This window comes from Chanodichthys erythropterus, chromosome 4 (assembly GCF_024489055.1).
Source record: "Chanodichthys erythropterus isolate Z2021 chromosome 4, ASM2448905v1, whole genome shotgun sequence".
Taxonomy (NCBI): Eukaryota; Metazoa; Chordata; class Actinopteri; order Cypriniformes; family Xenocyprididae; genus Chanodichthys; species Chanodichthys erythropterus.
In genome coordinates this window covers 12,444,354-12,588,532 of record NC_090224.1, presented here as the reverse complement: position 1 = coordinate 12,588,532, position 144,179 = coordinate 12,444,354, and the positions used below count along the sequence as shown (strand labels likewise).

Here is a 144,179-nt window from a genome sequence, read left to right as displayed (position 1 = left end):
GTTACAATTGCTCTTGCATGAGTGGATATAATGTAACAGATCCAAACTTCCCTATTAACAGCAATAACACATGCAAAGGTATGATTGACAGCATATACAGCTATGGAAAAAATTAAGAGACCACTTAACATTGATTTCTGAACTTGGAGTGGTCTCTTAATTTTTTCCATAGCTGTATATGCTGTCAATCATACCTTTGCATGTGTTATTGCTGTTAATAGGGAAGTTTGGATCTAGGGAAGTTTGGTTAATAGAGAAGTTTGGATCACATTCCAAAATCTTAGTTTTCCGGTCTTTTGTGTTTAAAAATGTTGATATTGTCCTTTCTCAGTTTTTATTCTTATAGTATAGATGTAGATTATGTTGTTAGACACCAGGGGCCGTATTCACAAAACATCTTAAGGCTAAAAGTAGCTCCTAACTTGCCAATTTAGGAGAAACTCTTAAAAATAATGGGCGTGTCAGTTCTAATTTTAGGACTCCTACAGTTTTGCTCTAAGAGTATTTCACAAAGCATTTTAGCGCTAAAACTAGCTCCTAAATCTGTGAAGCATTAGGAGTAGTCAAGAGGACTCTGAAGTCACTAAAACCAAACCACAAACAATCCTAATGGCCGTTGCTGCCAATCCGCCTCAGAAATCTGCCCAAACACACTGTACACTGTTGAGGCAATAGCGACAGAGCCTTTGGTGCTGAACCTTCTTCATAAATGCAATACATATTTTGATTTATAGATTTGAATCTATCATAAAACGGCAACAAAAAAAAAAAAATTTAATTAATAAATAAAGAATGTCCGATTACCAGTTACCAGTTGTTTTCTCTAGATCACACTTACAACAAACGATCGAATAGAATAAAAGATATATAATAAGCGTATTTGGCTTGCTGTCCAAGAGGATCGAGGGCTCAAGAGCTTGGAATTTAGCCCAAATCCAGAATTCTTCACATATCCCCAGCCGAGAGTCAGTAACGGGGTAGTGGAGGGATGCAGAAAACTGTCGAAGAAACTATAGGTGAGTTGGCTCTCGTCTGTGTATATACAGTATACCTCCACTCGAGCTGATAAGATAGACCGTTTGAATGCACTCCTCCCAAACTTTGTTTATAAAACATCATTCGTCGCTTGAATTCTGCATTCTCTCAAGATGCAGACATGTAAGAGGCTGAAAATTAGCTGAACATATATTAGTTTAATTCATTAATGACACTTAGCTTTCATTTTGAAACCTTTATTTGAATATGGCAACATTTTTATTTTAACATCTTTATTTGAATATGGCAACAATTGTATTTCTATGATAATATCGCTGACAGAGACTGCTCCCCCATCAGCCAATCACTGTGTGTATACTCCATAGCAACAAGGTCAACACCGCCCTTACTCTTAGCTTAAGACTTCTCTCTATTCCTTATTAAAAGTTTGTCTCAGCAGCTTTGTGAAAAGTTTTTAAGAGAAAACTCTTAGCTAAAAACTTTTAGCTAAGAGAATTTTTAGGAGAACTCTTAGTAGTAAAATAAAATGTTTTGTGAATACGGCCCCAGATCTCTTTCATGTTTTTAAGTGTTTATATTTGTATGTTACACATTACGTTTGTCCCTCCCCCAGATAAAGATGAATGTGTGTTCAGTCCATCTGTATGTGGTCCTGATTCCAACTGTACAAATGAAATAGGAAGTTACAATTGCTCATGTTTGGATGGATTCACTGTAACAAACTCAAATCTCACCATCAGCATCAATAACATATGTAGAGGTACATTTTAGATTTAGATTTGCATTTACTCTAACCATGAATAATTAACTAGAGTTTATCCATGTTGTTTTTGTTTATTTGTTTGTTTGTTTTATGTTTTTTCATTATTTATTTACATATGTATGAGTGACCCAAACTGTTCTTTTCTTTCCTAACTTCCTTTTAATCAAGATGTGGATGAATGTGTTGAGATATCAGACGTCTGTGGTCCAAACTCAATCTGCAACAACACTGTTGGGAGTTACAATTGCTCTTGCATGAGTGGATATGATGTAACAGATCCAAACCTCCCTATAAACAGCAATAACACATGCAGAGGTATGATTGGTAGCTGAAGCTTTGATTTTTTTTTTTTTTTTGCTGTTTGTACTGCCTGAACCTTCTGTTAAACCGTTCAGTTATCAATTATTTTATGTCAGTATTCAATGTTTTGACACCATCAGTTTGTGGGTCGAACTCCAATGCTGCCCTTACATGCTATCGGAATTATTGTAAATAGCCACTGGGAAGCTCTGTGAATGTTTGATGAAACGTGAATGTTTACATGTTTGTCAAAAAATAAGACGCTAAATATCATTTTTGCTTTAATACGATTTTTCCTAATAAATAGGCAAGAATAAACCTTGTGTCCTCCATGATTCCTGTTCTTTCTGACATCAAAGCACTTGAATGTGACAAGCTCGTAATCACAAGCTTTAGGATGTAGTTATAATTGCAGGAAATGAAACTGCTTTTAAATAATTGCTTGTTTTGATAGTATTTTGTTTTCCCCCCATAGATATAAATGAATGTCTGATCAGTCCATCTGTGTGTGGTCCAAATTCCACCTGCTCAAATGAAATAGGAAGTTACAATTGCTCATGTTTGGATGGATTCATTGTAACAAACTCAAATCTCACCATCAGCATCAATAACACATGTAGAGGTACATTTTATATTTAGATTTGCATTTACTCTGACCTTCAATAATAAGAGTTTATCTGTTTTTTATTTTATTTTATTGTTTTTATTTTATTTATTTACATATGTATGAGTGACCCAAACTGTTCTTCTCTGATCTTCCTTTTAATAAAGATGTGGATGAATGTGTTGAGATATCAGACGTCTGTGGTCCAAACTCAATCTGCAACAACACTGTTGGGAGTCACAATTGCTCTTGCATGAGTGGATATAATGTAACAGATCCAAACCTCCATATAAACAGAAATAACACATGTAAAGGTATGATTGACAGCTGAAGCTCTGAACATTTTGTTACCTCTTGTACTGCCTGAACCTTCTGTTAACCGTTTACTTATCAATTATTTTAAGTCATGAATGTTCATGAATGTTTTGACTCACCATCATTGTGTGGGTAGAACTGTAATGCTGCCTTCACATTTTCATAAATACGAGTTTCCTAATTAAAAATTAGACATGAGCTCTGGGAAACTCTGGGATAATTTTGATATCCAAGTTCCCAAGTTGAGCATGCCATAAACTTTAAACACTATTGCTATTGAACTATTGCTGCTATGACTGGGATTCTTTATTAGTTTTTTCCCCAACAGCTACATTAATTTGTTTTGTTGTTAAAATAGTGCATATTTACATATATGAATAATCATTTGAAGCATATTGAATGTTTTATACACTGTGAAAATTGCCTGTATTTGACTGAAATTGCAGGAAATTAAACTTTTTTTAAATAATTGCTTATTTTAATAATATTGTGCTTTCCTCCCCATAGATATAGATGAATGTCTGATCAGTCCATCTATATGTGGTCCTGATTCCAACTGCACAAATGAAATAGGAAGTTACAATTGCTCATGTTTGGATGGATTCACTGTAACAAACTCAAATCTCACCATCAGCATCAATAACACATGCAGAGGTACATTTTATATTTAGATTTGCATTTACTCTAACCTTGAATAATTAGCTAGAGTTTATCAATGTTTTCTTGTTTGTTTGTCTGTTGATGTTTTTCATTATTTATTTACACATGTATGAATGACCCAAACTGTTCTTTTCAACTGAAATTCCTTTTAATAAAGATGTGGATGAATGTGTTGAGATATCAGACGTCTGTGGTCCAAACTCAATCTGCAACAACACTGTTGGGAGTCACAATTGCTCGTGCATGAGTGGATATGATGTAACAGATCCAAACCTCCCTATAAACAGCAGTAACACATGCAGAGGTATGATTGACAGCTGATCAATTATTTTATGTCAGATATTCATTATTCATTTTTTGAGTCACCATCAGTGTTTGGCCTAAACTCTTACTATTGAAATTTTAATTGCATGAAATAAAACGGTTTTTAACCCTTGTGTGTCAACTAAATAAAGTTACACATAGGTCCATAGAGGACAAAATGTCCATGTCCAAAAACTGTCATAAAAATTTGGGAGCACCGACTTAAGTTTTTTCTTATGTTAAAGAAGACTCCTCGCAGATTATTGGTGAAGTAAAATCAGTTAAAAAAAAAGTTAAACAAAACAAAAAGGTTATAGAGGTGTAAATTTATGAAAATGATTTACGATTTTAATTTTTTTTTAATGATTTTATATAACATATATTTTATGAAACTTGTTGAACTCTAAATCTGCTAGAAAATCAAAGCCATAAATCTAAATGAGCTGTGTTACAAATTTAAGGGTTGATATTTCACAAAATGAACTTTCAGTAAGATTTTGTTTGGGCGCAGTACCAAATTTTCCCCATTAGATGCCAGCAAAACACCACTGGTACATACAGTGATTGCATTTGTGATTTACAGTAAAGTTTTTCTCTCTCAAAAATTACACACACACACACATACAAACCACACACTGACATCCATTCCAACACACCCACACGATTATAGCTGCATATTTTATCCAACTGGCTCTATAAAACACAGAAGCAGAAAACAGGAATAAAGCAAGTATTTGCTTTAGCCAAGCCTGAGAAAATGGCACCATTTTGCAAAAAATAGTAAAAATATTTATTTTGAAGCCTTTCCAACACAATGAAAGTCTATTAACAAACAATGTATAATTTTACAGTTAAATAACCCTAGAATTAAAAATTGCTGTTTTAATGGGTTTAAATAGGGACATTTTTGTTTCAAAATTTGTGCATTTGGCATTAACAGTCAAAATGACCAAAAAAAAAAAAAAAATGTCCATAAGGATGCACAAGGGTTAAATAACTGCTTGTTTTATAGTATTGTGTTTTCCCCCATAGATATAAATGAATGTCTGATCAGTCCATCTGTATGTGGTCCTGATTCCAACTGCACAAATGAAATAGGAAGTTACAATTGCTCATGTTTGGATGGATTCATTGTAACAAACTCCAGTCTCAGCATCAGCATCAATAACACATGTAGAGGTACATTCTATATTCAGATCTCTGTGTTCTCTAACATTGAATAATGAACTAGATGTTTTTTGTACACCAAGAGTCCAAACGATTTTATTAAAATAAAAGGCAAATATTTTTTTAATGCTAACATTATGAAGTTTCAGCATTTCCTTCTTTGGATAAAATATTCTAAATGTAATATTAGATTGTAATGTTAGGCAGTTGATGAGTTTACATCCACATTCTGAATGAGTGACCTAAAGAGGAAACTGTTCTTTTTATGTCTATCATTTTCTTTTAATAAAGATGTGGATGAATGTGTTGAGATATCAGACGTCTGTGGTACAAATTCAATCTGCAACAACACTGTTGGGAGTTACAATTGCTCTTGCATGAATGGATATGATGTAACAGATCCAAACCTCCATATAAGCAGCAATAACACATGTAAAGGTATGATTGACAGCTGAAGCGTTACTGTTTGAACTGCCTGAATCTTCTATTAACTGTTACCTTACAATTTATCAATTATTTTATGTCAGACATTCAAGAATGTTTTGACTCGACATCAGTGTTTGGGCTGAACTCTTACTGTTGTAGTTATAATTGCAGGAAATTAGTCTTTTTAAATATCTGCTTGTTTTAATAACACTGTGTTTTTCCTCCATAGATATAGATGAATGTCTGGTCAATCCACCTCTATGTGGGTCAAATTCCAACTGCACAAATGAAATAGGAAGTTACAATTGCTCATGTTTGGATGGATTCATTGTAACAAATTCAGGTCTCACCATCAGCATCAATAACACATGCAGAGGTACATTCTATATTCAGATTTTGTTTACTCTAACCTTGAATGAGTTTATGCATATTACAATTTTTGTAAGCTAAGCCTTCTCATTCTTATTATTTATTTACATACGCACAGTATGAGTGACCAAAACTGTTTTTTTCCCCCATAACTCCCATTTACTAAAGATGTGAATGAATGTGTTGAGATATCAGACGTCTGTGGTCCAAACTCAATCTGCAACAACACTGTTGGGAGTTACAATTGCTCTTGCATGAGTGGATATAATGTAACAGATCCAAACCTCCCTATAAACAGCAGTAACCCATGCAAAGGTATGATTGACAGCTGAAGCACTGAGCAGTTTGTATTTGTACTGTCTAAATCTTTTGTCAAATCAAATGTAACCTTTCTCTTTATCAAAAATTTCATTTCAGATATTTATGAATGTCTTGACTCAGTATCAGTATGTGGGCTAAACTCTTACTGTTACAATTACAATGGAAGCTTCTCGTGCTCTTGTCGGGAAGGATATAACGTCTCAGATGGAAATAAGGAGATTGCCAAAAGTAACCCATGCATCGGTAAGTTTGCACTTTGTAATATTCTCTGTTATGATTGTTGAATAATTTCAGATATGTCTTTATCAAATATGCAGATAATCGTTGTTTGTTTATATCGTTTTTTTATTTATTGTTTATATTTATTTATTTAGCTAGCACATGCAGTTTGGATTTGTAAGTTTAGGCCTGAAATACTATTTTTATCCAGCTCTTTTTCTTTAGAAGATAAGTTTACATGTGTTCTGGTCTGTTGTGCTCAGCTTCTACCTTCTTGATTTATATTCTCCTTTATATAGACATATGAATGCCATGAGATAAATGTATTTCATGTCTTTAGGTGTTTGTGATAATTAACTCAGTTTTTAATTAATTAAAGTGATTACTTTAATTTTTAATTTAATTTTCCCATAGATATAAATGAATGTCTGATCAGTCCATCTGTATGTGGCCCTGATTCCAACTGCACAAATGAATTAGGAAGTTACAATTGCTCATGTTTGGATGGATTCACTGTAACAAACTCCAGTCTCACCATCAGCATCAATAACATATGTAGAGGTACATTCTATATTCAGATCTCTGTGTTCTCTAACATTGAATAATGAACTAGATGTTTTTGTACACTATTAGTCCAATACATTTTTATTAAAATAAATACAAATGTTTTAATGATATTGACGTTTCAGTGTTTTCTACTTTGGATAAAATTTTCTAAATGTAATATTAGATTGTAATGTTTGGCGAGCTGACCTCCACAGACCTCTGTTTGAGTGACCTAAAGAGGAAAGGGCCATTTTTATGTCTGTAATTTTCTTTTACCAAAGATGTGGATGAATGTGTTGAGATATCAGACATCTGTGGTCCAAACTCAATCTGCAACAACACTGTTGGGAGTCACAATTGCTCTTGCATGAGTGGATATAATGTAACAGATCCAAACCTCCCTATAAACAGCAGTAACCCATGCAGAGGTATGATTGACAGCTGAAGCTCTGAACATATTGTTACAGTTTTTACTGCCTTAATCTTCTGCCAACTGTTTACTTTATCAATTACTTTGTTTCAGATATTTATGAATGTCTTGACTCTCCATCAGTATGTGGGCCGAACTCTTACTGTTACAATTACAATGGAAGCTTCTCATGCTTTTGTTGGAATGGATATAATGTCACAGATGGTAATCAAGCTATTAATAAAAACAACCCATGCATCGGTAAGTTTTTTGTTTATTTGATATTCAGAATTGCAATTTACAAGTAATTTTTACATTATTTTTAAACTTTTGGTCATTGCATAATTTAAAAATGTATTTAAAAAAAAAAAGGGTTTTAGAATAGGTTCAGGATCCAGACTTTTTTTATTAACTATTTTTATTTAGTATTTATTTATTTTTGGAAAATGTTAACATTGCTACTTAATTTGTATACTGTTTGTATAGATGTCTTTTTATACATCTAACTGTTTTAAATCACTTTTTAAATTTTCTTTTTTCATAGACATAGATGAATGTCTGATCAGTCCATCTGTATGTGGTCCAAATTCCAACTGCACAAATGAAATAGGAAGTTACAATTGCTCATGTTTGGATGGATTCATTGCAACAAACTCAAATCTCACCATCAGCATCAATAACACATGTAGAGGTACATTCTATATTTAGATTTGAATTTACTCTAACCTTGAATAATTAACTAGAGCTTGTCCATGTCTTTGTTTTTGTTTTTTTTGTTTCTTTGTTTTTTTATTCTGAATTATTTATTCACATATGTATGAGTGACCCAAACTGTTCTTCTCCTTCCTAACTTCCTTTTAATAAAGATGTGGATGAATGTGTTGAGATATCAGACGTCTGTGGTCCAAACTCAATCTGCAACAACACTGTTGGGAGTCACAATTGCTCTTGCATGAGTGGATATGATGTAACAGATGCAAACCTCCCTATAAACAGCAATAACACATGCAAAGGTATGATTGACAGCTGATCAATTATTTTATGTCAGATATTCATTATTAATTTTTTGGGTAACACTTTACTTGAAGGGGTGTGCATAAGACTGACATGACACCTTCATAATCATGACATGACACATGTCATGAATATAAAGGAGGTTTTATGCATGTTTATGACAACTGTCATTAAATGTCATTTGCTCAATTATGTCATTTTTAATGCAAAGATGACATTGTTCGAGATGTCTTTGTCATCACAACTTGACATTATTTAGCTGTCATGTGGTTGGTTTTGACATTGGCTGTCATGAGGCCATTATAATAGAGTCATGAATATTTTTCTGACCACGTTTTTTCAGTGGTACAAATTGAAATGTCATTAAGTGACAATATTATGTATAAATTTACAATATTAATATTGCTTATTACTATTAGCATGCATATTAGTAGAATATTGACTATTTATTAGTAATTATTAAGCACATATTAATGCCTTATTCTGCATGACCTTATTCTACATTCTTAATCCTACCCAATACCTAAACTTAACAATTAACTATATTTATAAGCAGTAAATTAGTAGTTTATTGAGGGAAAAGTCATAGTAAATCATTTATATTTATCTGTTCCCTATACTGAAGTGTTACCAAAAAAATGTATTGTAATGTTAATGTTAAAAAGCAAAGTTTCTTAAGTTTGATGATTAATCTGCTATGTCATGTTTATGACAGGTTATGTTGTCTTGGTAATGTCAAGTTGTCATGACAAAGACACTGATAGGTTATGATGTATTGGTTTATGTCAAGTTGTCGTAACAAAAACATCTCAAACAATGTCATCTTTGCATTAAAATGACATAATTGAGCGAATGACATTTAATGACAGTTGTCATAAACATGCACAAAACCTCCTTCATATTCATGACATGTGTCATGTCATGATTATGAAGGTGTCATGTTAGTCTTATGCACACCCCTTCACGCAAAGTGTTACCATTTTTTGACTCACCATCAGTGTTTGGCCTAAACTCTTACTGTTGAAATTTTAATTGAATTAAATAAAACTGTTTCTAACCCTTGTGTGTCAACTAAATAAAGTTACACATAGGTCCATAGAGGACAAAATGTCCATGTCCAAAAACTGTCATAAAAATTTGAAACATAGGAGCACCGACTTAAGTTTAAAATAGCTTTGAAATTTTGAAAAGTTATTAGAATTTTTTTTTATGAAATATATTTATGAAAATGAAAGTCAAGTTGGCCTTGTGGCAATCTAGAAATGCACTGCAGCTAGAGCCACATGTCTGACCATGTTATATTTCAAATCTGAAGATGATAGGTTTAAAACTCTGGGTTTTATTACATGTTTTTCAAGACCATGTCATGAGACTTTATTTAGAAAGGACTCTAAAATGTTAACTGATGTTTATTGTCATCTATTCAAGGGTATTGTCGATATTGTGTTTGTGGTGCTAACAGCCCCATTCAGTTTCAGTCTCCCCTGAACACATTCACACCTCTCCAGCCAGCTTATCTCTATTATAATTACTAATGTTCTATTCAAGATTTAATCCCTCATTTCATTCACCAAACTTCTCACTTCACCTTCTTTCAAACTGTATCTAATGCCCTTCTTGGAAAAAAAAGTGAGCTTTACTATTAAAAATGATTTATTTGCATTAGCTTTAGATTAAAACAGGTGCATATCTGGGCTCGTTAGCATATTAGCTTAGCACACCAACAAAACATGACAATTTATAAGATTAAAACCACGTTTTTTCTCCAAACTTACTAGTCGATTGTTTTAAATAACCTTCTTTGATGTGATGTGGCTTTGGATAAAAAATCAGACAGGAAATATATCATTTTAGGCTATTCTGCACAATGAGAAAAGATATCTCGATTAGCATTGCATTATAAATATAATCTACTATTATGAATACCTGATATGGCATGAAGAACACAGATAAACCACATATCGGATTCGTCACAATCGTGTATTTATTACTTTCAAAAGTGACGTTCTGTATGTTTATATCAATGATTATAGCGATGTCTGGTAGCCTCTGTTAGTTCTGTGTATGTCACATGACTGCCTCTTGTTCATGCTGTATAATTTGTGGACTAAAGGTGCACAGAGCGCCCTCCGGCTGTTGGACACACAGTAGTCAGTGTATACAGCGCTCATATAATAACAACAGCGCGTTTTGGGTAAAAATTTAATAAATATGACTCCTCTGTATAGAAAATTGACATAAACGTATGACAGTCCATCAATATTTCTCCAAATGTGCATGCTTTTAAGCTAAAAGCCCCGAGGGATGTTATTTTGTGGAGTTTTTTCATGATGATCGTACAGAGTTTTTTTCTCAATGGCTGAAGCTGACGCTCATATTTCAATGAAAAGGTAACGACTCCGTTTCTCATATTCATAACTCCCGACGCATATTAACAAATAACGGTCACTATACGATGTTGAGTATAAAATAAAGATTAAAAATTGACGCTCGAGTCTTAGATCTTTTTAATGATGTATAGTTTGTCAAGGTAATTATATTAAATCTAACAGTAAATTTGAGCTAATTTAAACAAAGAAGCTTTGGTGCGTCGGCGTGACTGCGGGTTAACAGGTTAAAAAGTATGTGTGTGTGTGTGTGTGTGTGTGTGTGTGTGTGTGTGTGTGTGTGTTGGGGGGGGGTATAGAGGTGTAAATTTATGAAAATGATTTACGAATATTTTTATATAAAATATATATTTTATGAAACTTGTTCAACTCTAAATCTGCTAGAAAATCAAAGCCATAAATCTAAATGAGCTGCGCTACAAATTTAAGGGTTGATATTTCACAAAATGAGCTTTCAGTAAGATTTTGTTTGGGCGCAATACCAAGTTTTCCCCATTAGATGCCAGCAAAACACCACTGTTCCCATTAAGTCGGTCACGTTCGACGTACGTCGGACAGACCAACGAATAGGAATCTCGCTAGAGAGGCCAATCTACTTCGAGTGTAACTAAAACGAGCCAATGCACATTGGCATGCAATCATATGCATCAGCTGCTCGCCTCGCAGCGCGGGTATATAATGAGCAGCAGGTGCGTTGCATCTTCAGCTTTTCGCTTCGGAGCCGAACGGTGTTTGTTCCTGTTCTCTGCAAGCGAGTGTCTGCTAGAAGACGAGTCAAGCTTTTTGGTTGAACTTCTCTTTTTTTCCGAGTGCAGGCGAACAGCACAGCAGCGGGGTCGAAGTCCTCTCTTTTTCTGTTTTTGTTTCGTTTGCCGTTTTTGAGCAAATAGCTGTTTGACAGCGTCAGAAGGCTGTTCTCACGGCCGGTACGGTGCGCTTTTGAGCGCTGAAAAGCCGTTTTTACAGCTGGTAAGAGTGAGCGCCTTCAAAGAGAGAGAAAGCACATGACAGGCTGCACACAATCCCTGTCTGTGTTGCGGTGGCCGTTCCCCTGCGTGCTTTTCATATGAGAACATGATCACGTCGACACGCCGGTCGTGACTCTTCTTTCTCCGGGAAGCTTGAGTCCCCTCTGTTGTTGGCCAGCTGCCGCTTGTGTGTAAAAGCACAGCCGCGGGTCTGCCCGACACTCTGGGAGACCGTGGAGATCAACGAGAGCAAACCTCTCGCTCCTCTGCGTGTCGTGTGCCGTCGAGCTGCCGGGCTGCAGCGCGGGTTGTCACGGCAACCCAGCGCTCGCTCGGCGCTATAGATGCGCGGTTCCCTTGCGTAATCTCCATTGTAGCGCCCTCTCTGGTGCACCAGAAGAGGTGTACTTTGCTGATATGGCTTGGGTGACATGAGGTTGAGGGGTTCCTTCGGGGAACCAACCCCCTAGGGCCCCTCCCTCTCTAGCGCATTGCAAGCTGTGCAGTTTCTGGATTGGATTGCTGGTCCTTTTCATAGGGGAACCTAGCATTTCATTCAGAGCTCCAGCTGAGGGACAGACGTCGATTGCAGCATCGGAGAGAGTGCTGTTATGCTCTGGAAATGAGGGTGACGCTGCCCACTGTAATGGTGTGTGCTTATGCTGACTCAGATTCAGAGTTTACAGTCATGCTTTCCTGGGTCTTCCAGATGTGCATGGAAAACTTGGCAGTATGGGGGTATATTGGTGCCATAAATATGGAATGCCAAAGGTGCCAATCTGCATAAGTTTTTCCTTTCTCACTACCCTCTTGGATGGGGTGGCTGTACACAGACCACACCCACCCTGCATGTGAGGCCAAGGCACTCTTTTTGCATGAGGGTAGTTCTGTGCTGGGGTTGAGCTGCGCTTGTTGACTAACCGTGATCAAAGTCACGGCGCAGGCCCTCAGCCAGACGATGTCCACCTCCGTGGTCCAGAAGTGCCCCCTGGCTTACCTTGTGAGGTGTGAGAGGTTGTCAAGCTAAATGCTTTCTCAATGCTCCCATCTTACGAGGTGGCCTTTCGGTGACACTGTCGAGGACTGAGCCCAGCGGTTCTCCTCAGTTAGTAGCGGATCGGGGAGCTTCCCATGACAAACCATTGAGTTCCTCTTGGGCCGCCCCTCAGTCTGCTCGTCGCCAAGGGTGTCGTCCCCTGCAAGAAACTCTGGCCCAGCAGGCTCTGCTGTATCCATTGCGGGGAGATGACGCCTCCCGTCTCTGCAGCTGTTTAACTGGTTGGTGAGAATCACCCCTGAGACGGGCGACCCAGAGATGGGTGGGACTGCTCTTCCACCCCTGGAGGAGGGCCAGGTGGTAAATCCTTTATTGGGTTTGTTTCTGTTCCGCCACTGACCCAAGAGGCAGCGGTACCCAAATTTTAAAGAGCAGTTCCTCCATTTCCAGGTCTGAAGAGGGTTTGGAGAGCAGTGGGAGGAGAAAAACCTCACCACTCTCATCCCCCTCTTCTGTCGCCAATGGACAGCAGCGAGCAGCGGGCAGCCAAAGCCTCGACTGCTCCCTCTGTCCATCCGTGGAGCCAGGTAAGTGTTGCCTAGCACACTGTGACGCCGCTTCGGGCCGCCTCAAGAAGAGAGCCCCCCGAGCTGCGTCCCTGTGTTCCACCTCGCTGCCCTGCTGCGGGTACACCGGTGGTCCCTTTGGTCCTGCTTGTACGGTCTCTGCGAGCCGGGTTAGCGCTCCCCAGTCCGTCTCGCTGGCTCCTTCGGACCATCAGGGTCGGCTTTGCGATTCAGTTCGCCCGGCTTCCCCCCCCAAGTTCAGGGATGTCCTCTTCACTACAGTGAAAGATGCCGATGCCCCTGTCCTGCGTGCGGAGATCGCAGTCCTACTGGCGAAGGACGCGATAGAGCTGGTCCCTCCAGCCGATTTGAGGTCGGGGTTCTACAGCCCCTACTTCATTGTACCCAAGAAAAGCGGCGGGTTACGACCGATCTTGGACCTGCGAGTTTTGAATCGGAGCCTCCACAAGCTACCATTCAAAATGCTCACGCAGAAACGCATTTTCGAGTGCATCCGTCCCCGAGATTGGTTTGCAGCGATTGACCTGAAGGACGCGTACTTCCATGTTTCAATTTTTCCGCGACACAGGCCATTCCTGAGATTCGCGTTCGAAGGTCGAGCATATCAGTACAGAGTCCTACCCTTTGGGCTGGCCCTGTCTCCCCGCGTCTTCACGAAAGTCGTGGAGGGAGCCCTTGTTCCCATGAGAGAACAGGGTGTTCGCATTCTCAACTATCTTGACGACTGGCTCATTCTAGCGCAGTCCCGGGATCAGTTTTGCAAACACAGGGATTTGGTGCTCAGACACCTCAGCCAGTTGGGGCTTCAGGTCAACTGGGAAAAGAGCAAACTCACCCCCAGTGCAGAGGATCTCTTTTCTCGGTATGGAGTTGGTTTCGGTCGAGCAGATAGCACGCCTCACAGAGGAACGTGCTCGGTCGGTGTTGAACTGCCTGAATACATTCAATGGCAGGACAGCGGTCCCACTGAAGTTCTTTCAGAGGCTCCTGGGGCATATGGCGGCTGCTGCGGCTGTAACACCGCTCGGTCTGCTTCATATGAGACCGCTTCAGCACTGGCTTCACGGCCGAGTCCCGAGATGGGCGTGGCAGCGTGGCACGTTCCGGGCGTATCACGTATCACGAGCTGCGCTGCCAGGAGAGTGGCGACTCCACCCCCAGGTGGTTCAGCTGATCTGGAGAGAATTCGGAGAGGCTCAGGTAGACCTGTTTGCCTCACCAGAAACCTCCCACTCCCAGTCACAGCTGGCCCCGGGGCCTGCGCAAATATGCGTTTCCCCCAGTGAGCCTACTTGCACAGACCCTGTGCAAAGTCAGGGAGGACGAGGAGAAGGTCTTGTTAGTTGACGCGTTCGAAGCTCCTGTGGTGCTTTGGTAGGGATTCCTATTCGTCGGTCTGTCCGACGTACGTCGAACGTGACCGACTGAATGGGAACGTCTCTGTTACAAAGGTAACCCTCGTTCCCTGAAGGAGGGAACGGAGACGTACGTCCCGTCGCCACAGTCGCTGTACCCCGCTGATGCTGCCGCCTATCCGGTTCGGCTCCTCAGAGAAAACCTGAAGATGCAACGCACCTGCTGCTCATTATATACCCGCGCTGCGAGGCGAGCAGCTGATGCATATGATTGCATACCAATGTGCATTGGCTCGTTTTAGTTACACTCGAAGTAGATTGGCCTCTCTAACGAGATTCCTATTCGTCGGTCTGTCCGACGTACGTCTCCGTTCCCTCCTTCAGGGAACGAGGGTTACCTTTGTAACCGAGACGGTACATACAGTGGTTGGATTTGTGATGTACAGTAAAGTTTTTCTCTCTCACACACACATACAAACCACACACTGACATCCATTCCAACACACCCACACAATTACAGCTGCATATCTTATCCAATTGGCTCTATAAGACACAGAAGCAGAAAACAAGAATAAATGAAGTATTTGCTTTATAGCCAAGCATAAGAAAAACGGCACCATTTTGCAAAAAAATAGTAAAAATATTCAAAATGACCAAAAAAAAAAAAAAATGTCCATAAGGATGCACAAGGGTTAAATAATTGGTTGTTTTATAGTATTGTGTTTTTCCCCCATAGATATAGATGAATGTCTGATCAGTCCATCTGTATGTGGTCCTGATTCCAACTGCACAAATGAAATGGGAAGTTACAATTGCTCATGTTTGGATGGATTCATTGTAAAAAACTCCAGTCTCAGCATCAGCATCAATAACATATGCAGAGGTACATTTTATATTCATATCTCTGTGTTCTCTAACATTGAATAATGAACTAGATGTTTTTTGTACACCATTAATTCAATCAATTTTATTAAAATAAATATCAAATATGTTTTAATGCTAACATTATGAAGTTTCAGCGTTTCCTATTTTGGATAAAATATTCTAAATGTATATTAGATTGTAATGTTAGGCAATTTATAAGTTTACATCCACATTCTGAATGAGTGACCTAAAGAGGAAACTTTTTATGTCTGTAATTTTCTTTTAATAAAGATGTGAATGAATGTGTTGAGATATCAGACGTCTGTGGTCCAAACTCAATCTGCAACAACACTGTTGGGAGTCACAATTGCTCTTGCATGAGTGGATATAATGTAACAGATCCAAACCTCCCTATAAACAGCAGTAACACATGCAGAGGTATGATTGACAGCTGAAGCTTGTTTCAAATTCATGACAAAGAAAATGAGTATTGGGAGGCGTATAATTAATTTTTGTTAGTTTGTTTCTGTATTATGTTGTGAGATACCATTTGTCTTACATGTTTTACCTGTTTATAATTGTATATATTAAAGCAAATTTACATTATTTTTCCCCTCTAGATATAAATGAATGTCAGTTCAGTCCATCTGTATGTGGTCCAAATTCCAACTGCACAAATGAAATAGGAAGTTACAATTGCTCATGTTTGGATGGATTCACTGCAACAAAATCAAATCTCAGCGTCAGCATCAATAACACATGTAGAGGTACATTTTATATTGAGATTTCTATTGATGCTATATTCATGAATAATCCATATGATTTTTTCTTTCCATGTCTTTTTTTGTAAATGAAGCATTGTGTTGTAAAGATGCCAAAGAATGTGTTGACCTTCACATATGAATGAGTGACATAAACTGTTCTTTTCCTCTGATCTTCCTTTTAATAAAGATGTGGATGAATGTGTTGAGATATCAGACGTCTGTGGTCCAAACTCAATCTGCAACAACACTGTTGGGAGTCACAATTGCTCTTGCATGAGTGGATATAATGTAACAGACCCAAACCTCCCTATAAACAGCAGTAACCCATGCAGAGGTATGATTGACAGCAAAAGCTCATTGTACAAATTCATGACAAAGAAAATGAGTACTGGGAGGCATATAATTAACTTTTGTTAGTTTGTTTCTGTTGCACTTGCTGCTTTACAAAATCTTAAAATTTGCGGTTGTTTAAAAAATGTTGATATGCTTTCTCAATCCGTATTTTCTTGTATATTTTGTGTATTATGTTGTGAGAAACTTTTTCTTTCATGTTTTAACTGTTTACACTTGTATGTATTAAAGCAAATTTAAATAATTTCCCCCTCTAGATATAAATGAATGTCAGTTCAGTCCATGTGGTCCAAATTCCAACTGCACAAATGAAATAGGAAGTTACAATTGCTCATGTTTGGATGGATTCACTGTAACAAACTCAAATCTCACCATCAGCATCGATAACACATGTAGAGGTACATTCTATATTTAGATTTATGTTTACTCTAATCTTGAATTACAACCTGTTGGCTAGAGTTTATCCATGTGATTTTAAACCTGGATATCATTTGTGTAAATGAAGCATTCTGTTGTAAAGATGCCAAAGATTGAGTTGACCTTCACATATGAATGAGTGACATAAACTGTTCTTTTCCTCTGAACTTCCTTTTAATAAAGATGTGGATGAATGTGTTGAGATATCAGACGTCTGTGGTCCAAACTCAATCTGCAACAACACTGTTGGGAGTTACAATTGCTCTTGCATGAGTGGATATAATGTAACAGACTCAAATCTCCCTATAAACAGCAGTAACCCATGCAAAGGTATGATTGACAGCAAAAGCTTGTTACAAATTCATGACATAGAAAATAAGTATTGAAAGGTGTATAATTAATTTTTGTTAGTTTGTTTCTGTTGCAGGTGCTGCTTTACAAAATATTAATTATGGGGTTGTTTGTTTAAAAAAATGTTAATACACTTTCTCAATCCGTATTTTTCTTAAGTTTGTCTATTATGTTGTGAGATACCATTTGCCTTTCATGTTTTATCTGTTTATACTTGTATGAATTAAGGCACATTTTAATTATTTCCCCCATAGATATAGATGAATGTCTGATCTAAGCCTTATTCTTCTCATTATTTATTTTCATATGTACAGTATGAGTGATCAAAACTGTTTTTTCCCCATAACTCCCCTTTAATAAAGATGTGGATGAATGTGTTGAGATATCAGACGTCTGTGGTCCAAACTCAATCTGCAACAACACTGTTGGGAGTTACAATTGCTCTTGCATGAGTGGATATAATGTAACAGACTCAAATCTCCCTATAAACAGCAGTAACCCATGCAAAGGTATGATTGACAGCTGAAGCACTGAGCAGTTTGTATTTGTACTGTCAAAAATCTTTTGTCAAATCAAATGTAACCTTTCTCTTTATCAAAAATTTCATTTCAGATATTTATGAATGTCTTGACTCAGTATCAGTATGTGGGCCAAACTCTTACTGTTACAATTACAATGGAAGCTTCTCGTGCTCTTGTCGGGAAGGATATAACGTCTCAGATGGAAATAAGGAGATTGCCAAAAGTAACCCATGCATCGGTAAGTTTGCACTTTGTAATATTCTCTGTTATGATTGTTGAATAATTTCAGATATGTCTTTATCAAATATGCAATCATTGTTTGTTTATTTCATTTTTTTAAATTTATTGTTTATATTTATTTATTTAGCTAGCACATGCAGTTTGGATTTGTAAGTTTAGGCCTGAAATACTATTTTTATCCAGCTCTTTTTCTTTAGGAGATAAGTTTACATTTGTTCTGGTCTGTTGTGCTCAGCTTCTACTTTCTTGATTTATATTCTCCTTTATATAGACATATGAATGCCATGAGATAAATGTATTTCATGTCTTTAGGTGTTTGTGATAATTACATCAGTTTATAATTAATTAAAGTGATTACTTTAATTTTTAATTTAATTTTCCCATAGATATAAATGAATGTCTGATCAGTCCATCTGTATGTGGCCCTGATTCCAACTGCACAAATGAAATAGGAAGTTACAATTGCTCATGTTTGGATGGATTCACTGTAACAAACTCCAGTCTCACCATCAGCATCAATAACATATGTAGAGGTACATTCTATATTCAGATCTCTGTGTTCTCTAACATTGAATAATGAACTAGATGTTTTTGTACACTATTAGTCCAATACATTTTATTTAAATAAATACAAATGTTTTAATGATAACATTGACGTTTCAGTGTTTTCTACTTTGGATAAAATTTTCTAAATGTAATATTAGATTGTAATGTTAGGCGAGCTGGAAAGGGCCATTTTTATGTCTGTAATTTTCTTTTACCAAAGATGTGGATGAATGTGTTGAGATATCAGATGTCTGTGGTCCAAACTCAATCTGCAACAACACTGTTGGGAGTCACAATTGCTCTTGCATGAGTGGATATAATGTAACAGATCCAAACCTCCCTATAAACAACAGTAACCCATGCAGAGGTATGATTGACAGCTGAAGCTCTGAACATATTGTTACAGTTTTTACTGCCTTAATATTCTGCCAACTGTTTACTTTATCAATTACTTTGTTTCAGATATTTATGAATGTCTTGACTCTCCATCAGTATGTGGGCCGAACTCTTACTGTTACAATTACAATGGAAGCTTCTCATGCTTTTGTTGGAATGGATATAATGTCACAGATGGTAATCAAGCTATTAATAAAAACAACCCATGCATCGGTAAGTTTTTTGTTTATTTGATATTCTGAATTGCAATTTATATCAAAAAATAATGTAAAAAAAAAAAACATTATTTTTAAACTTTTGGTCATTGCATAATTTAAAAATGTATTTAAAAAAAAAATCTAGACTTTTTTATTTATTATTTATTAAATTTTGATTTACTATTTATTTATTTTTGGAAAATGTTAACATTGCTACTTAATTTGTATACTGCTTGTATAGATGTCTTTTTGTACATCTAACCGTTTTAAATCACTTTTTAAATTTCCGTTTTTGATAGACATAGATGAATGTCTGATCAGTCCATCTGTATGTGGTCCTGATTCCAACTGCACAAATGAAATAGGAAGTTACAATTGCTCATGTTTGGATGGATTCACTGCAACATACTCAAATCTCACCGTCAGCATCAATAACACATGTAGAGGTACATTTTATATTAAGATTTCTATTGATGCTATATTCATGAATAATCCATATGATTTTTACATTCCATGTCTTTGTTTGTATATGAAGCATTGTGTTGTAAACATGCCAAAGAATGTGTTGACCTTCACATATGAATGAGTGACATAAACTGTTATTTTCCTCTGAACTTCCTTTTAATGAAGATCTGAATGAATGTGTTGAGATATCAGACGTCTGTGGTCCAAACTCAATCTGCAACAACACTGTTGGGAGTCACAATTGCTCTTGCATGAGTGGATATAATGTAACAGATCCAAACCTCCCTATAAACAGCATTAACACATGCAAAGGTATGATTGACAGCAAAAGCTTGTTTCAAATTCATAACAAAGAAAATGAGTATTGGGAGGTGTATAATTAATTTGTGTTAGTTTGTTTCTGTATTATGTTGTGAGATTTATTTATCCCCGAAGGGCAATTCACAAGGTCACGCAGAGTAACAAACAATATACGTCAAAAACTCAACACAGTAAATAAATAACACAATATACACAACATGTATGTATTCTAAGATATGACAAATAAACATCAGCGTTTAAAACATTAAAGTTTTTAAAAAAAAAATGTAATCACAACATGGTAAACCTGGGGGTCAGAAATGATTGAGAATTTAGAAGCTGAACCACTTTAGGAATGAAGGTTGAAGTCCTCCTTTGTGTCCTACAACCTGGACAGCGAAGTCGTCGCCCTGAAGGGAGCCACTCAAATTCAGAAAACAAGACGTGTGATGGGTCATGTAAAATCCTACCAGCCAACTTCAGCATTTGCTGTTCACTTATAGTGGAAAGAGTCCTAATAGCAAGTCCAATAATTTTTGAACAAACTTTAACTGTACGCTCCAGACGATTTCTGTTCTGAAGGCTGATAGAATGAAACCAGCAAACAATAGAGAATGTAATGACACTTTCAATGTAAGAGTAATAAAACAAAGAGAGAATATTCTTATTGACCCCAAAAGAATTGAGCTTCCTTAAAAGATACTGCCACTGCTGACATTTCCGAAGTATCTCCTCTGTGTTGGAAGTAAATTTCAACAGGTTATCAAATATTGTACCCAAGTACTTGTACTCCTCGACAATCTCTATAGGATTTTCGTGAATAACAGTAGTAACTGCCATAGCCATCTGCCTCTGCTTATGGCAGTTACTACTGTTATTCACGAAAATCCTATAGAGATTGTCGAGGAGTACAAGTACTTGGGTACAATATTTGTACCCAATAATACCATTCATCTCACTTGTATGTATTAAAGCATGTTTACATTATTTTTCCCCTCTAGATATAAATGAATGTCAGTTCAGTCCATGTGGTCCAAATTCCAACTGCACAAATGAAATAGGAAGTTACAATTGCTCATGTTTGGATGGATTCACTGTAACAAACTCAAATCTCACTATCAGCATCAATAACACATGTAGAGGTACATTTTATATTTAGATTTATGTTTACTCTAACCTTGAATTACAACCTATTAGCTAGAGTTTATTCATGTGATTTTAACTTTGATATAATTTTTGTAAATGAAGCATTGTGTTGTAAAGATGCCAAAGATTGAGTTGACTTTCACATATGAATGAGTGACATAAACTGTTCTTTTCTATTAAAGCAAATTTACATTATTTTTCCCCTCTAGATATAAATGAATGTCAGTTCAGTCCACCTGTATGTGGTCCAAATTCCAACTGCAAAAATCAAATAGGAAGTTACAATTGCTCATGTTTGGATGGATTCACTGCGACAAACTCAAATCTCACCATCAGCATCGATAACACATGTAGAGGTACATTTTATATTTAGATTTATGTTTACTCTAATCTTGAATTACAACCTGTTGGCTAGAGTTTATCCATGTGATTTTAACCCTGGATATCATTTGTGTAAATGAAGCATTCTGTTGTAAAGATGCCAAAGATTGAGTTGACCTTCACATATGAATGAGTGACATAAACTGTTCTTTTCCTCGGAACTTCCTTTTAATAAAGATGTGGATGAATGTGTTGAGATATCAGACGTCTGTGGTCCAAACTCAATCTGCAACAACACTGTTGGGAGTTACAATTGCTCTTGCATGAGTGGATATAATGTAACAGATCCAAACCTCCCTATAAACAGCAGTAACACATGCAGAGGTATGATTGACAGCTGAAGCTTGTTTCAAATTCATGACAAAGAAAATGAGTATTGGGAGGCGTATAATTAATTTTTGTTAGTTTGTTTCTGTATTATGTTGTGAGATACCATTTGTCTTACATGTTTTACCTGTTTATACTTGTACGTATTAAAGCATATTTACATTATTTTTCCCCTCTAGATAAAAATGAATGTCAGTTCAGTCCATCTGTATGTGGTCCAAATTCCAACTGCTCAAATGAAATAGGAAGTTACAATTGCTCATGTTTGGATGGATTCACTGTAACAAACTCAAATCTCAGCGTCAGCATCAATAACACATGTAGAGGTACATTTTATATTGAGATTTCTATTGATGCTATATTCATGAATAATCCATATGATTTTTTCTTTCCATGTCTTTTTTTGTAAATGAAGCATTGTGTTGTAAAGATGCCAAAGAATGTGTTGACCTTCACATATGAATGAGTGACATAAACTGTTCTTTTCCTCTGATCTTCCTTTTAATAAAGATGTGGATGAATGTGTTGAGATATCAGATGTCTGTGGTCCAAACTCAATCTGCAACAACACTGTTGGGAGTCACAATTGCTCTTGCATGAGTGGATATAATGTAACAGATCCAAACCTCCCTATAAACAGCAGTAACCCATGCAGAGGTATGATTGACAGCAAAAGCTCATTGTACAAATTCATGACAAAGAAAATGAGTACTGGGAGGCATATAATTAACTTTTGTTAGTTTGTTTCTGTTGCACTTGCTGCTTTACAAAATCTTAAATTTTGTGGTTGTTTAAAAAATGTTGATATGCTTTCTCAATCCGTATTTTCTTGTATATTTTGTGTATTATGTTGTGAGAAACTATTTGTCTTTCATGTTTTAACTGTTTACACTTGTATGTATTAAAGCAAATTTAAATTATTTCCCCCTCTAGATATAAATGAATGTCAGTTCAGTCCATCTGTATGTGGTCCAAATTCCAACTGCAAAAATCAAATAGGAAGTTACAATTGCTCATGTTTGGATGGATTCACTGCAACAAACTCAAATCTCACCATCAGCATCAATAACATATGTAGAGGTACATTCTATATTTAGATTTGTGTTTACGCTAACCTTGAATTACAACCTATTAGCTAGAGTTTATCCATGTGATTTTAACTTTGATATAATTTTTGTAAATTAAGCACTCTGTTGTTTCACATATGAATGAGTGACATAAACTGTTCTTTTCCTCTAATCTTCCTTTTAATATAGATGTGAATGAATGTGTTGAGATATCAGATGTCTGTGGTCCAAACTCAATCTGCAACAACACTGTTGGGAGTCAAAATTGCTCTTGCATGAGTGGATATAATGTAACAGATCCAAACCTCCCTATAAACAGCAATAACCCATGCAGAGGTATGATTGACAGCAAGAGCTTGTTATAAATTCATGACATAGAAAATAAGTATTGAAAGGTGTATAATTAATTTTTGTTAGTTTGTTTTTGTTGCAGGTGCTGCTTTACAAAATATTAATTATGTGGTTGTTTGTTTATAAAAAAAAAATGTTAATACACTTTCTCAATCCATATTTTTCTTGTCTATTATGTTGTGAGATACCATTTGTCTTTCATGTTTTATCTGTTTATACTTGTATGAATTAAGGCAAATTTTAATTATTTCCCCCATAGATATAGATGAATGTCTGTTCAGTCCATCTGTATGTGGTCCAAATTCCAACTGCACAAATGAAATAGGAAGTTACAGTTGCTCATGTTTGGATGGATTCATTGTAACAAACTCCAGTCTCACCATCAGCATCAATAACACATGCAGAGGTACATTCTATATTCAGATCTCTGTTCTCTAACATTGAATAATGACCTAGATGTTCCCATTCAGTCGGTCACGTTCGACGTACACTAGAGAGGCCAATCTACTTTGAGTGTAACTAAAACGAGCCAATGCACATTGGCATGCAATCATATGCAGCAGCTGCTTGCCTCGCAGCGCGGGTATATAATGAGCAGCAGGTGCGTTGCACCTTCAGCTTTTCGCTTCAGAGCCGAACGGTGTTTGTTCCTGTTCTCTGCAAGCAAGTGTCTGCTAGAAGATGAGTCAAGCTTTTTGGTTGAACTTCTCTTTTTTTCGAGTGCGGGCGAACAGCACAGCAGCGGGGTCGAAATCCTCTCTTTATTTTCTGTTTTTTCTGTTTTGTTTTGTTTTGTTTTGTTTCATTTGCCATTATTGAGCAAATAGCTGTTTTGACAGCATCAGAAGGCTGTTCTCACAGTTGGTACGGTGGGCTTCGAGTGCTGAAAGCCGTTTTTACGGCTGGTAAGAGTGAGCGCCTTCAAAGAGAGAGAGCACACGACAGGCTGCACACAATCCGGCCGTTGTGATGGCTGTTCCCCTGCGTGCTTCAGCACTTTAAAAGAGTAAAGTCCTTAAAAGAGCTTACACAAGTAGAGCTTGCGTCTTTTTAAAGATGACATTCTATTTGTGTGTTTCTGGATGCGGTCGTTTCCTGTCCTCACTGACGGCCACGATCACTGTTTCACATGTCTGGGCGCGTGCTGAAACGATGTTCATGGGTGGTTCATGTTTTCGTATGAGAACATGATTACGTCGACACGCTGGTCATGACTCTTCTTTCTCCGGTAAGCTTGAGTCCCCTCTGTTGTTGGCCAGCTGCCGCTTGTGTGTAAAAGCACAGCTGCAGGTCTGCCCAACACTCTGGGAGACCATGGAGATCAGCGAGAGCAAACCTCTCACTCCTCTGCGTGTCATGTGCCGTCAAGCTGTTGGGCTGCAGCGCGGGTTGTCATGGCAAACCCAGCACTCGCTCAGAGCTCTAGATGCGTGGTCTCCTTGCCTAATCTCCATTGTAGCATCCTCTCTGGAGCCCTTGTTCCCATGAGAGAACAGGGTGTTCGCTTCCTCAACTATCTTAACGACTGGCTCATTCTAGCTCAGTCGCAGGATCAGTTGTGCGAACACAGGGACCTGGTGCTCAGTCACCTCAACCAGTTGGGCCTTCAGGTCAACTGGGAAAAGAGCAAACTCTCCCCTGTGCAGAGGATCTCTTTCCTCAGTATGGAGTTGGATTTGGTCGAACAGGCTCCTGGGGCATATGGCAGCCGCTGCAGCAGTAACCCCGCTCAGTTTGCTCAAATGAGACCGCTTCAACACTGGCTTCACGGCCGAGTCCCGAGATGGGCATGGCAACATGGCACTTTCCGGGTGCCAATCACTCCGGAGTGCCGCCAAGCTTTCAGCCCGTGGTCGGACCCTTTGTTTCTTCGGGCAGGAGTGCTCCTAAAGCAGGTGTCCCGGCATGCTGTGGAGTTCACAGATGCCTCTGCCACGGGCTGGGGTGCCACGTGCAACGGGCATGCAGTGTCAGGGGTGTGGACAGGCCCCCAACTGCATTGGCACATCAACTGCCTCGAGTTGCTAGCAGTACACCTTGCCCTGAGCCGCCTGAAAGGGCCGTTACGGGGCAAGCATGCGCTGGTCCGCACGGACAACACTGCGACCGTTGCGTACATCAACCGTCAAGGTAGTCTACACTCCCGTCGCATGTTGCAACTCGACCGGCATCTCCTCCTTTGGAGTCAGAAGCATCTGAGGTCGCTTCGTGCATTCATGTCCCCGGTGCGCTCAACCATGTGGCCGATAAGTGGCCCAATCGGACCTGGTTCCCGGAACTCTTGCTCCTCGCGACAGCCCCTCCCTGGCACATTCCTCTGAGGAAAGACCTTCTTTCTCAGAGACGGGGCACACTTTGGCACCCGCGTCCAGACCTCTGGAAAATCCATGTCCGGTCCCTGGACAGGACACGGAGGTTCTAGGTGACTTACCCCCCGAGGTACTTAACACCATCACTTCAGCATGTGCACTGTCTATGAGACGTGCTTATGCCCTGAAGTGGAACCTGTTCGTAGAGTGGTGCTCTTCTCGCCCGAGAAGACCCCCGAAGATGTTCGATCAGATTCGTGCTTTCATTCTTGCAGCAAGTATTGGAGTGTAGGCTGTCCCCCTCCACCCTCAAAGTTCATGCTGCTGCTATTTCCGCATACCACGACCACATCAATGGCAAGTCTGTTGGTAAGCATGACCAGGGCTGCGTTTCCCAAAGCGAACTATGGTCGCAAGTTCTGTGGTTACCAATACAGTTCAATAGGACTTACGACCATAGTTGGCTAATGATGCTTTCGGAAATCCACCCCTGGTCGTCAGGTTCCTTAGGGGGGCGAGACAGTTAAATCCTCCTCAACCCCCCTCAATAACCTCTTGGGACCTTGCTCTGGTGCTGAGAGCACTCCAGAATGCTCCCTTTGAGCCCTTTCAGTCAGCAGACTTAAAGATTCTGTCTATGAAGACTTTTCTGCTGGTTGCATTGGCCTCCGTCAAGAGGGTAGGGGACCTGCAGGCATTTTTGGTCGATGAATCGTGCCTAGAATTCGGGCCGGGTGACAGCCATGTGGTACTGAGACCCCGGCCTGGCTATGTGCCCAAGGTTCCTACCACTCCCTTCAGGGACCAGGTAGTGAGCCTGCAAGTGCTGCCCCCGGAGGAGGCAGACCCAGCCCTGGCTTTGCTCTGTCCAGTCTTTGCTTTGCGACTGTACATAGACAGAACCCAAAGCTTCAGGACCTCAGACCAGCTCTTTGTCTGTTACGGAGGCCAGCAGAAGGGAAAGGCTGTCTCCAAGCAAAGGATGGCCCACTGGATAGTGGACGCCATCGCCTTGGCTTACCAAGCTCAAGGCGTGCCCTGCCCACTCAGGTTGCATGCTCATTTCACGAGAGGTGTCGCATCCTCCTGGGCGCTGGCTCGTGGTGCCTCGCTGACAGACATTTGTAGAGCTGCGGGCTGGGCGACACCTACACGTTGGCTGGATTCTATAACCTTCGTGTCGAGCCGGTCACCTCCCGTGTTCTCACCTCAGGTCAGAGGCACCGAGAGGCCCCGGCTTAGTGACGGCTTGCTGCGCTTACATGCGCTTTTTACTCCAGAGAGTCCCTACAAGGCAGACCCTGTTGAGTCCTCTGATCTCCCTTCGGCTGCTGACATGGCGGAGCGTCTGCGCCACGCCTATTTTCTGTTGTATCCTCGAGAACTGGGTTTAGGCTGGGTATCATGTGTGACCCTACAGGGATCCCATATGTCTGGTTCCACGGTTGCTCCTAAACGAAGCCCATGTTTTTCCCTCTGGGAGAACCCACCCTTCATCGGGTTGGAGTCACCCCAATTCTTCCATATGTAGTACAGCTCTACGGGGTTAGTCCATATGTACTTCTCCACATAACTCCTTCAGGGAAGGATGTGGCTTCCGCAGCGTTCCTTTCCCAGCGAAAGGCTACGCTTTCCCAGTGTTATCCAATAGTCTCACTGAGTGGGTTTTTGGGGAACAGCAGTGATCGACACTCTCTGTGTTAGCCCTGTCCCACCGTCCTCAGGCAAGGGGGTTCAGGTGGCTTACAACAGAGCGCTGGAAGAGGGCAGCTCCTGTGGCGCTTTGGTAGGGATTCCTATTCGTCGGTTTGTCCGACGTACGTCAAACGTGACCGATTGAATGGGAACATCTCTGTTACAAACCCTCGTTCCCTGAAGGAGGGAACGGAGACGTATGTCCCGTCGCCACAGTCGCTGTACCCCGCTGATACTGCCGCCAATCCGGTTCGGCTCCTCAGAGAAAACCTGAAGATGCAACACACCTGCTGCTCATTATATACCCGCGCTGCGAGGCAAGCAGCTGCTGCATATGATTGCATGCCAATGTGCATTGGCTCGTTTTAGTTACACTCGAAGTAGATTGGCCTCTCTAGCGAGATTCCTATTCGTCGGTCTGTCCGACGTACGTCTCCGTTCCCTCCTTCAGGGAATGATATTAGCATTAAATATTTTTTTAATGCTAAAATTATGAAGTTTCAGCATTTCCTACTATGGATAAAATATTCTAAATGTAATATTAGATTGTAATGTTAGGCAGTTTATAAGTTTTCATTCACATTCTGAATGAGTGACCTAAAGAGGAAACTGTTCTTTTTGTGTCTGTAATTTTCTTTTAATGAAGATGTGGATGAATGTGTTGAGAGATCAGACGTCTGTGGTCCAAACTCAATCTGCAACAACACTGTTGGGAGTTACAATTGCTCTTGCATGAGTGGATATAATGTAACAGACCCAAATCTCCCTCTAAACAGCAGTAACCCATGCAAAGGTATGATTGACAGCTGAAGCACTGAGCAGTTTGTATTTGTACTGTCTAAAATCTTTTGTCAAATCAAACGTAACCTTTCTCTTTATCAAAAATTTCATTTCAGATATTTATGAATGTCTTGACTCAGTATCAGTATGTGGGCTAAACTCTTACTGTTACAATTACAATGGAAGCTTCTCGTGCTCTTGTCGGGAAGGATATAATGTTTCAGATGGAAATAAGGAGATTGCCAAAAGTAACCCATGCATCGGTAAGTTTGCACTTGTAATATTCTCTGTTATGATTGTTGAATAATTTCTGATATGTCTTTATCAAATATGCAATCATTGTTTGTTTATTTCATTTTTTTTTATATATTTATTGTTTATATTTATTTATTTAGCTAGCACATGCAGTTTGGATTTGTAAGATTAGGGCTGAAATACTATTTTTATCCAGCTCTTTTTCTTTAGGAGATAAGTTTACATTTGTTCTGGTCTGTTGTGCTCAGCTTCTACTTTCTTGATTTATATTCTCCTTTATATAGACATATGAATGCCATGAGATAAATGTATTTCATGTCTTTAGGTGTTTGTGATCATTAACTCAGTTTTTAATTAATTAAAGTGATTACTTTAATTTTTAATTTAATTTTTCCATAGATATAAATGAATGTCTGTTCAGTCCATCTGTATGTGGCCCTGATTCCAACTGCACAAATGAAATAGGAAGTTACAATTGCTCATGTTTGGATGGATTCACTGTAACAAACTCCAGTCTCACCATCAGCATCAATAACATATGTAGAGGTACATTCTATATTCAGATCTCTGTGTTCTCTAACATTGGATAATGAACTAGATGTTTTTGTACACTATTAGTCCAATACATTTTATTAAAATAAATACAAATGTTTTAATGATAACATTGACGTTTCAGTGTTTTCTACTTTGGATAAAATTTTCTAAATGTAATATTAGATTGTAATGTTAGGCGAGCTGGAAAGGGCCATTTTTATGTCTGTAATTTTCTTTTACCAAAGATGTGGATGAATGTGTTGAGATATCAGATGTCTGTGGTCCAAACTCAATCTGCAACAACACTGTTGGAAGTTACAATTGCTCTTGCATGAGTGGATATAATGTAACAGATCCAAACCTCCCTATAAACAGCAGTAACCCATGCAGAGGTATGATTGACAGCTGAAGCTCTGAACATATTGTTACAGTTTTTACTGCCTTAATCTTCTGCCAACTGTTTACTTTATCAATTACTTTGTTTCAGATATTTATGAATGTCTTGACTCTCCATCAGTATGTGGGCCGAACTCTTACTGTTACAATTACAATGGAAGCTTCTCATGCTTTTGTTGGAATGGATATAATGTCACAGATGGTAATCAAGCTATTAATAAAAACAACCCATGCATCGGTAAGTTTTTTGTTTATTTGATATTCTGAATTGCAATTCACAAGTAATTTTTACATTTTTAAACTTTAGGTCATTGCATAACTTAAAAATGTATTTTTTTTTAAAGATAGTTTTAGAATAGGTTCAGGATCCATACATTATTATTTACAATTTATTCATTTATTTATTTATTTATTTTTGGAAAATGTTAACATTGCTACTTAATTTGTATACTGCTTGTATAGATGTCTTTTTATACATCTAACTGTTTTAAATAACTTTTTAAATTTCCTTTTTTCATAGATATAGATGAATGTCTGATCAGTCCATCTGTATGTGGTCCAAATTCCAACTGCACAAATGAAATAGGAAGTTACAATTGCTCATGTTTGGATGGATTCACTGCAACAAACTCATATCTCACCATCAGCATCAATAACATATGTAGAGGTACATTCTATATTTAGATTTGTGTTTATGCTAACCTTGAATTACAACCTATTAGCTAGAGTTTATCCATGTGATTTTAACTTTGATATCATTTTTGTAAATGAAGCATTGTGTTGTAAAGATGCCAAAGATTGAGTTGACTTTCACTTATGAATGAGTGACATAAACTGTTCTTTTACTCTGAATTTTCTTTTAATAAAGATGTGGATGAATGTGTTGAGATATCAGACGTCTGTGGTCCAAATTCAATCTGCAACAACACTGTTGGGAGTTACAATTGCTCTTGCATGAGTGGATATAATGTAACAGATCCAAACCTCCCTATAAACAGCAGTAACACATGCAGAGGTATGATTGACAGCAAAAGCTTGTTACAAATTCATGACAAAAATAATAATTATTGAGAGGTGTATAATTAATTGTTATTAGTTTGTTTCTGTATTATGTTGTGAGATACCTTTTGTCTTACATGTTTTACCTGTTTACACTTGTATGTATTAAAGCAAATTTACATTATTTCCCCCCCCCCCATAGATATAAATGAATGTCAGTTCAGTCCATCTGTATGTGGTCCAAATTCCAACTGCAAAAATCAAATAGGAAGTTACAATTGCTCATGTTTGGATGGATTCACTGCAACAAACTCAAATCTCAATAGCATATGTAGAGGTACATTTTATATTTAGATTTGTATTTACGCTAACTTTGAATTACAACCTATTAGCTAGAGTTTATCCATGTGATTTTAACTTTGATATCATTTTTGTAAATGAAGCATTGTGTTGTAAAGATGCCAAAGAATGTGTTGACCTTCACATATGAATGAGTGACATAAACTGTTATTTTCCTCTGAACTTCCTTTTAATGAAGATGTGGATGAATGTGTTGAGATATCAGACGTCTGTGGTCCAAACTCAATCTGCAACAACACTGTTGGGAGTTACAATTGCTCTTGCATGAGTGGATATAATGTAACAGATCCAAATCTCCCTATAAACAGCAGTAACACATGCAAAGGTATGATTGACAGCTGAAGCTTGTTTCAAATTCATGACAAAGAAAATGAGTATTGAGAGGTGTATAATTAATTTTTGTTAGTTTGTTTCTGTTGCATGTGCTGCTTTACAAAATATTAATTTTGTGGTCGTTTGTTTAAAAAAAAAATGTTAATACACTTTCTCAATCTTAGGTTTGTGTATTATTTTGTGAGATACCATTTGTCTTTTTTATGTTTTATCTGTTCATACTTGTATGTATTAAAGGAAAATTTAAATTGTTTTCCCTCCATAGATATAGATGAATGTCTGATCAGTCCATCTGTATGTGGTCCAAATTCCAGCTGCACAAATGAATTAGGAAGTTACAATTGCTCATGTTTGGATGGATTCACTACAACAAACTCAAATCTCACCATCAGCATCAGTAACCCATGTAGAGGTACATTTTATGTGTTTATGTGTTTACGCTAACCTTGAACTTAACTATCACTTTTATAAATACGTAGGTAATGTACTGTAGAAAAAAAACGGATATACCACAAAATAATTTTGATGACAACAGGCGTATACAATAATATCACCTTTTTACAGTTATTAGAATGCCAGTTGAATTATTTATTAATATAAATTGTTTTCCATACCAGAGCATGTTTTTATCACAGAAGAGCTGTACAAGATTTTCAAATCACATATCGTCAACTTGGAATGTTAAGGTTCTATCTGACATTTTTGTTAATATTGAGTTATTCATATTCTTATTCTGTTTTGTTTGTTTGTTTGTTTGTTGTGTACATTTTGGGATTTTTTTGGAAAACAAAGGGTCTATCCAAAAAAGAGTATTGAATGGAAAAATGTTGAAGCTCAATATCTCAAAACTAATCATAATGCAGATAAAACCTTATAATTCCAAGGTGGTGATATGTCAGCCAGAGAAATGAATAATGCATTATTAATTTATGTTGCATATTATCATATTACATAAACACTGCTCGACAGCTAGTAGGGGCAGCATGCAGGCTTTAATCCTGTATTTGCTGTTTATTATTATCTCTTGAAATCATTTTTTAACCTTTTAAAGTTATTAAAAGTTTGAAGTTATTAACGGTAGCCTCACATTTTGATACGACTCCCATTAAGGTAAAACAATTTGTTGTTTTTGTTTTTAAATGTAAATTTGATAGTTGGCTCCATGCATTTCAAGAAATTACACAAATGCAAACATTTCTGAAATTGATTTATCATGTTCAGGAAATGGGAAGTTAACTTTGCTCATATTTGAGTGGATTCACTGCAACAAAACCAAATCTCATTTCCTTAAACTCTGACATAATCCAAAGATCATTTACTTATGTTGCAAATCATAATATTAAATGTGATTCTTAGTCTCACATTTTTAAGAAATTCATTCATTTTACATTTGCATTTTTAATTAAAAACAACATTCATAAATGGTTTATTGGATCATTTATTTTTTGCTTTGTTTGACTACAAAAATGTCTATAACTACAAATCAGCTACAAAACCTACTACAGATACAACACCTACGAACCCCACTACAACTACAGCACCAAGTACAACTTCAACTACAAACCCTACAACTACTTCAACTACTATAACAACACTTACAACTACACCACCAGCAATATCGGGTATGTTCTGAAAAGAAGTATGACAAAATTAATGTAATTTCTTAACCTGTTCAGGAAAACCAAGATTATGTGCGCGTGTTCTCATTGTACTTTATAAACACACTTGTATATATTTTTCTGTGAATGCAGAAAATCATAGAAAATATGTAATATGAGGTTTATAATTTCTTTCTTTTTGTTTGTTTGTTTGTTTGTTTGCTGAAATATTCTAAACTGACGACAACACCAGAAGGTATGTACCCCCCCCCCACACACACACAAAAAAAAATTATATTATATTATATATTGTACCTGTTCAGGAAAACAAATTATGGACACAACCAAGACACTGTGCATGTGTGTGTGTGTGTGTGTGTGTGTGTGTGTGTGTGTGTGTGTGTGTGTGTGTGTGTGTGTGTGTGTGTGTGTGTGTGTGTGTGTGTGTGTGTACAGGTTTATATTACATTGTGGGGTCCAATTGGTCTCCACAAGGATAGTAAAACCTGAAATTACCTACATTGTGGGGACCAGTCAGCAGTCCCCATGGGGGAAATAGATTAATAAACATACTAAATTATGTTTTTTTTGTTTGTTTGTTTGTTTGTTTTTTTAAATGTAAAAATGCAGAAAGTTTTATGTGATGGGTGAATTTAAGGGTAGGGTTAGTGTAGGGGGTAGAATATACAGTTTGTTCAGTATAAAAACCATTACATTAGTAATTACGGATGGTGAACCAGTGTGTGTGTTTCTCACTTTATGAAGTCAAAGTTTATTTATAAAGCACTTTTTTAAAACAACAAGTGTTTATCAAAGTGCTGTACATACAAAAAGAAAACATAATCAATAATACAAACAGTCAGCACCATAAAGAAAAAGCATTTAAGACACAATAAAACAGTAACACAGACTGTAAAAATAAGTTTTTAGGCCAGAATTTAAAGACCTCAAGTGTTTGAGCCTGTCTGATGTAGAGAGGCAGACTGTTCCAGAGCTTCGGGGCCGCCCCTGCAAAGGCTCGGTCCCCCCTGCTCTTCAGTTTTACCCTTGGAACAGCTAAAAGCAAATGGTCAGCAGACTTTAATGCTCTTGACAGAGCATACAGATTAATCAAATCCAATAAATAACTTGGCGCTGAACCATTACGAGATTTAAAAACAAGCACCAAAGTTTTAAAATGAATCCTATAATGGACAGGTAGCCAGTGAAGAGACGCGAGAATGGGAGTGATATGTTCCCGCTTTCGTGTGCCCGTCAATAGGCGAGCTGCCGCATTCTGGACCATTTGCAGTCTGGAGAGAGAGGCCTGACTAATACCTAAATAAAGGCTATTACAATAATCAAGGCAACTTGAAATGAATATATGCACAAGTCTTTGAAAGTCTTTAGAGGACAAGAAAGTTTTCACCTTGGTGAGTTGTCTCAATTGGAAAAAAAACAAGATTTAACTATACAAAATTAATCTGTTTATCCAATTTAAAATCACAATCCATAACAACACCCAAATTTTTCACATAGGGCTTCACATATGGATTCAGCTCACCGAGGTTTAGGTCTACTGTCTCATATGAAAACATAGGTATACAGAGGCCAGAGGTATACAGAGATTCTTGGTTCTTCTCTGCTCATGTGTTTTTGAATCCACCACCATTTGTCCTGCTGATGGGCATAAATATGGTGGGTGACTGAAAAAAAATGGACTGAAACAGATGAGTAAATGCACTTTTTTGTTTTGTTTAGTCTTGTTCACAGTTAAATTTTCAATGAAAATAGAAGAAGATTTTGATACCAGTCTGAACGACCCCAATAATGAGAAGTACCAACGCTATGTTAAACAATTTCAGTCAGCGGTGAGTATTTCATATTTTGTGTATAATTTGTATTGATTGTTTATGCTTATTTAAAGTTGAATAAAATTTTATATAAAAACATTCAACAAAAAAAAACTTTGAAGAACAAAATATTCCAGTTCAGTTTGACCTCTAGAGGGCATGCAAATGATTAATGCAAGGTTTATAAAACAGTAATATAGAGTACTTTTGGGGCAAATATGTTTATTCATTTAACATTTCTTCCTTCTCATCTTAATAAAAATGTACATCATGGTTTAACCATTCAGAGTATTGGAACAGAGCCTTTATTTTCTGATGACGTATGACTAATTGTCATACTAAATCACATTAGGTACATAATTAACTGTCCATATGACATAAAGATATCTGTTTAATGACAGGAGAGCAGCCCAAAGAATGGTCGTTTTCTGTATGCTCAGGTTTAGTCTATTTGTCTCTGGTTCTTGCCACAGAGTAATTTCATCTTAAAGACTTCATACTTTTATTTCAGTTTTATCAGAGGTACATAGGTACACTTCCTAATGTACAGTGGTTACTCTTACTTTGTACAGATTGAAGACAATTACAATACTGTGTCTAACTTCAAAAAAGGTTCAGTAAAAATCACTGGCTTCAGGTAAGGTCCAAAATCTAAACTTTTACTCAAAAGGTCTATTTTGGTTTTTACTGCTTGTTGTAATATACAGTGTCATCTCATTGTTGTGGATTGTGTGTTGCTCCAAAGGCCTGGTAGCATTATAGCAGACTATGAAATTAAGACAACAACCAACAGCCCCAACAACGCTGAATTTGTTGAAGCAAACAATAAGGTTGCCAACACTCTCACATCCATAGGATTTACTGTAGCTGGGAATGCTTTTGCTGAAAGTGGTAAGGGTCTGCATCTAATCTTAAATCTAAATCTAATCGTTTTAAATTCTATTATTTTTATAAGCATTTTTGCTTGTAAAAAATGCTAAAAAAAGGCCCATAAACCTTTAATAAAAATGAGAAAGTTAAAAAAAAAGATTTATGGATTTTACTTTCAGAAAACGTGACTCTTTCCACTGCAACAAAATGGTATCCTCTACAAGATATGACACTCAAATGTAAAATCCCAGATTCTGTTGATGGTACAATGAGTTGGACAGTGAATGGCCAAGTTATACTACAGAACGGAAAATACTCCTTTTCAGAAGGTGGTACAATTCTCACTGTGAAAAGCGTCACTGAGAAAGACAAAGGTGAGTCACATGTATCTTTGCTCTATTAATAATAATAATTACATGTTAACTGTTCCTTGGTCTAGATTAAAGCTATGTGTCAATTGTGCGTACGTGTTATCCGGCCCAAAACTATGTCTTTCTTTGTTTATTAGATCTTCTTCCACTCTACTTGAATTCAAGTCAAAGCTATAACCATAACCATTTAACAAGTTATATAATAATGTATCATTACTGCTTATCTAAAACATGAAAAATTCTGTATTTAAAGCATATGGACAAAAGACATTATATCTCTATTTTGGGGCTGAATGGCGATGTATAATCTCAGTATTTTGTACATTTTTCTATTTGAACTATAAAAAAAAATCTGTATTTAATTAAAAAAGTTATTTCACATCCTGCCCAATAGTTTCCTATAATGTTCATATTGAAGGCTATGAAAACAAACATGAATGTAACCATGTAATCTACTAAAAAAGAATAATAAATAAAAACAAAAGCACAGACTAATTAATAGGCTATTTTGATTACCCTACAACAGTCACTTTACAGTTACTGCCATCATAAAAATACAATTAGTTGTAGGTTAGAAATTCTACATATGGCACATTTATGTTCAGAAACAAAAACAAATATTAAACAACAAATATTTGTAGCAAAATGTATATTTTAGTTAGAAATATTGCGCTCCGTCTGTTTTGGCGCACATAAGCGCGCTCTGCTCCTGACAGCAAAATGGAAATATTTTCTTGACGTCCCAACATTTACAGATGGAGAATATGTCTGTGAAATGTAAGATATGCACTGAGGAAATTATTAGATGTCACTTCAGCCTAAAGATTATTAATAGAGGTGTGTTCCTACCAATCGCTGCACAAGTTAAGGTTACGTATGATGATGAAAGCACGTTAGAGCTCCCGGAGATTGCACTGCAGCAAAGAATATACACTAACAAGAAGCGACACTCAATAGAACGTTCCATTGTAACACCGACGCCCAGCAGCAGCCCTGCGTTTCTGCCATTTTGAGGTGAAAGCCAGTAGTGGTTTCTATGGCAATATCAGCTGCTTTGTTAAAAAAAAAAAAAAGTACATTAAAGCTGAAATCTAACCTGATTGATGACAACACAGAACAAAATACTATCACTAGTGATCATCAAATCCTTTTAACAGTTTAATTTGCAGACTTTGTGTTTAAGTCTTCCACTTTTTTCACAAAAACTTTGCTCTCTAGAAACCCAGTCAGTTTGGGTTTAAATTCTTTGAAGTTCAAGTATTAGCATTATAAACACTGAATTAATATCAACATATGAAATTAAATTAAGGATATGCTTCAGAAAATTTGGGAATGTTGGACAATAAATATATAACAGAAAATAACAGCTTGATTTTGCAGTGTTTTCTAATGTCCATTGAAGCAAAAGTGTCCAAAAGTGGGATTTATGCGGTAATTATTAATTATTAATTTACTATTAATAAATGTGTAAAGTTGCATAGAATTGAAATACTCAATAAAGTAGGCTAACTACCTCAGATGAATGGTTGGATTCCACAACTGGTAAAATAAAACATATATAAGACAATACAACATTTACTGTAGGAGCCATACAATTTACTGGTGACTTAATTTAAAAAACTGTTCAATTGCGCTTCTGATTTGGCAGTGAAATTCGCCTATTTTGGAAGCGTAAGATGTGAAGGATTCTATGGTCCAGTTAGTATTTTCACCCCATAATGGCGGCCGTGCTACCGGAGCGCCATCTAGTGGCTGTTACCCAAAAAGGAAGTGTGTCGCCTCTTGGGTTCTATACTCTTTGCTCTGAGTCCGCACTTTCACAATGTTAATGCCGCTTTGACTGCTGGGTAAAGTCCTCTGCGTAGCTCACAGTCTTGCGGACTCAGCGGAAGTGCCCATTGAGGGTGCATAGCAGCCACAAAGGGGGCACCCACAAGCACCCTTCTTTGAGCTTAAATGACGAAAGGGACACCCTACGGTCTTGTAAGCGGCCATTGGAAATCCACAAGACCGAAAGTGCACATTTGAGACAGGGCCTATGAGAGCACTCAGCACGATTCTCAGCCAGAGTGAAATCGTCCAAAAAGAGGCGGTACTCCACAGAAAGTGACTCGACATTGATTGGACTATAGCCTATATCGAGGTAGAACAAACAGTCTAGCAGTGACAGCTAGCGTAACTCTGTGGTTGAATGTGATTAAAAAAAAATCCATCCCTTTCTCACTTTGGTGGTGCGTCGCCCTATTGCCCTAAAAAAGAAACCGCCCTGACTTATGAATCCTAATCAACTTTTTATTTTTGAATGAACACAAACAACACAAAATACAAAGTTTCTTAGTTCCATAAAGCACAAAATAAGAAATAATTGGCCACTCTTTTCTATACAGTGAAAGTGACCAGGGATCTGGGCTATCAGTCTACAAATTGAAAAGAGAAAAAAACACACAAAATATCATAGACTCTTTGATCCTGTCAGTGTCACATTGTGAGAAAGTAATACTGTAGTTAATAATAAATTAATATATATTTTTTTTATTAATATATAATAAAATAAATAAATTGTTACATTTATATACCACTTTTCTCTGCACTCAAAGTGCGAAAGGGGGAAACTCCTCAACCACCACCAATGTGCAGCATCCACTTAAATGATGCGACGGCAGCCATATTGTGCCACTACACATCAGCTTATTGGTGGAGAGGAGACAGAGTGATGAAGCCAATCAGTATATATATGGGGGTGATTAGGAGGTCATGATGATGGACCGAAGCCAATAGTTGACCAATATATATGTTTGGTATTTTTTACATTATCAGCATCAGCCAATATAATTAACATTACTTCATCTTTATTTGATAAAAAGCTATTTCTATTATGCACAGACTTAACAGATTACTCAGTGTCGTGTTGGTTAGATTTTTTAAATTATTATTCAAATATTGTTTTTTGTAATTATTTGTTTAAAATACATTATAACAGAAACAAGAAATTGCTATCTAAAGTATAAATCTTTGTTCACAAGGGTGAACATTGCCAGTGCATTTTGATTCCTGGAGGATAATAAAACAATGTAACAATGTCAATTCATGTCGCAACCAAGTAAATATACTGGAATAATAAAATGACAACTTTTTAAAAAGGTATCACCTGTATCACGAAAGTGTTTTCATAGTTTTAAATGTAGTTAGTCCAGTTTGATTATCCATTGCTAAATACATACAGTATTTTTGAAATGTTTTTTATATTCACTAATTTAATTGATTAGGGGAAACTGAATTGAATATAAACTGATTAGAATTCGTGGGAGATGCACATATGTAATACATGTATGTTATGTACAATATTTGATAATGTTCTATACAAGCACACAAGATATTTACTAAAATGAATGGGCTGAATGAGATCAGTGGAGAGGAAGATTATTAGAATATAACAAACAAGTCTTGTGAACTTTTATGAAACTCATGGTACTTTTTTGTCATTTTGGAAACTCATTTCATTGTATGGAAAAAAAGTGATCAGTACATTATTTAGCATTTCTTACATGATATTCAGCCTGATTCGAGGTCTGGAGGGGTTGATGAGTTCAGAGCTAGTCTGCAGATTTTGGACAGAGTTGACCAAATTCACAGAAAATCATGTAGTGTATGATGGGGACAGACTGTCTCTTTTTTGGCTTCAGACTTCCATCCAATCAGAAGAAATTGAACCTGTTTGATATTTTGAGCTGATTTAAGAACACATTATTTTCATTGGTTGTGGCGCATGAGTTAATTTGTTGTGTTCCTGACTTGAAAATCTAGTGGTTTGTGTGATTCTCAGTTGTTTATCCATGTCCAGTAGGTGATGTCTAGTGTTTTAAAATATGTTCATATTTTAAAAGTTTTGCAGTATACATTTTTTTAGCGTTAGAATATTTAAGAAAAATTGAATTAACAGAATTGTGTAAACCAACAGATTCTTTATACATAAATCAACTTGAATCAACCTAACACTATATACTATATTTATTTATTTAATTTTACTTGCAGGTAGATACGCATGTACAAAAGCAAGGGCAATACCTTACATTCAGTGGCAAGATATAGTTATTGAACCACTTCCCAATATCATAGTGGGTAAAAGTGAAAGACAGTTCCAGTGTATCGATCAGACCGTGGAACTGACATGCTGTGAAACAAAATATGAAGTTGAGTGGACCCCAAAACCTTCTGGTGATGAAGTGACACTTCCAGGTTGTACTTACAGACAATACATTCTTAGTTACCGAGTTCAATGTTCAGTTGCAGTGACATGTTTTGTTGAATTCACCATGTTTTATTTATTTATTTCAATGATTCTAATTACCTTTTTATGGAATCAGACAAGGGATGCATCACACTAAAGCATAAAATCAGGAGTGCAGATTGTAGTAGTGAAACCTTTACATGCCAACTCAAGATCTCAGAACTACAAGGCTTGTCTTATGGCCGGAGCACAGTCATTATCAATAAAGTCAATCAAGGTAAACCTTCCGTTTTTCATCCTTTGATGCAGCAGAATGTTCTTCTGTTTCAGCTGTCTGAAAGAAATAAATGTTTTTCTTGTTTTTTTGTTTGTTTGTTTGTTATTTATTCTAGTATTGCCCTGTAAAAACGAAACGCTTGGAGATGGAAAAGAGGGTGACCTTTTGACAGGACCCTGTGAAAAAGGCAAGGAAGGCACCATAACTTATAAGTGTACGTCAGGTCGATGGACAGAAACTGACAGGAATTGTATACTTCAAGTTATCAAAGACATTGAAAAGCAAGTTGAGGTAATATTCATGTTCTATGTATTGGTGAAAAAAAAAAGTAATTTTAAATATTTCTGATATTTACATTTCTTCTTTTCTGTGTTATTTAGGTCTTGGCTCCACAGGACATCCCAGTGGTTGTGGCTCAGCTCAGTACTGCTACAGTGCAGAATAATCAGGAGATAACACAGTCTTCTGTGACTGTCCAAACAATTGTTGAGATACTTGTAAAAATTGCTGGTACAGCACAAACCATTATCATCGATGCGCCTGTGATGAAGGTATGTACAGTATAAGACATCAGTCAATTGTGGCTAATTAAACTTTTTATCATGATAAAATATTTGTACATACAGTAATTTTCATTATCCCCTCTGATGAAAAATTGTTTGTACTAAACATGATTTTCTGTTTCATTTCCAGTCTTTCCTTCAAACTGTGGATATCCTTGTTTCGGACTTTGCTGTTAACTCATGGAACAATTTGAACAATAACAGCAGGACAGATAACACCAGCACTGCACTTCTGAGCGCTGTTGAGAGTATAAGTGACCGTCTCACAGATGGCAATTTTACAATTAATGAAAAATCTATTGAGTTGAATAGAACTGTAGCAGACAGATATAGTGGAATATCAAACCTGACAAACTCAACCACTGAGATCCTGATACCACAGATTTCTAAACCCACACCCATAACCATCATAGTCTTCACAACTCTTGACAATGTCCTACCTACTCGTAATATTAGTAATAAAAATGACAGTAATACAGATGTGCGCATCAATGGAGATGTGGTTGTTGTTAAGGTGAACCAAACAATTAACAACATTTCTTTTGCGTTTGACATTACTGATCAGTCTTTGGGAAATCCTCAGTGTGTCTTTTGGAACTTCAAACTTGACGCATGGGATTCCACTGGATGTGAAGTAAAACCCTATATCAGAAAAGGAAATGAAACTGGCAAGATTACATGTGAATGCAACCACACAACCTCTTTTTCAATCCTAATGTCACCGTTTTCCCTTGATAACAAAGCCTTAGCCTATATAACTTACATTGGTGTAGCTATTTCAATGGCCAGCTTGATTTTGTGCCTCATCATTGAGACTATTGTATGGAAGAACACGACAAGAAATGACACATCCTACATGCGGCACGTGTCCATAGTCAACATTGCCGTGTCCCTGCTGATCGCAAACATCTGTTTTATCATTGGAGCCGCAATTGCAGAACAAGAGCAGCCAACCTCAGTGGGTCGCTGCAGTCCAGCGGTTTTCTTCATGCACTTTTTTTACCTGGCTCTTTTCTTCTGGATGTTGATTTCAGCGCTTTTGCTCTTTTACCGTACAGTCATGGTCTTGTCCCAAATGTCAAGGGCCAAAATGATGGCTATTGCCTTCATAGTCGGTTACGGTGCACCTTTGCTCATAGCGGTCATTACTGTTGCGTCGACAGCTGGACCAAAAAATTATGTCACGAAACAAGATGCATGCTGGCTGAACTGGTTGGAATCTAAGGCCCTGCTGGCATTTGTGATTCCAGCTCTCACTATTGTAGCCATAAACCTTGTGGTTTTGATTGTGGTTCTGTACAAGATGTTGAGGAGAGGAGTTGGTGCCACAACTCAACCAGATGAGAAACATGCTCTGGTGGTCATTGCCCGATGTGTGGCCATATTGACTCCTATCTTTGGTCTAACATGGGGATTTGGAATTGGAACCATGGTGTCACGTGACTTAGGCATTCATGTGGTGTTTGCACTCCTTAATTCACTGCAGGTACCACTTTCTGTTTTTACTTTCTAGGTTATATTCAGCTTTTTTTAAATGCTAACTTTAAAGCATTAATTATAATGCAAATAATGCAACAATGATAATATTCTGTAATTACAGCAATCTATTTTAAAGCCTCACAAAGATGCAAAATAAGTTATTTCAAATGTTGTTATGAATATGAAATTGAACAGCATTACAAGTATTATTACTTTTAACATTTTCATCATATATTTGTAACACTTCTGCAGGGATTCTTTATTTTGGTGTTTGGAACGCTTTTAGACAGCAAGGTATGAACTGATTTTCATCATTTTGCAATTTGACATTGTGTCAGTCATTGTTAAAATGATCTTAGAGGCATTCAGTTCTACTCTAGTGCTTTAACTCATTTTCTCATATATGGTTGCAGATCCGTGAGGCACTGGCAGGAAGGCTGTCGCTAAGGAACCTTACCAGCTCTAACCGTACTAGGGTAAATGCCAACAAAATGCGTCTGATCCATGAGTTCTTCATGATAGATGTACTCAGTTTACAGCTGATGTCTTAAATCTCTACATTACAGAGTACTAGTGCAGGACCATCATCTTCAAGTGGACTGGGTTTCTTTCAAAGGATACGTAGGAGAAGTAAGTTTTTCTATTAAAATTGATACATTTTAATATATATATGACAAGAATACTTTAAGTAACATACAAATAATTTTTTGCAGATGTGTACAACGTATCTGAAGCCAGTGCTATCTCAGCAGCTTCTTCTGGCTCTGATACTTACGTGAATGCATAATCAGCTACTTCATTAAGTATTAGTCTACTGCTACTGATTTCTGGGAAGAAGTGTTTCTGTGCTCTAAGTATTAATAAAAATGGCTTACAATCTACAGATCTAATGTTTGATTAAGGATACATTTTATTATAATGCTGTGATTTGCATGATTGGATGCACTTTCATTTATAACAGAAAAATATCAATAATATAGATCTAGAGAAATAGCTTTATTTGTATTTTCTGGTGTATTTTGGTGTATTTGATGTATTAATGTATTCTTTGCCATTTTAAATAATCAGTTTTGTTTTCCAGTTGGTGTCATACTGTCTATATCATGCTGTTCTACACTGTCTGGATTTAAAAAAAAATAATAATAATATTAATAATAAAATTTATATTGAAATGCCTCTTTATTTTACATTTATTTTGTAGTTCCTAATAATGGCATTGTAGCTGTCTTGTATTTTATTCATTTTCATTGCATTTAGTAGTAATGATGAAATAGATAATAGATTTCCAAATAACTGATTTACTTTAAGCCATCTCAGTATGAAGGTTAAGCTACAGTTTCTTATTAATTTTCACAGTTCTTTGAGCTTGGTCAACCGCACCTGCACACATATTACATATTATAAGTATTAGTGAGGACTTTGCATCTCTTTCAGTTTCTGTAATGTATGTGTTTCCCTAAACCAAAATTCTCTCTAGTCTGTACCATACATAAACCTTAAAGGTGCCATCGAAAATTTTTTTACAAGATGTAATATAAGTCTAAGGTGTCCTCTGAATGTGTCTGTGAAGTTTCCGCTCAAAATACCCCATAGATTTTTTTTTATTAATTTTTTTAACTGCCTATTTTGGGGCATAATTAGAAATGCGCCGATTCAGGCTGCGGCCCCTTTAATTGCTCGAGCTCTCTGCCCCCTCCCGAGCTCTCGACTCTATCATTGCATAAACAAAGTTCACACAGCTAATATAACCCTTAAAATGGATCTTTACAAAGTGTTTGTCATGCAGCATGTCTAATCGTGTAAGTATGGTATTTATTTGGATGTTTACATTTGATTCTGAATTTGAGGCTGTGCTCCGTGGCTAACGGCTAATGCTACACTGTTGGAGAGATTTATAAAGAATGAAGTTGTGTTTATGAATTATACAGACTGCAAGTGTTTAAAAATGAAAATAGTGACGGCTCTCTTGTCTCCGTGAATACAGTAATAAACGATGGTAACTTTAACCACATTTAACAGTACATTAGCAACATGCTAACGAAACATTTAGAAAGACAATTTACAAATATCACTAAAAATATCATGATATCATGGATCATGTCAGTTATTATTGCTCCATCTGCCATTTTTCGCTATTGTCCTTGTTTGCTTACCTAGTCTGATGATTCAGCTGTGCACATCCAGACGGTAATACTGGCTGCCCTTGTGTAATGCCTTGAACATTAGCTGGCATATGAAAATATGGGGCGCGACACAATTGGTGTTATGTTGAGATTCGTCTGTTCTTCAGAGGTCTTTTAAACAAATGAGATTTATATAAGAAGGAGGAAACAATGGAGTTTGAGGCTCACTGTATGTCATTTCCATGTACTGAACTCTTGTTATTCAACTTTGCCGAGGTAAATTCAATTTTCAGTTCGATGGCACCTTTAATGTTTAACCACTAAAACAAGTTAGCCTAAAAGATTTGTCATTGAAAGGTTACATTTTTATAGAACATAATTTTTTACAGTTGTGCTAGACAGTTTATGAACCTTTAAAAAATATTAAAAAATATATATGTATATTTGCATGACCTTCTTTGGGATTAGATCTTTATAAACCAATAAACAGAATATTTTAATATATTTTGATAAAAAAAAAAAAAATGATCCAAGAGTTAATAAGTTTTCTGTATGTGAAGTCTTTGCCTTTAGTATTTGGTGTTATCAAGCTAACAGTTCATAAACGTCCCAAGAATGTGCATAGTCCACTGCACAACATCTCTGATGATATGCAAACAGATATCATCAATTAAATATGCACATGTACATTATTTAAAAAAAAAAAAAATCATAATACTGTTAAACAGAAATATCTCCTAATTTCTTCATGAACATGGCCACAAAAATGCTGCAGAGTTTTCTACAGTGGACATCATCAGTCAGTATGAAGTAAAATACCTGTGTCAACAAGCCTGGCCCCTGCCTCCAGCTTCAACTCGAGCTCTGATATACCCCCCAGTATATAAATATAGGATATGATTATATAGGAACAGCTGAGACTGAAGAGAGGTAAGCAGCTGCTTATATACTCTGGCTGTTGATTGGAAGATAGATAGGCTCGCTCCTTCCTAAATTATGTTTAGGAACTTCACTTTGTTTTGTGTTATATAGTTTGTGTCAAGTTTACAGATGCAGAAAAGTGCATAAATATTAAAAGTGTGTTATGTCATTGTTTCTTATTATCACACTACAATACAAGATTACTTGTCGAATAAATGAACTTGAAATCATTTTAGTTCACGTGTATAGACTGCAGAGTATCAGTTTCATGTTTTTTTATTTGTTTTGGTTTAAAGCGAGAGAAAGCATCTAGCTTTGGCATTTATTTCTGACTCTTCTGAAACTGGAGCAAAAGAGTGCTTCTATGTATGGAGCAGCACTGATAATGTACGTAATGACGTGCGTACATTAGAGACCGTACGTTTCATTTAGGTTTTGTTTTAAGCTGCAAATAAATGTAGTTTCATCGTTTCAGATTTCTGAGGCCAATTATATACAATGAAGTTGAAGAGACAACCTGTACTGATCTTACCATCCCTACAATGTTGAGGCGATATGCCTCATTAGGGCCCGAGCACAGATGGTGTGAGGACCCTATTGTAATTGCTCAGTCAATTCTTCTTCTTCTTCTAAATTAATCGCATTTTTGAGGGCCTAAGCATGCTCCAAACTCATGAAACTTTGCACATACGTCAAAAGTGAAAATTGGGTTTGGGTTTCAGAATTAGCTGTTGCAAAATGGCTCGTTAGCGCCACCTACAAAATTTCAATTAAGTGCTCTTCACGATACTTTTCCCGTACAGGTATGAAATTCAGTACACACATGTAACAGCCCGATACCTACAAAAACAGTCCCTGGGAGCAAAATTTGAAAACCCAACATGAAGTGAGATATTTAGAATTTTCTCAGCAAAATTTTTGCAGTTTTTGCCATTTCCAGACATTGTACTTTAACAAACTCCTCCTAGAACTTTAATCAGATCAACATCATAGTTGGTCATTCTAATCTAAAGGCCTTTGCGAACTTTAATTGCGAAGATCTAAAGTTTTCGCTGAAGGGCGTGTCTTTGGCGCCCTGACAAAATTTGATGTTTCACCATGAAACTGGAACTTGTTGTAACTTGGCAATACAATGTCTGATCTGCCCCAAACTTCACATGTTTTATTAGAGTCCTGACCTGAAGACATCTTCATAACAATATTCAGTTACAGTCATAGTGCCACATGTGGCAACTGGAAATGACATGTTTTACACTCTGATTAACTCCTCATAGAGATTTAACCAGATCAATATAATATTTGGTCAGTCTAATATTAAGGCCTTAGCGATGTTAAATTGCAAAGATCTTGAGTTTTCGCTGAAGGGCGTGTCTGTGGGGACCTGACAAATGATGTTTCGCCATTAAAGCGGAAGCTGTTGTAACTCATACCATGTCCGATCTGCTCCAAACCTCACGTGGGATAAGAGTCCTGTCCTAAAGGCATCTACAGTATATGCCAATATTCATTTATTCATAGCGCCACCTGCTGGCAGCAGGAAATGCCATGCTTTACACTCTAATTCACTCCCAGAAACACATTTCAATATGCCACGAATTACCAAACATGCTAGAAACACGTTAAATCATGCCATACTTGACTAAGTGCTAAAGTATGCGATTAACCTGAGTTGTTTTTTGTGCACGTGAATTAGGTTTTATGCATGTGAAATTGGCTACGCATGTGTGCATCGTGTCTTTTGCGTGAAATATTATTGAGACAAAATTTTTCCTGGTAATAGGCCCACTGTAAATGTTTTACTGTAAATATTACAATAAATCAAATGTGTAAAGCTTTAGATGCTTTATGAAATAAAGTCTTAATACCCATTGCAGTGGGGAAAAAAAAAAAAAACTTCCTCCCGATGTTTCACTTCATCAATTTTAAATGATTAATTTCTGTATTTTTTTGCTACTACATCACTTGAAAATAAAAAGCAAGTTTATTGTATTACTTATACTTATAGAACGTGTCTGGATAAGCTACATATTTGTATCTCTTAAGATATGGAGTGAAGCGATGTTGACTTTGTACTTGATAACAAGTGATACAGGTGAGTAAAAAAAGCCATTGTACCTTTTTATCTTAGTAGGTTTTTAGATGGTTAAAAGGCACAGTATGTGAAATTTTTGAATTAAAATATCTAAAAACCACAATGTTATATATTTGGTGACTTGTGTACTTGCATTATCCCAAATGTTTCCAATAGGGCAGCACGGTATATTCGCGATTTATCACAAATTTATCACAAATAACCAAAATAGAGCGCCACCCTAAACTCATTTCGGGAATGTTATTTGTAACATTCTTATGTTACATTCTTATGTGACCATAAAATGAACCAAATTGGAACGTCCAATAAAATCATATAAGGAACCTCGAACTGCAGCACTTTCATTGTCCCAAATGTTCTGTAAAGGTTCAGAATTTCCGTCACTTGCGCAAGGACATGAGAACGTCGCCTTCTACATGTGAGTTTTATAGAAAATAGTAATGTTTGAAGTCACCGTTATGGAGGTGAGCATTTGCTTTAGATGGGCTCTTGATTCTTGATATCTTAAAATTAAATTTGGCTGCTTTAATTGTGTTTCCAAAACCTGCTTGTTATAGCAAAAAAATGCAAGTGAAATCTGATCAGATGAATTTGGTTATTTAGTAATTGTGATTCACTGATCCTCCCAACTCTACTGCTCTGCTACCAACTGTGAGTGTGTTAACTGCATTAAATAGATTTTCTCTTTTTTTAGTTTTGTTATTTATTTATTTATTTATTTATATATTTATATATTTATATATATATATATATATATATATATATATATATATATATATATATATATATATATATATATATATATATATATATATATATATATATATATATATATATATATATATATATATATATATATATATCATTGTAGTGAGTTTTGAGCAGTGTCTTTTAGACTCACGCAGACATCATGAATCAGCGTATGAACCTCAACAGTGGTGACACTAAACAAAAATCTTTTTTGTGACTTTAGTAGCTTGTTTTGTGATGCTCAGAACTGATCTTTATCTGAAAATTGTGTCACCATTGTTGAGGATCATACGCAGAATCTTGATGTCTGTGTGAGTCTACATGATGCGGTCTAAATAATTTCTGCACAATGTTAAAAATTTTCAAAATGTGAAATAATGCTACTGAATGGTGATAAAATCATCATCAATGAGCAATCAAATCCATTTGATCAGATTTTTTCCTCACAATGTTTTGTATAACATATGTGCTTTAAAAACACAGTTACAACAACCAAAGAAATTTTGAAGTTAAAATGTCAAGGGTCAGGAGCCCAACTAAAGCAAGCGCTTACCTCCATAACGGTGACTTTTATCAATTTTGATAAAACATCAACACCTTATTAAGTTAAGATTTGTATGAAAGAAATAAAGTCAGAGTGATTTGTAATAAGTGAAGATGTTGAGATCTAGAGAGATCTGTTAGTTTTTAATGATCTGTTAGTGTTATCTGAGTTTGACATTACCATTGCATTGGACAGAGCCTGTGCTTCATTCAATGAAGAGCCAGAAACACTGATGTTATGCTGCATTTTGCTTTATATAAAGGCTGCAGTAACTGTGTTGCTGATACAGTAGTTACATTAGCTCATGCATGTGCTGTTGTCAGTTAATGACTTACTGCAAGAGATTTGCATTTTAAAGAAAAGATTTGATATAACAATCCAGTAATTACCTGTAAAGAGCTTTTTCTTTTTGTAAGACACTTAAGAAAAAATAGGGGTTTTTTTTTTTTGAAGAGCCACTTTTGTTAGTCAATTTAGCTCAAATTTTCAATTCAATTTTTTGACAAGGGCAGCAGGGACATTCTGAGAACATTTCCAAATAAAGCATGGTTCCCTAAACATTCAGAGAACGTCCTGAATGTAAACCTAAAGGTATGAGTATGAGTCACCATACTTGGCCACGTCACTTCACTTTCAAAAAAAAAAAGATCGCCTAGCACAAGCTTCTGCTTTCTGTATTCTTCAAAACGCTTATGCTGTATGTCCTAGGCCTTCCCTATTCAACTTACAGAACGAACACGGCGCCAGTTTTGTTTTTTCTGTAAGTAGAATAGGGAAGGCATAGGACATGCGGCATAAGCTTTTTGACCTTTTGACCTTCAACCGTTTAGAGGCCATTGAAGTCCACTATAAGGAGAATAATCCTGGAATGTTTTCATCAAAAACCTTAATTTCTTTTCGACTGAAGAAAGAATGACATGAACATCTTGGATGACATGGGGGTGAGTAAATTATCAGGAAAATTTTATTTAAAAGTGGACTAATCCTTTAACTGAAGAGTACAGACCTTCTGCTGGCATGATTATTAAAATCGCATTAATTTCCTATTACAACATGCTGCTGCTATGGAGAGGAGACAAACTAGTGGTGTTAGTAAAAAAAAACACTGTCCGATGATTCAAAATGTAAAAAAAATCACACCCACTGAATCTACTCAAATTGCAATGCGCTGCAACAAAGTGCAGTCATGCAGGATGGCATAGTGCTGTTCAAAATAACCCAGTCTCTCATTCTCTCAATCACAAGTTCATTCAACTGATACTGGACAAGTTGTTTTGTACAACATCATGCAGCAACAGACAAATGGCTCAGCTTGTTCATCGGTGGGGCATGGCTTTTTTTTTTACCTCAAGTAATTCCAACTTTTTTACTCAAGTAATTCCAACTTCGATGGGGATCCATTACAGTTTGCAGCTTCTATTCAAGCTTTTAAAGAAAGACCACAAATGCACAGAGTTGCTTATATTATCTAGAAAAGTACACTAGAGGACAACCAAGAGAACTGGTCAGAAGCTGCCAGCAAAACAAGGATTCAGGAAATCCAAGAATTTGTCGAAGGAACACTTTGGTGACCAGTTGAAAATGACTGCAGCCTACATGAAAAAGGCTTTGAATTGGCTTGCAATAAAACCTGATGTCATCAGTGGTTTGCAAGCATATGCTTTGTTTCTGAGAGGGAACTGCAATGTGATGGTAAAACTTTATGGATGAGATTAATGTTTCATCGAACCTTAAGAACATCATGGTGAGATACAAGATGGAATCGTTGTAGGGTCAAGTTTACAGACATGATGGACTTGATCAAGCATCAGGTTAAGATTTTCATGGATCCTCTCTTTGGAGATATTAAAGATACACAACCACCCATATCCCATTGAATCAAAGTCAATTCTGTACCTTACAGTAGTAGCGGGAAAAGTTCAGCTACAGTGGCTATAGTCAATACTGGTCCAGGTTTTCAGCCTAAAGTCCATCCATCACAGCATAGTTCTTCATCTTCATCTCAAAGAAAATCCTGTTTTGTAAAAATGCCCTCTGATTCAGAAAATGACTCACAGACAAAAGACTGAATTTTTGAAGACCAGTGCCAACAGATGCTGACAGGGGCAACACACTGATCTAACAAAAGCCAACAAACGTGTTGTTGGCGCATGTCTGTGCGGTGTGAATTGGGCTTTTATTATGTCTGGTAAATGAAAACAAAAATGTGAGACTTTCCTTCATGCTTGAAAATTTTAGAGTTGCTCCTTTAAAACAGAAAACCATACCAATACGTGAACTGGAAGCTGCTGTTTTAGCAGTCAGAATTGACAAGATGCTCAAGAAGAAACTTCAACTGTATTTGGACAAATCACTGTTTTGGACAGACAGCCAAACTTTATTGAAATACATTGCCAATGATACCAAGAGGTTTCACACATTTGTGGCAAACAGAGTGTCAGTCATCAGGGATGCAACAGAAGTTGTACAATGGAGACCTATTGGAACAAAATTAAATCCTGCTGATGATGCCTTTAGAGGTATGCCCATTGAAAACATCCCAACAGATGGATACAATTATTGGAATCTCTCAACATGAAGTATTCAAACAGGAAAGTAGAGCCAGCTGACAAGATCAATATGAAACATGTTTGATATTTATGATTTGGGATTGTGGAGGCTCTGATGCATTCGGGGCAGTAAAATAGTCATAATGACACCACACAATTGAGGATTTTTTGGACAAGAAGTTGATTGTAGCAAGCCTCAAATCGGGCCACACATCCCAGATCGTTGGGTGGGGCAAATCAGGCTCAAAAGTGGCCTTAAAATCTTCGAGTGGGTGGAAGACTTAGTAGAGCAGCAATGCACAAGGAGACCAAATGTCCTGTTATCCTGCCATGGCAACATTATATTTCCACACTTATTATGCAACATGTTCATTAACAACTAGGTCATACGGCGAGAAATTAAACCACGTTCTCAACATAATTGGATTTTTAATGCAAACTCTGCTTGTAGAAAGGTAATCTCTCAATGTGTTGCCAATGTTTTAAGGCAAAATCTGAGAACAAAAATGGCTTACCAAAGCAAAGAATCGTGCCAGATTTGCCTCCTTTTACCAATACTGGTCTGGACTACTTTGTATATTTTCACATCACTGCGACATTTCATATCAATAGGTCCAGAGTTATGTAGCCTATCTCTGGATACAAATTCCTGCATAAATTGCATTCACCATTTCATGTGTCGCTGTGGGCAGTATTGCATTTAAGTTATGATAAAGGCACAACTTTTATTGGAGCAGAGAGAGAGCTTAAGAATGCTTTGAAGAGATTGGATCATGATAAAATTCAGCGTACTTTCCTATCAGATGGAATTAAAATGGTCCTTTAATCCCCCTTCTGGATCACATGAAGTTGGGTGGGAAAGGCTCATTCATCTTGTAAAGAAAGTGATGTACTCCACTCTTTGACAACAATGCTTGGATGATGAGAGTTTTCATACTATTCTTTGTGAAGCTGAAGCTATTCTTAATGACCACCCTATCACAAAGCTATCTGATGATTCAGACGACTTGGAAGATCTCACACCCTTTCTGTCACGTAAATAATGACGGATGCAATAGCAAGTTAATCTCTTTATTTAAGAGCTTCACACACAGATGGTCAGTCACAGATAACACAACGAACACAGCAGGAGAGTGGTGACGCAGGGACCTCGATGGGCGATGAGAGTCCAGATGAATGGTGACTGGTGAAGTGCGTCCGTGAAACAGTGCCGTGTAATCCGTGGGTGAAATCCAGAGAACAATCCAAACAAGGAACCAGGAAACAACGACGAGAATCCAGTCCAAGGAACAAACAACACGAGCAACACGAGACAACAACACCAGGACTCCAAACAACGATCTGACAAACATGAGACGAAAGACAAGGCGTTATAAAGGCAGGTGTAATTGCAAACAGCTGCCGCTGATCAGATAATCAGCGGCGACGCCCACACAAACAATCAGGTGACACACTACAGAACACACAGACACCAGAATGAGACAGCGGATTCATGAACCGTGACACTTTCATAGCAGTTAAGATCAAAACCACTTTTTCAACCAGGACTTTTTCAAAAAAGCGATTTGTATATTAGACAGAGAAGTCCAATATCTGTCTGATCTCTTTTGGAAAAGGTGGATAAGGGAGTATCTTTCGTTGTTCCAGGAATTACAAAAACTGTCACATAGAAAATTTGCCGTTGTTGATATAGTGGTCATCATAGATCCTGCTGATCCACATAGTTCCTGGTCATTAGCTAAATCACTCATGATCACTAACATATCTGGACAAAAGGGGATTTGTTCAGTCAGTGTGGTTGAAGATTACTGGATAGACATGTTTCCAAAATATGCCTGTTGTTTGAAGATACAAAGGACTGGCTTCTACTGGCTTTTGGCTTCTTTGAATAATTAATAATTTAAGATAATTGTAGTTACACACCAACAAGTATGGGGCCGGTGTGTAGGAGCCAGTGTTAATGTAAATGTATTAAGGACTGTCACCAGGTGGGGGCAGTATGTGCACAGAGGCATTTTAAACAGGTGTTTCTTACACGTAGAGTTAGAAGGCTTGGTGGAGGGAACGCACACAGTTTTTAGCCACATACACACTCAAAGCCACAAGTTTGATGTCCACCATCACCATCAAAGTATATAAACAAGTGTTTTGCATTATGTTCAATAAAAGAATTAAAGAGTTTGAGATCAACTACAAGACTAGACATTGGTGTGCGTAAAGCATGCGTATAGGAGCTGCTGTAACAATCATGAAACATTATGCATGCTGACTGAGCTGTCTGATTTTAAGGCCCTGTTGCCCAGCTAACAGGGAACGTTTCCATAACTTTCACTAACGTTATGTTAAAGTTTTGTAAATGTTAGAAATAAACATTTCTAAAATAATGTTTCAAGAACATTCTTATAATGTTTTCATAGTTAAAATACATTCTCATAACGTTGAGAGGAAACATTCTTAGAACAACATTGTTGGAACGTTCTTACCATGTTATTTGTACTCGACTGATGTTCTCGTAATGTTGACCAAAAACGTTCTCATAACAACGTTCTTGAAACGTCGTTATCACGTTATTTGTACTTGACTGATGTTCTCATAATGTTGAGCGAAAACGTTCTTAGGATAACATTCTGAGAACATGCTTTTAATGTTATTATTAGTTGCTAAATGTTTTCATAATGTTATCATAATACGTTCTGAGTACAATGTTTATAAAAAGTGTCCTTACATTGTAATCTGTACATAATGAATGTTCATAATGAACAATGTACATAATGAACATTATATAGAGAAAACGTTGTGAGAACAACATTGCTGTAGCCGTAATGTCTTTATGATGTTATTAATATTTGCTAAATGTTTTTGAAGTTCAATGTTTTGAACGTTCTTATGTGACCATAAAATGACCCAAATTGGAACGTCCCCCTAAAGTCATATAAGGAACCTTGAACTGCAGCACTTTCATTACCAAAAGAGGACGTTTATGTCACAAATGTTCTGTAAAATGTCAGCATTTTTGTCACTTTTAGAGAACATTTAGGCAAAGTTGAACAAGGTCACGAGAACATCACCTTCTGCGTGTGTGTTTTATAGAAAATAATAAAGTTTGAAGTCACCGTTATAGAGGTGAGCGTTTGCTTTAGATCGGCTCTTGATTCTTGACACATAACATAAGATTTTCTCTGGCTGCTTTTACTGTGTTATCAAGACATGATAGTGATAGCAATAATTGCAAGAAAACTTCTGGTCTGATGAATTGAGTTGTTTAGTGCTGATGATTTAGTCATCATCACTAAAGCCTCAAGCTGTGAATGTATTAACTGTTAGTTTTATTAATGCTTTATTATATTTAATTCTTCATACAGACAAGAGTTTTGAGGAGTGCTTTTTATTCAAACTTCAACACAGACATCATGAATCAGCGTATGATCCTCAACGATGGTAACACTAAACAAAATCTTTTTTGTGACTTTAGTAGCTGTTTTGTGATGTTCAGAGTTAATTTTGTCACCATTGTTGAGGATCATATACAGAATCTTGATGTATGTGTGAATCTGTATGATACTGCTTGAATAATTTCTGCCCAATAATGAAAGCTTTCAAAATATCAAAGCATGGCAGGATTTTATAAACCATCATTGGACTATAATTACATGAAAGAAAATACAATATTCAGAGACCAGAGAATAAGGCCAATGTATGATGAGAAAAATAACAATGAACAATCAAATGCATATGATCAGATTTTTTTCACAAAATCTTTTTTACAATGCATTTTTTTCTTTTTTTTGCAACACAATTGCAACAATTGGAGAAAAATAATCAAAATGTAAATGGTCATCAGGAGCTCAACTAAAACAAGCGCTTACCTCCATAACGGTGACATTTATAAATTTGATAAAACATCAACACCTCATAAAGAAGATTTGTATGAAAGAAACAAAGTCAGAGTGGTTTGTAATAAGTGAAGATGCAGAGATCTGTTAGGGTTTAATGTTGTTTCTGTTATCTGAGTTTTGTGTGTCACCATTGTGCTGGAGAGTAGAGCCTGAGCTTCAGTCAGTGATGATCCAGAAACACTGATGATCTACTGCATGTTGCTTTATTTAAAGACAGTAACTGTGTAGTTGCTGATGCAGTGATACAGCAGTTACATTAGCTCATGCATGTGCTGTTGTTTTTTTGTAAGACTTTTAAGAAAAATAAGTTTATGTTTGAGCAGATACTCTTATTAATCAACATTTTTGACGAGGGCAGCAGGGATGTTCCCTAAAAAAAAATAAAAAATAAAATATGGTTTCCTAAATGTTATGTGAATGTCCGCCAAATAACGTCCCCCAAACCTTAAAAGAGCTCCACATCGTGACCGTCTCTGAACGTTCTGGGAACATTATTAGACAACGTCCTTAACACCAGTGGGGATGTTTTGAGAATGTTCTGGGAACGTAAAATTTCTAGCGGGGCAGGGTGTTGTGAACGTTCAGAAAATAACGTTTTCATAACATTTCCAAAATGATAGAATGGAATGTTCCTCTATCGTTCACATAAACCAAGAAAAAACGTTCTTAAAAACAGTTAATTTGAACGTTCCAAAAATATTACAAAATAACGTTTTTATAACATTTCCAAAATGATAGAATGGAATGTTCCTCTAACGTTAACATAAACCAAGAAAAAACATTCTTGATACATTAAAAAAACTGGACGTTTTGAACGTTTAGAAAACATTCCAAAATAATGTTTTCATAACTTAAAGAGAATGTTAACAAAACGTTCTGACAACTCCTTTTGATCTTCTTCTTTTGTCAAAACTTTATCAATCAACTTAAAAAAAGTACTCATCTGACTTCTCTTGCGGGTATGATATCGATCTCGAACCTCCACCACACTTGCCCCATTTTTTCCTTCTCTGTGTCATAAATGAATTGGATGTTGGCTTCCTGAATCCATAGATGTTCCTTGTACTGCTGCATAGTTATGGTGGGTAAACGGTAAAAGTGACTGAAACATATGAATAAATTAACTTTTTTGTCTTAAAATGTCAATGAGAATAGAAGTTTTTGATACCAGTCTGAACGACCCCAATAATGAAAGGTACCAACGCTATGCTCAACAAATTCAGTCAGGGGTATTTCATATATTGTGTTTAAAATATATTGATTGTTTATGCTTAATTACAATTTGAGTAAAATTTAATATAAAAACATTCCAAAAATACTGTGAAGAATTCCAGTTCAGTTTGAACTCTTGGCATCTAGATGGCATGATGATTAATGCAAGGTTTATAATAGAGTAATGTAGAGTACTTTTGAGTACTTTTTAGGCAAATTTGTTTATTCATTTAACATTTCTTCCATTTCATGTTACTACAAATGTAAATCATGGTTTAATTAGTGAGAGTATTGAAAAAGAGATTTTTTATCTGATTATATATCACTAATTGTCATGCTTAATCACATTAGGTACATAATTAACTGTCCATATGACATAAAGATATCTGTTTAATGACAGGAGAGCAGCCCAAAGAATGGTCGTTTTCTGTATGCTCAGGTTTAGTCTATTTGTCTCTGGTTCTTGCCACAGAGTAATTTCATCTTAAAGACACATACTCTTATTTATTTATTTATTTATTTTTTATTAGAGGTACAGTAGGCTAATAGGTACACTTCCTAATGTACAGTGGTTACTCTTACTTTGTAAAGATTGAAGACAAATAAAAAAACTGTGTCTACCTTCAAAAAAGGTTCAGTAAAAATCACTGGCTTCAGGTAAGGTCTAAAATCTATACTTTCACTCAAAAGGTCCATTTTGGTTTTTACTGCTTGTTGTAATATACTGTAATATACAGTGTCATCTCATTGTTGTGGATTGTGTGTTGCTCCAAAGGCCTGGTAGCATTATAGCAGACTATGAAATTAAGACATCAACCAACAGCCCCAACAACCCTGAATTTGTAGAAGCAAACAGTCAGGTTGCCAACACTCTCAAATCCTTGGGATTTAATGTAGCTGAGAATTGCTCCGGTTTATGAATAATGATCAACTATGTATTTTATATTGTTTGTGTTCATTCATAAATAAAGTTTTCTTCTTCCATGAAGCACAAAATACTAAATAATTGGCCACTTTTTTCCATACAGTGAAAGTGACAGGGATCTAGGCTCAGTCTACAAAATGACAAGAGAAAAAACACACTAAAGTGTCATAGACTCTTCACTCCTGTCAGTCACATTGTGGTGGCAGAAAGTAATATATCTACTTATATTTGGCCTTTCTTTTTTTTTTTTCTTTTTTGTTACATTTTCAGCATCAGCCAGTATAATTAACATTACTTCATCTTTATTTGATAAAATGCTATTTCTAGTGTGTACAGACTGAACAGCTTACTCAGTGTTGTGTTCATAAGTTTTTTTATTATTATTATTCAAATGTTGTTGGTGGTGGGGTTTTTTTTGGTGTGTTTTTTTGTAATTATTTATTTTAAATACTTTATATCAGAATCAAGAAATTGCCATCTAATCTTTGTTCACAAGGGTAAACATTTGCAGGGCATTTGATTCCATTTTTCATTGGCTGTACATCTCCTAGCAACAAGGCACATGTTTCTGAGTTAATTTGTTGTGTTCTTAATGACTCTAAAATCTAGTGTGTAATCCCTTGTGAAAAATAAATATACTTAAAGGTACAATTTGTGATATTTTTTCCGCTAGAGGTCGCTAGAAGCCTATTCAAAACAAAGGCGTAGTTTGATAACGCCAAGTTTTAGAGCGGAAACTTGGGACATGTGGTCTCCATCAGGGGCGGCGCCAGCCGATTTTTCCGGGGCTTCAGCCCCGAATGTTTTGAGTCAAGCCCCGAATGTAATGACTGTCACTGAGCAAATATGAAACTGGACAATAGCCTATGTAAACCCCCGAAATCATAAGTTGCTTTATTTCATTGGCTTTGGCTTTGCATATACTGCATACAGCCTGTAAAAATAGACCTTAAAAATAATCTAGCCTATAGAATACATTTCTTTGCTGACCATACCTGCAGCGCTTTCTCTCTCTCCTCTCAGACAGCGAGTTCACGCACACCGCAGTTGTACAGAGCCAAGCCTCCTGTCACTCACTCAGAGCAGCGGCAGGCTTCGAGACTCTCGCTCGGTCCGGTGGAAGGGTTTTTGTTATATAACAACCGATATGACAACTTTAGCACATTTATCAGCTATACATTCATTCAGTGTTTCCCATTAATGACCCTGTACTGCATACTGCGTTTGCCAATGAGCTAAAATCGAAACTGTGATATGGCTTTGTGCCTTTATAAAACAGCAAAAGATAGCGATTAAGTATATATACAGTCTGTCTGTGCTGCGTGTTTTAAAGAGAAGTGAGCACATTTGCGCACGCGATCAGCTGGTGATCTGGTGATCAAAATAAAAGCTCAAGGATTTATCTTTTAAAAAGAAATGAGTACAAAAGTATTTTTAAAAAAAGATGTTTGAACCTTTTTTAATGTCCAGGTACAAGTTAATGCTGTTTCTTTGTTGAATTTGCACACTGTTCATGGGTTGAAGCTCTTAATTTTGAGTTTCCAGAGTGCACCAGATTGATGCATTTAACCTTAAAATGTCCAAAACTTTTTCCGGGACCCCCCTAGAGGAGATACATCCAACAAGCTGTTAATAGAAAATTAAATTGTCTTTGGACAAATATAGATTTGGGCTAAGCCCCGAATGTTTACAATGTCTGGCTCCGCCCCTGGTCTCCATATCAACGGACGGTGCAAAAGAATAGGGCTTGGAGTCTGGAAGAACTCATGTTCGTGGATGCGATTATTAACGTTACTGTAGTATGAAGCAGAGCAGGAGCGAGTGTTGCGGGAGCTGAACGAGGAGCTGGAGCGATTGATCAACACACGCCTCACGAGCAGCGGGACTTTTATTATGACACAGTCGCCGGCGCCGCTTCCGCTTTTCCGGTCATGAGTTCACAGGAGCTGTCCTTGTCGACAGAACAAGCGGCAGATGGTAAACAGTAATTATGTTCCATAAATAAGTAACACAATCCATCATAAAACGTGCAAGAAGTAAATAAGGAACTGCTTGAAGCAACTAGTGGTTTGCTGGACGCTAGACACTACTTCCGCATTTGTCCACGGCACTGTTGTCATTTGGTTTCTACGTCAGTAAAGGCGGTAACAAAGGTAACTGACGTCATTGACAGGCGACCGCACTGCCCCGTGTCACTGTTTAGAATGGGAATTTTCTCATGATTTACAGGTAGTTGAAAACATTAGAGATATTGTTTGTAATCAGCTGGACAAAATATATAACACTAGGCTAGTGGTTTTTGGATATTTTACTGCAAAAATTTTACATATTGTACCTTTAATAGTAACAATAAAAAATATTTTAGGCTTAATAATAAGAAATGTGCATTGTGCAATAAACAAATACTCCAAATAAAGTTTAATTATAATTTTTATTACCAAGTCTAAAGCAATATGTCAGTAAATATGTTATTTAAACTATATTTAGTAAGAAATAAATGTATTTTAAATATAATACTTTTTTAGGGATTCTTGGTTTATCGATGCCCAGTTTGTGATGTCTACAGTTTTAAAATATGTTTTACATTTTAAAAGTTGTGTAGTATACATTGTTTTTAACTTTAGAATATTTAAAGGGTTAGTTCACACAAAAATGAAATTTCTGTCATTACTTACTCACCCTCATGTCATCCCAAACCTGTAAGACCTTCGTTCATCTTCAGAACACAAATTAAAATATTTTGATGAAATCTGAGAGGTTTTTTTATCCTCCTTAGAGAACAATGAAATTACCACTTTCAAGGTTCAGAAAAGTAGTAAAAACATCATTAAAATAGTCAACGTGACTACAGTGGTTCAACCTTAATGTTATGAAGCAACTAGAATACTTTTGTGCACAAAAACAAAACAAAAATAAGGACTTTATTCAAAAGATGAACAAAGGTCTGGGTGTGGAATGACACGAAAAAAGAAATTTACTAACCCTGACTAAACTAACCCTGTCAGAAAAATTACTGAATTAACAGAATTGTGTAAACCAATAGATATTTTATACATAAATCAACTTTAATCAACCTATCAATATATATATATATACATATAATATATATATACATATAATTTATTTATTTATTTATTTTACTTGCAGGTAGATATGCATGTAAAAAAGCAAGGACTTTACCTTACATTCAGTGGCAAGATATAGTTATTGAACCATTTCCCAATATCATAGTAGGTAAAAGTGAAAGACAGTTCCAGTGTATCGATCAGACCGTGGAACTGACATGCTGTGAAACAAAATATGAAGTTGAGTGGACCCCAAAACCTTCTGGTGATGAAGTGACACTTCCAGATTGTAACTTACAGACAGACAATATATTATTAGTGACAAGTTTTGTTGAATTCACCATGTTTTATTTATTTATTTCAATGATTCTAATTACCTTTTTATGGAATCAGACAAGGGATGCATCACCCTAAAGCATAAAATCAGGAGTGCAGATTGTAGTAGTGAAACCTTTACATGCCAACTCAAGATCTCAGAACTACAAGGCTTGTCTTATGGCCGGAGCACAGTCATTATCAATAAAGTCAATCAAGGTAAACCTTCCGTTTTTCATCCTTTGATGCAGCAGAATGTTCTTCTGTTTCAGCTGTCTGAAAGAAATAAATGTTTTCTTGTTTTTTTGTTTGTTTGTTTGTTATTTATTCTAGTATTGCCCTGTAAAAACGAAACGCTTGGAGATGGAAAAGAGGGTGACCTTTTGACAGGACCCTGTGAAAAAGGCAAGGAAGGCACCATAACTTATAAGTGTACGTCAGGTCGATGGACAGAAACTGACAGGAATTGTATACTTCAAGTTATCAAAGACATTGAAAAGCAAGTTGAGGTAATATTCATGTTCTATGTATTGGTGAAAAAAAAAAGTAATTTTAAATATTTCTGATATTTACATTTCTTCTTTTCTGTGTTATTTAGGTCTTGGCTCCACAGGACATCCCAGTGGTTGTGGCTCAGCTCAGTACTGCTACAGTGCAGAATAATCAGGAGATAACACAGTCTTCTGTGACTGTCCAAACAATTGTTGAGATACTTGTAAAAATTGCTGGTACAGCACAAACCATTATCATCGATGCGCCTGTGATGAAGGTATGTACAGTATAAGACATCAGTCAATTGTGGCTAATTAAACTTTTTATCATGATGAAATATTTGTACATACAGTAATTTTCATTATCCCCTCTGATGAAAATTTTTTGTACTAAACATGATTTTCTGTTTCATTTCCAGTCTTTCCTTCAAACTGTGGATATCCTTGTTTCGGACTTTGCTGTTAACTCATGGAACAATTTGAACAATAACAGCAGGACAGATAACACCAGCACTGCACTTCTGAGCGCTGTTGAGAGTATAAGTGACCGTCTCACAGATGGCAATTTTACAATTAATGAAAAATCTATTGAGTTGAATAGAACTGTAGCAGACAGATATAGTGGAATATCAAACCTGACAAACTCAACCTTTTTCTCAACTACATCTTCAAACTGCTCCAATGGCTCAGATTCTTTTATGAATGCATAATTAACTATAGTTTTAATTAATCATGAAACAGCTTTTCCAAAAGCATTTTCTACAATGCAAGTATATGTAAACTGCATTGAAGAAATGTATAGATTTGATATTTAATTAAGGAAACATTTTTATAATAATAATGGTGTAATCGGATGGGTCTAGCCTCTAGAGATTTGCTATCCACTTGGTGTCATTACATTTATTATGGTGTTCTATTCTGTCTATTAATAATTGATTATTTAATAATTGAGTATTGATTAATTCCCTTGTAAGAATTCATTTAGTTAATTTATCTATATCAGCACTGAGTAAACAGTGATGTCATCATCCAGCTCAGTTCAGTTCGCATACAATGGTGATCAAAAACATTGTTGAATATCAAATGTCAAGTGTCCCCAACTAAGCAAGCCAAAGGCAACGGTGGCAAGGAACCCAAACTCCAACAGGTGACATCAGGTGGCAAAATTTATTTTATTTTGCTTCCTCTTAGTATAAGTCACTGTGTCTTCTTATTCATATTCAGAATTATTTGAGCTTAACATTTGGGCCTGCACCACCTCCTTCCACTGCTAAAGACCAACTCATTAGCATGGGAACAGTTTCACAATGCATGGAAGTACAGACAAATATATTAAGACTATAGTGGACTACAATTCATCATCTGTGCCCAATTTATGTTGTAGAACAAAATGTGAAAGTCCCTCATAGCAATGTATTCTATACAGCCTGAAGCAGTAGTAGACAGGCTTTGTGTAGACAGGGTGTAATCATTTTAGCAGCTCAAACTATAACAATAGATACTCTTCTGCTAAGAAAAAAAAAAGTTAAAAAAAATACACTGGTAAAGCACCTGCGAAAATTCAGTACAGACTTTTTTTAGAGTGAAGAATGCAATAAAAATAAAATCTAAATTTAGAATACAGAACTATGAATATTTCTGTTAAGTGCTTATATAATTATTTTAATTGAAGAATTTAAATTTACTATTGGTTAATTACTTCCTTGACAGTCTCTGTTGTAACAAACACCAATCCACAGCAGATTTTAATTTGAATATGACCACACAGTGTGAATTTTGCATATGTCTACTTCATGTATGTGTTTACACGTTTAGAAGATAATCATTGCTTGCTTAGCCTCTGGTTTGACGTCAATGTAGGTTTCAGCATGTGGTCAAAATACGCTGGTAAGGATGTAAATTGTGGTGCTTCAGGTTCGTTTATTGTGTCTGTGATAAACCTAATGAAACTTTTTCCAAAGGAACTTCTTTTCAAAACACTCCCCCTCATAATCTGAGTGCTAAAGTTGACTTATGTGCAAGCTATTGCTATTGTAAAAGCTGAGAATAAAAACAGAAAAGAGAGTAAATGAAATGTTCATAGGAAAGCAGATATTGTCATTTATCTTTGTCACCTCAGAGTGTTGCAGCTTTTAATAGAATGCTACATTGTCTTTCAATATTATAAATAGAGCAGGAATAGAACATATAAATAATAATAATAATAATAATAGAAAATGTATGAATGATTTTGCCTGCTTTCCTCAGTGGAATTATTAACCTTCATGGGCATGTTTCCTCATTTTGAATGAGCATGCAAAACAGATCCATTTCCATGGATGCTTATTTAACAAACAAATACTTATAAAGAAAACAAGACACTAATTTGCAAGTGTGTTCCCTAACAATTAATCTTTTTAAAACCCTGAATATTATTTAACTAAATTTATGTAATTATGTTGAAATTCTGATGAAAACATATATACAAATTAATAGTGGTACTTTTAATATTATGCTTTTAATTAACTTATAATCATTATACACTTTTAATCTGTCTTTTAATAACATTACGCAACTGTCAATATTCATGTTTTTCACAAAAGCCAAATGATGAGGCTCAGTGATTTCACCTCATGCTGAATAAACATGGTCAGTGTGTGCTACCACATATTACCATAGTCATGTGTGGGTTAGATGAGCCAGATGGGGTAGTGGTCAGAATAACGGGGAAACATAACCACATCACCAGGGGTTTCAAACAACAAATGAAAGAAAATATACAATGTATTTTATATTACTGTTAACATATGAGAATATACTATTTCACCTTGAACTGAGTGCATATATAATCAGTGTTTTACTTCTCCAGTGTGCAGAAATGGGCACTTTTTTAGTATATTTTAAATAACCAAAAAGTTCATTTGAATTGTGTCTATATGTAGGACACAATTTGAAAGCTTGAATTGGAACAATCACACAAATATCTGCCACCTGGTATTTGACATTCAGAAACCTCTTTCCAGAAGTCTTATTTCTGAAAGTACTGCAGGTTTAAACATGAAAATGATTTATCTAAATCAGCCACAAATGACAATCTAACCAAACATAATTGGACAAGGCAGGCATGCAGCTCTGAGCTACATTTGCTAGCCAAATCTCAATGGAAAGTCTGAAGCTGACTATTGTGTGCTAACTTATCCAGGTGGCCTATGGACTTGGAGAATGTAAAATGCAAATGTGAAAGAGAGCTTTGTAAATTTGCTTTCGCCACCCCCACTGCATTCGTCAACTCGTCCCAAATTTTCATTCAACACCCCCTCTCACTCAAGAAACTGGGTCTTCACAGGGAACATGTTGTTATGACAGATAGCATTGCTTAAAACTTGCTGATCCTCTCTTTTAAAATGCAGATTGTAAGGTCAGTATTTTATTTTTATTTTTTTTTGTTCATATGTCCATATATTCTTTTGTCTATTATTAAAGTATAGCAGTAAAAAAAAAGGGTTTTATTATTATTAAGGGTATGCTGTTAAAAAAAAAGTCTCATATTACTCTCATCTTGCAATATATATATAATTTCGGTGTTCATAGAATAGTCTGTTTACCAAATCATTTTAATCGTTACACTGTAAAAAAAGATTTGTTGGTTTAACTTGGAAAAGTTACCTGGTTGCCTTAAAATTTTGAGCTCACTGAAATTAAAAATTTTAGTTTAAACCAAGGTGATTGGTTTAATCAACAGAAACTCAATATATTTTGTTATCTGAACACATTAATTTGACAAAAGAAAAATGTTGTGATTACACAGTGCAATGTGTTCTTTTTTAATCTTTAAACAAATGTATAATTTTTGTTGGCACTATAGATCTTTTTTCAGTTTCACTGACAATAATTGAAAGAAAATGTCGCTTGTGAATGTATGTAGGTGGTGTTTTGAACGGCAGTAGCTTTTGACGAAGTTGTGTTTTATGGTTTGGTGCAGTTTATTAAGTGAGAGATGATGTGACCCCAGGGGACAGTGTATAGTAATATACTTTATAGTTAGAATTTGAATAATAGATATTTGTCTAAACAATTTCACTAAGGTGCAAAGAAAGGTTTCACTTTTAAGTTTATTTTAGAGCATACGTTTTGACTGTCTTCAATGTAATCTCCCTAATAGGATCAAGACACTGTCTGGTGCAGGAATGCTCCTTTTTGCTGCACTATTCATTTTTAGCCAGGTAAATTCATAAAGACAATATACAAGATAATAGATTTTATCCTAAGTAAAACAAATAATAATCACCTGACTGCCACATATTGTATAACCACCCTCAAAATTAATATTTCCACTGATCTGACAGATGATCATGGCATTGAATTAAGTTTTAAAAACCATAGTCATCATCTACAAGCTGCTAATTCATTATTGTCTATGCTGTACAATATTTTTTTAACACATAAGAATCCCATTCTTGTTGTTACGCATCATGATCATTTGTTTACTAAAAAAGCAGAAGCAGAACAAAAGTACTGACTATCTTTTTTTGTTACCCAGCAGACTTCACATGTGGGTAAGTTGTCATTTAACCAGAGTCCTTTTCACACACACACACACACACACACACACAATTAAAATCCAGAAAATATATTTAGAGTTACATCACACATAAATAAAGCATGCAGTATATAAAGCCTATAAGTTTACATTTTATGTTTTCAGGGTCCACAGATGTGACCCATTGGGCAGAGGTCATGATTGAGGGGAATAAAACCTTAAATGTTGCAGTCCATCTGCCTGGACTTATAGGAACCGTTCTAGATACAGGAGGGGTAACTATAACTATCACAAATGCTGAAATTGCAGCAGGTAAGTTTAATAAAGTCTATTTTGAAATGTTCATTATCATTAAACCAGGTTACATTTCAAAACAGAATAAATATGCTGTAAAGTCATTATGATATTGTGTTTTTGTAGAGTGTGAGATAATTGGCCAAAATACAACATGCTGGTGTGGACAAGACTATGTTTGGAGCAATTTTGTGTGCGACTCTGTAAATATATGCTGCAACGTGGATAAATGTGTGGCAAATATATCATACTTCACGCCTCTGTGTCTGCCCAAAGTGAACGGTAAGTTCTCAAAAATAGCACAAATTTAAGTTAAAGTCTGTTTAATATTTGTACAATTGCACCTCCGGACAATATTTATGATTGTTTCACTGCTGTGATCCTTATAGTTTCACTCATTGGCACGCTCACTGGTAGCTCTCCAGCAGTCGATGCAATGGTATGTGTGCATTTCCACATTTGAGAAATGATAACTCTTTCTGTAAGCAGCTGCAGAAATTAATAGTATAAGGGATAATGTACAGTCAGCTGGTCCTTATAGGGCCCCACAGGGTGACTGGGACACCAACACATAGGGATTTTTTTTTGCACTAATGACCGATCCACTGACTGTACATTATCCCGCTTACTCACCAAATAAATAAACGTGAACATGAATGTTCACATGAACATGAATTCTCCTAAATGTTGTTTTGAGATTAAATTTTGTTTAATTAGTTTTCAGGCTATAATTCTACCTGTATATATATAAAATAGTCCACTACAACGTACAAAAAAATCAGCCTCGCAACAAAATAACCATTACGTCAGTATTATTAGTGATAGGCACTTTCGAAACACTAACTAATTTCTTTGGTTCGGAGCTTGTGTTGAAGTCACGTGATTTTAACAAATGATTCATATGTCATGATTTTAACAAATGATTCATTTGTGGTGTTGGCTCACGTCGGCAGCGTCTGTGTCCAAAGTTGGCCTGACACACCAAACTGACGCTAAACAGTCGACAACCAAGTAGCACGTCCGTTCTGCACCTGCGTGAAATGAAATGCATTTCCAAACCAGCAGGTGGCAGTAGCTGAACAGCCAATCAGGGGTGCCTTTCCCAAAAGCATCGTTAGCAAACTATGGTCGCAAGTTCCATTGAATTCTATTGGTAACGACGGAACTTGCGATGATGGTTGGCTTTGGGAAACGCACCCCAGAATAATCAAATCGCCTGACGGACCGACAAGCTCCGACGCCGATTCAACATTTCGAATTGGCCGAAAAAAAGCAGTCGAGGACCAACTTCAGCCGACGGTGCAGATCACACAGAGAAAACTTAGTCAGCCGATGAACAAAAACTGCCCGACGGCCGACCGTCGGCTTGGTGTGTTCCTGCCTTAAAGGAACACTCCACTTTTTTTGAAAATAGGCTAATTTTCCAACTCCTCTAGAGTTAAACAGTTGAGTTTTACAGTTTTCGAATCCATTCAGCCGATCTCCGGGTCTGGCGGTACCACTTTTAGCATAGCTTAGCATAGTTCATTGAATCTGATTAGACCGTTAGCATCGCGCTTAAAAATGACCAAAGAGTTTTGATATTTTTCCTATTTAAAACTTGACTCTTCTGTAGTTAAATCGTGTACTAAGACCGACGGAAAATAAAAAGTTGTGATTTTCTAGGCTGATATGGCTAGGAACTATACTCTCATTCCGGCGTAATAATCAAGGAACTTTGCTGCCGTTCCATGGCTGCAGCAGTGCAATGATATTACACAGCGTCTCTCACAAATGTCTCCATGGTTGCAAGGCACATTCCCTGTGCAAGCAGGGGGTCACCGGTGCTACAGAAGAGTCAAGTTTTAAATAGGAAAAATATCAAAACGCTTTGGTCATTTTTAAGCGCGATGCTAACGGTCTAATCAGATTCAATGAACTATGCTAAGCTATGCTAAAAGTGGTACCGCCAGAACCGGAGATCGGCTGAATGGATTCGAAAACGGTAAAACTCAACTGTTTAACTCTAGGGGAGTTGGAAAATTAGCCTATTTTCAAAAAAAGTGGAGTGTTCCTTTAAGATAAAACCTCTTATCTGAAATTGTTAAAAAACAAACAGTCATTAACATGTTCAAAATATTACATTATTTTCAGATCCCCTGTTATTAATGTCACACTGTGGATTGCACTGTCTTATGTTATGCTCTGTTTGTAAGTTCTATTTTCATTAAAAATAAATAAATAAATGAATAAAATAACTAATCAAACTTATTTAAAGAACAAACACTTCAACGAACACCAGCGTGATAAAAAAAACCTGCCTAATATGATGTATGTTGTAAAACTTTATAATTCATAATTTAATTGTTTAGTTTGTCTCACGTCCCACTGGAATACATGGAGAGGGCGGGGTTTATGACCTATACTGCACCCGGCCACCTGGGGGCGATCGGTATGGCGTGAATGCAACATAATTGTTTGTAGATTACATTTCATAGCTAGATACTCGTTCATGAAAATATTTGCAGTTCATTTGTAAAAGGTGCCATTACATATTTGGGTTTTCGTTTTCGTTACATTTAGGCCTACACAGTTTTGACCAGCAGGTGCCGCAAGTCTTTGTTGTTTCGAGTGATTCGTACACTTAAATCTACCGCTGGATGGCGCTATGAACTTGACAGAATCAAGTATTTCAGAGAGCCTTGTAATAAAGCAAGATTATGTAACACTAGAAATTCAAAGCAGCTGTTTATTCAATTATGTCAAATCTCTTACTCATCATTCTAACCCATTTTCTTTTCAGCTGCTGAAAGCTTTTAATGTGCTAAATGCCTTCAACTCATTCACTATGCAAGGCACCCAGTGAGATATTTTACTTATCATTTTTATATAATTTTTATTTTATTATCTGAAAGTAAATCAAGTAATAATAAATACTCGAAATACTTTTCATTTGTTCATTTCGTAACTTTTGAACATCTCCAATCATTTTTGTAACCAAGAATCTCATGTTTTTTGTCACACAGATTAACAGGGGCATATACATACGCTCACAATTTCACAGTGTCTCTCAGTGCTGTGTTTTCCACCCCCAAAGTTCAAAGCATAATTTCTACGTTGTTGGCAGATCCAACCATTTACACTCTCAATGTTAAGTCTCTAGGTAAAACACTGCAACCACACCAATATTTTCATCACTTGTTCTATCGATCCATTCCTACCAATCTTTTCACCATTACAGTATTTTATTATCATTTACAGGAATGGTATACATGGAGGCACCTACAGGAAAAGTGTGTTATAATTCAGAACAACAGCTGAATTGTACCAGTATAGAGGCTATGAGCAAGTGCGTGTGGCAGATGTCCAGAGACGAAGAAGTGCCGTTGGTTCTGGGACCAGGGAGTGAAGTATCGCTGTCAGATACTTGTACAATTTTATCAACAGTCAAACTACTGAAGACAAATGGATACTGGTCAGGTGTGTTGTTCAATGCAATCATGAGTGAAACAGGGTTTCAGGGTTACATTATTGTGACTTTTTTTCATTTTTTGATATTCTAGGAACATACAGCTGCCTTTTTGTCAGCGGGAACATAGCTCACATGGCCATGGCACCTGTTGAAATTGCATTGCTGCCAGAAGTCATTAATGTGACAAGCAATCCACAAACTACAGATTGCTCTGAAGCATCAACCGCTAAAGTTACCATCTCATGTTCCATCGAGAACAGTACTGAAACCTACACAGTCCGGCTAAAACTAGGAAATATGGAAAATACTGCACCAATTAAAGAAGGTAAGGCTGTAATTATATTATCTATAATTATATATAAATCTCTCATTTGATAGCACACAAAGCTGACTTTTATCTTTCATAGAGGAAAAAAATCAACTGGATCTTCAAATGACAAAAAGTTTATACTTATACTATAAAAATATATACTTGACAGGTTTATAATCAGTTTACCAAGTAGCACAATTGTAATCATGTTCCAAGTCAAGAATAGCTCAAATTTGTCTCATCTCCTCATTTGTGAAGTGCAAGTGCAAATCTGGCTTGCAGTGGCCCCAAAATGTATTTATGCTTTTAAATAAATGAATGTCTTTACAAAATATTAAACTAAGGGATATTTACATTTATTATTTAAAAAATGACAGCACAAACACATTTTTTTAAGCAAAACAACAAAAAGACATAGGATTTCAGTGATATAATATAAAAATATAGGCTATGCCGCTATACTGTTCAAAAAGGTATTATTTGGACACTATGGTTGTCAAAGTTGAACATTCAAATTTGATAAACTACATTTACATTTATCTTCTTTAATGAAATCTATCCACACTGCAATTTTCGAATGTGTCCACATACATTTGTTTATATTGCATTTATCTTTAACCTGCCAGCACCGATCAAAATGTTATCCATGTTTTACAGTGCGCATTGGTATAATTAAGTATACAGCAGACTTCACTGTTGATTGTAAGGCAGAAGGCAAACCAAGTTCACTTGAGGCCAGTTGCACTTTAGAGAACACTTTGAAGCAGCTGCGAAATCACTCATTAAAAGTACCAATCATTTACCGTAAGTACTGAAAGTCATATTCCACTAATGCCAATGTATGCCATTCTACAAAACCCATTGGAGACTGGTAATGTAAAAAAAAAAATAATAATAATAATAATGTTTGGATGTTTTGTTTTTTTTAGCCAGTGACCTGTTTTGTGCAGAGGAAGTAATTGAAGAGAGAACATGGCCAAAAACAAAGAATAATGAAACAGCCATTATAGATTGTACTGCATCAGGGAGACAGGGCACAATGAAACGCAAATGCAATGGAAAAACATGGGGTGAAGAAGTCTCTCTGTGTGTTAAAGCGATCCTGAATAATGTCGCTTTGCAAGCAAAGGTATGCAAATCTAGAAGACCTGACTGATGCTGAGTGACCTGAAAACTTAAAGACATGGCATGTGAAAATGTCTCATTTTTATCTCACTCCAGGATTTTGAAAAGGGACTTGGAGCTACACAAGAGGGCGCTCAGTTAATCTTCCAGAGTTTGAAAAATAACACATCCGAAGAGGGGGGCGAAAACAGTTTTGGTGATGTCAAAACGGCAGTTAATGTTTTTCAAACTATGAAAAATGCATCAGTAAACATGCCTCTAGGCGAGAACCTTCTTGCAGTAAGTATTTCAACCATTTCACTCACTTTTGACATCTCACTTATTAAATAAGTATATTATATAATGAAGAAAATGGGAAATGAGATCATTTTGAAAATTTGACGTACCCATTTTGATACCAACATCTTCAGGTTCTAAAATGTTAAAGTCTGAAATGCAACTCAGACTCTTACATAATCAAAATGGTATACTTTAAGATATTTGTCGTTACAGTACAAAATCTGTTCTCTTTGAAGGATTTCATCGAATCAGCCAGCAGCATGTTGAACGTAACCTGGAAAGGTGGAGATGAGGAAGAGAGCGGTGCACTGGCCTCAGAGTATCTGTCATCCATAGAAGGCCTTGTAAAAAGCATCAGAATAAACACCAGTGAGGGCTACAACTCCTCAAACATTCAGCTTCAGATCTGCCGAAACGGCGCCACTTGCAACAAAACCGTTTTCAACGTGGAAGTTGAGCTGAACGCAACAGCAGATATGGTGAAAACAGTTGGATTACAAGGCTTGGCCGAACGCCTGCCAAAATTGGGTTATGAGGGTTCAGAGTTTCGTAGCATAGTCGTATCCAGCACCGTCGAGAACAACACTCAGCCTTCGGTGAACATCAGACTGGCTTTCCAAAATGAGGTGGGCAGCAGTGCCAAGATGCAATGCGTGTTTTGGAACGACACAGAAAAGAGATGGTCAGAAGAGGGTTGCGAATACGTTCAAGGTCCCGGGAACATCGCCTACTGTGAATGCAACCATCTCACCTCCTTCTCCATGCTCATGTCCAAGCATGCAGTAAGCATGCCTTTTCTAGATCAGCTCACGTACGTCGGACTGGGAGTCTCCATATGCTCTCTCATCATCTACATCATCATCGAGTGTTTGGTCTGGAGCGCCGTAGTTAAATCCAGCCTTTCCCACTTCCGACACACTGCTCTCCTCAACATCTCTCTGTGTCTGCTTTTGGCTGACTGCAGCTTCTTAGCTTCCTCTTTCCCATCAATCCTAAATGAAACCTTGTGCCTTGTTTTGGTGGTGGCAAAGCATTACTTCTTCCTGGCGATGTTCTTTTGGATGCTGTGTCTGAGCATCATGTTGGTCCACCAGCTCATTTTCGTCTTCAGCCACATTGGGAAAAAGATGTACATGATCCTCGGATTCACCATTGGCTATGTTTGTCCAACAGTGACTGTGGCGGTTACATACGTGTACTACAACCAAGCATCTGACATCCCGTATTACAGCTCGAAAACATGCTGGCTTACCTATCAGTCAGCCATGCAAGGATCCATCCACGCATTTCTCTTTCCAGTTGGGACCATCGTGCTGGTGAACTTGGCTTCCATGATAGTGGTCATTGCAACCGTTTTAAAACCGTCTGGAGCAGAGACCAACAAAAAGGGGGACAAAGATGCAGCAAAAAGCATAATCAAAGTGATTATGTTCCTCACACCTGTTTTTGGTGGGACTTGGATTCTGGGGATTTTTATGTTTCTGATAGACGACTTTACACAGTTTATTACATACGTAGTGCATTACGCGTTCACCATAGTCAACTCCCTACAGGTATTCTCATCTCTCCATGAAAATTATTACACTTTAAATAGTACAACAAAAATATTGAATCATTTACATCTTATGCCTCTGTATCATTTATACTTTCTAGGGCTTCTTCATCTTGTTGACAGGATGTTTTGCAGAAAAAAGGGTATGCATTGTTATTGCCATTAAAGATGTTTAGTATAGTTAGGACCATGGACTTTGACATGTTTTTTTTTTTTTTTTCTTCAGGTCCGAGATGAAATATTAAAAATAATTCTGGGGGTAAGTTCTGGGGAAATGCCATGCCACAGCAAAATTAGGGGGGGAAATCAATAATTAATAATACAATTAATAATTTCAAAATATATTCAAATAATTTTCAATGTTAAAATAAAGATATTTATAATAACTCTGACATATAACATTATGATTCCAGAAATCAGGAAAAGATCAAGGAACAACAACATCCGTTGCAAAATAAAAGATCCATACAAGTTAATGCACACAAGGTATGTTTTGGATAGAGCTTAATTTGATTTACAAGTCAAATGCGCTTTTGTTTATATAGCTTTTTATGCAATACAGATTGTTTTAAAGCAGCTTCACAGTAATAAATAGGAAAATAACAATGTTAAAGGTGCTAAAGAGGATGTTTTGTTTTATACATTTTTGCAATATTACTTGAAACTGTCTTTACTAACTGATAAAAGACTATTTATTAGGTGCACTGAAAGGAATAATATTAATATACATTATCTGTGCACGAGGTAGGGCCTTAAAAACATCAGCCAATCATTTACGCGATCATCGTGTAAACGATTGGCCCTCTGGCTTGTCAATCACTGCCATGATGTTCCTTGTGAGAGACGAGCGCGACTGCGCGCTCCAGTAACTTTCCACACTCCACAGGTGCCACATGCGATGTTTTTGTCAGGAGACAGGAGTAATAACTGCAGATTATGAGTTACCCGCGGTGAGTCCGACATAGTGAATCCACTAACACGACACAGCGAATGCCGGTGGTAAACACTCGTGTTCCAATGCTTGTGCACGAGTTTTGGGAGGCGTTCCCTCGATATGAGCTGTGAAGGAGGGGGGTTGTTCTTACGCATGCGCTCATTTCAAAAACTCATTAACAGTCTTTGGTTTCTCAGTCGGCGAAAAGATCCTCTTTAGCACCTTTAATGGTGCAAAATTAATCAGTTGTGAAACAACTTCAATTTTAACTTCAGCTGAGTTTAGATCAAATTTTGAAGCGTCAATGTTGCAAAGTTCATCAATTATAAAACGACTTTAAAGGTGCCCTAGATTATATTTTTAAAAGATGTAATATAAGTCTAAGGTGTCCCCTGAATGTGTCTGTGAAGTTTCAGATCAAAATACCCCATAGATTTTTTTTTATAAATTTTTTTAACTGCCTATTTTGGGGCATCATTATAAACGCGCTGATTTTATGCTGCGGCCCCTTTAAATCCCGTGGTCCACGCCCACAGAGCTTGCGCTTGCCTAAACAACGTTTACACAGCTAATATAACCCTCAAAATGGATCTTTACAAAGTGTTCGTCATGCATGCGGCATGCATGCGTCGGATTATGTGAGTATTGTATACTGTTATATTGTTTACATCTGATTCTGAATGAGTTTTTATAGTATGCTCCGTGGCTAATGGCTAATGCTACACTGTTGGAGAGATTTATAAAGAATGAAGTTGTGTTTATGAATTATACAGACTGCAAGTGTTTAATAATGAAAATAGCGACGGCTCTCTTGTCTCCGTGAATACAGTAATAAACGATGGTAACTTTAACCACATTTAACAGTACATTAGCAACATGCTAACGAAACATTTAGAAAGACAATTTACAAATATCACTAAAAATATCATGTAATCATGGATCATGTCAGTTATTATTGCTCCATCTGCCATTTTTCGCTGTTCTTGCTTGCTTACCTAGTCTGATGATTCAGCTCTGCACATCCAGACGTTAATACTGCCTGCCCTTGTCTAATGCCATTCATAATGATAATGTTGGGAATGTGGGCTGGCATATGCAAATATTAGGGGCGTACACCCCGACTGTTGCGTAACAGTCGGTGTTATGTTGAGATTCGCCTGTTCTTCGTAGGTCTTTTAAACAAATTAGATTTATATAAAAAGGAGGAAACAATGGAGTTTGAGACTCACTGTATGTCATTTCCATGTACTGAACTCTTGTTATTTAACTATGCCAAGATAAATTCAATTTTTTATCCGAGGGCACCTTTAAATGTCTAATAAAATAAATAAAAATGTCTTGTTTTCGATTTGTATTGCAGAAGGAGCATGTAAAACATTATGGAACATTGATCCATCTCTGAACCCACAGCAGAAACCAAAGAGGAGAGGGAGCACAACTGTTTGGTGGAGACCTAAAAGTACTTTTTGTAAAGACTTAACATCTTTGAAACAAAGTATAGGCTGTGGTCGTCCCTTTTTACTTACTGCATAAATATAGGAACAAACCAAGACAAACAAAAAATATAATAGATGTTTGTGTTTTTAAAAGAACAATATAAGTTCTGCTGTATATATTTAGTGATTATATATTGTTTTCTACCCTAATTGTTGTTGTCTTTAATTTAATGAAGATGTCTATCTCTGTAAATGCACTGTAAAATGTGGTCACTTACCTTGGCTGTAATCTGATTAGTTTTAGCTCTGCTTCTAATTTGCAAAACATATGGAACTATGACATCGATTTCTATGTGCTATTTAGTAATTCTGACAAAATATCTGATGAAGGAAAGATAATTTTACACATCTAAGCACTCTTTTTGAGCTTGACAAAAAAAAAAAAAAAAAAATTGTTAGACCTATTTCCTTTTTTCTTGTAAAGGGATATGGAAAAAGAGAAATGAGACTGTTAATATAACATTTTATTATTAATAAAAAAATCTTGAGCATACTATTGTAAGATGATTCATCAATAAAATACTCTGCTTATCATAGAGTGGTTATTCAGATGTCAAATATGATGAAATAGGTTTAGTTCTGCCTGTAGATCACAGCTATAATGGCAACAGTAAGAGCTATGGTTCCTGCAGCACCACCGACCAAAACTCCCAGAATTCCTCCATCAATGTGCTGTTTCTCACAAGTGTCTCCTGTGTAGATAATGGCCTGTCCAGAGACACACCTGCAAATGATATATAACTGTCACCATATATAAGCCACACAAGCAATTTTTTTTAATTATTCTTAAACAACAAACTCGATTTATATATAAACAAGCTGAGATAATGGTCAGATCTATGTGCTCTAACCTGCATGCTGCTCTCCCCTGATGTATGACACATGCTCCTCCATTACGGCAGGGGTTTGGCTGACATGGGTCGCTGATTGCTCGTGGCACCCGGACTTTTGGGCTCTCAAAGTCGTCTTCTGCAGGCTGGGGGTTACTTGAGAGTTCGAGCTTGGTTGGAACTTCAGATTTTACAAGATGTGCCAAATCTGGTTGTTAAAGAAAAACACACTTTTAACAATTAACATAAATATATTTATCCCAATAGCTGTACATAATTATACTGATGGGTGGAACAGTTCTGCATGATCCAAATTACCATCAAAATTGACAATGACGATCAGGTCATCGTTCTTGAGGAAGTCTCGCCTATGGAGCTGATTGTGTGAGATGAAAGTGCCCCAGCCAAACTCTGGACCTCGGTAGCAAAGGCAGCTTTCGTCCCATTCTCCAACCGTAGAAGGTTTACTCCACCGCATGTCAGCATCTAAGTAAGTGATTTAATGGGTTTCATTAAATCATTCATAATTCATTGATACTGGGAAGTAAAATCAAAGTGAGATGGATGGATGGATGAAACAATGAATAGATAGATTGATTGATTTATTGATTGATTGATTGATTGACGCACACACCAGTGGTGAAGCTTCTGCTGTTAGACATTTGAAGAGTTTTGTCTGGATTTTGATCCATAGCTGTAACTGTGACTTGCCGATTCACTGCAGGCCATTCTAATACTGCATCATTTTCACCAGAGAAAAGGTGAAAGGTGATCCCAACAAACTCTTCAGAGGAGTTTATCCTGCCATTTGGATAAACATTAATTCCATAAGCGTAACCATCAGAGTTGTAAAAACGAGGACTCTGAACTCTGTGGCCATGTGGGATAGTATTGAGAAGGTTAGTGAAGTTCTGAATCCTCCAGACAGCATTAGGGCATGCTGTCTCAGTCAGAGTAATGTCATCTATAAAGATCCCTCCTGATGTATTGCTGGAGCCCACAATACCCTGGAAGAAGTACCGGAACTTTTCCTCAACATTTAGAGTGACGAGTGCAATCTTCCATGATTCATCCCCATCCCCTGAAGAAATCAATGAGGTGCACAGTATTCAATATCTAATACATAATCATAGTATAACGTGTTGGTGATATCAGAAGAGATATTTTGAGCCAATTGTCTTTTTGTCAAGTCAAATCAATAGTTTACACATTGTTTTAAAAGCGGCTTTATAGAAAAACAGCTTAGCTTAGAGCTGGGCATTATTGCATCTAAATGGAAAAAAACAGACAGTTGAGATATGCTATATAATATATCGCTATATGTGAGTGTACATACGGGAATGTCTGGCCATAACTTACCTGTGATTGTGTGAACTTTCCCGACTTTGCGAACAGTGCCAGATCCATCATCCCTTCTGACCCAAATAACGAGCTGGTCACCAGGGCCTCGACTCATCCTGTAGAAGAACTCAAGGCACTGTTGCTTTCTCTTGGGGTAAAGAATCCGTGACTCCAACAAAGCACTGTGTCCCACAGACTTGTTAGTGGCGTCAAACTTCATAAAATAGCCTGCATCTATTAACATTAAAACATTGTTTATGCAAAATGGCTTTTACAAAATACATTTGGATTTTTAATATGTTGAATATTGTTGTCAAATGAGGAAATGATAACTAGTTTACTAATACAGATGAGAATTTATTGAAATTGCAAGAGTAACTTGTGATAGTCTTAGAAATATGAATTAGATATTGTTGAATCCTGACAATACTTTATTCTATAAACAAATGTGTTCAACTGAAATTGTTAAAGTGACCCTCACCTCTGCAATGTCCTCCAAGTGTGTGATCCTTTAAATCTGTAGAGCTCAAAGTGTGGACCCAGTCAGCATCATCTTCATCATTCTGAATCATTCCACAAATGTTGATCTGCTCAAAGGCACATTGATCTAGGAGAGTGTGGGTTGCAGCTGAAAGAAACCAAGTTGATATGGCAATACTGCAAGTATGGAATGTTTACTTGTTTTTGTTTTTTAATGCACAAAATATGTCAAGTATTATTTGTAATGTTTGTAAAAGGGAGTTGAACATCATAACTTACTGCATTCATACATGCGATTCAGTCTTTCCAGATCAAGAGCACTGAAGTCTAAGCGCTGTCCTATTACGTTATTGAAGGCAGGGATGGTGGTGGTTATGGTGGGAATATCAGGGTCCTTGTTGAAAGACAGAGGCCTGTAGTGCATGATGGACTCATAATCATAGGGCGTGTTCAAATCAGTTATAAAATCATCCTCATACTTATTGAAATTATGCTCCTTTCCTGCACAAATGTGGATGACAAAAGGAAAAGGGCATTACATTTTCTCAGGCCTTTGCCATTTTTGCAATGCAATGCGCACATTTGCATGAGCTATATGAGCAACCAAACTATGAAAAGGGAGATTTATGTTGCATTTTTAAATGCGAATAACCTGGAATGATTTGATCCCACCAGATTTGAACATAGTCATCTCTATCTGAGCGAGATTGCTCATGGTAGAAACCCAGCGCATGGAGAAGTTCATGTTCTACGATGGCCTTGGTGTCACATCTGTCTCCTATGGAGACATTCTGGCCCGTCTTTAAATCTCCCACAAATGACCAACATCTGTACCAATGGCAAAACAAAGAGATATGTAATATTGAAAATGTGACTTAAATATTCTTATTTTCCTGACATATTAAACAGGGCTGCGTTTCTCAAAAGCATAGTGATTGGTGGTACGATCTTAGGCTTACGATGCTTTTGGGAAAAGCAGCCCATGTTGAATTTTACTTACCCATCCAGTTTTGTGAAAGAAATATAGGTGCTCTCTCCTTCATAGGGCTTAAAGTCCACACAAGACTTGAGACGATACATTTCAAATGCTTGAAGGATCACTCCTTTTGCATTAAGATCTAAACAAGTGACGCTATATGAATATTCTCATCCTGGAATCATGTTATTGATTTTGCATTAGAAAATATTAAATGATCTCACCCAAACTATCTGTGAGTATGTATGGAATGGGAAACTCCCATCTTGCTTTTTCATCCAATATTGCATTTCTTCGTGGCTAAGATAAGAGTTAATTTTAGTAATTAAGATACAATGAAATAAAAACAAAAGGCAGTATAGATTTGTACAATGGACTTTTGTTTTTAAAAGAAAGACTTACATCTCCAGCAATATCTCCTTCAAACAAATCTCTCTGGGACTCTGAAATGTGTAAGTTAAATAGATCAATTCAGATATTATATTTTTTCTTATTGAACTGACAAATACAATTGTATTGCATATAAAACACTTAATATGCTTACTTGGCAAACTGTTTGCTTTTCTACACATTTATTTTTACTGACCTAAATTGATTTCAAGAATGTCCTCCCGTAATTCACCTGCATCTGCATCCTTGCCTAATATTTAAATAAAGCATAAAAACCTGTAAGAAGCTCTATGGATACTATAAAATAAAATTAAAATTGATCATTAAAATGTTTAAAATGTTGTACCATATTGTGTTGGAAGGGCATGCACCTGCAAGATAGATTGATTATAGATTAGATTACATTTTCATATATTTAACCATAGCTCAAAATGTCAAGAAGTTTTTACATTTAAAAAATAGTAAAAAATAATGAAGTTTGAAATACCTTGAGCGTAAGAAGTACTATGAAGAGAATGATTCTCCACACAGAGTCCATGTTAACTCCAGGAGATGACAACAGGGTTTAGCGCACTTGTACAAACATACCAATAAAGTTAGAGTTGGAGAAGAACTTTGATCTGAGAAGCACAGACAATTACCAGGTGAAGTAACACACGGGGATGGACCAGTTAGTTAGTGGCCTGTCATGTGTATTGTGAAGTGTTTGCATGCATCAGCACTTCTATACTGTATCTGCCTTCTATCTTTATCTCTTGCTTCTTTATCTTATTTATCTTTATCATTCTTTATGACAACAGTATCAGGAGTTAAATTCATCAGAATGGATATATTTATATTGTGACTAAAGAGAGTCATAACATCTGATGTGATTCAGACTTATTTAAACTATTATTAGACAGTTTTTATTGTATTTACTGGGCAAGATTAAAAACTTAAAAAATCTTAGAAAAACACACATTGATTAAACTTGAAATGTTGGGGAAAAAAGCCATAACATGTTCCTGTACTGAAATACTCAGTAGAATTTATTTGGTGACCCATTTTTTGTTTAAAGTCGGCATGGAACGGAAGTTGCAATAGTCTTTTCTTTCCGTTTTGTGACATATATATCTGAGTGAAGCAGCTTCTTGAAAAAAAAAAAAAAAAACGTAGGGTGTGGCTTGATTTCATGCTATTGCTGTTGATCTCATGTGATTGACAGGTTGTTCTGCCCTCATGCCAGTAAAAGTCATCAGAGATGAGATGTCTTTGCAAGTAAGAGGGGAAGTTATTTTGATTAAAGATAACAATTGCACATTAATAAAAATTAATGTGTGCACAACTAAATCATTTATAAAAAAAAATAAAAAAATACTGCAATATTCCAAAACAAAGAAACAAGAATTGATTATTTTGATTTCATGGTGACTTTAAAAGACAAATGCTTATGTGTAAATGGACTTTTTGATATCTGATTTGCAAACTCAAAATAAAATATGGAACAGAGTTACAAGTTTACTGCAGGTCAAGATATGGCAATGAGCTTAACCACAGCACTGCAACATAAGTGAATACAGTCATATCAGGGAGATTTAAGATAAGATTAAGATTATCACATTTTAACATTAAAGGGCACGCAGAAAACTAGCACAGTTTCAACTGCATGCAGGCGTATCACTTCAGATGCTAGTGCAATGTGCAACAAGATATCCACCATCATTCAATGTATTAAAATGGCGTTTGGCAAAAGAGTTTAACTTCAGACTTTATTGGGAATGTTTAAAAAGTAAGAGTACAGAGTGAGTATATCAAACACACTTTTGTAGCACAGAATTACTAACATAATTCCATTTTTAACATTTTTTAGATGGCTTTCTCCACGATGCACACAGCTTTAACTCTTCAGATTTTAAAGACACCTGTTTCGAGAGATAAAAAAAAGTCAATTCTCTCCTACAATTTCATAAATGTATCATACTGTATGTCATTTAAACAACTGATTATTTCTTAATTAGTTATTGGTGGATCAAAAGGAGATGTAGTTAAACCAACAGCTTGGTAACACTTTATTTCAATATAGTCCACTTATTTTTACTAACTTTAAGTAGCATTGCAACTGCATGTAGTCATTATTAGAGTATTAGTAGATCGTCTGCTTAATATCTGCTAACACTTTTTTTGTTGCTGCCCCAGCAGACATTCTACTCACTAGAAGTAACTTTGCAAGTACATGTCAACTTATTCTGCTGTATTTATGGTAACTGAGCTCACTTACAGACTTAATGGCCTCGAACCTTTGGTGCAACCGGAACTTCGCTGTTTATCAGGCTTGTTAAGTCTTTATAGAGACACATAAAACAAAACTGTTAGACAATAGCATTATCAATGTTTAAGACAGAATGTGCTACTCAGTGTGAACGTACCCTCAAAGTCAACAAAGATGATGAGGTCATCATTTTTCAGGTAATTCCGTCTGCGTAAGTCGTAGTGTTTTATGAAACTCTTCCATCCCAATGACTGTCCTCGATAACACTGGCAGCTTGGGTCAAAGGTCCCATAATTTCTTGGATTGTCCCATATTAGTTGGTCCCCACTGACTAAAGAACAGGAAAACAAAAAACATGTTTTACCCACACACACACCCGCACGCATATGCGCATATATGTATATATATATATATGTATATCTATATATGTATATCTATATATATATATATATATATATATATATATATATATATAAAACCACTATAGAAGCCATTCTAACAATCAGGGCATACCTGCGGTCAGGTCAGTGGTGAGGCTACGAGCAGAGGACATCCTCAGCTTAATGTCTGGATCCTGGTCCATCACCACTATGGTGGCCTGGCGGTTCACAGCAGGCCACTGCATCACAATGTCATTGTCACCACTGGCCAGATGGAAATACAGACCAGTGTAGTTGCCAGTGTAATCAGAGTAGCCAGACACTGGCCGTACTTGAACACCATAACCGTAACCCTCAGGACTGTAGAAACGAGGGCTGGTCAGCACAGTGTTGTAGTCAGCTGTTTCCAGGATGCTCGAGAAGTTCTGGATGCGCCAGACAGCGGCTGGGCAGTGCGTCTCTGTCAGGCTGATGTCATCGATGAATATGCCTCCTTTAGAGTTGTCGGGGTCTCCTTTCACCGCCTGGAAGGCATAGCGGAATTTTGCCCCCATTTGCATTGACACATGCGCAATCTTCCATGTTTTGTCTTCATCAGCTGGGTAAGAAAAGCCTTTTGTTATCGCCACGTTCATTTTATGATAAAGGATTACGTAAAGGATCATTTAAGGGTTAAAAGAACCATCAGTGTGAAGAACATTTCAAAATCTAAATAACCTTTTTGTGGAATGGAAAGGTTTTAAGAGATACTAGTCATTCGAAAAGGAAAACATTTACCCCAGATTGTATGCAGTTTCTTTAATTTTCTCACAGTTCCTGTTCCATCATCCATCTTTGCCCAAATCACTAGCCTGTCTTTTACACTCCCTGTCATTTTGTAGAAAAACTGGAGGCATTGCAGCTTCCTCTTAGGATATAGGATGCGGGATTCAAGGAGAGCGGATTGTTCTGCATTTCCAGTGGAGGTGTCAATGTGCATAGTATATCCTGAATCTAAAAATCACAATGCAAAAAAAAGTTTTTTAAGTTATTTAAATTGGCCAAACTGCAGCCACAATGGTAAAATATCTATTTCAGGCAATGGAGATTTGTAACCTCTGCATAGTCCACCGAGAGTATGATCCTCGGAGTCAGGAGAGCTCTTAAGATGGACCCAGTCAGCATCGTCAGTCAAACTCTGCACCATCCCACAAATGTTTATGTTTTCAAAAGCACACTGGTCCAGCAGGGTAAGAGAAGAGGCTGAAGAAAATAAATAATAAATAACAATATACTGTATATATATATATATATATATATATATATATATATATATATATATATATATATATATCATATGAGTTAATATTAATATTATTAACCTACAACAGTTGTACATTCGATTCAGTCTGACAACATCCATCTCACTAAAGTCCAGGTACTGCCCTATGATGTTGAAGAACTCTGGGATATTGGTCGTGATGGTAGGAATACTGGGGTCTTTGTTGAAAGCAAATGGACGATAATGCATGACGGACTCGTAGTCATATGGCGTATTTAGATCTGTGACAAAACTGTCATCATATTTGTTGAAGTTATGCTCCATGCCTAGAAAACATTATGTTTTAAATAAAAGTCACATAAGAGTGAGTGATGAACATTAAAATACACAGAAAAGAATGCAAAACAAATGAACTAACCTTCAGTGACCTGATCTAGCCAGATCTTCACATAGTCATCTCGATCCTGGCGAGACTGCGTATGGTAAAAGCCCAGGGCATGCAGCAATTCATGCTCAATCACAGCCTTGTGGTCACAGCCTGACCCCAGAGAAAGCACCTGCCCGTTCTGTAGATCTCCAACGTAAGACCAGCACCTAGTGCAATTAGGGAAAAACAGGGAACAGGGAAACAGGGAAAACCACCATCAATCAAGAATGCATGATTATATGCTGTCATGGCTTTGCAATCAAAAAATGTCATTATAATGGAAGTCAATGGGGCAAAAACAGCCACAAACAGTAAATGAGGGAGAAAAAATTAAAATCTGATGCTGCACAAAAACTAACAATGCATCAAAACCAATGTTGTTACTAATCTTTCACATCTCCAAGACTGTGATAAAAGGTAAAAAAAAATCCAGTCCACAATCACTTTTTATATTGAAAATAAGTAATTTTGTGTGTTTTTTTTCCCTAAATCAGTGACATCATTTCATAAACTTGGCAATAAAAGAGTAAAAATTCTGGATTTTTTTCAAACATTTAGTAGTTTTGATCAGGACTGAGGTTGATTAACACATTTATGCAAAAAAAATTTTTAAAAAATAATATTTATCTGATACATTTTTACAGCAGTTTAATTTAGTGGATGTTTTCATCCACGAACATAACGAAAGGGTAGTAAATTTGCCCACAGTGTATTTTTGAGGTTTTGAAAATTTTCAAAGCATTTTCCCAAAATATGTATCAAAATAAGATTTGTCACCAAAAATCATTCCATTTGCTGAAACACAGCGAAAGTTGTGGCCAAATTAAGACTCAAAAACACCCCATAGTGGATGAAAACATCCCCAACAACACATAAGGGTTAATGCACTGTGAACTAGCATGAACAAACAATGAACAACCGTATTAACGAACGTTAACGAAGATAAGTAAATACAGTAACAAATGTATTGCTCATGGTTAGTTCATGTTAGTTAATAGCTAATGCTAATGAACCTTATTGTAAAGTGTTACCATTATCATATACACACCTTATCAGGACCAGATTAACTATATTTTGTGGCAAAATTTTGTGCGGACCTGCTCATGCTCATAAATATGCTGATGTTATAACTGAAATATTTATTTGCAATGTTTGGCTGCACACATACCCATCTCTTTTCTCAAATTTGATGTATGTCTTCTCTCCCTCATAAGGTTTGAAATCAACACATGATTTTAGACGGTACATTTCAAATGCCTGATGGATAGCACCTTTTGCATTAAGGTCTGTGTAAAAGGGGGATAATTTATACATGAAGAAAATCAGTATTGTACAAACACAAATTAGTCAGTTTTTGTTTTTGTACGATTTTGAAAACAACTAAATATCACCTACCCAGGCTGTCAGATAGAATGTATGGAATAGGGAACTTCCACCTGTATGCTTTGTCAATAAGACCAACTCGACCAGGCTGTAAAGGGATGGAGGTTTTAATAGACGTTTTTTTAAATCAACAATAGATACTGATAGATATTATTAAGAAGATTTCAGCATGTACATTGATTGTGCACTTACAGGTAGGGCTATGTCTCCCTCAATCAGCCGGGTTTTTGCTCCTGACAAACAAGTTAAAAGAAATTGTTTAGTAAAAAAATAATGAATTTGTTCAATATTTTGCAAATTAATCAAACTCAGATTGTTACTTTGAATATACAGTAGCATTAAAATTAACTTTGTTGCCTCACTGTATTGTAATATAATGTATAAAAGTTGCTTCAGGTTACCAAGATTGATGAAAGGGTTGAAATTTGGATCATCTTCAACCTCTGTAGAATACATATAGTGTTATACATTTATTTAGATGAATCAAATAAAAATGTATAACTTACAGTAATTAATTAAAATCATTCTTCTTACCATGAATACGAGTTGAAACTGGAATCTGAAAGTCATGGCAGGAATAGGGTTAATCCCAATGCATTTAGAGATAGCAATCACTGTAGATATCCAGATAAGTGCATATAGATACCAAAGCCTGTTAAAGTAGCCTATAAAAGGATAAATTATAAATAATGAAAATCACTCACAGCATGAAGTGCTACAGCCAGCACTGCAAAGATGATCAGCTTCGGTAAAAGCATACTGACAGTATGTGAGGTACAAGATATTACCATCACTATATAAAGAGAACTTTAACCTTTGACCATGTTTATTGGAACAATGAATTTGAAGTTTTTTCATTACCGACAGTAGTTTTGATAAAAATTCAAAGTGCACTTGTCTCCCATAATGCAGTTTACAGACATTATGCAACCTAATGCAGCCGAACATGTTTAATAACAGCTCAAAACAATCTTTAATCTAGTAAATGTTTCTAATTAATATGTATTAAATGAAAACAAAAAAAACAACTGGGCTATTTAAAAAGTGCAGAAAACCGAGGTCCTACAGGCCTATTGTCCCAGATAGCAACTTTGTGCCAGCCCAGATCTGGCCCACATCTGCCACGCATGGGCCACATGTGGCATGGAATGATGGCACTCCAGTTTGCCAGATTTGAGCCACAAGCAGGCCACAGCAATGCCACATGTCAGCCAAGAGCAAAGAAATAAACAAGAACTGGACCTTATCTGAGCCACAAAATCTTTATATATTATTTATAGAATTATCTTAGTATTAAAAAGCCTGTTAACAAGCTGAATCACTGAAGGAAAGAAGAGACAAACAGAAACACAAGAGCTACATCTGACTTCAGCCACAGCCTTAGATGAAATCAACTGAAGGTAAAAGAAGACATTACATCTCTCCAGGACTCAGCAGAGGAGGATTAAACATCTCCAAAAAAACAGCACTACAGCTTCACATATTATTAACCAGATTGACTTTACTTCTGTCATTCATCTACAGAAGTTCTTATTGAGAATTAACAGAAGTTTAACGATCATGTTTGTTTCATTTGAAGTCACCATAATGGTGATTGATGTTTCCGTTAGTTGGGCTCTTAACTCTTATAATGCGTTTTCTCTGACTGCTGTGACAGTGTGTTTATCAAACACATATGCAGTAGCAAAGAATGCTAAAATGAGGTCAGATAAAGATTTTTAGCTTTGATGGCTTTTAATTATTGTGAAATAATTTCAATCAATGATGCTGTTTGAAAGTAATAATTGTGTTTGGTCATAAATACATTAAAATTACAAACCCTGTTTTACTGCATCATGAGATAATGCTGTGCTGCACAAATCAGTTAGAAGATTGAAGATAAAAACCAAGAACAGAAATCAATAAATTACAATAACAAACACAGATATGAGCAATTAGCGTATGAATCTCAACAATGGTGACAAGAAAATATTGAGACAATCTGATCAACTCTGGACATCACAAAACTATACTAAAAGACAGAACAAAAACCACAGCAAAAAATAAAAGCAAATAGTTAGAAATAAAGAAAATAATAGGACAATTCAGCTGCATAATTTATGCATGCTGTGATGCATGCTGGTAGTTTTGTCCTATTGTTCCCAGCATGCATTGCGGCATGACACTTTTGATTGTCACCTTTGTTGAGATTCATGTGCTGATTCTTGATGTCTTTGTGTGTCATCTTAGAATAATTGTTGTTTTATTTAATCTTCTGATTTCTGCAATATCACATGGTTTCATGTTGCAGTAACACAGGGATTGTAATGTAAATGTATTAATTCCACAACACAGTTATTAGATACAAGCAACATCAGTTACTCAGGCTATTTCATGATGATTATAAAAGAATCAATAGCTAACTATCATCATCTGATCAGATCTGATTCAGGTGTGTTTGATTGGGGTTGGAACAAAACTAAGCAGAGCTGTGGCTCTCCAGGAGATGAATTTGAAAACACTGATATAAGCAGTAACCTACATACAACAATTTATAAGGCACTATTTTGGGATTTTAACTTGACATATGTTTTACATATTTAGTTAACAATAGCACAAACACACTTGAATGTATTAATCATTCAACAATAAACCAATCATACATCTTCATGTCTTAAAAACTAGTGATGTGTAGTTCTTGAACGATTCGTTTCATTTTGAACAAATCTTTAATGTGACTCGGGAAGAACGAGTCGTCTCGGGGGGTGATTCGTTCAGTCGCGCATGTGCAATATTCTACAGGTTCTGTACTGCTAGAAGTAGTTCACCTGATGATTCAATTGATTAGTTCATTTCATGAGTCTTTCGGGTTTTGAGTCGTTCCTTAATCACGTGACAGACCCATACGCTACCAATGCATTCTGAGCCGGAAAGAGAATTGATTAGTTCTTTTTATGAGTCTTTCGGGTTTTTGAGTCGTTGTTTGAGTAGTTTCACATCACAAATGATATAGTACTTTATTTAGTTCTTATAACTTACATGGAATCACTCTATTTTTTTCATTACTATATTTAAGTAATAGTAATATTGTGAAATGTTATTACAATTTAAAATAATGGTTTTCAATTTCTATTTATTTATGTGATGTAAAGCTGAATTTTAATCAGACATTTCTCCAGCCTTTAGTGTCACATGATCCTTCAGAAATAATTCTAATATGCTGATTTACTATCAGTGTTGTGCTGCTTAATATTTTTTGGAACCTGCTTTCAAAAAAGAAAGGAAAAATTTTTGAAGAGTAGTGTATATTGTTACAAAATGGATCTGTTTTGGAAAGATTGTATATTGTTACAAAATATTTCTAACCGCAGAATGATTTCAATACACACCATTTTTTAAATTTATGTCTGTAATTTGTGCAGTCAGAACCGTTCCAATCGGGACTAGAACCCCGGTCGTTGGCATGGGAGGCAGGACCAAATGCTTTGCAAAATGATTCACTGTTTCAAAGCATTTGAAACATCACACGCTGGTGACCCCTGCTGGTCAGAACGTGTAAATGCAACAAAAACTCAGGCCAAACATGCATGAAAACACCTTTTACCAAAAAAAAAATAAAATAAAAATAAATAAATAATAATCACCAGGGGCCGTTTCAGAAAGGAGGTTTAGTGAAACCCAAGAAAAGTCTAGTAACAGTCTAGTGACTGTCTTTGAAATCTCGTAAAAGAACAAAGGAACAAAACCGACCGTCTTTGAAGTCTCATAACAAAACAAAACCGTCCGTTATTGAAATCTCATAACCAAATAAACCTTAATTAACCAAATAAACCATATTGAGATCTCGTACTGATCAAAACCGACTGACAATGAAAACTGACATTCATTGAAATCTTGTAAAGGAACAAAACAAGACTTTCATTGAGATCTTGTAACCAAATAAAACCGTCCGTCTCTGAAATCTTGTAAATGAAAAAAAGAATACAAGCATCATTGAAATATTGTAAAGGAGCAAAACAGACCAACACTGAAATCTTATAGTAAAACAAAACTGATCAGAAGATTAGAAGAACAAAACGCACAAAAATTGTTATAAGATGACACAAAAACATCAGTCAGCACATGAATCTCAACAAAGGTGACAATAAAAAGTGTCATGCCACAATGCATGCTGGGAACAATAGGACAAAACTAAAAATAATGAATTGTCCTATTATTTTCTTTAATTCTAATTATTTGCTTTCATTTTTGCTGTGGTTTTTGCTCTGTCGTTTAGTAGCTTTTTGTTATGTCCAGAGTTTATCTGATTGTCTGAATATTTTGTTGTCACCATTGTTGAGATTCATACACTGATTGCTCATATTTGTTATTTGTTTGTATGCTATTGAAGCTTTTTTCTTTTTTTACTTTCACTCTTCTAATGGATTTTTGCAACACAGTATGATCTCATGTTGTAAAATAGGCAGTTTCTTAATTCAAATATATTAAGGCTGGTTCACACTGTGCGATTTTGGCCACGATTTGGTCGTCTGAGACAAATTTTGCAAATCCAATGGCAGCAAAAAAGACTCCAATATAAAAACTTAACTAGACAAGAGACATTTATTTAAGCAAGCAAAATATTTCAGCTGTAAAAAAAAAAAAGAAAGAAAGAAATGCCAGGAAAACGGTTTATAATGAATTATTTTAAAATAGATTAATTCTATATAATAATCATATGATTATTAATGCTTTTGTATTGTCCTTAACATTACAATAAACTAAACATAATGATTTTCACATGTGATATTGGTGTTGGCAAATTGATACTGGTTTGATCCAAAGCACTATCATAATGGTTACTTTATTATATACATATCTTTAAAAAAAAATAAATAAAAAAGTTATTGTTCTTGTCAGCAGGTCCTCAACCCAAGCACAAGCTCTACACTTCACCACAACGGTAATCTCCAAAAAAAAACACACATAATAAAAACTTTTACATAATAGAACATTAAACAGTAAAAAGTCTCTCCATATTCTTCTATCTTTCTAAAAAAAATGCATAAAATAACACAATCTATCTCGATATACTGTATATCCAAGTAATACATGTGTCTTCTTTGAAACATAATGTTAATCTGAAGTTAAACCTGCCTCCTGGTAGGTTTAATTTAAGCCTCAGTTTAGTCCTGGAGTAGCTAGTCTTCCTCCAGGAAATCAGCTTATTAAACTCTTGACTATACTAAATCTAGGACTATTTTAAACCATGACAGAGAAAGCAGATTTCTGTTAATCTGGTTTAAAGGGCCATTTTAATCTAGGACTAGGCTTAATCTCTGTCCGGGAAACCGCCCCTGAGAGTATTAACTGTTAGTTTTGCGTTACGTAAAGGTTAGTTTTGTTTTTTTTTTCTTTTTTGACGGATTTAAAAAAAAAAAAAAAAAAAAAAAAATTATTAATTATACAGACAGAGTTTTGATCAGTGTCTTTTAGACTCACACAGACATCATGAATCATGAACCTCAACAATGGTGATGTAAGGAAGGATTTTACCAAGACTGAATTCAAGATTCCAACACCTGGCTCCCCCCCTTGCTGAGTTCCTGACTCCTCACATCCTCTCCTTCCCCTCAGGCCATGCAAGTCTCGCAAATCTAGCTGTTTTAAGTGAAATCAATGTAAATACTTCTGGTGCGACAGGTAAGATGGTTTCACTCCCACATCAATAGGATGGACAAGAATAAAGAAAACAAAACCTGTTCTCCCGGTGTGGGAGATGCCCCAATAAGGATCTTTATTGACCATTTGTTTTGATCCCCAAATCCAGGCGTGTGACCCTTTGAGGCATGAGAAAAGGTCCAACAAAAGCTGCATATTTGGGTGCTAAGTGTTTACAATCCTTTTACTTAGACTTGGGATATTTAAAGGGATTTGGCAAACCACGTCCCGCACAATTGCTGTGTGTATCTCTCTATTTGCCAGGTATGCTAACTCTTTGACACTTTTTAATATCATGTTTTGAATTGTACTTTGTATTTTACGCTGATCAGTTGTGTGATGTATTCTCTTTAAATCTTTTAATTGGTGTTTACCGCAAATCTGTGTTCAGGATTGATACGGAATAGGTGGAGCATAGAGCACATCAATTAAGTCCATTTCGATTTCTGACTATCTCTGTTTTAAATAAGTTGCAGTTTTCGTAAATATATCAAAACTATGCTTTTTGTTATGAGTAAGCAGAGCGCGAACGACTTAAAGGTAGATATTTGCCCTGTATCCAATGTTTAAATTCAGAGGTGGGTAGTCCAGGGGTCAGAAAGTAAAAGTCCTGCCATATTTTTATTCCACCCACTGAAGCATTAATGAGATAAATAAGTGATTAATTGAGTGATGATTGAGCATTATTGAAGACACCTGACGATAACAAGCAGAATCACCAAAGGAGAAAATCACAATTTTTAAGTTACCATCATCGAGGTCAGGGTTTGTTTTAGTTGGGCTCTTGACCCTTGACTTTTAATTTTAGATTTTATTTGGGCAGTTTTAACTGCATCAAAACCATCCAGACAAGCAAAGTTATAAGATGACCAGGTAGTGTTGGTTATGTTATCACATAATTATTATTTGATCTGAATCGCTGAACTTATTAAGATCCCAAACTCTGAGTTATACTGACATTATTGGTCAGCACTGTGACTCTACAGCACAAGATCATCTTTATAAATACAATTTTGTTTTTGAAGTTGTTCTAATTTAAAAAAAAAAAAAAAAATACATACATATTTAAACACAGACATCTAAAATCAGTCTGTGAATCTCAACAATGGTGAGAATAATAAAGCATGTTGCAGTGCATTCTGGGTGCCACCAATCAAAATTCATCCATGCCTCCCATCATGCATTGCTGCATGAATAAATTATAAGCTGAATTGTCTTAGTAATTTTCTTTATTCTCACTATTTAAATTTTGCTGTTTTTCTGTGACTTTTTAGTAGCTTGTTTTCTAATGTTCAGAGTTGATCTATCAGAATATGTTGCTTGTCACCATTGTTGAGTTTCATACGCTGATTCTTGATGTCTGTGTGTGTTGTTAAAAATTTGTGTATTGATAAAGTTGATCTTTAGCTGCTGTAATCAATAATGTCATTCTAACTTAGAGTTTGGGCTCTAAATGAGTTCACATCAAATAATGATTATGGTTTGTAAAAAGTGAAGATACTGAGATCCGTTAGTGTTTAATGATCTGTTTCTGTTATCAGAGTTTTGTGAGGTTACCATTGTACTGGAGAGTAGCACCTGTGCTTTAGTCAGTGATGATCCTGAAACACTGAAGTTCTGCTGCATGTTATTACACAGTAACTGTGTAGTTGCTGATGCAGTGATACAGTTATGTTAGCTAATGCATGTGCTGTTGTCAGCTAATGACTTACTGAAAGAGATTTGCGTTTTAAAGAAAAGGTTTCATAATATTAATCCAGGAATAATTACCTGTAAAGAGCTTTTTGGTGTGTTAGACATTTAAGAAAAAATTGTTTTTGTTTGAACAGCCACTTTTGTAGAGAATTTAGTTCTAATTTTCAAGGGCAGCAGGGACGTTCTGAGAACATTTCCAAATAAAATATGGTTCCCTAAACGTTCAGAGAACGTCTTGAATGTTCTGTGAAGGTCAGCCAAATAATGTCCCCCAAACCTTAAAAGAACTCCACATCGTGACCGTCTCTGAACGTACTGCACTCTAAAAAAATAAAACATTGATTCAACAAAAAAAATATGTTAACGTTTTCCACTAGAATTTTTAACTTAAGCCAATTGGGAGAATTACACTAATTCAAAGCAATATTTTGAGTTGATCCAACATAATGTTTTAAGTAAGGTGAAGATGCTTTTTGGATACAATAAAACACATTTCTAAGTAGCAAGTAACATGCTTGGTAACACTTACCAAGCACCGTTTGTCACCATGATGGTAAATCTCCAAAAACCCACATTAACAGAAACTCTTCAAAATTAGCATAACAAAACACTAATTACTGCTAAATCTCAGTTACCATTAATCTTGTGCAAAAAACATTATATAACACTTAATTTTAGCATTTACTCTCCCTTTCAAGTGCCATGGGCAAAGCATGAGGGGAAATATAAATCCCAGCCCAGTTTCACTTAAGTTCGTGTAAATTAAAAGGTGTTCATACAACTCAAAAGAATTAAATACGTTTACACGTCATCAGATTGTATTTTACATTAACAGAACTTAAAATTAAATACATTTTTGATGAACTGAAAATGTTAAACTATGACAAGTCATGATAGTATATCGAATCAATAGGCATAATTTGCGTCATCCAAGCTCAAATAATATAACAATTACAAGTAAAAAGTCTAACAGCATTTCAGAACTTGATTTTTTATTTCACAACAACATATATATATTTAAGTAATGACTAAAGGTTCCCTGAATTAGTTTTTAGAGTGTGGGAATGTTACTAGACAACGTCTTTAACACAAGTGGGGATGTTCTGAGAATGTTCTGGGAACATAAAATTTCTAGCGGAGTAGTTGCTTAGGGCCAGTTTAGGACCAGCACTTGACCAGCTCAACCACCTCAAACCAGCTGCATGATTCAAGACATACCTAACCAGCATATGCAGGTTTTCTTAAAGGTGCTAAAGAGGATCTTTTCATCGACTGAGAAACCAAAGACTGTTACTGAGTTTTTGAAATGAGCGCATGCGTAAGAACAACCCCCCTCCTTCGAAGGAATGCCTCCCAAAACTCGTAAACACTCATATTGGAACACGAGTGTTTACCACCGGCATTCGCTGTGTTGTGTTAGTGGATTCATTATGTCGGACTCACCGCAGGTAACTCATAATTTGCAGTTGTTACTCCTGTCTCCTGACAAAAACATCGCATGTGGAGTGTGGAAAGTCACTGGAGCGCGCAGCCGCGCTTGTCTCTCACAAGGAACGTCATGGCAGTGATTGACAAGCCAGAGGGCCAATCGTTTACACGATTGACTGATGTTTTTAAGGCCCTACCTCATGCACAGATGATGTTAATATTATTCCTTTCAGTGCATCTAACAAATAGTATTTTATCAGTTAGTAAAGACAGTTTCAAGTAATATTGCAAAAATGTATAAAACAAAACATCCTCTTTAGCACCTTTAACAGAGAAAACTTGAGGGTGAGATAATTTTTTGGGCGAACTATCCCTTTAAGACTGTCAAGTTCGTCAGATCCGCATTCCAAAACACCGTCTTTTATTAAAATGAAACTGAGCGTGCGTCTCCATCAGCTCCCTAGTTCAGTAGGGCACTGATCAGGGAATCGGCCACATTCATTTACATGATATACTGATTCACGACCTAGGGAGCTGACTGAGACGCACGCTGGCTCTCATGATGAACTGAACAGTCTGACTCTGCCAATGCCAGAAGCTCCTTAAGGCTTATTCACAAAATAGTGACTCATTTGTTCATTGGCCAATCCTCAGTTTATCGCGTTTTTTTTTCCACAAACCAGCTGTTTCGATGGTCCGAATCTTGTTCAGGCTCTGAAAAGAAGATGAACTGAACAGATTTGTTCAGTGTTCGTTTAATAAGTCCAACCAATGAAATGCTGCCTCACTACCCGTAATCGAATGCTATTGGCTTACGCTATAGTCCATCTTCGAAAGCAGGAAAGCAGGCATTTCATTTTCAATGCGAATCGTTCTTTCGACGAATCATTCTCTTGACAGATTTGCCCCAAAACACTCGCAAACTGATCCAAAATCAGCATGATCTGTGACTCCTTTCACACATGTGTCGAGTCGCTGTCAGGATGAGGCTCCGCCTGCTCAGCGGGCACTTCAGCTGACGCTCAATGTAGCCCTTCTAACGTCGATGTATTCTGTCGGCAGACTCGTTCAGCTGACTCTGGTCAAGAAGATATATGAGTGGTCAAAATCAACGTCAGGTAAGTCATTACAAATGAGATTTATATGTGGTTGGGCACTTTGAAATAGCAATGTCTAGTATGCTAACTGTAAACAAGCTTGATGTGTTACTGGTTTCGCTGTTTTGACAGATACTTCCTATTACGTCACTGACTTTAATAAAATCTTTGCATATTTTTCTGTGTAAGACCAGCGCTTTAACAGCTTTTCATTTTAGTTAAGTAAACCGCAACAGTGTGGGAAGTAACGTTAGCTATTACACTGAGAAGCACAATCAACTCACATGAGCCAAGAGTACTTCTCTAAGAGACAGTATCCAGATGACTAATAAACCAAAACGTGTTTTTTCCACAAGAATTGAGTTAACTAAGAATAGCGTCAACTGAGCGAGTCAGCAGGCTTGTTTTGAAAATGTCATGACATTTCATGTTGTGGCATGAAACTTGTGATAGCGTGGTTCTTGTTTTTCAGGTTTAAAATTTATGCCAAAGTGGAACTGGTTGGGTGTTTTCGCAATGGGTAATTCAAGTGGGCACAACAATACTATGACTATCCCGCCAGGAAAAGGACCCCACAAAGTGGGATGCTCAGACCTGATGGTGGGCCACACAGTAAATGTAAGTGTGCACTTAAATTGTGTGTGCATGAATTGTATGTGTGTCATTATCGCATTTAAAAATATATATTTCTTTAAGGGTACATTCTTGAGACTCTACTATCCCTGTCAAGCATCCGAGAATCCTCAGCTGCCAGACTGGGTCCCGTGCAGAGAGTATTTCAACGGCCTTGCAGACTTTATGAAGATAAACAGAGCGCTGAGTGAAAGAATTTTCAACTACCTCTTTGGTAAAAAAAAAAATTTGTATAGGTTATTCAGTACTGAGCCTTTTGAAAATGTCAATTTTGTTGTGTCACTTAGGCAGCTCACCGTACCACTTCCTGACACTTTGAGATGTGGTTAAAACATTGCTTGCCACTATTGTCATGCTATGGCCATTTATGTATGTTTGTTCACATTAGGGTCTTGTAAAATCCCAGCCGCATGGAATGCATCATTTAAACCGGATGAGAAATATCCTGTAATTATCTTCTCTCATGGACTGGGAGCTTTCAGGTGTGGTTGATTTGAAGATTTAGGTTCAAACATGATCTCAATCCTTGATTCGATATTTTACATTCCTGCTGTGTTTTTGTGTGTTGTATGTTCAGGTCATTGTATTCAGCCATATGTGTTGAACTGGCGTCGCAGGGCTTCATTGTTGCTGCCGTGGAGCACAGGTGCTTGCTTTCAGTTGCTATTATTATTAGCTGTAAAAGCTTTTTTGCTTTCCAACGGACCAGTATGATGAGAAAAGAGATATCCACTAACCACAAACTGGCATGATTATAATTACAATTCAGAAACTCTCCTTGCGCTGTGTCACTGAAAGGTTTTGTATGTTGTAATAGTCAAAGTTTGTGAGGAGTGTGCAAACAATAGTATGAACTAGGTCATCACATTCTTAACAGTGTTTACCGGTGAACTGACACACAACACAGGACTAACAGCAGGGACGGTGACACACTGCCTTTCTGGTTACTACACAATACTGTGTAGAATTGCAGTTTTAGGAAACTAACAGTAAGTTAGATTGATGATGTGTGTTGAGTCTTATTATTTAACTTGACATTTTATTTTGCTTCTTTAAAACACTCACTCTTGTGTAAAAAAATCTCAAGATCACTTATAGCTTTGAAATGAATATTTTATTAAAGGAAGACTGAAAATCAGCTAGTGACAGGCCATTTACCATGTGTTGTCTTTGGCCTGCTGTTTTTCTTTCACTAAAATATCTTTTTAATTACAGGGATGAATCTGCCTCAGCAACATTTTACTTCAGAGAACACAATGAGCCAGGAACAAAAAGGCATCCATCATGTGACATCGCCAAGCCTGTGTCCGATAATCTGGAGGAGGTTTGGATGTACTACAGGTCGCTGAAACCAGGCGAGAATGAGTTTCCTCTAAGAAATAAGCAAGTGAGAAAGTCTCAGTACTCATCTGATATTTAAAACATAGTCTTACTATGTTAGTCAGTCCTAGGGCCTCATTTATAAAGCGTGCGTATGCATAGATTTGATCTTAGAGTGTGCGTGGGCTTAAATCCACGCCAACGCTCATATTTATAAAAACGGTCTTTGATGTGGAAAAGTGATTAGAGCCACGTCAGGGTCTGAGCAGACGTACACACTTTTCCTGGTCAGATTACTTCAGGATTTCGGAAATATAAGCTATTCTTGCAGCTCACCAAGAATTTGGACGATGACTGGTCATCTTTTATATGTAAATGACATTTATTAGGTGTTGTTTAAAACATGGAGAACTGAAACCATTTAGCTTCTTTTTAGCTTCATGCAAATTCAAGATCATTTGTGATATATAGATTTCACATCTGAAAGAGAGGCATACGCTTGTTTTCTGTGTGTACGTTCATCAGAGAAATGATCTTAAGATCAAATTTATTTTATAAATGAGGCCCCAAGTAGGATATTTACAGATCAAAATTACCAAATTTGCAGCAGCTTTTTTTTTTTTTTTTAAATTGCAGTGATGTTTGATTATTTTTGCATTGAAAACCCACCAATAATTATGCATTTATGTAATTAGTATTAGTGACAACTGTGCTCGTTTATCCATAATTACTGAAATACATTGTGGTCCTGGCTAATGCACAATTGATGAAAGGAATGTCTGTGTTCCATCATGCAGGTGAATCAAATGTCCTTTATGTTCCAGGTAAAGCAAAGAGCAGATGAATGCATCAGAGCCTTGGATATTCTCTTTGACATTAATTCAGGAAAGTCTGTGGAGAACGTCTTGCAGTCCAACTTTGATCTGTCAACAATGGAGGTGAATATTACAATGAGTTCGATCTTATTCCTCAATACTTTTTTAGTACAGTATTGTAAATAAGTGATGGAGAGCTGGTGATAATGGGCCTTTCTGCATTTTAGAATTCCATGGACCTGTGTAGAATAGCGGTTATGGGACATTCTTTCGGAGGCGCGACGGTGATCGAATGTTTGTGCAAGGATGTCAAATTCAAGTACGTTTTGTATTGACTAGCATGTCCAATACTTGTCACGACATGTTACAAGATCTTGTGGGTAGATAAATAGCATATTTAGCAGGCTGTCTGAGAAACGTTGCTTTCAGTCAATGCGGTTGGCCTTTATTTTATCCTTCCCACTGGTGTCTGTGAAAACCTCTGCAAGTTTCCTGTTTTTTAGTAGCATTTTCACACATACTCCCACACAACTTTAAATCTTGTGATGCACTTTAAATAGCCTTATAGAGAGAATAATTTAAAGAAATAAAAGAAGTTAATAAAAACATTAGCATTAAATTCAAATTACTTCCTCTCATTAGTCATGAAGACACAATTACTTGCTAAACAACTAATTATAGTAACGTTATTAGTGCCATGTAGCTTGTAAAGAGAGATTGAAAAGCAAAATAATCATCCTCGCATCAATGTTGCTTCTTAGGTGTGGCGTGGCACTGGACACCTGGATGTTTCCCCTGGATGAGGAGATCTTCCCAGGAGTGAAGCAGCCAATCTTTTTTATTAACTCTGAAAAATTCCAGTGGATTGGAAATATCATCCGAATGAAGAAGCTGGACTCTGCCATCATTCCCAGAAAAATGATAACAATCAAGTCAGTAATTTGTTTATTTTTTTCTTTCATGTTTACTTGTAATTTAGTCAGAAAAATGTGCTTAATTTAATTGTGCTTTACAATGTTTTGGCAGGGGGACAGTCCATCAGAGCTTCCCAGATTTCACATTTCTTACCGGGAACTGGATTGGAAGGCTCATGAAGCTCAAAGGAGAGATTGATCCACATATAGCCTTGGATCTTTCCAACAAAGCAACTCTGGCTTTTCTTCAACGCCACTTAAGTGAGTTATTTACATTTTTCAGTATGAATGGGTCAGTGTGTTTCAGCTCTTTCTATTCCCTTGAGGGTCAGTAGGATTTTAGAAAAAAAGAAAACATGCAAGGATGCATTAAATTGTCATTAAAAAAAAGACATTACATAGGAATCAATAAAATGTAAATTATATGAAAATAGAAAACAGTATTTTAAAAAATTAATAGCATTTCGTAATACTGTATTTTGATCAAATCAATGCAGCCTTTTTAAGCATTTTTTAAAAAAACATTTAAAAAAAAAATCAAACTGACCCTATACTTCTATAAGGTAGTGTGTGTAATACTGTAAACTTGTTTGCAATATTTAATATTTAACTTTATTTTCCAGCTCTGGACAGAGACTTCAATAAGTGGGATCCTTTAATTGATGGAAAAGATGACAACTTGATTCAAGGAACCAATATTGTTATACCACAATCATCTATTTAATCGAATAACATGAAATGTGTATCAGTTCAGTGATTTTGTAATGTTGCAAATGCACATTTAACAAATAGAGTCAGAAGATTACATGAGGAAAGGCCAATCTATTTTTGAAATTTCATAAAGGAAACTAAATATTGACTGCTGTGTACAAGTACGATTGACTTTGCACTATTGAGTAGACAGTGATCTTATGTAAATTTTATTTTTTCAAACGGGGCAAAACAGAAACTCTACAGGATGACTTATGGAAGGTACCAGCTACATACAAAAAAATTAACACTTCACCGTCCTGTTATGTGCCTTAATTTTTAGTTATGTAAAGCAGAGGTTTTTATATCAATGCAATGCTTTCAAAGAATTCTGTGACCGATGTTACAAGGAGGCAGTTAGCAGACAACCAATACTTATATATGGTATATATAAATATAAGTACCATACTGTGAAATGTATTCCTCATTGCCCATATGTGTTGCCCTATATTGAGAACAATTTTAACAAGATCATCTCTGGATCTGTAACTAAAACCTGTGATTTCCTGATTTGTATGTCATTGAAATCAATTTTTACACTACTAATCTCTGGGTTTTTTTAAAAATGCTATTCTGTAGGATTTCAATATCTTTGATTCCAGTACAGCCACAAAAATGTGAAAAAAGTTTATCTTATGTATTTGTTTATTAAACAGAATATTTTAAATTTGGTATTTGTTTTTATTTTCACTTGTACAAAAAGTATGAATAATAACATTAAGAAATGTTCATATAAGTGCTGCACAAAAAGGGTGCATATTTATTAAAGAAAAATTAAACCAGTTACCACAATGCAGCAAACTGCTTTTTCACCACAAATGTAAACTTTTTAGAGCATCTGAACAAATAACAAAATCCTTGGACAAAGTACAATTTGGAAACAGTTTTAGAAATCCAATAAGGAACACAATGAAAGGCTGTGTAATAAATGGGAAGGAAAAACAAAACAGCCTTCATATCTGCAACGAGAAATTACTGAACAGTAATGGAAGGTGAAAACTACAGCTCTACTCTATGAACAAGCAGCAGTGCTTACTGCAGCTACTATACCGTTTATGGTATCAAGTAGAGAAAAAAAAAAAAAAATACAAATTTAAATGTGATTTGCTTTTGTATGGGCATGTGTTTTTGTTACTCTTAAGGTACAAAGTTTACATTAGTCACGCTTCTGTTTTTCTTTTTCACTCTCTGGCTCACATACTTCTGCCTGGGATTCTCGCAAAACACCAACAAAAATGACATCGTCGTCAGATGTGTCCTCAACTTTCAAGGTCAGATGAGTGACTTGTGAATCCTCCAAGTGGGTGCAATCAGATGCATTCGACTTTTCTTGTAAGCCTGTGAAGCAAACTGCCATCAGTTCACTGTTCAACGAAAAATTGTCTTATTACTTCAAAGAAAAACATTAGGACTCTTCATGACACTTCCATTTAAATGCATACTTAAAATTACTTACATGAAGATGCTTCAGCATCAGGATGGATTTCTGTGACCATCGCATCTCCCTGAAGCTGAAGTATTCAAAAGAAGGAAATATTTATATAAAAAGAAAGGGAAAAAAAAAAAGTTGGTTCAAGAATTAACAGTAAACTTATAATACCGTGCCATCAGATGCTGTGTCAGACTCTGCTCCATCATCACTGGTCAGAACAATAAGATCTTCAGTAACACCTACTTAAAATAAAAGTCCATTGTTTCTGTTAGAATGCTAAACATCCATTCTACTTGTTAAAATAGAAACGCTTTAAACTTTTTAATTGAATATGGAATTCAAACATGACATACTATTAAACTCCTCCAGTAAGGCATCCGTTTCAAGCTCAGTCTCGCATTCATCCTGTACCTGCAAAAACATGATGTGAGAGGAATATACTTTCGTTTATATTTTTAGAGACCTACTCCACCCAGTGGCTGAAGTAGGTCTTTAGAAATATAAAAGACAAAAGACAAAAGACCTTATAATGGGGAGCAACATCAAGGAAATCCATCAGTAAATCCACTCCGGTACTCATCTTGGCACCATCTTCTAAACAGACACATTTTAAAAATTACAATAAAAAAAAAAAAAAAAAAAAAAAACAGAACAGTCAACTACTCTTCCACACAGAAAAAAAAAACCTCTTTATTAACAAGTATGAATGGTAACCTCTCTCCGGCTCTCCAGCTGAAGTATTCAAGTCATCTTGGGATTCATCCTGGGAGTCATCCTGTTCAGATTGGAGTACAAATATATTTAAAGGAATATAGTTCACCCAAAATTGAAAAGTTGCTGTCAGTTTACTCCCCCTCAGGCCATCAAGATGTAGGTGACTTTTCCATGGTCCTTGGTGATTCTAGGGTCACTTTGATAGTCAAAAAAACCAATACAAGCAAAATAAAAATGTCTGTGGCTCCCGATACATAGTAGTCTTATGAAGCGGAACGATTGGTCTGTGCAAGAAACTGAACATTATTTACAACATTACCTGTAATACACAGCCCTGGCAAACAGTACTTAGCACGTTAACAACAGTCGCCAGCTTCCGGTCGCATAATTGAGTATGTGCGGGAGCAAACTCACAGATAAGCTGATGCTGTGTTTGTTTATAACAGAGAGGACACAAGTGTTGTATTGTTCATCAAAATGGTGCTTGTGCTTATCCTTGATGCAGCAACCTTTTTGAAGGGAAAAAAAGTTTGCGTGATCTCAGTCAGAAAGATTGACTTTTCAAAGATTTGCAACATTTGAGCTCCCGTGCATACGCCATTATGCGACAGGAAGCTTGCAACCTTCGTGAACATGCTCAGGACTGTTTGCTGTGGCACAGACCAATTGTTTTGCTTCATAAGACCTCAATGTACCATCAGGAGCCACAGGTATTAATTTTGTTTTGCCAGTATGTTTTGTTTTTGTGTCATTAACCAGTGACTTGTGACAGTAACCTTTGACTTGCATTATATGAATCACCAAGGACCATGTTTTTCAATTAAAAATTCTCTTCACTGTTCTACTGAAGAAAAGAAAAAAAGTCACCTATGTCTTGGATGGCCTAAGGGTGAACAAATTAACAGCAAATTTTCATTTCTGGGTGAACTATCCCTTTAAGATGAATGGGTGTAAAGATTTTTATTAAGTAGCTGTCAATCTCATCTCAACAGCCTTATATCTTAATATGTGTACTTACATTCAGTACTTGAACAAGTGCACATTCTCCCAACGCATCTTCAACTAAAAAAAAAAAAAAAAAAAAAACAGATCTGAATGCATTTCAAGACAAAGAATCAAATCAAAACTTTTCACATGGACTTAATATTTCATTCCGTCTTCCCAAATAAAGATATTTTTAATAAAGTGCAGATTTAATAGATTTAAGAATTATTTTATGCAAAAAGACATTATACAAACCATAAAACATTCATGGAATAAGTGTACTATGCACTTCATAATAACTAAGGTCCCAATACTTTTTAATAAATAGGTATATCAAGCAAGCCTACTTACCCTCAGAATCTTCCACCAAAACAACGGAGCAGGACTCGCACCCCTTGTCTTGAGGCTGCAGATTTACATAAACACTTGAGACACTGAAAGCTAACTGATTACTGTCAGTCAGTTGTTTTTGATAGGTAAAACAAGCATCACACTGTACCTGGTCTGAAAGTTCATCACCTGGATCCATCTGGTCAATGAGAGTTTCCTCTTCACCTTGACATATTAAAAATGCTATTTTGAACAATATTTTGCACTAAACTTGAAATTAAAGGTCCCGTTCTTTGTGATCCCATGTTTCAAACTTTAGTTAGTGTGTAATGTTGTTGTTAGAGTATAAATAAAATCTGTAAAATTTTAAAGCTCAAAGTTCAATGCCAAGCGAGATATTTTATTTAACAGAAGTTGCCTACATCGAACGGCCCACAGGAATACACAAGCGTTGCGTTTGTAGAGCGTGTTTGTCGCCATGTCGTCGAAACGCTGTTATTTTCATCCCACAGTCCAATCACCGGGTCTGATTCCGGCTCAAATTAAAGTAAAATTAAAGACATGTTTACAATAACAATGAGCGCTTGCATCTCCACGTTATGGTAAGAGGCGTGACTTTTCCGGGCACGGTGCGCTCAGAGCTGTCGAATCACAACACAGGAACCGCTGGCGCAATCAGAACTCGTTACGTATTTCTGAAGGAGGGACTTCATAGAACATTCATTAGAAGTCATCAGCCCATTTTTATGACAGTGGAAACAGCGGTATACAGACAAGTAAATTATATGAAAAATACATTTTTTTTACACGTGAAACATCAACACATGTTATATTGCACACTATAAACACAATCAAAGCTTCAAAAAAAAAAAAAAAAAAAAAAAAAAAAAACACGAAAAACGGGACCTTTAAATAATTTACAACGCAACTTGATTTTTTTTTTTTTTTTTTTTTTTATTACCATTTGTTTCCTCAGATTCCAAAGCAACTGTAGTTGCATATTCTGCATCTTCCACCTGATGTAAACAGAGATATTGATTTCTACATGTTCTGTTCCCAACTGCTGTAAACATTCTACTAAATCACAATTAAACATAAATTTACCTTTGAAGCACTGTTCTTCAATGAGGGACATGTTCCCTTGGTTAGATCTTGAAAAGTTACAATTTCAGGGGAAAATGTTCAGAAAAAAATAAATAAAAATAATTGGGAACAGGTATAGTACAATGACAATGACAAGTATTGTGCCCTTTATTTTTTATAAGTAAATATCTTTAGGTCTTTGAGTTTTTTTCTCCTGTTCCGAGTCAGAAATCTCCACTTCAGCAGAACTTATATACACCAAACTTTACAGTTTTATTCCTATCTATATTCTGAAGGTTTTTACAGAGGGATTTGATGATAGATAATTTGCCTGATTTTATACAACATTTTATTCCCCCCAAAAAATGGTGAAAATATTTTTTTTTCTGGCTGTTGATATCTCTTTTTATCACTCCATAAATCAGAAAATACTATTAAATTCAAAGGTTTTTACAAATGGAATTTTGGATATGTCCAAAAAATTAAACGAGAACTTTGAAACTGACGTCATCCAACATTCACATTTTTGTTCTAGAAATGTATGCAAATCAGCGCATATTTAATTAGACAACGCCTCATTTGCATATTTAAACATTACATTTTAGAAAACTTGTAATGCAAGAAATGTTTGCAATTTTCAAGGTAATCAGTCACCTGGGCTAGTATGGCGATATCTATTAGTTATTTTTTTACCCCATTCACCTGGGGTGTCTCGCCTTAAGGTATATAAAATAGATAAAATATAATACATACCACTTGGAACTGCAGCTTCAATGCTTGAAGTCTGCAATTAAAACACTGGATGAGTAAATAATTCTACTAACAAACATAAAAGAAGTAGATTCCAGCGTTTCACACCTGCAATGGCTTCTCAGGCAGAATTTCAAAGATGTTGAGTGGATCTACTACCACCTCAGAATCATGTTCCACAAGCAAAACCTGAAAAATACAGACAAAAATAAAACTAGTCTGAAGATGAATTTGAAGTTAGACAATACAAAAAAAAAGACAGATTTCTTTACCAGGAAAGCAACAAGGGAAGCTCTTAAAGGGATAGTTCATCCAAAAATTAAAATTGTCATTAATTACTCACCCTCATGTCATTCCAAACCTGTAAGACTTTTGTTCATCTTCAGAGCACAAATGAAGATCTTTTTGATGAAATCTGAGAGATTTCTGTCCTTCCATAGCCTAAACAACTGAAACTTTGACTCTTCAAAAAGTTCATAAAGAGATTGTAAAACCACTCCATATGAATTCTGTGGTTTAGTCCAAACTTTCTGAAGAGTCTCGATCGCTTTATATGATCAACAGATTTAATTTAGGGTTTTATTTGCATTTTTGGGTGAACTAACCCTTTAAAACAAACATTTGAATTCGAAGAGAAAGATATACTCACCAATGCAGAATCTTCAGAAACTTTTAAAATTCGTGCTGTGCACCAATTCCTTCTTACATGAGACCAGATCACACATTCTGACCCAACAGGCTTCTTCTCTGTCGATCGCCTCAAATATCCCAAGTCTTTTTAAAAAAAAATAAATAAATTAAAAATAAAAATATACATTATATACACACAAAATGTAAAAAAAAAAAAAAGTGCCACAAAATGTCACATTCAGACTTACCTGACTGAATGATCTCATATGATGGTGAATCTGGTTCCTCAACAATGCATAATTGAGAATCAGTGTTATTCATCAAGAAGCTATCTATATTCTCTGCGGAAATACTAGATGTTGCTCCCTCAGAGTGCTGTGGCAAAACTACAGGAAAAGGTGTTGGGCCAACATCTATCTCTTCAGCAAAGGCATGCTGGTTTGTTGTGTCGGACGAACTTGCAGAACCTGAAACAGGTTGATCATCTGTGATGCATGTGGTATCCAGGTCATCTTGGGGTTCAGAAGGCACTATACTCAAAGTATTGGGTGAGGAAACATTTTCAGTAGTCATCTCGAGTGGGTCATCCTGTGCTTTATTTCCAGCTCCTGTATTTGTCATTAAATCAAGCTGCTCTTGTTCAGATAGTTGCATTTCGAGAACTGAGGTGCACGTTTCATTGTCAACATGGTCAGTATCTGCATCAAGGGTAACTTCAGAGTCCATATCAACTTCAGCAGCCACAGAGTCATTGGCAGACAACTGTCCTGCTCCACTTAAGAGTTCAATTGATGGATTTTCAGGACTTGGACTTCTCCAATAGCTTCTCATGGCATCATTGATGACAACATCATTACAACTCAGCTTGACGAAGTGTGGTGTTTCAGAGTTCCCCATTTTCTCAACAGTGATATTTAAAAGCTTGTCATTAACAAGGTCAAAGAAAGCATCATCTGCCTTTTCATCCCAGAAACCCTTGGAAAGATCAAAACCTTCAAGCTGACAGTTAAATGCCTGAGGGGGCACATCTGATAACTCGGGTGGAAGTGCTTTGACGTCACCCATATTGACTTTTGATTCATTTCCATAGTCTACAAAGGTAATGGAGAGTGTATCAAGGTCCCTAGATGTTACTTTAGCTCGATACCACAAATTGTCTTCAGTAAAGAGAGCAATGCAAGCACTTCCAACTGGCACAGAGTCCTCACTCAAAGTTTTTTCTGATGCATTTCCAGCATTCTGTAAAGCATCTGAAATTCCTTGAAGTTTGTTCATTGCCGCATATTGGCACCAGAATAGCTGAGGGCCCTTGATAAATGAGGTGTATCCAGTGATCATTTGACCAGTTGATACATCAGGGTTCTTGTAACGGGTACAGACCTTGACATCAGACGTCTGATGCTTGACGCCTGTAGTCGAAAGCTCAGCTGTTGGTGTAACTTCATGCCTGCTGGTAGATCCCAGCACTACACCATTAACATCAAGTTTCACTTCCCACACTGTCCCTGACATTTTAACGAACGTGCACATGACCTTTTCAATGTTTTGATCAATTACTTGTTTGAAGTTGGGTGCAAGTTCTTGGTCTGCACTGTCAACATTTAGTTTATGTACAGAGCAGTGGATGCTGTACCTAGGAAACCGAGCAAATGATTGATCAAGACGACATATTTTTGAGGCAGAAATCAAAGCCGTGTTTCCAAAGTCGACAAATTCAACGTCAATTTTGTCAATGTTTTTTCGTACTGCTGCACGATACCAAGAGTTATCATCAGGAAACATTGCGCAGACCAAGTCTCCCTCACGAATGTCACTAGAATCAATGTTTGCACACCTTGACTGGTCAGCATTCAACTTCTCTACAAGTGAGTAAATGTCATCCTCATCTGCTGCTAACTGAACAAAGAAGCTACAAGGGCTATTGCAATGAGAGATGAATACCTCAGCTTCTAGACCTGGTTCTATTAATTTCACTGGGAGTGAAGATTCTCTGAGAAGAGCCTGGGACTTTGGTTTAACACCATCAGTTTTGTCAGATGGACAAGGGCGACGTACAACAGCTCTATCATTGGACTTTCTTTGTGGTTCATGTTGCTTCTGGGAATTATTGAATGTCCCAAAATCTCTTGTTGGCTCTGGTCTACCATCTTTATGGAATCTTCCTGGCTGCTTTGATTCAACAACATTTCCTCGTTGTGCAGCATGACTTTCCCAGGATTGTGGAACTTGATCTGTGGGATCTCTCTTTAGACCACTGAAACTTTCCTTTGCAAGTGCTGCCGGAGCTTGTGCACTTCGGTTTTTTGAACAATATCCTTTGAACGGGCTTGGTTCATTTCTATGGATTTCATTGTGAAACTTCTGTCTGATCAGTGCATTCACTTGAGTTTTTCCCTCATAAAGTTCTACCATGAGCTTTCCTCTAGGTTCTTTTGCCACGATCAAAGCAGTGAAACAATGACTGTCCGCAAAATTCTGAAACCAATTTTCCACTTCAGATGGCACATTTTCAGGCATATCTGACAGCCCACATTCAATAGCCTGCACTGGAACAGACATAATCTCTCCTGCTTCAATTGGAACTGGCAACAAGTCCAATTTATCAACTTCCAATGTGTCGCCATAATCCACAAAATTGATAACCATTGACGGTTTTGAAGACTTTATCTGGCCTCTGTACCAAAGTCCATCTGTGTATTTTGCAAAGCAAACAGTTCCAAAGGTCTGAGGACACTTGATTACCTCTAGCTGACGGCACAGGGAGTTGACCTTGTCTACAAGGTTCTCAATCTCATCTGATTTCCTGGCAAGATGGCAAAAGAACTGATTGACACTTTTCACACAGGTGACACTCACTTCCTCTTCACAGCCAGTCTTGACTCCATGTGTGGAGTAATAGTAGGTGTCCAGGCGAAAGGGTGGAAGAGGAGCTCTCTTAGACGGTGCACGATCAGCTAGGCGTCTCTGAACAAGGAGATTGCAAATGCTTTGGAATGGGGTCTCCAAGTCCACCACATTGAACACAACTTTCTGGGAATCATACATTACAGCAAAAATGGTGCATTTCAAAGGCACGTTCTTGGACGCAGCTGTATCAACAAACTCTTGAAACTGCAATGTGGCTTCAGGGCTCCAGTCTAAAGCTGAGTGGGAAACCGGGTGGATCAGGTTATATAAACTACATCGAAAGGCTTGTCCTTTCATCTTCAAAAATTCTGGACTGATCTTTCGAAGATCTTCAATGGCAACCTTCTTTGTCTGCCCATAGTCAACAAACAAGACATTAACATGAGGCGTTTGGTGCTTTTGAATGACCAAGGCTCTGTACCATATCCCAGTTTCAGGATGACGAGCAACACAAGCTGCTTCCAAAGGTGTCTGAAATTCACTGTGAGCATAGAAACGCTGAATATCTTGCATTAGCACTTCTAAGCATGCAGCATTTCTGGCTTTTTGACACCAGAAGTCATTTGGACTCTCAATGTAGGATACAGTTACCTCCAGTGAACTTCCAATCGGAAACAAGTATTCCTTGAAAACAGATGCACTTTCTGCCACAGCAGAAGAACTGGAAGGCGTCTCAGGACGAGTGCTTGTCAAGAACATGCCAGAGGTGTGTATGGTTTTTAAATCACAAGATCTTACAGCGGAATTATCCACAACGCTCTTTTCACTTTCTGCAAAATTTGCATTGCACAATAACTTGCTCACATCATTCTCTCCATCTAAACTCGGGTCCACTAACTGAACCATGTGAGTGTCTTGATGCTTGTCTTGTACGTGCAAATCAAGTACTTTGTCTTCGACAAGTTTTGAAAAGAACAAAGTAGCCCTCTCATCCCAGTGTTTCAGTCTGAATTTAATGCCATGGAGAGAGCACTTTATCGCCACAGCTGGCAGCTGCTGGAATCTCAGAGGCAACTGTCGGAGATTTAAACAATCAACAAGTTCTGTGTTGCCGTAGTCAAGGAAGTAAACTTCTGCTTTCTTGTCAATGACCTTATAGACAGCCGCTCTATAGAACACATCATCTTGGGCTTTAGCTGCACAGAGAAGACCAACAACAGGCTTTCTTATCAATCCTTCAGTGTTTGATGGATCAATGTACAGATCTCCAAGGTCATTCATTAGCTGATTGAATTCATCGGCGTAACGCTGAGTTTGAATCCAAAATTTTCCAGGGCTGTCAACGTGCTGCACAACAGCCACATGTGAAGTGTTAGGAGAGAGATTTTCTGTGAAAAAGACTGGTTTGTTCCCTTTAAGGTCAGAGAAGGTTGTGTCAATGTGTGTGATCTCAGTTGTCTCCAAAATCTTGCTCTTTTGAGATGATGGGCTCTTCTGAAGAGCGAAATCTGCAAGGGTCATATCAGAGTCGAGTGAACATTTCTGTTTCAGTTCAAACAATTTGTTGATGTTTGTGTTCTCCTCTCCATAAAGCGTGACATAGTGAACACCTTCAGAAAGGCTTTGATACTGAAACTTGGCAATCACTGTGCGGTTGAGCAGGAGAGATTTCAGGTAATCAATCTGTGAAGCTGTCCAACCAACACCTCTGTCGACTATTCCATGAAGGGAACACACATACGTTACGACAGGCATCCTGAAAAATTCAGAGGCAAGAGGCCTGACATTCTCAACTTGTACAAATTGTTTCTTCCCATAATCCACCTGCAAAACCTCAACCACGTTGTTGGCAGACATGACCTGCTGCAGCACTGAACGATACCACTTGCCGTCACTTCCTCTGGATGCACACGGGCTGCCCAAATTCTCATTTCTTGCAAATTTACCTCCAACTCTTCCCTCGTAATGCTGAGTTATCTGTTCGGTTAACTTCTTCAGCTCCTGAGAGAAAACCTTAAGCTGGCAGAATATCCGAAATGGACTTGTTACTTCTGTGACCATGACAGTCTCAACAGTATCAGTTTGCAGCTCTGGGTACATGTAGGCCTGCTGCTTCTCCATTTGCTCAATGATCTCAACTGGTTTGTGCCTAATGGAAGAAATTCTCTGAGGTTCTCCAGTTCCATTGTTGGCCTGCAAAGATCTTGCAACAAACTCCTTGAAACGATCGCTGTACAATTTTTTTGCGAAGCCCATTTCAAACATCTGTCTGGACAGACAAGGAATGTCAAGAAGGAATGTTCGATGAGGCACAAGAACATCTTGAACTGAAGCATTGACTCTTCGACCACAGAAAGTCTTCATGAACTCTAAGGCCATTGCTGACCATTTGTTTTCAGGAGACAGTGGTAACACATTGGCAAGAACACAGAATTCAACTTCAGGGGGAAGATAGAAAAAGTCACTTTTCCCCCATGCAAGCGTGTTAACTGTGGCACGCAGTGTTCTGCCTTCATCAATTAAAAACACGCTGTAATCTTCAGTGTCTCTTGAAACTATACGGGCTCTGTACCATGTTTCATACACTCGTACGAGGCACAAGTCACCGGGGTTTCCATCTGATTCACAGAAACCTTCTCTGGGGTATTGAATCTCCTTTTTCAGCTGCTGATAAGCAAACTTCCTGTCTTGGTCAAAATTTCCCCAAAACTCTACCAGAACACATGATGGGTTCAGATTAACTCTGGTAATAAGTACAGGTACATCTGAACCTGTTGATGGGAGCCCCGGTATAGAACACATTGTGATTCCCTCCGTGACTCGCTCACGCTCGTGTTTAGGTGTATCTAGAAATAGAGGGGTAAATTGAAATGTGTTAATACTAGTGCATAATCAAGGCTTATTTTTATAAGAAAAAAAAAAAAAAAAAAAGGCTAGGTTTATGGTCTAACATCACTCTGTACTTTTGTATATAGTTGGACTAAATGGACACAAATTTTCCAAACAAATGCCAAGATTTTAGATTACAATTTGAGTAAAATATATAAAAGGAAATTGTATGGCTATTTTTAAAAATCACCTTTTAAAGTTACTTTACAGCCCAATAGTCTTACACTGTGACTACTGAATTTTAAGAAAAACAAATTACATTCAATTGATATGAGGATGTACAAACTGCATTTAAAGATTTAATATAATTATAAAATTAACTAATAATTAAAAGAATTACTTTTTACAATGATTTAGTAGATCTAGTAAATAAAGTCACATTGGTGTTACTGACAATTGGCGGCTACAATTTTATATATGATTATGCATGTTACGGTCTCATAAAACTACTTTTTCTGTGGGCAGTCGTATTCAACAATTTCAATAAACAAAATGCATTTTCCCATGTATTTGGCAGCACCACAGTAATTCAAATTGGGTGTTTATTTTCATGCTGATCACAGAATAGGGCAAGCAGTTCACTAGGTTGAATCGATTAAAGTGTTTGCCAGCTTCTTATCACACTATTCATTCAACATTACAAGATCTTCTTTAAAGGATTCTGGTAGCCGATTCTCAAGGTTATGTTAAATACAGCTGTGAGGGGGGACAGGACAGTGCACGATTGAATTACAAGTTGGAAGAAGCATTTAGCTTACGTTTTATCTAGGAACACTTTATACTGTATTTTTATGTACCACAAACCTTCACATGACACAATACGTAACTTTAACCCCTCAGTTTACCTCAAGGCACCAGCTACAGCAATTTCACATAAACAGTATAACGTTAAAAGTAAAATAAAATGAAATTAGAAAATGTGCTTTTGGAAGGAGTCTTTCAGTTGACTTCTCACAGGTGAGATCTGTGAGATTACAGGTAACAGGTGCAGCCTCTGATTACCAACACAAGAAATAAACAAGTAAAATAAAATGAAGTGGCATTCCATATAGGATCATTAATTAATTGATAATCAGCATTTTACATTGCTATTGATACGGTTGCGTCAACAAAGTGTCAAGTCTGACAGGGTGTAACGTTAGCAAAAGACAGTGTGGATTAAAAAAAAAAAAAAAACTGGCAAACAAGTAAACTGGATAAGCGACTTTTACAATCAAATGTATCACTTAAAAATTCTCCCTCAACAAGTAACTTACGTTAAATTAGAATAAATAAACTCAATAATAAACCATCCATAGTCGTGACTTTCCTCGGCGTTGTGCGAATGACTAAAACACGACAAAATAATCTCGACAAATGTCTGTCGTTTTGATTAGCACACATTTAATAGATATAACCAACGCAAACACTCACCACTTCAGAGTAGATTCCGCTTTTATTTCACTGTTGACCGACGACATCTTGTCTTCTTGTCAACCGTCGACTCGGATTAAACGCACGCCAACCGAAAAATGGATTTTCACCCCGTGATACTTAAATTAGTTATAGCGAACAACTAAGATTAAGTTATACAAAAATCAGGGGAAGCATACTATTTCTACAAACGATGTTCAAACGGAGAAATTAAGAGATACATAGATACCAGTAAGGCTTTCGCGCCTCGTTCTCGCGCGTTCAGCTGATTGGCTCATTTATGGTCAGACGGAAGTGCATTAAAAATGGAGGCAACCATATTTAATGAGGTTTAATTCCGAATAACCCAACGCAATATATTAAATAATACTGGATTACTAAAAATATATAGATTGGTTTACTTCAAATACATAACGATATTGTATAAAAAATAAAAATTCAGATGAAAAATAGGGGGCTGCATTGGCATTTTTACTCAAACTCATGAATCAACTTTAATGTTATAGCATAATTGCATTTTTTTTTTTGCAATTAGAGACAAATCAATCAATGACTAGCACTATCTTCAAATAAAGTAATATACATTATGTTGTTACATGCAGTATTTTATTGATAACCATTGAAATGTGAATATAAGTGTTTGGCATAACATTATATTCGTTTTAATTTGTAAACACTAGCTGATTAGATTTTAAACTCTGAAACTGTGAAACTAGTTTAATAAAAATGTGCAAATAAGACACCAGGCAGTTATATTAAAAAGGAAATCACTGATTTAATAAAACAAATGCTGAGGAACAAATGCCATTTTATTCAATATTAACAGAACTCACAGAAAAAGAACTGAAGTCAATATATAACAAGGAAAACTATTGAACACTTCTGAACAGAAATAAAAAAAAATCCTTAAACTTCAAGGGTAAAGTGAAAAGATTGATGCAAGGTGGGAAAAACAACAAGAGAATTAAAAAAAAAAAAAAAAAAAAAAAAAAAATGATGATTATTTCGGTGGGTCTGTGTTTATCCCGTACTTCTCTTTGAGAAGCTTCAGTTGCTCCTCCTTTTTCTTTGTGTCCATTTTTTGGAAAGCCTTGGGAAAAGAAAAACAGGTTTATTAAACTTGTATCACATTCTCATTGCTATTAGCATGTTAATAATAGAATAGTCAATTTTATGGAAAGGAACAGTTTGGACATTCTGCACAATATCCATCCTTGTGTTCCCAAAAGAAAAATATCAGTGAAAAATATAGTGTTTGAAACAGAAATGAGGATATATAAATGTCTTAATTTGTTTATGTATCCTCATGGGTAAACTACAAATTGAACAATCATTGAAACATGTAAACATTTTGAAATTCACACATCAAGTTAGTAATTAAAAAAGGTTTGTGGAATTGCACACACAGACAATTGGAAAATTGAGAAGCCGCACAGCATAAACAAATTTTTGTTGTTTTTTTTTTTTTTTTTATTGACTTTGTTTCTAATAATTCTTATTTTTTATTATTTTTATAAATGTATGAAATCCCTGCAGTTCCTTCCCAAACCCTAGTTAGAGAGACTCTGTTGTAATGCAATGTGCAATGCAGTGTCTTTGAAATTCTTATCAATAGGCTACAAGATTATACTATTCAAATCAGTATAAACATGTATAGGTCAAAAGTAATCAAAAACCACTCAGACTATATTACCTAAATGTGAAATGTAACTACAAATTCTATCATGTAAGTTGTGTTCTGTAATAGACTACAATTTGTAAGTAATCTACCCAGCACTGTGATTGAATCAAAGGCAAAAACAGTTAAACTCACCCTGTTTGCATTATAGTACAATACAACTAAGTATCTGTTGCAGACGTTGAATCCAGAAAGGTGATCACAGGCATTTTTGGCATCAAAGATATCTTCATATACGACATAGGCTGTTCCTCTCGTCTCTGGTGTGTTCCCACTAAAAGAACCACAGAACAATCAGTTTCTCCACTTACAAATATAAATATGACTAATGACACACAATAAATACTTATTTTATGTGAAAGTGTCTGTTAAAGGGATAGTTCACCCAAAAATGAAAATATTCTGTTATTATTTACTCGCCCTCATGTCGTTCCATACCATTAAGACTTTCATTCACAAATGAGGATCTTTTTGATGAAATCTGTGAGCTTTCTGTCCCTCTATAGACAGCTATGCAACTACTACTTTGAAGCTTTAAAAAGAGAATCGTAAAATTAATAAATTAATGTTTGTGAATTTTAAGCAGCAACATGATATTGACAACCAACGATTATCAACTTACAACATTTTTCACAGTCGATCAAAATAGGCAAGTACTGTTTTAATGGCATATTTACTTGTGAATGTCCACTGAATGTCCAATGTAGTGTGATTAACACGGCTATTGAATATGGATGTCCGAATGTGCGAATATAAAACCAACTTTACCCAAGTGCGTAGCTGTCTATGGAGGGACAGAAAGCTCTCAGATTTCATTAAAAAGATCTTCATTTGTGTTTCGAAGATGAACAAAAGTCTTAGGGGTTTGGAATGACATGAGGATGAATAATTAATGACAGAATTTATTTTTTGGTGAACTATCCCTTTAAGGATATTGGCATGTTAATGTAAGAAATAAATTGATGCTCACACTCTGATTTGACGAATTGGACCATACTTTCCAAAGATGTCATACATCTCCTCTGCAGTGATCTTATATGGAAGGTTACGTATATACAATATCCTGTTCACCTCTGGAGGTAAACGAATCTGAAACATGACAGCAAATAGGAACATTGAGATAGACATATACGTTTCATATCATTACCAGAAATTACGGCACCATTTTAAACATTTGTACATCCACAAGTGCTTTAAATACGTATCAAACAGAATGTATGAATTTCCACATGGACGTTATTAACATGGTAAACATCTTAGCCACTTTTCTGTATAAATGAAGGCATTCAAGCCTTGTTCGTGTTCAATCAAATGTTCATTCGTATAAAAAAAACAAAACCAGTGAATATGTATAAATGATACCACTATCAATAGCGCTAACTTGTTTATCTTGGAGATAAATGAGCACGTTTCTACCAGGAAAAAAAACAATAAACACCCATCTTGAATGTGCCGATTAGCCACTTAAGGTCCAAACTATAAATATGACGATTATTTGAACGTTTGAATCAAAGCTGGACTTACATTAGCTCGTTTAGCTGCTTGCATCGCCATGGCTGGATCTTTTTAAAGGAAACCAAAACTTAAACTTTGAGAACACTATTAATCTATAATCTGGAGCAGCTAGCACAAGCTACGTAGCTGCGCACTTTGCAGTGTTTGATCGCGCAGTGTGATGACGTTCTTCCGGGAAGGCTGCGGCCAGGTTCCTTCGAGGTGACGTCAAGCTTCGATTCTGCTCATGGAACTTCATATTCTGTTCTCTTTGTATCCTTTCAAATGAAAAAGCTATTAGAGTAGCCACATTCATCAACGAGCTAAGTGTCATATAGCTCCTTACTACCTCTTGCAAGAACTTATTTTTCTATAATTGTTGTTCTTTCTTTTATTTAGGCCTACTTAAATATTATTTCAGTTGGAGTACCTTTTTTCCCCTCCCTTGCCTTTCATGATTTTATATTTGATTTAAGACTTCATCGCTGTTACATATTGTAATTTGCAACATCTCTGCCCTTTGAGAATTGTAAACTGTAATATTGTTTATTTAATTTATTTAATGTTTATGTAATATTGATTTTGTATGTAAATTAATTTTTTAATAAAATAAAAACATCGAATACGCGGTTATTCTAGATTGATTATTGGTCTGTTACACATATTTTGGTCTATTTCGGTTGTGTTGTTTGGTTTTTATAACTTTACTATTACTCCATTATCTTATTGCTCCTTGCCAAATTCATTCACCGCAGTAAACTCAGTCATAAAAATACTCTTTATTGTCTTTGAAAAAGATAAAAAAGATATCGAGCAATATATTCAAGCTATAATCTTCAAAAAAAAGAAAGAAAAAAAGACAGTAAACCAATTTATTTTGTTAAAGAATGAGTAGCCTATATTTTGTCGAGAGGTAAGGTAAAATATTTTTTTATGATATTTTATTAATATAATATTTTTTTTATAATAGGTAAGATATATATATATATATATATATATATATATATATATATATATATATATATATATATATATATATATATATATATATGTGTGTGTAATACTGAGCAGTTTTTCATTTTAATAAACAGCACGGAACAATACATCCAGTTGAGCAGCCAATAAACTATGTAATAAACCACAAAAAAATCCGCCTGAATATTTAGCTCCTTTAATGTCCTTCGAATTCAACACTCTGCTGCCATCTGACGGACGTCTTCTGTTATCACAGTTTATTGGATTTGCAGTCCAGAATGATCCGTGTCATTTCTGTTATGCAGCCACGAACCCCTCATGTATTGGGTGAAATAATAAACTTTTAAAAATATGCATTGTTTCTTATATCATAATATCAAAATAATAATTTTACTTTCATATTATAGTTTCATAAACATTTTTCACAAGTATATTTATTTTAAGTCTCCAAACTGCATAAAAGTTACTCGAATCAGTCCAGATCTGTGCTGATTAACAAATTACATCATAAGTGCAGGTAATACATTTCAGTATCTAGATATTAATGACCAAACTCCTTTCAAATTAAACGCTGACATTGAGAAAACATCCCATATACTCTTTTATTAGTTTAAACCACAACACAAGGAGTAGTGCAGCCATGGCATCAGGGGCACAATACATGCTACATGTACAAAATAACTTTTAAATTGGAAAAGTTTGCCATTGCATGAATTCGGTGCGGCGCCTACATAGGTAAACATTACAATGACAAAGGTTATGCTTGTGTAAAGCTCTTGACACTGGCAGAATGTACTTTCAAATGGAGCACAGAAATGTGCTTATTTAGAAATCGAGTCAGTGCTCAAAATATGCAGTTGTCTGGATTTAAAAAGTAATAACTTTAGGGTTGACCTTTAAAACCATCAGTTGGAGTTCTCCTTTAAGAGCAGCGTGTAAAAAGTATGAATAAATACAGTCTCGGACATTTCAGCTGTCAAGAACAAGTTGGGAGTTCAAACAGATATATGTTTGAGGCAAAATCTTCTTTAAACCTAATGACACAACTCAAAAATGATCTTCATAAATTCATTCCATGCTCAGGCCCCACATAAATCTGCACACTGATATGCAATTTATCTCATTCTAAGGTGCACTGTGAAAATGCACAGCTTGTAGGTTTAATATAGGGATATTTTTAATGGAGTAATATTTCGACCGAGAAGAATGAACGTATGGTTTCAGGGGTGGAATTATTCTCAGCGATTACATTCGGCCACATTCAACCCCCTCCCTCACATGTGATGTACATGCTAGACATAGAAGGTGTAGTAAACTAGCCTTTTCCCATCAATGCATCACAAATGCACATCTAGTGTGCCACGTTTGAAGATCTTCGCAAAACCAATGAATTATCCATCTGATTCTATTGCCCACCTTACATTTCAATAGCTGTTTTTCTTTTAAATAAGGCTTATTATCATTCTTTATGCAGGATGCAAATGAGGGAAGTACTCTTAAGGCAAACCTAATGGCATGCAAATAAACTACATTTATATTCACCAACAGTACAAGCACATTTGAAGGGAAAAGTTCGATGAACACGAGTTTATCTTTTTGTCCATCCAGACGAGTGGGTAAATCCGGAACAGTTACGATTACCATAAGAATCGGTTCGGTTGACATTACGCAGTATATGGAACACATAGCTAGCATCGGTACAATAAATATTAGCTCGATTTAATACAGCACATCAATGATGCGCAAGCTCCAGTGGATTCAGAAGGTACTTTGCACACTCTTCACATTTTGGCAGTTAATTTCGACAACTCAATATGTATGTATATTAATATCCATATAATTCTATTTGTGGTCTGTATGTGTGTATGCATTTGCAATGTATGTGTTTGTGTGGGTGCGTATGTGAAATTCATTAGCAAAGAACATTCTCATGCACACAAGTGTTTCAAACACAGGAAGCGGATTCATTGAAAGGTAGTCCAAGCAACTTTTTTTATCAGTGGAAATAGCTGCAAACTGAATGGAACATTAATCATTTATGCAGTCCCTGGCTCTTTTTTTTCCCCTCGCTCATTTTTGCAGGTCACACTGCAGCAGTAATACAATGGACGGGTCACTCTTTGCTGCTTCTTTGAACTCTTCCAATGAGATCTGGTCGTCGTTATTCTTATCCATCTTACTGAAGATTTTGTCGACCCGCTGCTCGGGCGTCAGGCCGTCCTCGTTCATCTTCATCATGATAACAGTCCCCACCATCTTGTAGATTGCCTTGGAATGAGGAAGACAAAACAATTTAGATTATAATCTAAGAGTCAGAGACACGTTGAACTGTGGCAACATGAGTCAATCCCATTGCACTTCCTGTCCACTCTCTCTCTCTGGCCATGAGGGGGTGACTCACTCCACAAAGAACAGTGGCTCGCAAACTTCTCACTAGGCTCCCCATTGTCCTCAACAATATTTGAAGGACCCATGTCTTTTCCAGTTGTTTATGATTCTCTGAGAGCTTTCTGTCCTTCCACAGACAGCTACGTGACTACCACTTTGACGATTCAAAAAGTTCATAAAGATATCATAAAACGAATCCGTATGAATGAACAGATACGATCGCTTTATATGATGAACAATTTGAATTTGGGCTTTTATTCACATATAAATATTCATCAACTCACACATCAGTTGTGGTAAACAGAAGCTCAAGCATGTATGGGAGAACCAATGAGGTTCATTCTTGTGTGTTAAAGGGTTAGTTCACCTAAAAATGAAAATTCTGTCATTTATTATTTACCCTCATGCCGTTCCACACCCGTAACACCTTTGTTAATCTTCAGAACACAAATTAAGATATTTTAATCCGATGGCTCAGTGAGGCCTCCATAGGGAGCAATGGACACTTCCTCTCTCAAGATCCATAAAGGTACTAAAAACATATTTAAATCCGTTCATGTGAGTATAGTGGTTCAATAATTAATTTTTTTGGGGTGAACTAACCATTTAAAATGATTAAAATAAGACAGAACGAGCATGAAAATATACCAAAACAATTAAAAATCAGAATCATCTCCTCAACATTTTTTTTTTTTTTTTTTATTCTTTGAATAACCAAGATTCCCAAAGTCTTGAAAAACCTTGATATATGAGGTAGCCTAATTTTAAAAGTGTAATCCATTCTCATGGTTGATTCCTAGACTTGGAAAAATTATTTAAATTAATAAAATGGGGTTGACAACCACTGATATAAAATAAAACCGCTTTTTCTTATATGACTTAAATTTTAACTTAGTTTGATCATCCTTCATTGCTTTATGCAAGAACAGACTGAATTGAGTACCTCAATGATCTCAAGCATCTCAACTCGTGTGATTTTGCCGTCTCCATCCAGGTCGTACATGTTAAAGGCCCAGTTGAGTTTCTGTTCGAAGCTGCCTCGTGATGTGATGGACAGGGCACAGATGAACTCTCTGAAGTCGATGGTGCCGTCTCCATTCTTGTCGAAGGTTCTGAAAGCGTGCTGAGCAAACTTTGAGGCATCTCCATAAGGGAAAAACTGAAAAAGAGAAAAAACAATGCAATGAATCAAAGTATAATCAATATTGTTTTAATTGTTAAAGGGTTAGTTCACCCAAAAATAAAAATTATGTCGTTTATTACTTACCCTCATGTCGTTTCACAACCATAACAACTTCGTTAATCTTTGGAACACAAATTAAGATATTTTAGTTGAAATCCGATGGCTCCGTGAGGCCTCCAAAAGGAGCAATGTCACTTCCTCTCTCAAGATCCATAAAGGCACTAAAAACATATTTAAATCGGTTCATGTGAGTACAGTGGTTCAATATTAATATTATAAAGCGACAAGAATATTTTATTTAGTGATGGCCGATTTCAAAACACTGCTTCAGGAAGATTCGGAGCATAAATGAAACAGTGTATCGAATCATGAATCGGATCGCGGGTCAAACCGCCAAACGGCTGAAATCACGTGACTTTGGCTCTCCGAACTGCAGATTCGACACACAGATTCACAATGCTCCGATGCTTCCTGAAGCAGTGTTTTGAAATCGGCCATCACTAAATAAGTCGTTATTTTGTTTTTTTGCCGCACCAAAAATATTCTCGTCGCTTTATAATATTAATATTGAACCACTGTACTCACATGAACCAATTTAAATATGTTTTTAGTACCTTTATGGATCTTGAGAGAGGAAATGTCATTGCTCCCTATGGAGGCCTCACGGAGCCATCGGATTTCAACAAAAATATCTTAATTTGTGTTCCGAAGATTAACAAAGGTCTTACAGGTGTGGAATGACATGAGGGTAAGTAATAAATGACAGAATTTTCATTTTTGGGTGAACTAACCCTTTAATCTAAGTATATGTTGTTGTTTTTTTCTGTCCTAACATTCACTTTCAATCTTGATAGTCTTTTGAACAATGCCTTTAAAAAAACAAAAGCATTGTTATTAATGACAAAAGAGTAAAATCAAAATTAATTTCAAGCAAACTCTCAATTCTAAAGTCCCTGAGCTTGACCAAAGCTTATTCCTGAAAATCTCATTTGGGATTTTATTTTATTTTATTTTATTTTATTTATTTTATTGATCAAAAGTGACAGTAAAGACATTTATAATGCTCCAAAAATAAATGTATTTTTTTATTCATCAAAAATGAATCCTGAAAAAAAAACATGTATCATGGTTTCCACATAAATATTAAGCAGCACAACTGTTTTCAACATTGTTAATAATAAGAAATGTTTCTTGAGCACCAAATCAGCATATTAGAATGATTTCTGAAATAAATCACATTTTAAAATATATTCAAATAGATCACAGTTATTTTAAATTGTAATCATATTTCACAATATGTTTTCTGTATTTTTGACCAAATAAATGCAGCCTTAGTGAGCATAAGAGACCTATTTCAAAAACACTAAAAAAATGTTGCCAACCCCAAATTATTGAAAGGTAGCATATGTCCTTTAATTACACAAGTAAATTCATTTTTAAAAGCATGTTAAAAAAAAGGTACTGAATCACAGCAATGACCTCAATACTGTTATTTCTGTTGGTGAGAAATGCTCATCTTTATATTTTCTCACATTAAAAAAAACTGCTTAATTTTAGTGCTGCAGGGCTTTTCATCTGTAATGTTGTTGCACCAAGCTGAAAAACAAGAACTTCACAGATACCACTATGAATGCAGGAGATCTTAGTGGTTGGTGGGTGAGTGAGTGTATGTGCATGTGTGTGTGTTAACTAAGGCCATCAACACCCAGCGCAGTGCCTGCCTCTTTGCAGAAGAGGGCTGCAATGCGGACGTGAGCTGTGTAGACGGTCTGTGCCACTACAAGAGCAGCACACAGCTCCTCTTTGAAGCCGGGCATCATTCCCCTTCTAATATTGTTACCCTCTCAGTGACTGAGGGCAAAAATTACATTCACCAGTTCCCAATACAGTCCCAGCCAAAGAATGATTTGTCACCTATTGTGCCCAAAACACCACTGATTTCCAATCTAATGAGCAACAGGGGGAGATAAAAGGTTTTCAAGCTGGTGCCAAGATCCAGAGACTCAAATGAAGATTTATAGGCACCACTGACAACAGATATAATATATGATGTTTTCTAACCCAAAAATGGAAATGCAAGTATGCATGAAGGTCTTTGCAAAAGCAATAGCTGAGAATCGCAATTTTATCACTAGATATTTGAGAAGCCAGTGTAAATGTTTTTAAACGTTACCTAACCTCACATTTGAGTTATCTGCCTGCTAAATATTATACGATGGAATCACTGGAGTGTGACGGCAGGGCTGAACTAAGCTAATAATAAATTCTGAGCACTTAGGAACAGATGCCATGCTCAAAGACTGGGAAATGAGATTCTCATAGTTTGCACCAAATGAGAGAAAAGAGTGTGTGTGATTGTGTACCAAATGTGCCCGCAACAGCAAAACTTGAAATTCCCAACATTGAGGGGAGCTGCCAATAGCCCTCATGAGAAAATGGCTTAATAAACATACTAAATAATGTCTTTATATCAATATAAATATGCAGAAAGGTTTATTTGTGTTTGGGGAATTAGGATATGTTATAGAAAATGTCATTAGTTTGGTATAAAAAATGGAAGTCAATGGAAATTCCCCATCATGAAAGTAAAGAAATGCATGTCAGGCAAGTTCAAGATGGATTATGATGGAGTTGAATATCTTATATTATTCTATAGAAGCAGCTGAGATGTTGTGCAGGAGGAGGCAGCTTTCCCATAATGCACTATTGAGAAAATATGTTCTTCTTCTGACTTTACACTCTTCTTCATCTCTTAGAGCACAAGAGGATCCAAATATCATCACATATCATGTTTATGGTAAACATGTTCTTGTAAGATACATTTATGTTCATTTGGGAAAAAAGAAATAAAATATACAAATGCCAAAAGATCATTTAAAACAATGTATTATTGAGCACTGAATGCTAAAAAACTTAGCTGATTGAAAAAGCTGATTGAAAACTAATAAAAAACCCTCACACAGCACAGCAAAATACAATTTTTTTTTACTTTCTTTCCATAATATGTACATATTTTTAAAACAAAATAAATGTACTTGAGAAGCAAATTGCATAAAATAATAAGACTTGTTTTCATATAATGTACCATTATTTAATTTAATTTTTATATTTAGTCATATTTTATATATTTATATTTAGTCATATTTTATATATATATATATATATATATATATATATATATATATATATATAAAACCTAGTTTTTCTTCTCTAGTAAATTTATCTGGTTTTAAGGATTTTTTAACATTTGTACTGGAAAGCAAGTCAAAAAATACTGACCTAAATATTTAAGTCCTGACAAAAATAGTTAAGTAAACAACATTCTAGCATGAGATACAGTGTATCCTATACACTTTGCACTGCACATATACTTGAACAAAAGACACCAACCCACAAAGCGCAGTGGTCTCTGATTTCATCAGAACCCAGGCAGCCCAAAATAAAACAAAATCATATGATCGAACACAGCGCCACCCTGTGAAGATACAGCGCGCTCACATATATCAAAGAGCTGACACACTGTCAAACTCCTCCAGAAAGCAGAAGCCCTCTGGGAAAGCTCAGGTCTGGTCATAAGCCCCTGCCAGACTGGCACTGGGTGGAGAAGAGAGAGCTGAGACAGGAAGTAATGCACACTGTGATGTACCCTGCACACACGCAAAATGATTCTCTCATGGGGTTGGCCCTTCTGCTCCATATGGCCTTGCCCTTCACCAAAGTAGAGGAGAGCAAAAGAAAACAAACAAAGTGCAAGTCATGAAGAACTGGAGAATTGCTGCTGGGCAACTCGACCCCCCTCCATAAGTTCTTCCGTGCGAATCTGGCAGGTTATGAAATGTTTTGTTATGTAAAAGAGAGGGATTTTTTTTATAACTATCTAGGGCAAGACTATGTGAAATTTGAGAATTTCACATTACATTAATATTCTACTTTTCACTTCCAAGCATGATTCGAATGTAGAAATAGATCTCTTCACATGTATATAAGATCTGTCAGGGGATGTGTTATCACATGGGAATGCCACCTGATGAAGATCCAAGTGTCTGTTATTCTCTAATGAGTTCATAAGGAGAAAAAAAAAGTAATTTTCCATATTCAAGACAATGCAGAATATCATACCATTTTATTTGTGTTTTTTATAATCTCATTTTACAGTAGATTGGTTGTTTTAAACGAAACTAAAATTACAATTCTGCCATCATTTACTCACTCAATCATGTCCTTCCAACCCTGTATTATTTTCTTTCTTCTGTAAAACACAAAAGAAGATGTTCGACAGGCTTTCCGATCTGCTTTTAAAAGATCTGTTAAAAGATATCTGCAATTAAAGAAATTGGATGGTCATTTATATTAGTTGCCAAGTTCCAAAAAGCACCATAAAAGTATAGAATCATACAATTTGTGTGTATTATACACTACTGTTAAAAAGTTTGAGGACAGCATGACTTTTTTTGAATAAAAGAATACTTTTATTCAGCAAGGGCATTTTAAATCGATAAAAAGTGACAGCAAAGAAGCTTCTAATGTTACAAAAGATGAACTTTCTATTCATCAAAGAATCCTAAAAAAAATGTACCACAGATTCCACAAAAAATTAAGCAGCACAACCGTTTCGACATTGGTAATATTAAAGGTGCAGGCAGTGTGTAAATTTTAACAGCATCTAGTGGTGAGGTTACAAACTGCAACTAATGGCGCACACCCCTCCCTTTCGGAGAAGCTACATTGGCCGTTTGGCCGACATGTCGTCGTCTGAGAGAGCAGAGAGTAGCTTGAGCTTGACAGTATAAATCTCCATCTACTTTTGGTGTACGGATTCTACAGAACAGAGCAGCTCAGAAAATTCCCAGCATCTCCTGTTTCACAGATGAAAAAAAAAAATTAATTATGGGGTTAGAATGACATAAGGAGTAATTGATGATAAAATCTTCATATTTGGGAGAACTATCCCTTTAATGTATAGATAAATATACATAATTTAAAACTTTGAAGGACAGTAACTGCGAGACCATTTCTTCCAGGAGAATAAACTGCTCTGGAGGAGAAGGGTGTGCCTTAGTGGTTAAAGATCTGGGCAGCTAACTGATACATTGTGGGTTTGAACTCTGATTCATTAGCTAACCACAATGTGTCTATGACTATGAGTAAGACAATTAACCCCAAACTGCTCCAGGTTGACTGTCTCTGTAGAAAATAAATTGTGTAAGTCACTTAGGATAAATGGATCTGCTAACTAAATAAATGTAAATGAGTGAGAAGAGGGAAATAGAAGGTGAGGAAAGACTCCAGGTGAGAATACAAGGGTGAGAGAGACAACCTGCCCTTACACAGCTGTTGAATTAAACTGATGTAGGGTGTGAGGCAAACTGCACGACCACAGAAACACCCTGCAGAGTCCAGCTGCTAAAAGCCTGTGTAATCCTGATGCCAGCCTTAGCCATATCTGAGACAGTCTACACCATCCCTGTCAAACTGCTCTTAATTCATTTAATAGTGCAAAAGTCATGGATTTTTCCTCCAGGTACAGGCTAGGATATCAGTACCTGAACCTATTAAATGTGCACAGTGAAATATAATGCCTGACATGAATGACTGAAGCATCATTCACCATGTTTCTTTTGTCTAATAAAACTTTAATTTGACAGATGCTTTTATAAAACATTCAATATTGTTAAATCTAATCAAAATCAGTTTGAAACTGTTTGACTAATCTGAAGAAATCCGATAAAGATTATATTTAACAACTGATTTATTAATGATTTTTTACAGCATATATGAAATTATATTGGGTTTTTTAATTTTTAAAAACACTATTATATATATACTTTTTAATTATATATATAATTTTATTTCTAATTTTATTTTCTAACTTTATATATATATATTTTTATTTTTATACAAAATTGTATCTATTTTATTATCCATTTATTAATTATCGGTCATGACAAGGAAACAATTAGTGACTTATCGGAATTGGCCAGAATTTTAATATCTTTGACTAATCAACCTCACTAATTGACAACTATTATCTTGAATTTATCAGCATGTGTGTTTCCCATGAATGTGGTATTGCTAGTGGTAAAACAGATTCAGATTCCTCTGCTTGCCATCAAGACATGTACCAAAAGCACATTCCTACAACATCTAAGTCACCATGCCAGCTGTCATCACTGTCATCACACATATAAACCTCCACGGTGAGCAACGGAGAGACAGCTGTTGTGTTCTACAGCAGGTCTGACCTCAGTGGTGATAATACTAACTGGGTGGATGGTAATGCCTGTGCTGGAAAACTGCCATATCTCTCAACAGAACACTCATACAGTACATACAGTACTTAAACACTGCATACTGGCAAACATAATCAGACACCTACTATAAGAAACAGCTACAAGATTGTGGCAGCACTCCTTTTGTGTATCATAATCAATGAGTTCTGTCTATTTATTTGAGCTGATTAATTCTTCATCAGAATAGCTTTTATAGATACCTGCAATGTGCACCTTCTCAAGCCTTTTACTAGCGACTAAAATGAGTTGGTCACTATAAGTCAGTTATGACAGCCATATAAAAAGGAATTGGAAACTGGTAAAACATCTACTATATTATAATGAAATAGCGATGATATGTTTCTTAAAAAAATGTATTTAATCAGAATGGGATTCTAATTTTGAAATGCACTTATTCCAAGTGGTGTAATTATGGCATCAACCAGCAGGGGGTAACGGTGCCATGCTAACCAGCCAAACATTAACCCTTTAAACACAACAAACACTAAAAGGGTTAATATGACCATATTTAACAAGACAACAACAATTAAAATGCAATGTTTGTTTTAGTCTCATGTTAGTATTATTTATATTCTACTATAGTATTTATTAATATTTAGAATTAGCTTTCATTTTTTTATTTTCAGTTTTCATTTTCATTTTATTTTTAGTAATTCTGTACTTATTTTATTACAGTTAGTTTTCATTTAAAGCTTTTCATGTTTAAGTTTTTAATCTAATATTCATATTTAGCTTATTTCAGCTTTATTTCAATCAATGAAAACATTTATTAATAGTTTTAGTGAACAATATTAACACAGTTTTCCTGGTTTTGTGTTGTTAGTATGACCTAGCCTTTACAGCTACTGTCAGCACTGAGAAATGATCCTTTTTCAAGTATCTTCATTGAAAATATTAAAGCTAAGACTTAAAAACAAAACTTTTTTATCAGAAAAATAAACACTTCTCTTTTTAAGATTAAAAACTATCCACTTTGTCACAGAACATTATACTTCACAACACAAGAAAATGAATTACACATCACTGGATCTCATCCACTCCTCCATACAAGAACATTTTAAAAGCCTTTTTCTTCCTTTACAGCAAAGTGCTTCTCTTCAAGCGCATGAATCATGAATAAACAATGTCCTATAATTTATGCAACCTTGCCTTTCCTCCCAACATACACAAGTTACTTCACGACAGGCCAAGGAAAGCGTTAGAAGGTGAATGCCACAATGATATGATGTCATCCTCCTGCAGAGAAAATGAGTGAAGTAAAAAAAACTCTCAGATTGAGCAAAAGACAGTGCGCCATCTGTACTACGCTTAAATTAGCATGATAACGAGCATCACAAAGCTCAGATATGGATTATGTAAACTGATGGTGGCATGCTGTTCTGGGTTTGCGCTACTTTTACACTCGATTTGGAGCTAAAAAATCAAATTCAAGCTCTTCAAATCAGCTGTATTCCTATTGAATTGCTAATCACTGTCTAATTAGCTTAGGAAAGATTGAGTAGTAATGACATGCTTGGGCAATAAATGTCTAATTAGCCATTTCCAGGACATAATGCACATAATTCACATAGGGATATTTCATGCAAATGATCAAATAAACAGTTTGCATCTCTCCTAAGATGACTTAACTTTTTTTCTTTGCTTTCTATAGAGTTTTCGGCTTGGCTCTCAAAGCCACGTTTGAATTGCCTCGGGTGGTTCGTATTGGCATGGCAATTGCAATGTCATGTCATGCGAGTCATGATACAGATTAACCCAGTGGTTTGATCTGGATTTCCTCAGTTTGTAGCTGCACTGTAATGCTTGATGTGATTAGTGTGCTTGATGTGTGCAAGTGGTGCAACTATGAGAACTGCATTGACAACGGCCAAAAGATCCAACTCTAAAGCAACATAATATTCATTGGGTTGCCTGAACAACTAGTGGACTATTTAGCCTTGAAGGGTTAGTTCACCCAAAAAAAGAAAATTCTGTCATTAATTACTCACCCACATGTCGTTCCAATCCTGTAAGACTTTCATTTATCTCCAGAACACAAATGAAGAGATTTTTAAAGCTGCAGTCCGTAAGTTTTGCTTTTCATCTCAGCGGTTTTGCTTAACTTTCAGATGCAAAAGATTCAAAAAGCACTACAAACTCCATCATTATCAGTGAGTTTTGCAAGCTACAACATATATCTAAATATTTGATTATATATTGCTGCATGCTGTAGCCACTCCAAACTAGCCTTTCAGTCTAATACATTCTTTCCATTTGTATGATACGGTGTATCAAAGCGGCTACAGATAGCCCTTAGGCTTCTGAAGTGCAATGCATTTCAACAAGCAGATAATAAGGTCTCAAAGGAGCAGGACTAAGTTAACGTAATGTCCTAAGAAGGCGGGTTTAGCGCCACAAACAGAGCTGACTTCACTAACACAGGTCATGGATAATCACCCTCCCCTCTGCACTACTGATTGAATTATATGGGCAATGTGCCCAAGGGATAATTGAACTTGGCTGGCACAACCCTTCCATTACTACAACAGCCCCCAATAGCATTATGTAAACATTTTTTATTCCAAACCGTTCACTTCGGATCCGATTCTGAATGGGATGAAAAAACAAACCGCTTATTTATTGTCATGAACGGTCAGGGTTGATTTAAAGGCTGATACAGATGCAGTGCCGCTGCAATGCAATTTCCTTAATTTTCTGGAAATTACACATTTGCTGACATTTCTTAGAACTGCTTTTCTTTTCAGTGCAATCAAGCTTAATTTACAACTGAGGACTCGATAAGGTCGGCATTTGTAATGAGAATTCAATCAATGGCCCACATAACAGTTCTGCTTTAGTGAACATTGATAACTAAAATCAAGAAAACAATCAAGCAAATTCGTGCTAATAGTATTTGAGTTGTTGCCTCCTTACATTGCGTTGACTATTTACCTTCAGAGTTTACCATATTTGACATGCCACTACAATTTAAACTTTAAACTTTCATTTTGAGTGAACTATACATGATACATCCACGATACATTTTGTTGCATTTGCGTATTGTGATATATTGTGACACAATATACTGTTGCACTCCTATATTTATTAAACTCTACTATTTCATCTGCCCTGTAACAGAATGGTTACAGTGGAGTGGTTAAGGTTATGGGCTACTTTCTAAGCCCAGTGGGAGTGACCTTTGACAGAGAGCCATTGTGCCCCTGAACAAGGCATTTAACCCCCAGGTGAATATGTCAGATAAAATAAAATAGGAATTATCCAGAGAAATAGGATGGTACAAGCACTCTTTCATGTGTCTGGCTAATCAAAAGCCCTCCTCTGAATGATGCATGATCCCATCCCGACTGACCATAGATCACAGGCAAGCACAGTACTCTGTTGGCGGGAGACCTTGAGGTGACATTGGGAGGAGAAACACCGGGCTGCTGTAGTGACCCATGGCTAATCAAGAGAACCATCAGAGCATTTTCCACCCAGCCCTCACACGTCACAGGACGTCACATGGGGCAAGGCTGCGGTCAACACGAAAACACATATGTTAGCCTTCCAGTGATGGTAAAGAAGAGCTCCTCCAATAAATGCAATGCAGTGTGTTTGTTTGTCCCAGCCCCCATTCCCTGAGCCCCAGCATTCTTCATTCCACAAATCAGAACGTGCTAATCTATTCAGCAAAATAAGTAATAAATAAAACAAAATAATAAAACCCATTATAGGTCATAAATGTAAAATTAGATTTTTTGCATAGTACACCTCAATCTGCACACTGAACTCGAGGGACACAACACAACCAAACTACAGCACTCCCAAATGAAGCTGTTTATACTGTGGCGCCATCAAAACATTGTTCTGTTGGTTTTAGCATCCTGACTGGCCTGATATAGCAACACTGGCTCAACCAATAGTGTGAATTTGGGGTGGGAATATGTGTTTGACTGATAAATGGAATACAGGGGGAAGACAATTTGCAATTCAGTTTGGTGATGCTAGCAACAAAAATACATATTTTACCCTAAAAGTACTGTAAAAGCAAATATAATTAGTCAGATTTGCACTAATTAACTTTAATTACTTCTACTGCAGTAACCTCTGCCCCTGTGCATGCCACTGATACACTTGTTATGCCCAATGGCTTCATCCGAAAGCTTAAAAATGCTGCCTTCGAAGGATGCATTCCAAGGTAGGCACATCCGAAACCAGTGTTAGCTTCACTTCCTGTCTCCTGAGATACCTTCATCTGATCAATTTTTGCAGGCAGCATATTGTATCCTTCGCTGCATTTGATATCCCACAATCTTGTGCGTTCCATTCTGTGACAGTTGAGCTAAAAAACAAAGATAGTGTCTGAAAGTTGTGGTTGGTGGTCAGTTTGTGTTTAAAGGTACATTTTTGACCAGCGTTCTTGACTTCTGATGGCATTTCTAATGAGAAAATATTATTGTAATAATGAAATATTTGCTTAGTTATCACCAAAGCTTTTGTGAAGTACCTTCATGAGCAAACACATTATCGAAGGCGATTCATCTGCGATATGAACGTGATATTGCGTAGCTTGTCAGTGAACTACGGCTCTGTCTATTAAATGCCGCTCCATTTGAAAGCAGGTGATGGCGATTTAACGGTAATCAGGGAACCGGCTTTACTGACGAAATGCGCGTGACAATCGCATGCGATATATCGCCCAGCCCTAATACAAAGTCACTGCCTGATAAGGTAGCGAGGCACAAGTCAACTGCCTAAGTTTTCGGACAATCCAATGAGCATCACTTTCTTGATATTATGTTCATTCTGCAAAATTAAGTACACTGTTAAGCTTATGATTGCTCTAACAAATATTCTTTAAAAAAGATTTTTTTTTTATTATTATGATTATTGTCATTATTAAATACATCAGTGTGTATAAATGCAAATGAACTGATAGACTAAATGAAATGTCTTATCAAAACAAGGCTTTGTGAAATAGAAATATTAAAAATGGAACTTTATATTATAAGGCTTATTACCCCTGATAGGTCATCTTACAAGATCTGTGGATGGGGAATAAGATGGCGTCCTATTGATCGCAGGGAGGCAATTTGTCTCCTTCAAAAAGACAACCTTGTGTGACACTAAGATCCTCCATCTTCTCCACAAAGCTATCATTAAGCAAAATGGATAAATCCAGAGTACGTAGGTCTTTCATTACTGCATCCCGACACAAGGGACGATTCCACCCGTCTGCTACTGTACTTAAACACACATGAACTGTTGTTCAGCCTCACCTGCTACATCTCAACTGACATAGGAGCCTTTTGGATGATTGACTTTGTTACTGCATGTAATCTGATTTTGCAGCAAAAACCATGAGTCAGCCCACATTCTTCAAACATCTATCACAGAAAAGCACTGGTGATGATAATAATAAAAAGCCAAATTTCCTCTTGTTCTGGGGCCGTATTCACAAAACATTTTATCTTACCAATAAGAGTTCTCCCAAATAGCAGTAAAAGTTCTTAGCTTAGAGTTTTCTCTTAAAACCTATTCACAAAGCTGCTGAGACAAACTTTTACTAAGGAATAGAGAGAAGTCTTAAGCTGAGAGTAAGGGCGGGGTTGACCTCGTTGCTATGGAGTAAACACACAGTGATTGGCTGATGGGGGAGGAGTCAGTGATTTAATCATACAAATATTGTAGAATAAGGTATTAAAATACCATATTAAAATACAAATGTTGCCCGATTCAAATAAATATGTTTTAATAAAAATGTTGCCATAGTCAAATAAAGGTTTTAAAATGTAGGCTAAGTGTCACTAATTAAACTAGTATATACAGTTAATTGTCCACCTCTTGGATGTCTGCATCTCAAGAGAATGCAGAATTCAAACGACAAATTATGTTTTATAAACAAAGTTTAGGAGAAACACATTCAAACGGTCTAATCAGCTCGAGAGGAGGAATATATACACAGATGAGAGCCGACTCGCCTATACTTCGACAGTTTTCTGTGTTTTTCCCTCCGCCAACCCGCTCCTCACTCTCGGCTGGGGATACGGGGAGAACTTTGGGTTTGGGCTAAATTCCAAGCTCGGAGCCCTCGATCCCCTTGGACAGCACACCAAATACGCTTATTATATATATATATATATATATATATATATATATATATATATATATGGTTTACTCTATTCAATCATTTGTAAATGTGAACTGATGAAAACCATTGCCACAGGTAATCAGACAATATTTATTTATTTATTAAAGATTTATTTTTGGTGTCTCATTGTAGATTCAAATCTATAAATCAAAATGTATTGCATTTATGAAGTAAAAGTTCAGCACACAAGACACTTATCGGTATTGCCTCAATGGTGTTCAGTGTCTTCAGGTGGATTAGGACAGTTTGTGATTTGCTCTTAGTGACTTAGGAGTCCTCTTGACTACTCCTAGCGTTTCACAGACTTAGGAGCGACTTTTAGTGCTAAAATGCTTTATGAAATACTCTTAGAGCAAAAATTTAGGACTCCTAAAATTAGGACTGACACGCCCATTATTTTTAAGAGTTTCTCCTAAATCGGCGATTTAGGAGCTACTTTTAGTCTTAAGATGTTTTGTGAATACGGCCCCTGGTATATAGCCATGACCTCATGAATGAATTTTCTGAACTCAGTATCTGAGTCTACATTGGACAGATAATCTAATTAATCACAAGGAGGAATGAAAATTTCCCATGACACAGTTAAAGTAACATCCTATTTAAATTTAAATGTCTTCATTGTGTTATAAATGAAGCACTAGAAACTCCAGAAGCCTGCTTTGATTTTTCTGATCTCTTTAAACAAGTGCAAAGGAAAACAGGTTCAAAAAGCCTATCCATGTTTTTCATGCTCAGCATGGGAAATGAAAGTGCATAAGATCATTTGCTAATTTTAGAAAATCTGCTGGTAGTGACTACAGTTGGAGTCAACTTCAATAATGCGCCAGTTTGTATAAGGCGGTGTGTGTTTTCATGTGTGTGTGTTTGACTGTGTTTAATCGATGGAAAGAGGCAAAGACAACCATAAAATAACTTAAAATCTCCATTAAATGTCTTGGGTGAACTAACCCTTTATTTACCATTAACTAACAATAATCTTTGTTAATGTTAGTTAAGAGGAATACAAACGTTAATTGTTAGTTCATGGTCCATTAAATAATACTAAAAGACTAAAAAACTTGTATTAGTAAATGTTGAAATGTACATTAACTAAGATTAATCAATGCTTTAGAAGCATTTTTCATTGTTAGTTCATGTTAACAAATGGAACCTTATCTTTACAATAGCATATAGGTAAGATATTATAGCATATAAGATAGTAGACTGGGATTAAAAGTTTAAAAAAAAGATTAACACATTCAAGTGATAAAGAAACATTTTCATCCATCAAATGCAAGAAAGAAATCTTCACGTTTGCCCAGTATTTAACGTTAAGATGTCCAGCCACATCACTGTCTATGCCACACCAGGGCCGCAAACCACACGTCATCCTGTCATTCCACATTCATGTGCTGTGAGATCAGATCTGGGCGATGTTCGATCCACCACAGCCCTCCGTTTGGCCACATGATCAAGGTCTGAGCTGAGGGTGATGTAACAAACTGCTGTCAAACAGGAGCACGTTGGAATCCTCTGGTAAAGCTAATGTCCCTTGCATACCCCTATCCCCCTTCAACTTTACTGTCAAATTTTTGTGTCCAACCAACCACCACATCACTGTGTATGTCATCTTTTCAACTGCAAATTAGATCTGAACATGCACCATTCAAGTGCTTCATTCAGCACAAACCTAAAGTCCATTACACAGCACCTCATCACTGTATTCATAGTATTAACATCTGAAACCGCAGCAAACAATCAAACCCCAGGAGACACAGGGATCACTTTACTGACACCATGTACAGCCATCACCTTTGGATACTATTGGCAGATTAATCAAAGAGGCGTTTCAAAGAGTTCAGCTGCAGGGTTAATAATTTCCCATGTACAGTTAGCGTGGCACTGTTAAGAGTATGAAACGATATGCACTGAGGTATTGAGTAAATGCTATAAATAGAAATGTGAACTTTGCCACATATTGTCTCTTTAAATAGCCAGCCATTTTCATGACACCATGTTCTATTCCATTGTTTAGATTGTTAAACATAAGGAATGAAGTACAGTCAGCTGTTCAAACCCAGCAAACCTGTGCAGTACATCTGCTTTCAGCATTGATAATAACAATAAGAAATGTTTCTTGAGCAGCAAATCAGTATTAGATTGATTTCTGAAGGATCATGTGACAATGAAGACGTGAGTAATTATGCTGAAAATTCAGCTTTGCCATGCCAAGAATAGATTAAATTATAATAAAACAGTTATTTTAAATTGTAACATTTCATAATAATACTGTTTTTGCTGTATTAACCTTACAGATCCCAAACTTTTTAATGTTATATATATTATTATTATTATTATTTGCAATTCAGCTTCCTCTCATCCAGCTCTTTGTGTCTCATACTGGATCCTTTTCCTTTGGAAGACCCAATACAACTATTGTCCGATCAGAATTAAGTATTCAAAAGAGTTTTATAAACACAAAAGGCACAATTATTAAATGTTCATATTATATCAGGTCACTCCCATATCGGGACACCCTTTGATGCTTGTTTTACCTGCAACTGGCTGGTGGTTTTCTATACTTTAACCCGTAGCAACAGACATGACCACATAATTTTATTCCAGTTCATAACTTCTCCTGTATGTCTATTGTTTAGGCTGCACTACTTAGCAATCGACGGATTTATGCAATCCACACCATCTAATCCCAAAGACGATTACAAACTGTATCAAATGTCTGCAGATAACAGAGTTCAGAGAATGATTAATTTGTCCATAGGACTGATCTCATCCCCAGTCTAGTCTGGCAATCTATTACTGAAGAAGAATGAATCATTGAAAAAAAAAAATGCTAAATTTAGCAACCATATGGCTTCCACAAAAACCTGGAAGCTTGGTCCATACACAGCATGCTAATTTCTGGGCACATATTATTGCCTCTGTACCATATAGAGGAGCTTAAATTATTGCCTCTACATCTATAGACAAATTATATTGGTACCGAGATACTTTAAATAAGGGCTGCACGTTACTGGAAAAAAACTGACATTGCGATATTTTGTTTTTCTGCTATATGAAAAAAAGTAACCGGATGACTTGAATAATTCTATTTGAAAAAAAAAATCATTCTAGGATGATTTGGGTGATTTTGTAGGTGAGTGAATACACATAGAAAATAATGAACAAATTACAAGCATAGATAAATATAGAACAAAGATACAAATTAAATATAGTGTTTTATATTTTTCAGGTAAGTCTAACAGTATTCAGGTACAAAAATTGAATAATCAAATGTAAAATAACACTGCATTGTCTTATTTCTGCATCTGTGTTAACTACAAAAGTGATTCTTCTCTTTGTCTTTTTAGTTTGATTATCATTCATGACACAGAAAGCAGCAGGAATATTATGCTGCTGTCACTTTAAGGCCGAATGAGTGGATCCAAAATACACATCCGGTTTTCTTTCTCAATTGTTTTGTTAACCTAAGCCATAAGCAATTTTGTTTACTCAATGTTTTACGTGCATTTTGATATGTGTCCATTTAGGCACAAATAGAGAACGGCAATCAGTGTTTACGTGCATCTGGGCGGCTCTGTGTGTGTGTTTGTGCGCGTTCAGAATTGAGTTGTCTTTTGCGTCTTTGTGCGCTCAAATGGTTGAAAATCGCTTGCATGTACCTAAAGCACGTTCAAATGATAAACTTTCATTGTATGATTGTCAAACTTTACAATTAATCCGAGAAGCATGTGTTTTGAACCGTGGTTCAAAAAGCAATTAAGATGATTCACCACAGAATTAAGCAATTACGATGATACCCATCACAGAAAACTTTCAGCATTTTTAGATTTTCAAAAAACAGCAATTTGTATGATTTATAAGCTGTTTTCCTTATGGGGACAAAAAATGTCCCCACAAAGAAAGGAGTTTGGATATTGCCATCTTTGTAGGGACATTTTCTCCCCAAAACATAGGGTATACCTGTGCTGAACCACACACACTCACATGCAAACAATCATTCAGTCCGCAGGAACTCAGCACCCTGCTAATGCGAGGTCATCCATTTCCTCTCACTTGGATTTTAATAAAACTCTCTCACTGATATCATTTCGCTGAAAACACTAACCCTGATCACTAAAAGGCTTGGCCTACAGCAGGTTTCCATTCTTTCTTTTCATTTCGGCCAATTCAAAGTATTGTGGTTTCTGAGAAGAACTGTGGTTATTTACTCTGGCTGATAGTAGATGATGTAAACGATCTTGCATAATGTCTTTACATAATTCATATTCATATTAAGCAGCAGGTTGTGTCATGTTATAATTGGAGCTGCAAGGTTGTACAATAGATACACTCCTGTGTTATGTGCAGCAAAATGTTTCCTTGCCAAGAAGTCGAAACTGAAACACCTCATAAATCTAAATGACTAAACTAATAAAGAGAGTAAAACATGCCACATCAACAACTATTTGTGCTTGACGTTCCATAAAGAATCCAGTCATATGAATAGTGTAGCCCTGGAGATCTGAATTGAGTTTGGTGCCAGTTATACATCAGACTATCCAACTGAATGACTCATAGGGCTCTTCCAGTCGCTTGTAAATCACATGGTGCATCTGATGCACTCCTCAATGACCTCTTCAGTCTGGAGCAAGACCAACAAAAAGCCAGCACATGTAGAGAAATGTATCACAGAGCGACTAGGGTCTCTACCTTAACATACAGCTGCTGGAACTCATCCAGGTTGAGTCGGCCACTTGGGCAATCCTTCAGGAAGCCTTTGTACCACTGTTTGAGTTCGTGTTCGTTAAATTCTGTGTTCTTCACCAGGTCCTCCATTACCTCAGGGGTCAGCTTGCTGTTCTGTTTCCCCATGGTGTCTGCAAGGAACAGAAATATAAAATGGCAATGATCTCACTTTGCCTGGAGCTGTAATCCATTTTAACTGCAGAAACTGTATAAAAGACCATTTATGTCCCCCATTCAAACTTTTGGGGTTAGTAAGATTTGGTAAGATGAAAGAAGTCTCTTATGCTCACCAAGGCTGCATTTATTTGATCAAATACAGTAATACTCTAAGATACTATTATAATTGTTCTCTAATTTAATGTATTTTAAAATGTAATGTAAGCTGAATTTTCTAGTCTTTTGTGTCACATGATCCTTCAGAACTCATTCTAATATGCTGATTTGGTGTTCAATAAACATGTCATATTATCAATGTTGAAAACAGTTGTGCTGCTTAATATTTTTGTGTGATACTTTTTTCAGGTTTTCTTGATGAATAGAAATTGCAAAAGCAATTTGAATATAAACGCTTCGCATTACTTGTGAATGTTTAAAACCATACAAAATTCAGAGAAAATCATCTTCATAATCACCTTTAAAATCAAACTTAAAAGGCACGTTTCATAGAATGGACCATAAATTTGTTTAAATAAGTGCTAGATCAAGGAGGTGGCCTTTTCAAACTTTTCTTCATTTTAAACATCCTATGAAGACTTTCCTTGCCATTGCTGCCTTTGGATTGCTGAATGGGGCACAATTCTTTGTATAACTGCTTTAGAATATATACATAGTACTATACAAATTCAATTTGAGAAAATGGGATTTTAAGTCATTTTGCTAAGCGCACACACTAATATACCAAAGTGTACATGGGTGGAAATATTCATTTCATAATTATTATCATGGCTAAAATAAGACTATGCAAGCCGTGCAGTTGAATAAATATGATGGCTTGAGTGAGTCATTGTGGATTATATCATTTCATGCTGGTTGAATACATTTAAAGAAGGCTTAAATCATTGGGACAAACACACTCTGACCAAAAGTCTGAGACCATCAGTGAAAATGCTTTTTCCTTGGTTTTTTTTTGTTTGTTTGTTTTTTCAATTAATAAAGTTTGAGCTCTGTAAGAGTTAGTGCTGCACCTTTGCTTATATGCAGATTTTTTCCTTGAAATATCCTGTAAAATGTGATGTTCTATAATTTGAAGGTGTTCATACTCTTAGCACAGAGAAAATAACAAAAAGAAAGTTCCAGAATAGTATTGTCTGTGTACATAATATCTCACTATGGATGAGAGCATCTTTATAAGAAATCCCTTATTTCAGCTTATAATTATTATGGCGACCAGGGCAAGTGATAACAAGCATCACCTGGGAGGCGCACCGGCCTTGAGTCTCTCACGGAGGAGCTCCGGGAGCATAAAAGGAGGAGCGGCGACCGTGGAGGACGAGAGAGGACCAGGCCTGGACTTTTATGTTATGTTTTATTATGTTTGTGTGGCCGGCAGACGTCCGCGAGGGTCTGCCGGCATTACTTTCGTTTTGTTCTTTGTTTATTTTATATTAAAGTTTGTTGAATGTCCTCCTTCTTCCCACACCTACTAACCTCGTTACATTGGAGCCGAAACCCGGGAGGAAGGAGGGACATGCTGTCGAAGAGCCCTCGCTGCTGAGGGGGATCGCGGTGCTGCGGAGTTCGGGCAGCGCGGGAGTGTGTGTAGACCGCGAGAGGCTGCCCGAGGCGGTGGTGCTGGAGCCTTGTGAAAGGTGGGACGGAGACCCGGATGCCGTGCTCCTGGGACGAGGTGGGGTGGCTGCCGTCCTGGACCTGGGAGAGCGGAGGAGTCGCCGCCGTCTGCCGTGGGCCGGAGCCTGCTGCCGTCCGCCATGAAGGGGAGGAGCAGGGGATGGGGGACTCGCTGCCGTCTGCCCTCAGACGGAGGAGCCATCGCCGGCCGCCAGGAGGCGGTCGAGGATCGGGCCGTCCACCGAGCGTCCAGTGCCACCGCATGGCACCGCGAGGAAGAGCCTCCTGGCCTGCTGAGGACCGGGCGGCAGTGTGTCGGGAAACCGGACCAAGAATTTTTTTTTTTCTTTTTCCTCTCTCCCCTCTCTTGTCCTGTCGCTCCCCTTGCTTCCGTCTCCTTTCTCACGTCTCGTCTGTGAGGGGTGATGGGGGTATGTGGCGACCAGGGCGGGCGAGAGCCGTGAGGGAACGGCGCGAGGCCGGTGACGCAAGTGATAACAAGCATCACCTGGGAGGCACACCGGCCTTGAGTCTCTCACGAAGGAGCTCCGGGAGCATAAAAGGAGGAGCGACGACTGTGGAGGACGAGAGAGGACCAGGCCTGGACTTTATGTTATGTTTTATTATGTTTGTGTGGACCCTCGCGGACGTCTGCCGGCATTACTTTCGTTTTGTTCTTTGTTTATTTTATATTAAAGTTTGTTGAATGTTCGCCGGTTCCCGCCTCCTTCTTCCCACACCTATTAACCTCGTTACAATTATTATTACAAATTTGCCTGTGCCTTTGGAGGACATGTATGTCCGGTTTCACAGACAAGGCTTAAATCTTAGTCCCAGACTAAAATGCATGTTTGAGCTTTTTCAACTTGTACTGACATATCTTAAAATATGTCGGTTGTTTTTTTTTTTTCTCAAAATGCACACCATTAATGTTTTTTCTAAGGCACATTTTTAAACAGTTACTTAAATGTCCTAACTGAACTAAGGCCTAATCCTGGCTTAACCTAAACCCAATCTGTGAAACCAGGCCGTATGATTTATCCCGCAGCCTTTTCCCCTAGATGACTGTCACACACAGTGTGTGCGTTACTGTCAGGGAAATGGGATAATTAAACAAAGCATCATTCACATAATTACCAAAAGGTCATCACATCCTATAAGCTTCAATGTGACATTTACAGGGTTTTTTTCTGCAAATCGAAAAAGCCGATCCTTCTGTTACATTAATATTGGATACGATGAAAGCACAGAGGGACATACAGAGAGAGACAGAAAGCAGTGCTGCGGATGAAATGCTGAGTAATTCTGCTGCTTTTTAATTTGTACACCAATACTGAATCACAGAGATGAGCTTTCATCACTCTCATCGAGGCTCACGTAAATACTAGATGAGAACATTGCACTTCAAAGTTCATTACAATTAATTTTCAGTCTGGGACTGACAAACGAGCAACGATGCTGACGATAATGAGCGCTAATTTAGTTTCCCACACAACAGCATTTTTTTGTCAAGCAAATGGCTGAGTTAAGGACATACATCTTGACTGTTCTCTAAAGACATGGATGTAGAAAACTACATTTTATACATGGTGAAAATGAGGCCACTAACCCTTGCATCAGATTGAGAGCCGTGAGCTTTTAATGGCAGGAGCGTAACCCTCCCTGATCTGCAGAGTGCACTGGAGACCCTGTTTCCTTGGGGAATACCATTCTTTATGAGGGATCCACCCATGAGTAAAACCACAGCACAGCAAATTCAGAGCTGCCCCCGAAACTGACTATGAATCAACGATAATACATCGCCGTATAGCTCGTTCCCTCTTTGTGAGTGTGATTTATGATTTCAAACTAATTAGATGATCAGCATCATTCCTAATTGAATCCTCCTCCAGCTGATCCCTTCATTTATATGATTTCTGTCAAGCCAATGATACAATAATTGGTCAATAGGAATGGTGAAAATCTTTTGTTCTCCTAATTTCAAAGATTTACAATATTTCTGCCATTTAAGTATGGAATAGTTTACTAGCAAATGAAAATTCAATCATCATTTACTCACCCTGATGTCATGTGATTGTGAACATCATATGACTTTCTTCTGAAATTTCAGTCGCACACAAATCTATCATATGGGTTTGTCCTTTTTGAAGTTTTACAGCCCCTGGTCACCATCCATTTTCGCTGTATAGAAAAGAGCAGCTTCATGAAAGAAAAAGTCATATGGTTTTGAAATGACATGGGCAAATGATGACAGAACGTTCATTATTGGTTGGATGGTTTGTCTAAAGAGATGGTTCACCCAAAATTGCAAATTCAATCTTTTACTCACCCTCTTGTCATTCCAAACCTGTATAAATTTGTCTCTTTTCTGAGCAACATAAAAAAAGATATTTTGTGTGTGTGTGTGCGTGTAACATGTTTTAAAATATCTTCTTTTTATGTTTCTCCAAATAAAGAAAGTGATGGAACAACATGAAGGTGAGTAAATGATGAAAGAATATTCATTCATGGGTGAACTATCCCTTTAAATTTAGACACCCACCAGTCTAAGCAGTTTAAATTTGCAGTTACTTTCCATAAACTCTCCAGAGGGTTGTTTCGATTCTGTACAAATATCTACAGAAACTGCAAATACAGTCATAATTTCCAAATCCTACTGTTAAATCTTTTTAAGAGCACTCTAGCGACTACTTTTATGAGCAGGCGTGAGAATCTTTTGTCTCAGGGTTGTAAAAATTGTCCTTGTTGCAGAGTCAAAACTAGACTCACGTCAGTTTCAAAAGCTTTAAAGACCAATCTCAACTTTTAGCATTTCATTTGCCCAGTGTAAATAAGAAGATGCAAAAATGAGATATTGCTACTTGTTGCATCATTATAGGTGAATTCTGAACAATAAGGTCCATCTGTACATGAAGCTCTGATCTACTGATGCTGTTCAAAAGAATTGGTCACTGCAGGCTATAAAAGGAACCGAAGAGCCTGTCTACCTAAAAAGCAATAGTCCAGTCCATTTTCCATTTAGGCTGCATCAGTGCTATTTCTGCTGCAACAGGAGACCAGAGAGAATACTCTGTCCTCTGTGACTATAACGCGCAGGTTGAATCGATCTTTTAAAATGATTTTGCCTTTTCACGCGACACTGCTGTAATGCAGATAGATTAAACACAAAGACTATAGCAGCAGTGCATTCAAATAGTAGCAACGAGGTCGAACACAAGTCATATTCTGATCTGATTTAAAATAGTGCTGTGTATATGTTGAGCTCATCTTATGTTTGTACCACAGAAAATGCTGTGTTATGAATGATCAACACAACGATGCTGTTATGTTGTACAAGCACTCGTGTCACCTAAGAACTGACTAGCAGGCGTTATGATGACTATGCAAACTGAGCCCTGTCCAGAGATCAAAAGGCGTTTTTAAACCCTGAGTCGACTCATCACAAATGTGTTCACATCCACACAAGCCTGACAGATTATGTCACATGTGAATTTAGCTAGCCAAGTGATTTAGCACATCCAGCTTTTTCAGAAAGTCACATTATATAACAAACATTTAGATTAATTTATTATTTTATAGCATGACCTTGAAACTGTAAAATTATGGGTGGTTGATTATAGAAAATACATGCTTAGAATTTCACTATGCTCTTATTTCTGCTCTTGTACATTATAGCTGCATTGATCCTGCAGTGTATAAGTAGCTTTATTAGTAATGAGGAAAGTCATTTTTTAAAACTGAACTATAAAAATAGCAACAACAACACAACATTATGAAATAAAGTCCAAAAATCCTAAAGTAATCTTGTTGGAATTTGGAATCAAATCTAGCCTAAGTCACGTCAATGGGAATCCATCATAACACAGAACAAAAACTTGATATTTTAGAACAAATAGTAGCCTATAGGACAATTATGATTACCAAAAGGATAAACTGCCCTGCAGGACATAAAAATTAATTTAAAATGAATTTTCAGAATTGGCTTTGGGTTTTCTTTAACAGTCCAGAAGAAAAACGTTATACAATGCAAGCAGAGTTCCGATAAAGATGACACAACTAACATAAGAATAAGAAATGGATAGTATTTGATTCTTATTTCATCCTTTTAGAATCCTTTGAGGTTGGTTCAAACTTAGAAAATAATTCCGAAATGAATCCAGTTCACATTCTTTTGAGATTTTTGACTACCTAATCTGTCAAAATGCATGCAAAACAAATTATATGCACCACCTTGTGCGGACAAATACATTTCACACCAAGCCCTAGAAAGCTATGACACACAGCTGTTTCAGACCTGTACACCTGGGGCCAATGTCAACCAATGACCATTTATTTGACATAGCAAGCTCACATTTTTGACCTCAACTTTACTACTGTGTCCTCTGGTCCTCCTTTGGTTGTTTTACCTCATGGCATTTGTAAAATCAACAGACAATGATGCATATAAATGTTATAATATAATATATAACATATAAGAAAGTGGTTTACATGGTGAGGAGTTATGAGAAAGTATTCTGAAATATCATAACCATGCACATTACATCCTCTGTGAGGAATCAATGCATTGCAATGCTTGCAGGTAGCCTAGATGAGCCAGCTCAACCATCGTCACGTCAATCCATAACGACTTTCTAAAGGTTTCTTATTCCAGCCAAAACAGTAATAGATGGGCTTACCGAATAGGAGAGCCAAAAGGAGGTCTGACGTTTCCTGCTTCGGGCGACTGTAAAAGGTAAACGCGATGGAAGTGCTCACTAATCTGCTGACAGCTGCGGTGAGGTTTCTTTGGGGTGAAAGGAGAGGCGCAGCGATTACTGCAGCGAGGACAGTCCACGCGCAGCGCTCGAGGTGATGTGACGCTATAGAGATACAATAGAGCTCAGCCAGCGTCGGTCTGTGTTCATCACCACCAACCTATCTCGTGTTTTCCCCACTGCTCCGCGAGCTTTGCTGTGGTCTGTGCTCTTTTGAGTGTGCGCAAATTGTGCCTTCTCGCTCTGACCGAACTCGGATAGAGCAATGATAGAAAATGACATCAGCAAGTCAGCAAGTAGATATGAAAGTCTTCGAGATTCACGCATTCCACCTTTTGTTATTTCTATCATTTATTATTTTTTTAAATAGCCCAAGTGTGACATACAGTGGCTTTCAGGGGTTTCCGTTTTAAAAAATGATCACACACACGTCAACAAGACTAATTCGTATTATAGGCCCGTGAAATGTAGTAAATGTAAGGTCCGGTCACATTAGCGAAATTTAGCGAGCAAAAAAAATAAAAAAAAATAACAAGAAGCTTT

The 144,179-nt window shown here is 36.6% G+C and overlaps 9 protein-coding genes and 1 long non-coding RNA gene across 12 annotated transcripts; 5 read left to right on the top strand and 5 right to left on the bottom strand.

The window, feature by feature from the left end:
• The first annotated feature begins 17,889 nt into the window (after window positions 1-17,889).
• LOC137018477 (uncharacterized) lies at window positions 17,890-18,710 on the top strand. The gene is made up of 3 exons (XR_010894911.1): window positions 17,890-17,962; window positions 18,066-18,212; window positions 18,601-18,710. It is a non-coding gene; the product is annotated as an uncharacterized lncRNA (long non-coding RNA).
• Window positions 18,711-34,393: 15,683 nt separating this feature from the next.
• Window positions 34,394-43,439, top strand: LOC137018476 (adhesion G protein-coupled receptor F4-like). Of its 2 annotated transcripts, XM_067383129.1 has the most exons (13): window positions 34,394-34,499; window positions 35,054-35,118; window positions 35,227-35,372; window positions 35,531-35,725; window positions 39,755-39,958; window positions 40,087-40,227; window positions 40,343-40,518; window positions 40,608-40,778; window positions 40,921-42,276; window positions 42,522-42,563; window positions 42,683-42,745; window positions 42,836-42,899; window positions 42,983-43,439. In XM_067383129.1, the coding sequence occupies exons 1-13, from the start codon at window positions 34,413-34,415 to the stop codon at window positions 43,054-43,056; spliced, it is 2,784 nt and encodes a 927-aa protein (XP_067239230.1). In that variant the 5' UTR covers window positions 34,394-34,412; the 3' UTR covers window positions 43,057-43,439. The 2 variants fall into 2 exon arrangements, with proteins under 2 accessions (XP_067239230.1, XP_067239231.1); XM_067383130.1 differs by lacking the exon at window positions 39,755-39,958.
• Window positions 43,440-60,729: 17,290 nt separating this feature from the next.
• Window positions 60,730-62,426, top strand: LOC137018823 (adhesion G protein-coupled receptor F5-like). The gene is made up of 5 exons (XM_067383543.1): window positions 60,730-60,880; window positions 60,995-61,170; window positions 61,260-61,430; window positions 61,572-61,713; window positions 62,377-62,426. The coding sequence occupies exons 1-5, from the start codon at window positions 60,730-60,732 to the stop codon at window positions 62,424-62,426; spliced, it is 690 nt and encodes a 229-aa protein (XP_067239644.1).
• Window positions 62,427-70,473: 8,047 nt separating this feature from the next.
• On the top strand, window positions 70,474-75,456 carry adgrf3b (adhesion G protein-coupled receptor F3b). Its single transcript, XM_067383128.1, has 8 exons — window positions 70,474-70,530; window positions 70,656-70,855; window positions 70,948-71,130; window positions 71,367-72,683; window positions 72,784-72,825; window positions 72,909-72,941; window positions 73,096-73,168; window positions 74,977-75,456. The coding sequence occupies exons 2-7, from the start codon at window positions 70,766-70,768 to the stop codon at window positions 73,138-73,140; spliced, it is 1,710 nt and encodes a 569-aa protein (XP_067239229.1). The 5' UTR covers window positions 70,474-70,530; window positions 70,656-70,765; the 3' UTR covers window positions 73,141-73,168; window positions 74,977-75,456.
• A 108-nt stretch (window positions 75,457-75,564) lies between these two features.
• mep1a.2 (meprin A, alpha (PABA peptide hydrolase), tandem duplicate 2) lies at window positions 75,565-79,812 on the bottom strand. Its single transcript, XM_067383127.1, has 14 exons — window positions 79,617-79,812; window positions 79,476-79,500; window positions 79,326-79,379; window positions 79,142-79,182; window positions 78,964-79,039; window positions 78,764-78,881; window positions 78,416-78,591; window positions 78,043-78,264; window positions 77,765-77,911; window positions 77,302-77,517; window positions 76,577-77,023; window positions 76,261-76,428; window positions 75,964-76,150; window positions 75,565-75,836 (listed from the first exon to the last, which is right to left on the bottom strand). Exons 1-14 carry the CDS (start codon window positions 79,665-79,667, stop codon window positions 75,686-75,688), a joined length of 2,079 nt encoding a protein of 692 aa, XP_067239228.1. The 5' UTR covers window positions 79,668-79,812; the 3' UTR covers window positions 75,565-75,685.
• Window positions 79,813-80,779: 967 nt separating this feature from the next.
• On the bottom strand, window positions 80,780-85,616 carry mep1a.1 (meprin A, alpha (PABA peptide hydrolase), tandem duplicate 1). Its single transcript, XM_067383126.1, has 14 exons — window positions 85,533-85,616; window positions 85,363-85,387; window positions 85,230-85,271; window positions 85,021-85,061; window positions 84,841-84,916; window positions 84,614-84,731; window positions 83,437-83,612; window positions 83,123-83,344; window positions 82,853-82,999; window positions 82,535-82,750; window positions 81,891-82,355; window positions 81,535-81,708; window positions 81,387-81,449; window positions 80,780-81,030 (listed from the first exon to the last, which is right to left on the bottom strand). Exons 1-13 carry the CDS (start codon window positions 85,584-85,586, stop codon window positions 81,391-81,393), a joined length of 1,815 nt encoding a protein of 604 aa, XP_067239227.1. The 5' UTR covers window positions 85,587-85,616; the 3' UTR covers window positions 80,780-81,030; window positions 81,387-81,390.
• Window positions 85,617-94,183: 8,567 nt separating this feature from the next.
• pla2g7 (phospholipase A2, group VII (platelet-activating factor acetylhydrolase, plasma)) lies at window positions 94,184-99,805 on the top strand. Its single transcript, XM_067383125.1, has 11 exons — window positions 94,184-94,748; window positions 95,200-95,345; window positions 95,424-95,574; window positions 95,749-95,842; window positions 95,938-96,006; window positions 96,576-96,747; window positions 97,505-97,618; window positions 97,723-97,814; window positions 98,257-98,427; window positions 98,522-98,670; window positions 99,033-99,805. The coding sequence occupies exons 1-11, from the start codon at window positions 94,676-94,678 to the stop codon at window positions 99,131-99,133; spliced, it is 1,332 nt and encodes a 443-aa protein (XP_067239226.1). The 5' UTR covers window positions 94,184-94,675; the 3' UTR covers window positions 99,134-99,805.
• Window positions 99,806-100,315: 510 nt separating this feature from the next.
• On the bottom strand, window positions 100,316-110,731 carry tdrd6 (tudor domain containing 6). Its single transcript, XM_067383542.1, has 13 exons — window positions 105,331-110,731; window positions 105,102-105,226; window positions 104,561-104,641; window positions 104,456-104,486; window positions 102,789-102,844; window positions 102,641-102,695; window positions 102,324-102,367; window positions 101,306-101,366; window positions 101,115-101,182; window positions 100,945-101,002; window positions 100,760-100,833; window positions 100,616-100,670; window positions 100,316-100,497 (listed from the first exon to the last, which is right to left on the bottom strand). Exons 1-13 carry the CDS (start codon window positions 110,729-110,731, stop codon window positions 100,316-100,318), a joined length of 6,291 nt encoding a protein of 2,096 aa, XP_067239643.1.
• A 2,439-nt stretch (window positions 110,732-113,170) lies between these two features.
• sf3b6 (splicing factor 3b, subunit 6) lies at window positions 113,171-115,583 on the bottom strand. The gene is made up of 4 exons (XM_067384138.1): window positions 115,434-115,583; window positions 114,880-114,998; window positions 114,045-114,183; window positions 113,171-113,321 (listed from the first exon to the last, which is right to left on the bottom strand). The coding sequence occupies exons 1-4, from the start codon at window positions 115,461-115,463 to the stop codon at window positions 113,232-113,234; spliced, it is 378 nt and encodes a 125-aa protein (XP_067240239.1). The 5' UTR covers window positions 115,464-115,583; the 3' UTR covers window positions 113,171-113,231.
• A 1,390-nt stretch (window positions 115,584-116,973) lies between these two features.
• vsnl1a (visinin-like 1a) lies at window positions 116,974-143,826 on the bottom strand. 2 transcript variants are annotated; one of them, XM_067384137.1, is made up of 5 exons: window positions 143,559-143,826; window positions 140,942-141,063; window positions 137,059-137,225; window positions 119,710-119,925; window positions 116,974-118,646 (listed from the first exon to the last, which is right to left on the bottom strand). In XM_067384137.1, exons 3-5 carry the CDS (start codon window positions 137,218-137,220, stop codon window positions 118,449-118,451), a joined length of 576 nt encoding a protein of 191 aa, XP_067240238.1. In that variant the 5' UTR covers window positions 137,221-137,225; window positions 140,942-141,063; window positions 143,559-143,826; the 3' UTR covers window positions 116,974-118,448. The 2 variants fall into 2 exon arrangements, with proteins under 2 accessions (XP_067240238.1, XP_067240237.1); XM_067384136.1 differs by lacking the exon at window positions 140,942-141,063.
• Window positions 143,827-144,179: the final 353 nt, after the last annotated feature.

Coding starts and splice junctions, on each gene's coding strand:
- vsnl1a (XM_067384137.1), bottom strand. CDS start 137,220: ATGGGGAAACAGAACAGCAAGCTGACCCCTGAGGTAATGGAGGACCTG. Junction 119,926..137,058: donor TCCAGCAGCTGTATGTTAAG/GTAGAGACCCTA, acceptor TCTCTTTTTCAG/TTTTTCCCTTATGGAGATGC. Junction 118,647..119,709: donor AGATGCTTGAGATCATTGAG/GTACTCAATTCA, acceptor CCTCATTCCAAG/GCAATCTACAAGATGGTGGG.
- adgrf3b (XM_067383128.1), top strand. CDS start 70,766: ATGAAACGCAAATGCAATGGAAAAACATGGGGTGAAGAAGTCTCTCTG. Junction 72,684..72,783: donor CCATAGTCAACTCCCTACAG/GTATTCTCATCT, acceptor TATACTTTCTAG/GGCTTCTTCATCTTGTTGAC. Junction 72,942..73,095: donor TATTAAAAATAATTCTGGGG/GTAAGTTCTGGG, acceptor TTATGATTCCAG/AAATCAGGAAAAGATCAAGG.
- mep1a.2 (XM_067383127.1), bottom strand. CDS start 79,667: ATGGACTCTGTGTGGAGAATCATTCTCTTCATAGTACTTCTTACGCTC. Junction 79,501..79,616: donor TAGTACTTCTTACGCTCAAG/GTATTTCAAACT, acceptor TCTATCTTGCAG/GTGCATGCCCTTCCAACACA. Junction 79,380..79,475: donor TGCCCTTCCAACACAATATG/GTACAACATTTT, acceptor TTTAAATATTAG/GCAAGGATGCAGATGCAGGT.
- LOC137018823 (XM_067383543.1), top strand. CDS start 60,730: ATGGAATCAGACAAGGGATGCATCACCCTAAAGCATAAAATCAGGAGT. Junction 60,881..60,994: donor TATCAATAAAGTCAATCAAG/GTAAACCTTCCG, acceptor TATTTATTCTAG/TATTGCCCTGTAAAAACGAA. Junction 61,431..61,571: donor TCGATGCGCCTGTGATGAAG/GTATGTACAGTA, acceptor TTTCATTTCCAG/TCTTTCCTTCAAACTGTGGA.
- tdrd6 (XM_067383542.1), bottom strand. CDS start 110,731: ATGTGTTCTATACCGGGGCTCCCATCAACAGGTTCAGATGTACCTGTA. Junction 102,845..104,455: donor TGAAGCTGCAGTTCCAAGTG/GTATGTATTATA, acceptor TAATATGTCAAG/GTGAAGAGGAAACTCTCATT. Junction 102,368..102,640: donor TTTGGTGGAAGATTCTGAGG/GTAAGTAGGCTT, acceptor TTTTTTTTTTAG/TTGAAGATGCGTTGGGAGAA.
- LOC137018476 (XM_067383129.1), top strand. CDS start 34,413: ATGAAAATAGAAGAAGATTTTGATACCAGTCTGAACGACCCCAATAAT. Junction 42,277..42,521: donor CACTCCTTAATTCACTGCAG/GTACCACTTTCT, acceptor ACACTTCTGCAG/GGATTCTTTATTTTGGTGTT. Junction 42,900..42,982: donor TCAAAGGATACGTAGGAGAA/GTAAGTTTTTCT, acceptor AATTTTTTGCAG/ATGTGTACAACGTATCTGAA.
- mep1a.1 (XM_067383126.1), bottom strand. CDS start 85,586: ATGCTTTTACCGAAGCTGATCATCTTTGCAGTGCTGGCTGTAGCACTT. Junction 83,345..83,436: donor GCTAGATCAGGTCACTGAAG/GTTAGTTCATTT, acceptor AATGTTTTCTAG/GCATGGAGCATAACTTCAAC. Junction 81,709..81,890: donor CACCACTGACCTGACCGCAG/GTATGCCCTGAT, acceptor CCTGTTCTTTAG/TCAGTGGGGACCAACTAATA.
- pla2g7 (XM_067383125.1), top strand. CDS start 94,676: ATGTATTCTGTCGGCAGACTCGTTCAGCTGACTCTGGTCAAGAAGATA. Junction 95,575..95,748: donor AATTTTCAACTACCTCTTTG/GTAAAAAAAAAA, acceptor TGTTCACATTAG/GGTCTTGTAAAATCCCAGCC. Junction 96,007..96,575: donor GTTGCTGCCGTGGAGCACAG/GTGCTTGCTTTC, acceptor TTTTAATTACAG/GGATGAATCTGCCTCAGCAA.
- sf3b6 (XM_067384138.1), bottom strand. CDS start 115,463: ATGGCGATGCAAGCAGCTAAACGAGCTAAT. Junction 114,999..115,433: donor AAGCAGCTAAACGAGCTAAT/GTAAGTCCAGCT, acceptor GTCATGTTTCAG/ATTCGTTTACCTCCAGAGGT. Junction 114,184..114,879: donor CCAATTCGTCAAATCAGAGT/GTGAGCATCAAT, acceptor TGGTTCTTTTAG/TGGGAACACACCAGAGACGA.